The 144,179-nt window shown below is 35.0% G+C and overlaps 1 protein-coding gene across 2 annotated transcripts; it reads right to left on the minus strand.

Moving 5' to 3' along the window:
• Positions 1-82,374: 82,374 nt before the first annotated feature.
• Positions 82,375-83,583, minus strand: LOC138716218 (uncharacterized). Of its 2 annotated transcripts, XM_069849056.1 has the most exons (5): positions 83,279-83,583; positions 83,118-83,191; positions 82,937-83,041; positions 82,795-82,851; positions 82,375-82,704 (listed from the first exon to the last, which is right to left on the minus strand). In XM_069849056.1, the coding sequence occupies exons 3-5, from the start codon at positions 82,985-82,987 to the stop codon at positions 82,498-82,500; spliced, it is 315 nt and encodes a 104-aa protein (XP_069705157.1). In that variant the 5' UTR covers positions 82,988-83,041; positions 83,118-83,191; positions 83,279-83,583; the 3' UTR covers positions 82,375-82,497. The 2 variants fall into 2 exon arrangements, with proteins under 2 accessions (XP_069705157.1, XP_069705156.1); XM_069849055.1 differs by having other exon boundaries at positions 82,937-83,191.
• Positions 83,584-144,179: the final 60,596 nt, after the last annotated feature.

Genomic DNA, 144,179 nt, shown 5'->3' on the forward strand with positions numbered 1-144,179 from the left:
CAAGTTAATGAGGATAACATACGAAAAGCAACGAAAAATTGACAGATTAAGAGTTTTTATTCTGAGTTAGACATAATTTCAAATACGTAAAGTAAAATACTCCGTTGGTTGGTACATGTGTTGAGCAGAAAAGATAATTCTGTATGGCAGGAAAACTCTACTGGAGACCACTGGGATGATCAAGTTCGTTTGGCCCTAGACCGCGCAGAAGGAATTGAAGATAAAAGTACACAGCAGAAGAGAATGGAGAGAGCTTGTGAATAAGGACAAATCCTCCATAGGTTTGAAGTGACAAGGAAATAAGTAAGTAAGTATAGTCACATACTGGAGAAGTTTAAAATTAAGATATTGTTGCCTATAAATGATAAAGAACATCCATTTACAGCTGTTGGTAATATTAATGATATCCATAAAATTATTACAGAATAGAACTTAAAAACCTAAGTCCTTTAAAGTTATACAAAAAGAACATCTTACAAATTACGACATTGAAGGGAACTAGAATTGAAAAAAAAGAAAACTAACTGCTAAAAGAGGAATATCGAGTGTAGAGTAAATTGAAAAACCGATTTTAATCGACGGGCTGAAACGACGATTTCAAGAAGGCTCTTAAATAACTGTAAATCGTGAGGTCTTTAGATATTTTCATAATAGTAGTAATCGAGTACAAATTGACTATGATTAATTATTTTTTGCACGATCTTGTTTTTATTGTATTTATAGCTATTGTTGTTACGCCTTGAAAGTTAGAATTCCCACACAGAAACTTGTTGCTAGGGAAACTATTCTTCATAACATAAAACTATACTGAAATAAACTCATTACAGTGCACTTATTGTTACTTAGTTACCATTACAATGCAGCCGACCTGGTTGGCGAGTTGGTATAGCGTTGGCCTTCTATGCCCAAGGTTGCGGGTTCGATCCCGGACCAGATCGATGGCATTTAAGTGTGCTTAAATGCGACAGGCTCTTGTCAGTAGATTTACTGGCATGTAAAAGAACTCCTGCGGGACAAAATTCCGGCACATCCGGCGACGCTGATATAACCTCGGCAGTTGCGAGCGTCGTTAAATAAAACATAACATTTTTTTAACAATTACAGTATAGTTTTGCGAAGACTTTGGAATAATATTGTTCTAAGTTTTCAATGCAAAATATATTATACTTGCAATTTTTAAAATATGAACGTGCGAAAAATGTTGTACAATACACGTTTGTGAAATGCATTACAAAATTTCGGAAATTGAAAAACTCGCTCTGTTTGTTTTTCAAACTTTTCCTCCATTTTGTAAAAAGCACTTCCCAATCTTGTGTCGTAATATAGGATAAAGTTGCCTCATTTCATGATACTCCTAATTCCGTGATACATTTTTTCACTGAATTTTACAAGATTAGATATCTTGCTAGGAAGTTAACGGATGTCTCAAAAGTAGGCGAAAGATACACTCTTTCGAGAAAGTTGTCTGGCTCTATGTTCGAACGGCAAAGCTTTGACTGATATTCAATTTTTAAAAAAAGTATCACGGTATTAGGGGTATCACGGAAATAGGCAACTTTACCCTATATTAATTATATTATCAGTTATTTTACACAATATCAACGTTGTGTACTAGTTTACCTAGAAGTAATGGCAAAAAAGAACCGAATGAGGCCATTCTTTTCTGCGAGCGAAGGAATTCAAAAATACATAGTACATAATATAAAAAGTATTTACATAGTCATTTCAGCAATTTAATAAATCATCCATTCATTTCCTTATTACAACAGAATTATGTAAGCTTAGATTTTTCTAGTAAGCATTAGAGTAACCATTGTGGATTCTAATTTGAAGCCAAAGGTGTTTTATTGCATAAAATTCTTGTTTCAGTATCGAAAGTGCGTTGTATTACGTTTACGCAAATTAAATTTTGTTACGTGCTGACTTCTATTCACATGTCGCGTGGTAAATCACTAGCTGTATTTATTTATAATAAAGTCCCAATCTGAAGTCCCTTTGTTAACAAATGCTAATCTATTCTGATTCAACGCTAATACGCCTACAATTTGAATAGAGTTGTAATTTCATTATTGAAGTGCAGATAGACTGAAGCAATGGTGTATACATTAATATGACGAATTGAAACCTGAATTTTACGTGTAAACGGGATTAAAGTTTTGTTTATAAATTGCTAATATATAATCGCCGGACAGCCGTGTGTCTACAGGCAGAGACTTGGTATTTTATGTTTGCTGTAATATTGAGCACGGGATGATGTACAAGGGTCGCGAACACTGTTTGCTAATACGAGATGAAGCTCGGGTGGTGGAACATTGTTTTTCTCTGTGAAGTGTTCTTGGTATGGTTAATATTTGACTGCAATTAGGAGCTGGATTTATAATATTAAAAATTCTTGCTTTTATACGAGTAGCTGGACTATGAATGATACAGATGCACTTGTATCAGTTTCTGGCTTGCACCACGATCGCAGTGCATGTTCGTTCCCCTCCCCCGTCTCCCGCTCCTGCTATATAGGCTACACACACTAGTTTGAAAACCTGTTTCGAAAGTTTGGAAAATATGTGTCCTCAGGGATTTATTAAAAATTACCAACATGCCATGCAGCGCGTTGAAATCACAATAATGCGGTGCCCCTGTGACGTCATTGCATTTTCTATTCCGCGAGTTTTCAACCCCCCACCGACCTCTCACCCTGCGTCATTCCACCCCTCCTTGTCCACACTCTGAAACTGTAACCACGCTCGAATATATATACCAATGATTTTTGCATCATGTATTCATTTATTGATTCCACATATACACATATATGATGGAGAGGGGTGGAGAGGGGTACAGTTTCCAATCTCCCCCTCCCCAACCTTCTAAAGCTTCGGCAAATTTTTTTACTACTACTAGTAAAATGAAAGCTAAAATTGCATTGTTTCAATTAATTAGTGGAAGTACGGGCTGGGCTTGCATGCAGGTAGTTGTTTTTTTAATTCGGGGGTAAACCAATAGCGCAGCGACGCATATGCCAATGCAGTTCTGTAGCGAGCAAACAAACAAAAACACACACACACAAAAATCGATCAATTATTTCACATGCACTCAACATTATTATCGAAGCCTAGGACCGCAGGGGAAGGGGAGGGAGGGAGGGAGGGAGGGTAGGGCGAGGTTTTACAAAATGGATGTCACTAGCACAGCAGGGATACCTGCCAACCGACCCTCCCCTCTCTAAAAAAACAAGAGGGTGAGAGCATTGCACAAAAAATTATGAAATATTTGTGCTGCGTTGCATCAAAATAATGTTTTTGAAAATCCTGTAGGTAGTAAGGTCGGTTTTAAAAGGGGTGGGGAGAGTGAAAAAAGTTGCATCCCCTTCCCCATTCCTGTACATCCCTAACCAAACCGTACCCAAAACACCCGCTGTGGCAGTGGTATGGTCACTTAATGAGATATTTATCATTGATGGTAACGACGACCACAATGTCTGTGGCTTTTTCGGCTAAAATAAAATGATTAAGAGAGGAATATGCTAAAAATATTTTTGAGGCCTGCTTTTTCATCCCTTCCATACCCTTTCCCCTTCACAAAATACTGTTCAAAATATTCTGCCTGATAAATATTGCTGATTGCATGCATTGGTGCGAGCTGTTTTGCTAAAAAAGAAACAAAAAAAAACATGCAGTTTGTATGCAAATTGGGAGAGATATGAATTCGGCATCTGCAAATAATGTCATTGTTAACGTTATTTCCATGCTAATGGTTGTTTTGTTTGTTTTTTGGTATATGTTCAACGTTCCACGCGGATTGTAACACCAAGCTGACTTCGCTATATTGCTGTCATATCTTCAGTCAACATCTGATGTGTTCAAATTAATAGGTATTTAGAGAAATAGCATCTTGTGTTCTGACCTGGCAGTAAACCTCGTGTCTGACCGTGTAGCGTCGATGTCGACAAAATCCACTTCGCGGACGCTACTTTTCTGCACATGAGTTTCTGTTGTTTGGAGTCCTTCAACTTAAAATACGTAATGCTAGTGTCAGACTACAGTCGCTAATCGCGATTATCTCCGATCGTGATTACCGAAAATGTGTAGACACACTAGATCACGCTTGGTTCCGTCTGGTCAACACCTGAATTACCATAGAGAAAACAATTTTCTCTATATACGTACTTTTATGTTTGTTTCTCTTCTGGACTATATCTGAATTTCATACTTTCGTTTGATGTTTGTTCATTGTTTTTCCTCTTTTTTAGATGTTGTTTCTTGCAGTATGAGATGGGAATTCGTTTGTTAAAATTTTTACACGTTTTATAATCTAAACTGATACAATTTATATTATTTTGTGAGGAGATTTTATAACCTATATAATTTACATAATTAAGCCTAAGATTTATATTATTTTGTAATAAAACATATTTTTAAAATGAAACCTAACCTCAAAGATATCGTCGTAATGGACACTGAAATTAAAAATCTGAAAAAGAAACCAGTTCCAGTTTGCAATCCATTATTCACTGAAATGAAACATCTTTCAGCAGCCTTCTATTGCCCTCTATATAGGGGTAATTCGTCTGGTATTTGTTAATATATTTCTTTTTATTTTTCTCTCACATCTGCAATAAATTTCTACAATACGTCTAATAGTAACCAAATGCCATTTTCTAGCCATTCATTTTCGTTTCTCTTTCATATAATGCAATAGAAGGGGTAACAAAATTCCACAGCAAAAGCTATCACGACTTATTAAATAATATGAATCTAGGTAATTTGAAACCAAAGATTACTAAAATGTTACTTTCGTCCACTGGGCCCTGCGTCAGCGCGAAGATCTAATTCTGGAAACAGGATTAAGCTCCTGTTCGTGATCGGGACAGTGACACACTACAACCACGATCGCGATTAGGTCGATAATCGCGATTAGTGACTGTAGTCTGTCACTAATATAAGGAAGGATGGGTGGTACGGAGAAAAATTCTCTCCGGCACCAGGATTTGAACCTGGGTTTTCAGCTCTACGTGCTGACGCTCTATCCACTAAGCCAAATCGGATTCCCATTCCGATATCGGATTGAATTCTCTCAGTTTAAGTTCCACATCTTAGGTTCCCTGTAGTGGCCAACCCTCTTGCACTGTGTATCAGATGTATGACAGTGGCACAATGTCCAACACATTAATGTGCAGAGGTGCACTCATTACGAGTGACTAAGCGACCGGGATCCGACGGAATAAGCGCCGTCTTAAATCACTAAGTGATTATTTTCGCATATAATATATTATATTAATATAATAATATAATATAATATACTAATATAAGGGTTTAAGTTATGTTCTCATGTATCAAATCACTGTTTTATTCAGATGTTTGCATCGAACCCAGGGATTCTCATTCGTTATTTATCCTTTACGGTGTGTTATTGCTCTTCTCCAAATATAATCTAAAAATTGCTTACAATTATATTCATTGTTTGTTATGAAACTCGCATTAGGAACATTAAATTCAGACGTTTGAGATAAGCAGAACATGTAGCACATATGAGTGAATCCAAAAATACATATAAAGTGTTAGTTGGGAGATATGAGGAAAAAAGAACTTTGGGGATGCCGAGACATAGACGGAAGGATAATATTAAAATTTATTTGAGGAATGTGGGATATAATGCTAGAAACTGGATTAATCTTGCTCAAGATAGGGACTGATAAAGGGCTTATGTGAGGGCGGTAATGAACTTTCGGGTCCTCTAAAAGTCATTTGTAAGTATGAAACTCACATTAGCGTATTATTAGCTTCTTTGAAACACAAATTCTTCAAAACAATAGAACTATCCTGAAATTAGATAATCAAATACCATGTAATGTTAAGCGAGAATGCTTCTTTTTAATCCAAATTTTCTTCCATAATTTTGTGATAAAATTATTCTTGTTTATCTTCATACAAGACACAGACTATTCTGAATCGACTCTATTCAACATCATTTTTATATAAAAAAAAAAAGAGTCTTAGGCAATTTGAGATTGTGCTGAATAGGGGAACCTTGGCAGAAGTTAAATAAGGGTTGGTGCTCCTAATGAACTCCCATCTTCTTTAACCCTTAGTTCTTTTATTTCCGCACCCCTTCACCTTCTCATTTATAATAAGAATCCAACTTTATAAGCAACCCCCTTCCTAACCATCTCTCACTTCTCATCCCCACCCAATCATCAGAAATCCAAGTAACTCGTATTTTTTGTCTCCCCGCTTTCTTTTCCCTTCCACCCCACTTAGACATTGTACCGACGTATTTTTTATTGTACTCACCCCTCAGCTTGGCAGATGAACTTTGTTCTTCTGTCAATATAGTATAGAATTATACTTAATTTATATATCATTAGTACAAGTGTGTAACATTTGGATGGATTGTCGGCATGCGTCCCGTTAAAAGTGAGAACAAGGTTTATGTTCAAATCTGATTAACTTCGTAAAGGACTTTCATCTTATAGATAATGATTATGTCGACCTTAAAACCTATGAGCTTTCGGTGAAGAACCAATGTGACAATGATATAGATCTAATGTTGCATGGAAGCTACAACGGGTGTGACATAGCATATGAATATGACCAGGACATCGAAAGAAAATTAAATATATTTCAGAAAAGTTGTGAAATCACAAAAGAAACGATACAAAATGGAGAAAGGAAACTGAAATTTTATAAGATCATGGCTACCCTCACTCTTTTATACAGATCTGAAACATTGGTGTCAATAGAAAAAGACAAAGCCACATGCAAGCTACAGAAATAGGACTTTTAAGATCTGTAAAAGTATGCACAAGAAGTGACAGAATTAGAAATGACTCACAATAATATTAAAATTGGACATATTTTCTATTGCCGGTAAGATAGAAGAATATGGAACGTATAAAATAGGGAAACCATATATAAGTAGAAAGGGAATGGAAAGACTTTATAAAAATACTACATTATAGACCTAAAAGGAGAAAAGATAATGAAAGATCGTGCAAAAGATGTCTCGATAATACAGATCAGAACAGGTGATATCACCTAATCCTGGAACAAGGAAGGTTGCATATATAATTTGTCCAAAACATAAGAATCTAGTTGCATAATGGACTGTTAGTATAATTTATCTCCTTGTGTTATGGAATAAACACAATATTCTGCATAATATATCGATGGTGGTTAGGTAAAATGGCTTAACCCTCATTGCTTTAAATTTGAGTTTTTTTTTGCTGTAATTAGTGTATTAGATAAAATATAATTATAAAACGCTTTGACAATTATGTTTACACTCATTCATATTAGGTAAATAATAATAATAATAATAATAATAATAATAATAATAATAATAATAATAATAATAATAATAATAATAATAATAATAATGTGTTAAAATTTAATTTTTGTTGTTTCTGAAAAATATTTCTTTTGTGGGATAAACCCTTTTACCTAAACATCATCGATATTATGACATTATTTTATAATAATCTACTAGGCCTATATTATATGAGACAATATTTAGGAAACGAGCGAATCGCTCGTTTCTTAATTTTGACGAACACAATATCTTTATAACATTATAAACTTGCTTCATACGCTATTTTTTACGACAACAACCCTGTATTAAATATTATGCACGGGGAGTCATTTCATAATATTAAATTTATGACAAGTTATGCTGTCATAATAGAAGTGATGAGGTTTTAGTTGGCATGGTAATATTTCACGGCAATAGTACAATAATAGTGTGGCATATTATGAACGATTATCATTAACGATAAAAACTGTTTATAATGCAGCATGACAAAAATGTAATATGTATCACATTACATTTATTTTGGACGAACACTGAAATTAATATGAATATTTATTTTATTTTGAAAAGTGGGAAAATAGCAACTATAAACATTTGTTTTAATTTCAGTAACACTGTAATATTTTTTAAGAAAACTTAAGCACATAATTTATTTCGCACCTGCATTAGGCCTACCTGCATCAATCATACAAACCATTAAAGTAATTTATATATGTTCTTGCATTTAATTTTGATGGAATTAAAGGATTTAGTAATTAATCTATACTGCTCAAAGCACCACTCTATTTTTATTTCATATTATTCTCTCTTACTTATTGTCTTTTATTTTCTCTTTTTACTTTTTACTTTCCTTTTAAAAATATTTCCTTCTATTTTTCGCTGTCATCAGTGACTTCTTCACTTACTTCCATTTTTCTTCAGTTCTTATATCTTCATGGTTTTTAAAGTGATCCCCTAATGTTCTGAGGAAGAGATGACATTCACAAAAATAAATATTTCTCTCTTACTTTTATTGACTCGATTATATTGATTTTGAAACAAATGTTGATTTCTTCAGTTTGATATTAACTACTGTATTCTGCATTCGTTTGTGAGTTTCCATTAACATTTCAAGGCCGACCAGCCGGCAATTTTCCCTATCTAGGTGGACAAAAATCAAATTTCGACTTGTTTAGTTATGCATAAGTGAATACGAATTCATGTTCTTTAGTATTTGAAAAATGTTGTGAGTAATAGCTTTTCCTGATTTATCAGCGGAAAACTATATTTAGAAGGGTATGAACTTTGAGTTCTTCCTAACGCTTCTCGCTCCGGTTCAGTCGTAGAGAGAGAGGCTTACTATGTGGGTGAAAAAGAACCAATTGTTAGTGATTTATTGTGTTCTGAAACATGGAATTTGTTCATATAGATACGTTCTTACTAATGTAACTTCAATTATGAGTTCATAAAGTATTTTCCTTCTTACAGTAGGGTTTAAATATTACGATTGAAAAACTTGTGTTTTTAAAGTTCTCCAAATATAATGTGAGTTTTAGTATAGCCGGTCACGTCCGGGTACAACAATTCTTTTACCATTTAATACAGCATCATTTAGAGTGTTGAATCCTTGTGTAGAAGTTTGCGCGTTCTTGTGCATTTATCAGTAATTAATTTTTTTCAGTGGTGGGGCGTACGGTAACTGTTCCATGTTTGGCTTAACAGCAGAAAAGAATCATTGACTAAGGAAGATTTTAATCACTGTGAGAGTGTTTAAGCCCACAATATTATTCACATGATATGGAATATCAGTTTAAAAGTACATTGGACACATTTCTGTCTAAACTTAACAAACGCACAATGAATCAGAACGTAAATCATTAGCTGGATAAAATTAATAACTTCTCTGCAGTCTAACGCATTGTATTGATATTTTGTACATGTCTTACAGGTGGCACATATGATTTGTGTACAAACTCTGATTATGTTTGCACAAGAAAAATTACCCCTTTATAGTGGCTGCATTTAGATAGAATTAATAACTTCTCTCCTATGTAAAATATTTTTATGATATGCCTACATTGTACGGAAGTTACAGGTAGCATATATTTTTTGTGCACAAACTATATTGACGGTTCCATAAGTGGAACTACTCCTTTTAGGGATGCATTTAAACAAAATTAATAAATTCTCTCCTATCTAACAGATTTTTATGGAACTTTATACAGACGTTTCAGGTGGAATATATTTTTTTGTCTACAAAGTCTGTTTTGTAAAAGGAATTGCCTCTTTATAGTGATGCATTTAGACAAAATTAACAACTTCTCTCCTACATAATTTATTGTTATGCAACTTTGTACAACTACTAGGCCAACAGGTAGCATGGCCTACAGGTAGCATACAGATGTAATCAGAATTTGTACACAAAAATATATGCTACCTTTAACTCCTGTACAAAGTTTCATAAAATCTGTTATGCAGGAGAAGCTAATCTTGTGTAAATGCATCCCCTGTAAAGGGATACTTCCTCTTTTGGAACTGTAAATAAAGTTTATACACAACAATTTTATCCTACCTGTAACTTCCGTACAATTTTTCATAAAAATCTGTTAGGAGAGAAGTTACTATGTTTGTTTAAAACCACTCCGTATAAAGGGGTAGTTCCTCTTGCACAATGGTAGTCAGAGTTTGTACACAAAGAATATGACGTGCTATCTATAAGGTCTGTACAAAGGTTCATAACAATCCGTTGGAATGCAGAGAAGGTATGACTTTTATCCAGCTAGATTTGCGTTATTGCACACTATGAGCCGGTTGCTGGTCTCCTGTCTACATGGCTCAGCAGAATGAACGATAATGCAACAAGAATGGACGTATCGTGGTTATTTCTTAAACGGCTTATTTCGGTAATCGTATTTCGCTACATATCGTAGCTCCCCATATTCATCACGATTCTGATGGACACCGGTCCAATACACTCACCGAAATTTCATGAGAAAATCCTTTCCCCATGAGAATTCGAACCAGCGCGCATTTCGTAATACGATTTCTAAGCTTGACGCCTTACACTACGACGCAAATGTGTCATTCGCATACCTGTTTTCCTTTTGAAACTTAATATTTAACCCCTCTCTGTAAAGAGTTAACTAAATTTTGTCTGAAATCAATCCATTGAGTAAACTTGTTGGGAGACACGAACGTTGCTAACCGCGGCACTAGTACATTTGAGCCCAGAGTTCAGTGGATTGTTCAGTCTCTCGTCCAGCAATAGATATGAGTGCAGGTAATCTAGTTGCCATGGCTACAATACGACTGTACCTATTCGGACCAGCTTTTGGCACTTAGCATTATGCTAATAGATGGCTGCCTACATTGGAAACAGATAAGCACCAGATCCGATTAACTCTCCCTGCCCCTGATGAGTCCTCTACCCGCACGACACTATTGTATCATCCAAACCGCTGAAGTGTTCATACACAAACTACGCACCCATCAACTGGCATTAAGTAATTTGCAAAACCGATGGTTCGCAGAACGGAAAAGTGAATCATGCTATTGTCTCAATAGTTTAGATTATATTAATGTCACAATAACAAAAAATGTACTATTTATGACGTATAGGACTTTCTAAAAGACAAGCATTTTTCTAATCCGTACAATTTTATTATTAAGAAAGTACAATGGTACACAGATATATAGACCGGTACTGCAATATTATAAAGTTACTTGTGTTTCGGTGGTGATCTATTTTTTTATCCTCCTTCTATCTACTACATCATCGACTAGGCTAGACCATCTAGCCTCTTAGTTCTCAAGAAAGGTCGCCTTTCCATCTTGCTCTAGAACTTCTAATATTCCTAGATCATTTTGGTTGGTAGCTCAGCAGAATTCTTTGGAGTCTACTTTCATCCGTCCTTAATATATGACATATTCATACCCATTTCTTCTCTGATTCATGATCGTATCATTTAAAATATAAATATTTAATTGTTACAGCTGTGAGCAGTATGAGATGATGATAAATGTAAACAGACAAGACCATGGTCACAGGACGAAAAATAAAGAAGATAAACGTGCGAATACTAAATGAGACTGTAGAACAAGTGAACAACTTCAAATACTTGGGGTGTACTATAAGCAGTATATGAGTTGCTGCCAGGAAGTCAAAAGAAGGATAGCAATGGCCAAGGAAACTTTTAATATAAAAAAGAACATCTTCTGCGGACCTCTGGAAAAATAACTAAGGAAGAGACTAGTAAAGTGCTTTGTGTGGAGTGTGACATTGTATGGGGAGCAGAAACATGGACAATACGACGAAGTGAAGAAAACGAACAATCATTTCAAATTTGGATACGGAGAAGAATGGAGCATGTGGAATGGACACGCAGAATAAGAAACGAAACTGTGTTGAAAAGAGTGGGTGAAGAAAGAATGATGCTGAAACTGATCAGGAAGAGGAAAAGGAATTGGTTGGGTCAATGGCTGAGAAGAAACTGTCTACTGGAGGATGCACTGGAAGGAATGGCAAACGCAGAAGAGTTTGTGGCAGAAGAAGATATCAGATGATAGACAACATTAAGATATACATATGAATCATTTGTGGAGAGTAAGAGGAAGGCAGAAGATTGGGTTTGCAGTGAAAGATTTGCCCTTGGGCAGAACACATGTATGTATGTATGTATGTATGTATGTATGTATGTATGTATGTATGTATGTATGTATGTATGTATGTATGTATGTATGTATGTATGTATGACAGTGTTTCACTGGTAGTCGAGAAGAATATGCCCGGTTACTGATTTCAGGAATTTTATCCCTGCAGATTCTAGTTTTCTTTTAACAGATCTATTCACTGTCCTGTTTTCATATCTGTAGTTAAGCATTGGTACTGCCATCATTTTGCAGAATTTAAATTGCGTTTGTTTTAAAGTCTTCTGCCTTAATGTCCTCCTTATAACATAGTTAATTTAAGATAGACCTCTTCTCTGACCATCCCTACTGCTACTAAATGGCGATTGTCTGTAAAGATGGAAGTCTTAACCTCTCGCCTCACACAGGGCCGATTTGGCCTGTCATGGGGTTACTTTTACCTTTTACCTTTTACCTTTACTCTTCTTTGTAATAGTAGGAGACATTAAAACCTAAATGAGCCGTTGAGAGCAGAAGTGGTGTAAGTCAAAAACGGGTAATGAGAGTTAAAGTAAACATTCTGTAAAATACAGCGCAAAGTAGTAATTAATATTCAATATTTAAACTATCAGTAGACAGTGGATAGTACGAAGATAATTTTAATTGCTACTTTTCACTATATTTTACAGAATTTTTACTTTAAACCTCATTACCCAATTTTGACTTACACCACTTCTGCTCTGAACGGCTCAATTAATTACAGTTCGACACCTATTCGATTATTTTATCACTAATTACGCATTATTTTGTATCTCATAAGCCTTTTATTACGAAAGAGTATTGTTCTGTTCTTCTTGGTAGATAGATAGGTTAAGATTAAAATCTTGCATCACTTTCTCTAGTTAGGCCTAATTACTTAAAATCTGTTTCGTATTTTCTAATTCACTGAAAACTACATGATCGTTACCAAAATAGCAGGAATTATAAAAGAGTATATTTAAAACATTACTTGTCTAACGACGTACTAGACCGAAACTATACAAAATTCTGGCCAGGTTCACTCTATGTAGACCCTCCGTAGAGTAGATTGCAGGAGACTTGCAGAAATGCACAGAACAACTGAACAGCTGACTACACACTTTGGGAAAGAATAATTCTGAAGACTCTTAAAACAACTCCAAGTAGAATATGTAATTCATTATTTATATTAGCATGGAAAATCCTGGAAAGAACACAATCTCCGAATGAACCATAGGATAATACCGAAGAAGGTGCTCAAATATGTTCCTTCTGGCCAAAGAAATGAGAGACGACCAGCACGGCGATGTATTGAGACCACAACAGAGTAGAGAGGTTTTATACTGAATAGAAAGAAGAAGAAAAATACTAAACAGTAATAATAACATCATTGAAAAACAAATAATAATAATGAGAACTAAGCAAAATATTTATACAATCACTCGCTGTAAAATCGTGCCAAAGAGACTGATCTTCGTGTACACCACATAGCATGATATCTATCACAACTCTTTAGGCATAGTTCAGAGATGCAATCTTCTGCCGGCAGGTGGGAAGTCTTTATTTAACATGGTTGCCACAGCGACGTGTAAGATAGAACTGCAAGGAACAGGAACTCTAAACAAGCCACTGCTCTGGGCCCGCACAAATGAAATGCACCTGAACCCACGGACATTGACTTTCCGCAAAGGAGGTAGGCCAGCAGCAGTTGACACTAGGTTCGTTCCAACAAGCGGTTCATGGATCAGTTCATGTACGGTTCCTGTACCATCTTATGCGCATACGCTAGTTGAGCATCTGCTATGGAATTGAAATTGGACTGGACGCTGTTGGAACGCTTTCACGGATCGTTATGTACTAAATCCAGAGATGCTATAACTGTGATCATCTTTGCTAAGAACGGGATGCTTATTATCATTATTTCGCAGCTAATTCTAATTGCAGAAAATAGAATTTCGATCATTTTCTATAAAAAAGATGACAAAAAGTATGGAAGGCAAGAATTCCGCTAATTCAATGTCGTGTACCGTAAACTGGGGTTACTTTGAACACAGAGGAAACTTTGACCATTTTTTCAGAAAATCATATTTAGGTTTCTACACGCTGCACTTGTTATAGATGGAGGTAAATTATCATAAAATCATTCTCATACCAAAGTTACCTCCATCTATAACAAGTGCAGCATGTAGAAACCTAAATATGATTTTCTGAAAAAATGGTCAAAGTTTCCTCTGTGTTCAAAGTAACCCCAGTTTACGGTACTGGAGGACTCGCATCTAAAAACAATTCTTTTTTTAATTATTAATGTGTGTACGTTATTTATTACACTTTTAATCAAAGCTGCATGTTGAAATTGTAATTAACTATTTCAATCCCAAATAATTTTCATTGCCTTTCTTTTTGGCGAAAATTTAAATTAAATCTCTAGTTTTATTATTCGTCTGCTTTGTCACTATTCATCTTAACCTCATTGACGAGAACAGTCGATCATGTCTTTCTTCAGTATCCAGGAAACGTTGGTGAGCTTATGCGCATAGGCGTCTCGCGTACTCTTCCGTACATGCCTAAATCCGCGGACTATTTCTGACCGTTCCGGACCCGTGTCAAAAGTTTGTTGGAACGCCCGACTGCAGTACATGTTTCCGGTTCAGGACTGGTTCGGATTGTGTTGGAACGCATTTTCTGTACTGCGCATGCTCATGATGGTTACGGACGGTTCCTGACTGTTGTTGGAACGAACCTACTCTGTATCTAGAAGGGGAACCGCTGCTTCGAGTGAATCACTTTAAGTATCTAGGTATAACTTTTCAGACCACAGGATCCACATACACGCTACATGTAAAAGACAAAACAATTGCTGCGATTAGAGCTACGAATGACATCAGACATCTGGGACAGATATCAGTGCAATCAGCATTAAAGTTATTTAAAAACAAATACTAATATAAAATTATAAGGAAGCATTTGTGTAGTTCCTTGGAAAAAATAAGTTTTTAGTATATCTACTCTCTATTTTACCTGGAGTGTAAAAAAGCATACCATTAACAACCATTATGCGAAGGAATTTACTTTTCCCGACATCTGGAAGACCTCTTAAAGCCATAAACATAGTTTTCTCTTTTCTTGCGTCCGTATCACAACTTTCCACAGCACAAAGACAATAATATTGAGGTCTGGCAATAAAATGCTACATCCTACTAACCACAAAGAACTCTATTTATTTGTATCGAGGGAGGTAAGGGCTATAACGACCACGCTTGGCACGTGCTACCATTGTAAAACTCTCAATTCTTCAAAGCTACAGGAGCGTTTCCAAGGAGACGCTCACATTCAAACCAAAACTACTGATCATAAATTCTAGTCTGACAAAGATTTCAGGAAGAAGGTTATCTTCTATACATTAGTGGTCCCTTGCATTTTTTGTGTCACAATATTTAACTTCTGTGAGGACAACCCATAAGAAGCAAGATAATAATGAATAATAAGGTTTCACAAGGAATAGCGTAACAGTAAATGTGTTCACTCATCTGAGGTATCATAATTATGATGTGGAGGTGAAAAAGATTTAAATTATATTTAAACAAATATTAGAACATCTTGATTACACAACTTTTAACACTGTATCACTTCGGAATATGTATGATAAGAACTTTCTTGTGTTAAATATTATTAACGTACCTTGTTAACATGTTTCGACCTATTTTCGGTCATCTTCGGAACTGGTCGTTGTTGGTCTTGGCGCCTCTTATTTCCTGTGTGGGTGTGTTCGAAGTATAGAGTCAAAGAGTGTATGTGTTTTGAAATTGAGTTGTGTGTTGAGAATGTCGTTGGGGTGTTTTCGTGTGTCTGTATATTTCATATTGTTTTAATGTGTTGAGTTTCTGGCTCTTTGGTTGGATGTGCAGTATTTTCATGTCTGTGTTGATGTCTCTGTAGGTGTGGTTGGCATTTGTGATGTGTTCTACATATGTGGAGGTGTTTTTTAATTTTGTTATGGCTGTTGAAGAATACAACACAAATACAAGAACACAAAAAATACATCACACTAACATACGAAAAAAAAAACATAAAATTGCAACCTCATTCAAGAAATTAAACTACAACATCGCATATAGAACAAACAACACTCTACAAAAACATCTCAACACACAAACAACACAAACAAACAAATACAACCACACAGGCGTATACAAACTCAAATGTAACACCTGCAACAACTTCTACATATGACAGACAGGCAGATCATTTCAAACACGTTACAAAGAACACATCACAGCCATAACAAAATTAAAAAACACCTCCACATATGCAGAACACATCACAAATGCCAACTACACCTACAGAGACATCAACACAGACATGGAAATACTGCACATCCAACCAAAGAGCCAGAAACTCAACACATAAAACAATATGAAATATACAGACACACGAAAACACCCCAACGACATTCTCAACACACAACTCAATTTCAAAACACATACACTCTTTGACTCTACACTTCGAACACACCCACACAGGAAACAAGAGGCGCCAAGACCAACAACGACTAGTTCCGAAGATGACCGAAAATAGGTCGAAACATGTTAACAAGGTACGTTAATAATATTTAACACAAGAAAGTTCTTATCATACATATTCCGAAATATTAGAAATTCAAGTAAAAATGCAATAGTAACTAAATTAAAACAAAACCTGTAATATGAATACCTGAATAGTCTATCAGCATGTGTTTTGAGTCTTCAAAAATTAAGTGATAATGTTACCAGTAATAATCGCGCTTAGTTGTTTTTCTTGAATAATAATTTCAAAAGACGTGGGCTACAAGTATGTAAGTAAAATAATTTTATCTTTTAACCAAATAACTGGAGATATATATATATATTCGTGTAATGCACACTGACTTAATTTTTAAGTTGCACGATTTAAGCAGCAGAATTTGTAATTAATTCTATACAAATTCACATGTTGCTATCGACATATTATAATTTTCCATAATATTTCACTGATAATTTTGAAAATTAGTAGGCCTAGTCGAAACTGATATACTGTTTCATATATTGATTACTGAACAGTCTTCTCTCTTTCCAATCTACATCTTTAGGATCCCCTCCAATCATCCACTACGGAAATTTAATCAAACTAATTCTTGAATAAATTAATAAATATTAACAAAATTTCGTACATCATGTTGGTTGACATTCTTACAGCACGATGATGTGAACGACGACGACGACGACGACGACGACGATGATGATGATGATGATGATGATGATGACGACGATAGCTATTTATAATTACTTCTGATTGTGGTCACTTTGGCGAAAAGAAAACTCAAATTCAATATTTACCGACAAGCCGCCGATTCAATTTGCAGTATAAATATCACATCCTTTTCACTTTCTTAAGTGATATTTTTTATGCTATCGAGAGAGAACCGAAGTTGCTAATCCGAAATACACATATTTTAAGGCTAGTATTTTTATCGAAGTCCCACATCATAGCTGATTGGCCTAAACCGTTATTTCTTGGACTAGAGATATGGAATGAGCGCAGAATCGAGTCCTCACGGGGAACATTATTTTTCCATGTAATTTCATCTAGTGTACGAGACAGTTTTCCCGTGACGAATTTTGGAAGCTAAGTAGGTAGCGAAATCCGGTTTCATATACCAACTATGACAGATGGGGGAATCATCGTACTATCCAGATGTTACTCCGGTACTGATAGGATGATCGTTCACCTCTGTTGAGCATGTGAACATGAGGCGAACAATCGGCTGGTCGGCCTTGGTCTTTCGTGGACTGTCGCGCCATAGATTACTACTACCACTATCACTACCACTATCAATACCACCACCACCACTACTTCAAATTCTTCTATTCCTATTATCACAACTACTGCTATTAATTACTGCTGATATTAGATACTTAACTCATGGTTTATTTAACGACTCTCGCAACTGCCGAGGTTGTAGCAGCGTTGCCGATGTGCCGGAATTTTGTCCCGCAGGAGTTCTTTTATATGCCAGTAAACCTACCGACATGATTGACTGTCGCATTTAAGCACACTTAAATACCATCGACCTGGGCCGGGATCGAACCCGTAACCTCAAGCATAGAAGGCCAGCGCTATACCAAATGCGCTCACGAGGCCGACACTATTAGATCAACCATGGGGAAAAATGGCTCCGAAGGGCCACTGTACTCAAAGCCTCCTTACCTCACTCCACCGACGATCTCCTCCACCTGGTGCTTCGTAGACACGCTTCATTCAGTGGTGGGTATGGCTTCAATCTCGGGACGTCAGTTTCAGAAAGAGTGGCAGGAAGAATTTTTTATTACTTACAAAAAGAAAAATATCTGCTGCTTAATATGTGGGTTTAAAATTGCGCATATAAAACCCTTCAATATTAAACGCCACTTTGATCGGAAGCATAAAGCGGACTTTGATTATCTTACGGGTATTTATTTACAATTTTAAAAGCTATTTTCGTAATATTTGTGAAAAGATACAAATCAAGATATGCTTATGGTATTTTCAGGATTTAGTTACCTATTATATTATTAAGTACCTATCTGGAACTGAACTTACTTATTTAAAACTTTGAGTGCTTATTAGGTCTACTTGATGCGTTATCTTTCCAAGAAAGATCTTCAGAAGTAACCGCAATGGAGAAGGAGATGTGTCTTTCAATAATCCATTTGTATTTGATGTTACCCAAGCGGCAGAGCCACTATAGTGATGCAAAAGAGCACGCCAGTAAAGTGTTTAGGAAAAAATGAATTAGATCTCTTTAAATACCTACCAGAAGAGCAATTCCATAATGTGCGCACATTTACAATGTGTATTGTATTTATGTTTGGCTCAACTTACTGTTGTGAGCAGTTTTTCTTTTCAAAATGAATATGACCAAAAGTATCTCCAGGTCTAGGATCACAGACATGCATTGATTTCAGTCTTACGGTTGAGTTGTACTTTAGAGCCAAATATATGCTTTTTATTTAATAACAAGAAACTCCGAGGACCATCAATAACAATAAATAAATAAACAAAAAATTGCAGTATAAGTCTACAGTAGTAGTCTATTTCGTTTCATTCATATATTTTGTTTAATATGTTTTCAAGTCAAATGACAATGGAGCTTAGTTACTTTCTTTAGTGTTTTTAAAAAGAAATAATTGAGTGTGTTGATTATTATATTGTGTTTAATATGTTTTCAAGTTAAATGACAATGGAGCGTAGTTACTTTATTGGTTTTAAAGAGAAACAATTTATTATGTTGATTATTATATTGTTTAATATATTGTACAGTTAAATGACAATGGAGCTTTGCTTTTTTCTTTATTGTTTTTAAAAAAGAAACAATTTATTATGTCGATCACAAGGAAGTTCAAGAATTTTTCTTGCACGTGATAAAGGAATGGTTATACAATTGAAGAATATTTAATTTGCCTAATGACAGTAGGTGGCTGTAATAATTATTGTATGACACATGTACTTCATATGAACAAAAGACTATAAAGATTTTGAAACAAGAAATAAGAGCGGAGAAATTACTGATGCGCAAGATGTGTCGAACCCACCACTGCACTTGACTTAGCAAAACAACTGTGTTACCCCTCGCCTGCCAATCAAACGAATGTGAGGTGAGTAGGAACGTTCCCTCCCTACTTTTCTGATAGTCCCCATCGCTGTATTAGATAGTATACTGCTATTAGATACTGCTGCCACCACCACCACCACCAGTACTAATAATAATAATGATAATAATAATTATAATTAATATAATTTAATCTAGCAAAGACAACGTACGAAATTTACTTATAAATAATTGTCTCATTTGCCTTAAACAAAAATTTTATTTAAATTTATTTCCGCAATTCAAAATCATTTATAATGCACATTATGTCGCAGTAAAAGAAGTCCTTTACTGATAACCATACATCTAAAAGGCTTGGCATATAGGGTGTAAATCAAAGAATTCGATAGAGCTGAAAAAATAATGTAAAAAAGAAAGAATTCTCTTTACGTGTTTGGTGCCCAGTGACTTTGACTTGTTCATGTTTCGTGGAGGCAAGTTCTAGTATTTGAACACCAGAGTAAGACCTTGTTAGGTCTTCAACTGCCAGAGAAAAGCAGTTATACGGTCAAAACCCCGACGCTTCCTTTTAAAAGCAGAGAAGAGTATGATTATAAATAATGTCTGTTCAAGCTTGGCAGTTTTATTAGGGACACGAGTCTGGGTCAGTGAGTGATCAAGACAAGGCGCGACCGGGTGCCACGCTTTGTGTGACATAAGGAAACTTTCCAACAATGACAGTGACGACCTTCAGAGAATTTTATTACGAGGTGTATTTGTGTAAGCCTTAAACTAGAACCAAGTGATAGAAACATTTCGAGGCGGTAAATAAATTCTTTCACTTTAAACACTTTTAAAAATAATGTGTGTTTTTAATTGAATTCCGCTCTTTTTGAGATGACAGTAACAATGGGACAATCAGAAGGTGAAAATATAATATATCCTTTGTAAATTAAGCCAACAGCTGGAAATAAAATAATCTCAGAAATGTACACTCTGCTTTAGTTGCCGGGTAAATCAGTAGAGCAACTGCCTACGGACTGGAAGTACCGATTATAATCCAGGATGATGGCAGGAATTTTTTCGTTGTCGAAACATCCTGAACAACCCCGGAACCTACTCAGTGCCCTGTAACGCTGTGAACTGGTTCTTTCCCGGAGGCAAAAGTTGGTAGATGCGTGTGTCGACTACAGCACCTCCTTATGTATGTAGTTCAAAGTCTTTCCTATATGAGCTTCGAAAACTCGTACTACCTCTAAGACTACACCCCAGTCTGATTTCACTACTGCATATGATAGATGACATGAAGGGGAGATAGGAGTGTTAAAATAATGATAGAGGAAATGGGAGTACCCTAGAAAAGCCAGCTGAAACCTCCGCTTTGTCCACTAGAAATTTCACCGCGATTGGACGGGATCGAATCCGCGCAACGAGAACATGTCTGTATGTATATGTATATGTATATGTATGTATGTGTATATGTGTATGTATGTAAGTAAAGTGTGTTTATGTCAGTGAAGTTTTATGGTTTATAGTAATAGTGCAAAATATTATAACAGTTAAATGTTTTTGAAGTAGTCTATTAGTGAAATCAGAATAGTATCAGTGAAATGTGTCGTAGTTCCAGTGCAGTGAGTGAGTTGACAGCGAAATGAGTGTAGTGCTGAAAGGTACTTGTGCATGTGTGAACTCGTGGGTTTTAGTTCGAACTTAGGATTAAGATACAAATTAAATTTACTTTAAATATTATTTTAAGTGATCGTGCTTCATTTAATTTAGAATTCTCCTTGTTATTATTATTACATTACATTATTACAAATGGCTTTTAAGGAACCCGAAGGTTCATTGCCGCCCTCACATAAGCCCGCCAGCGGTCCCTATCCTGTGCAAGATTAATCCAGTCTCTATCATCATACCCCACCTCCCTCAAATCCATTTTAATATTATCCTCCCATCTACGTCTCGGCCTCCCTAAAGGTCTTTTTCCCTCCGGTCTCCCAACTAACACTCTATATGCATTTCTGGATTCGCCCATACGTGCTACATGCCCTGCCCATCTCAAACGTCTGGATTTCAAGTTCCTAATTATGTCAGGTGAAGAATACAATGCGTGCAGTTCTGTGTTGTGTAACTTTCTCCATTCTCCTGTAACTTCATCCCTCTTAGCCCCAAATATTTTCCTAAGCACCTTATTCTCAAACACCCTTAACCTATGTTCCTCTCTCAGAGTGAGAGTCCAAGTTTCACAGCCATATAGAACAACCGGTAATATAACTGTTTTATAAATTCTAACTTTCAGATTTTTGGACAGCAGACTGGATGATAAGAGCTTCTCAACCGAATAATAACAGGCATTTCCCATTGTTATTATTATTATTATTATTATTATTAATATTAATTATTATTAGTAATAATAATTATTAGTATTATTGTTAATTTATTATTAAATGTATTTTTTTATTAATTGTGTTTATTATTAATTGTCATTACTGAGTGTAATTAGTTACCCATTTGCAGTGTGAATAAATATATACATACATATATATGTAGCCTATATACATACAAGTCGGCCTGGTTGACACAGTTGGTACAGCGCTGGCCTTCTATGCCCGAGGTTGCGGGTTCGATCCCAGGCCAGGTCGATGGCATTTAAGTGTGCTTAAATGCGACAGGCTCATGTCAGTAGATTTACTGACATGTAAAAGAACTTCTGCGGGACAAAATTCCGTCACACCGGAGACGCTGTTATAACAACGGCAGTTGCGAGCGTCGTTAAATAAAACATTACATACATACATACATACATACATACATATATACATACATACATGCATGCATACATGATAGGCTGGCATACATATAGACAGGCAGATAAATGGACAAAAATTAAAATACAAGCAGGGATAAGACAAGAGAAGACGAGAGACAGTTAAAGCATTTTAGTGATACGATATCATTAAAATATTATTAACAAAACAAAAATTATTACACAGTGATCTTAATTATCACTGCAGAAAGTAACGACAGCCGAAGAAGTATATCGGAGTAGTAAACAAAATGGGTCTAAAATGTTTTTCACGGCCTTGGTACGTACTTAAAAACTGGTGCAATGACCCTGCTCTCTGGGGTTAAAAACCCTACGAACATTATCCTTGAGAAGTCCTCAGTCTATTCTCCCTTCTTGTACCCGACGATGAGATTTGTGGTTCTGTATAGAACCAAGTCAAGAAGAATCAAGAAATAGGAAACTAAGGAAAAAATAAAACTTTATTGTCCATCTTTCCCCACATAATACTCCATTCACCCCACAGGGCCATGAGAAGAAGACAACAGAAACTTTCCCCATCAAAAATAAAAGTCAGTGACCCGAATAACCGTAAGAATAGGAAGGTCATTTCATTATTGTCAGATGTGGCCTCTGGTCAATGACACAATTCATGGAGAACTTAATGTGGAGTAGGCCTACATGTTTTTCACAAATACATCCGATTTGCTGTATAATAATAATAATAATAATAATAATAATAATAATAGTTATTATCATTTATTTATTTATTCATTTATATTTAATGTGCTGTACAACAGCCAGTGGCCAATTACAGTTCAGCACAAATATAACAAAAACATAACACAAAAATAATTATTACACATAAATACAATTACAATTAATTACAATAATGACGATGAATGGATAAATAATGGATGACTTTAAAATATATAACTAAGAATACTATGAGACAATGAGAATTGAGTATAATGCCTAAAAGAATACATAAATGATAAATCGTTGCCAAGAGCAAACTAAGTCTATACATTGAAGGGATCGAATTCGCAGCCATGCATGTTGGCATTTTTAATGCATCTGGAGACTGGTGAAAGAAATTTCGAATTTCTAATATAGAAAAAGTTGTGGGCTCTCATATCTTTTGTTGGAATACGTAAGGTAATACTGTTTAAGAAAGAGTCACAGGATATATCACCTTTGAGGACTTTACAAAAGAACAGATAATCTAGCTCATGGCAGATTTTGACAATTAAAATATTCACATTTTCTCTCATAACTGTACCCGGAATTAATAATAATAATAATAATAATAATAATAATAATAATAGTAACAATAATAATAATGTCTTAGTATTTCCGCGTGATACGCTGCTTTACACTACGTCTATTTCCTTCCTACAGCCGACAGAGAACAGTGTTGTCGATTGTCGGCCATTTAATGCTATACTTAAGGACTTCAGTTATTTGTTGCAGAAGATGACTGGTGATACATGAAGTACGATGATTATGGGTTACATGATTAATAGGAAGCGTATACTCTCTCACATGTTCTTTTGTGCGAGATCGTGCGTATTTGCTTGTTTTCCGCACAGAACCAATACGCGATAAGTGTGAAATACCACATTCAGTATTCCCAACGTAACACACATAACAATTTCCCTCTTCTTACCGCTTAAGCGCGACATTCATTTTACCGCTTTAGGCTTTTAACATATTATTTTTAGAGACGTTTAACATAGTAATAATTATAAATTGGACACTTAGCACTGCAATTTCACCTAAATTGCAATGTTAATTATTGTTTTTAAATATTTGCAAAAATTAAGTAAAGTCTACTACTCTATGAAACTTATTGCATTCCTGATCCAAGTAACATTAAGGAAGCCGTGAAAAAATCAACAAGATTCCAGATGCCGATGTTATTACTGCAATATGTTATATAAATAATATTGTTAAAATATTAAAATGAAAAATAAATCATTACATAATCTTACCGTTTGTTTTAAATTCGCATTTATAGACTGGGGAAAAAAAAGACAGACGTATATCACGCCTGCCTGCTGGAGTATAGTAAACATAGAAAACATTTTATAGCAACAATGTTGAAGAAATATATTTTGGTTTCCCGAAGTTGCCGTCATTAAACAGAAACCAACATGGAGATTTCATTGCAACTAATTAGAAATTCGTCTTTCAGGTATGTAATAAACGATCTCCGCACAAAATAATGTACGATACACAAGCGGTATGTTTGTTTTCATGTTCTCGGAAATTAAAAAAGCTCAACTACGTTTCGCTTTTTCAATCTTTTCCTCGACCATGAAAACGTCAACATACCGCTCTTGTAACGTATATTACTATTCCACTCATTTTAGCACGTTTTTGTTTCAAGCTTTAGCATTTTTATTTTCATTTTTATCTTGTCTATTTCGCGTGCGGTAAGAAACCATGTTCTTTTGTTAGTGTTTTTCTCGTTTCAATAACAAAGCAATACTGTTAATTTCAACCTTCACACTTACCTATGTGTTAGATTCTTATATATATTTTTTAATTTGAGTATTGAAACTCCTTTGTAGGATATAAATGAACTCAACTAGCTTGCACTTGCACGGTCGACTGTTATCTTATCAGCGTATGATATCATTTCCCTTTATAGAAATTTCACTTGGAAACTGTTATCTATCGGATGATGACTAGGGACCGGATTTTTATGTAATTACATATTATATTCCTTTCACCCTAACCGTATATAAATAACAAATCTTTGCGAATCTTGTAATTACCATTAATATATTAACATTTGATACTACATATTTTTACATATTTACCCAACATTACATATTATGGCTTGGTATTACATAAATCTACATATTTAGGGGTTTTATTCATTTCTACTTCTCTAAAAAAAAAAAAACTTATGCTGGGAAAGTTTACAATTTGAAATACACAGATTTAAAGAACCTTTTTACTTACCCAAGAAGGGATATAATTGTTCTGCATACGTCCTAACAAGCCGTTCCCATGCAATTTGAAACCTTACCCACCCTCTTCCTAATCCTTCCAGGGAAAACCCGTGTCAAGTCTGACATGAGCCGCAATAAAGTAGCCGAATTTTGAAAAGAAGCTGGAGTAAAGGAACAAACTGGAAATATGTTGAAAGATTAAAATAAATAGCTTTTCAGGTTATTGCTTGACCTCTTTACTTTAAATTTAGAAGACCTATACGGAAATGGGATTTTCAGAACAATTACAAAGTATGATTCTCGGCTGGAATAATCCTACCCTTCTGAATGAGACAGAAATGTCACTTTTCAAACAACAGTTTGTAAATGCCTATAGTTTAAGGTTTTAGTAGGTATTTGTTTCTTACAGGGAGCAGCTAAAATGCATGTGTCCCACATTTCCTCTTATTTTCTCCTAATCCAGTAAAGCGAAACAGTGCTTGAAGTACTGTTGTGTCATTCACTTCACCCAGTTCTCTAGTTTTAGTACTTACAGTATAAAGTGCAAGTGAGTTTATCTACTGCTTTTAACTAACTAAAATGGCACCTGTATCTTCAACCTTAACGACAAAAATAAAATCATGGATTGCAATGGACGAAGCTTTCACTACAGATGGAAAAATAGTAATGTGTCAAGTGTGTGGTAAAAAAGTCGGGTGTTTTATGAAGTCACAACTGGACAGTCTTACCTATCATATACCTGCCAGATATTGATATTAAATATTTTCATGATTTTACATATTTTGGTACATAGCTATTCAGCTTATTTTTATTACATAAATATGTACATAGCCTATTTCACACCTTGATATTACATAAAAATCCGGTCGCTAATGATGACTGATGCAATACGAAGGCGATGGTGCTGTCAACTTTAAGAAATTTATCATATGAAAGATGTTGTACATTTTCCCACTAATTAAAAAACCCCCCCAAAAAAAATATGTTCAACTATGTTAAAAATGTGGTACTGAAAGAGACAATGTGATAGAAAATTTAGTACTAAAATGATCAAGTGTTGCAGTATGGAGAAACTGGAGGCAAGTCAGAATCTCTTTATAATGAACAGATATACAAAAACAAAAATCCCGGATAAAATAGCTAAAATAAAAAGTAAAAGGAAGAAGTTATTAAATGATAATAAAGTCACAGAATTAACAAACAAATTCAAATTTGGCAGATACGCATTTTCAAGACTTACTGATAATAACATTTTGTACATAGTTAGAAATTACTTAGCAAACTTTTTTATTTCTAAATAGTTTTGAAGAAATGTCAAAGGAATACTGTGAAATTAAATTAAGAAATGATGGCTTGCTAACTAGAGAGAGCTTATACGAACTGTATAAATAGCCTATTTCTGTTGTGAAAGAGGAATGGAAAATAGTAACATAATGAATGATTTATATATACTGACTGCACATTGTAGAGTTAAATGAGAATTACAACTTAGGCAAGCAAATAAATATTAGGTGTTACAATATACTACAGTGGTTGAGTCTTGCACCAAAACTAAACGTAAGTGCAAGTTAAGACAATTCATCTTAAATATTTAATTTTAGAAATTGTGCTAAAAATTGTATATTTATTGTGTAAAATTACTAATTGTGTATATGTATGTATTATTTTGTGAACTATTAAAAATATTAAAAATATTAGTACTAAAATGCTTGGTACTATCACAGTCTAGTATATACAGTCACGAAGCTTGAGTTGTGAGGGTGCTGTGAACAACAGACTGTGCCTGTACTATTTCGCTCTGTCTGTAATGAGGCGATATTAGCGATCCTAGTGGTTAGCAACTATCTACGGATGCATATTTACTACGTATTGAGCTTCGTGACTGTATATACTAGACTGTGATACTATCTAACCTGATTCACTTTTGTTTTATCTTGTTAACATATCTGCTAGGTAGACGTACTTAAAAATAAGAATATTTATTCGTAAAGGCAAGTAGTCAGAACTGAAGTGGGTTTGTGTTGCTTTTAATAACAATGTTAGGTACATACGAAATGTTAAAAACTTAATAGACAGACGAAAAGATTCTGTTTCTTAAGGCTCCAAAAACCTGAGTAATTCTGATAGCGTACTTACTTATTTTCTTTGTGACCCTATTGAAGTCATGATAACATGAATCGCACGGTAGATAATTATTCTAAACAAACTGTCACTTACATCCCTCCCAATTCAACCTTTGAATAAACATGTCATACAACGACCTGCAAACGTAAACAAGTTCATCACACAAAACGGCAACAATTAATCAACAAATAATGAAGATTATAAATAAACGATTTGGAATATGCGTGATACTAACAACCAGACAAACATGTACCAGATGACCTATTTGCGTTACAAATATGCTCATGTTATGATTACTAGTCTGATATTAGCTTTTTAGTGCTACCTGTCTTGTTGGCAGATGGTTGATGCTTTGTCATCTTGATCAGATGAATTTGTCGACTGTACACAGTTATTCTTACTTACTTACAAATGGCTTTTAGAGAACCCGGAGGTACATTGGCGCCCTCACATAAGCCCGCCATTGTTCCCTATCCTGAGCAAGATTAATCCAGCCTCTACCATCACATCCCACCTTCCTCAAATCCATTTTAATATTATCTTTTCATCTACGTCTCGCCTACCCAAAGGTCTCTTTCCCTACGGCCTCCCAACTAACATTCTACAGTGAAACCTCTACTTACGGACACTCCTCATATACGGACAGATTTTTATGTCCCAACTGAAATAATATATCTTAGAAAGCATGATGATAGAAATATTCCGATAGTCAATGTAATGAAATATAATATAATGCTATTTTATTTAGAGTTCAGTCTAATTGACATATCACAGTTTAAAATCAATAGCACTTACAGATGTAAATGATCATTGCATATTATGAAATTGGAATGCAAACGTTTTCGCCCTTGGGCATCATCAGGCATTTAACTTACAATATCTTATACACGGACATCACCTTATTTTTACCAACATTTTTAACATTAACCTGGCTATACTCGGAAACACTGTTGCCCCATTACAGGAGTTTGATGTTACTAGTGCAATATGTAAACAAATCATTTTACTAGGTATAGGAGGAGAGAAAAGTAGTGTATCCATTTATGTTGTAGGGAAATACGATATTACGATTTTCAGTTTGATCGTCACTTTTACGGAATTTATCAAAATACAGTAGAGTAGTAACATTTTTTTTTTTTCAGAAACTCAACTTTTCAGGCGGCTATGTTCGCTATGTAATGTCTACTTTATTTAGCATATTAATTATTGGTGTTAACATACAATATAGAGAGTGCATTTAAATTGAGGGGGTCATAAGTGAAGGGCTGTAAGTGCACTTAAGTTACTTTTGAGAAAATGGGGTTTAAATATTTAAGCTTTCGTAAAATCGGTGAAATTTTTATTTAAATTTTAATGTGTGATGCGATTAAAATATCCCTTTGCCACTAAAATTTTAGATACTTTTGCTTACACTGGATGCACTTAACTCATGTTATTATAAATGTCACCAGCATTCCTTTGCTTCTAGCCACCTCAATTCAAAAAAAGCTAATCTGAATTTTTAAACAAGTTGCTGAAAATGGTTGCCGTTCATTACAATGCAGGCTTCAATTTAGTACGCATATTATTAAAAACATTTTGAAGCATATTCTCTGAAATTGAATTTATCGTTTCTTGAATATAATTTTTAGTACGATATTATTAATATAGGTTCTTTCTTCTATAGAAAACGCAATCATATTTATGAAACACACTATACACTGCAGTGTTTACTTCACTGCTTGAAGACTTCGAATGCAACAGCGATCGTAAGTTTGTGTGTCTGACGGGAGCAAGGACATTAGTGAAGAGGTTAGAGTGAAGTACATTCAGAAATGCAGTACAATAAAAATGCAAGTAAAAATAAAATGATGTCCCTGTACAATTTTTCATATCTTTGCTGTGGAGTGCGTACCAGATAATTGAAATTTACAATCTTGTATATAATAATAAACAACTATTTACGTGATTAACTCTATGATAAATAACAATCTGAAATTTAAATGAGTACAGGTATTAAAATTACATATGATAAAATTGCGACTAAAAATGTTGTGTAGATCATATGTTTCAAATTATAAAATTGTGAACATTGAAACAACATGATAAAAAACCATATGATAGCTGTTTATTATTATATACAATATGTAAATTTCAATTATCTGGGACGCACTTCACAACAAAGATATGAAAAACTGTATAAGATATTGTAAGTTAAATGCCTAATGATGCCCAAGGGCGAAAACGTTTGCATTCCAATTTCATAAGATGCAATGGTCATTTACATCTGTAAGTGCTATTGATTTTAAACTGTGATATGTCAATTAGACTGAACTCTAAATAAAATAGCATTATATTATATTGCATGAAATAATATAGACACAATGATAAATTTAACTCTCTTTTATGGACACGGACGGCTGTTTCACAGTCCTAAAGCTTGCTTTACCTCCTGACTGCGGACAGAAGTTGGATTTCAAGACCTAATGTGTTACATAAATGGAAAATTTAGTTTTGAGAACTGTACAGAAATTTCTTAACATGAAAGAAGACAATAAGGGTCTCGTAGGTTACTACTATTCCAGCCGGCTACCCCTTGTTGCTGGAAGTGGGTGGATAAACATAATCATAAAATTTAACCTGTCTAATGGGTGTAAGGTTTCCGCGATCGTGAAATTGTATTGGACACATGATAGGGTTAGTAGGATTATTCTCTTCACTTCAATCAGTTGTTCTGTTTCGAAAGACATGGCACCTGAACGTAAAGGTTAAGTTGAAAACTGTAAATTACAGTAGGCCTACCGGATAACTGAAGACCTAGAATAAAATTGCATGGCACAGTACTGTATTTTCCTTTCTCGGTCTTATCTACTGTAGTTAAAAGTTGCAAAGAATTTACTGCAGAACAGTAGACTGTATTTAGAATTAAACTACAGTAATAAATTTCATTTAAAGCGTGAAGGGATACATAATGCATATTATAAATTTATTGTTAGATTGGGGAGCCTCCTTCCCAATAAAGGACGCCTCCCAGATGCGGACAGATTGTTACGTCCCTTCGATATCCGTAAGTGAGAGGTTTCACTGTATATGCATTTCTGGATTCGTCCATATGTGCTACATGTCCTATCCATCTTAAACGTTTGGATTTAATGTTCCTAATTTTTTCAGATGAAGAATACAATGCGTGCAGTTCTGCGTTGTGTAACTTTCTCCATTCTCCTGTAACTTCATCCCTCTCAGCCTCAAATATTTTCCTAAGCACCTTATTCTAGAATAGCCTTAACCTGTGTTCCTCTCCCAAAGTGAGAGTCCAAATTTCACAAACCTACGAAAGAACCGATAATATAACTATTTTATAAATTCTAACTTTCAGTTTTTTTGGAGCAGACTGGATGACAAACGCTTCTCAATAATAACCAGTATTTTCCATATTTATTCTGCGTTTAATTTCCTCACGAATGTCATTTATATTTGTTACTGTTGCTCCAAAATATTTTAATTTTTCCACCTTTACAAAGGATAAATTTCCATTTTGTACTGTGTTCTTGTCACGAGACACAATCATATACTTAGTCTACACTGTTATTCACTTGTATAAATACACTGCATTTAAAAAGTGGACAGCTAGAAAGATCGTTGTAATCAGAAGATAATATTGTTAGATTCTTTGTTCTCAGCCAATTGTCATAGTGTTTCGGCTTATATAGTTTCCGCTTTCTTTAGCTATAGCTTGCAACTCAGACGAGAACTTTCCGAATGTTTATTTTTTTCTTTCTTTCTTTCTTTCTTTCTTTCGTTATTTCCTTCTTTCTTTCTTTGTTTATTTATTTATTTGTTTATTTATTTATTTATTTATTTATTTATCTATAACAGGGCAAAGCCCCAATTACAATAGACAGTACAGATATTTGTTTAAAACATAGAATTGCAGATGATACGATAAAAAAAAAAAGAGATCCACAACAGATACAAACGCAAGATACAAGTGTAAATACAAATGAAAAATGGAAAAAAAACAGACAAATAGATACTACCTAAATAAAGGACACAGATGTACATATAAATGAAAAATAGATAAGTATAGATATCATAGCCAAAATTGTAAAATGTAACTATAATTGGCAAATTACAGAGTAACAGATAGATAGCAATATTATTTAAGATCAACCACCTTCAGTATATTAATAAGAAAATGTTTATATTTCATGTAAGTTTTTTTATTTTATTTTAGTAGGTTATTTTACGCCGCTTTATCAACAGCTTAGGTTATATAGCGTCTGAATGAGATGAAGGTGATAACGCCGGTGAAATGATTCCGGGGTCCAACACCGAAAGTTACCTAGCATTTGCTCATATTGAGTTGAGGGAAAACCCCGGAAAAAACCTTAACTAGGTAACTTATCCCGACCGGGAATCGTACCCGGGCCACCTGGTTTCGCGGCTAACCGTTACTCCACAGATGTGGACTATTTCATGTAAGAAATGCTGAAATCTAGATCCCATGGTTTAGATATTTAATTGAAATTTGAACACATTTTTAACACTGGTGAATTTTTATGTGCCGAAGTGTTTGGTTTTTTGTAATATAACAATTGACGATTTCTTAAATGTGATATTCTAGCGTTAAGCTGGATTTGTGATAATATTTCGCTATTATCCAGTAGACCGTTGAATATTTTATACAATAAAACTTGCTCAGAAAGTAACCTACGACTTCCGAGAGATATTCAATTAAATTCAGCAAGTAGATTGTTGTACGAAATTTTGTTATGGAGGGCCGAATAATGATATTTTCTAAAATACAGATATCCTGATAATCGTTCTTGAATTTTTTCAATTTGATTAATATGTGATTTGCAAGTAGGAGACTAAATTACTGAGGCATATTCCAATTTAGCTCAAAAAGGAATGTCAAAGTCGAAGTGTTTTGTAAAGTTTTTAATTTCTATAATAAAACTCAGATTTTTAAAAGCCTTATTTGTTATATTAAATATGTGATTATGAAAAGTGAAATTATGATTAATAGTTACACCGAGATCTTTTACACAATACATTCGTTGTAATGGTTCAACATTCATTGTATAATTACCTCTTAAATAAGATGTAGTCCCTATCATATGCAGGTATAATCTTTTCTCTTTGAACCCTTTACAAACCTATCACAGATGGCTTTATGGTTTGAATCTAGTGGTTTTTTGCTTAGTCAAGAAAAGACTATCAACATAACTTTTACCCTAAATCATGTAGGCCTAATAAAAAAGGACAACATACAAAACTATACCAAATTTCTAGGACTTTTAATAGACTCCAGTTTAAAATGGGAAAAACATATCGAATATATATGCACAAAATTATCAAGAGTTATATATTTATTAAAAAAATTAGTGACTTGTGTTTCTCAAAATTATTTAATATGTGCCCACTTTTCGTTCTTACAGTCGATAATTAGGTATGCCTTAATTTTCTGGGGAAATGGTAGCAAAATTAGGAGTGTCTTGATTTTGCAAAAGAAAGCCATTAGAATTCTATGTTAATCAAACTATCTTGAACATTGTCGACCTCTTTTCAAACAATCACAGATATTAACTGTCATAAATTTATATATACTGTATATGTGACCTAGTCCTTTACACTCGACAAAATATAGACAATTACTCATTAATAGCCAATATACATGATCATGAAATTGGAAATAATGAACAAATTAATATTCCAAACTGTAGATTACATGAAACTAGTACAAATTTTTCTGTCGTGGGATGAAATTATATAATAAGCTTCCCAGTCAATATTATAAGTTACCAACCAATAGTTTCAAAGCTAGATTTTATAATTGGCTTTTAATTAATCCTTTCTACTCTGTAGATGAGTTTCTTAACATAAATTCATGTGAAATTGTTTTTTAATAAATAAAGGTTTTTAGATTAGTTACAATTATTACATAAGAGTGAAGTATTTTCATTAATTTTAGAGTTTCAAAATGTTTTGTGTTTCCATTATAATTACTGTTTTCAATTACATGTGTATTTTCAAATGTATGTTTTTCTTTTTGTGACGAAGCCTATCACTGTATGTTTAATGGCTTAATAAATTGAATTGAATTGAATATGTTCACGTCATCCTTGCGAAAACACTCCGTAAAAACTGAAATCAACATTGGTGGACTTCATGTATAGAAAATGAAGATGAAAATAATAATTTTATTCTTTTCAGGAGTCGAACCTGGAATGCTATGCAATCGTGTCTGTGCTGGGTTCTCTTTTTTATTGCCAGCAGCGTTGCAGAGCAGAATGCTGATAATTAATGAAGAGTACACAGACACGTTCATAGACGGCTGCATACTCACAGGAGGAGGCGACGTCGCTCCTTAGGGAAGAGAAAATTGCAAGGAACTCCATCTCTCCGGGTGGTGCATTCCCCAGGTGCTTGTGAATGAGGCACTATCCCAGCGGCTCCAGTCACAAGTGTTTATAGGAGGGCGGTTTCCCCTGGAATGGGCTAGGCGGCAACCCGCAGCACACCAGCCAGATTTAATGAAATCCCATATCTTGGCGAGAGTTCACAACTTCTGGAGCTGTCACAACCCTTTCCTTTCACACCTCCACTCCCACACTTCATCTTATGACTAACATTTTAGCACAGTTACGAAAGGTAAGCTCACCATATAACCACCTTTTTTTAATTTATCGCCAGCAGTGCATAACTTATACCAGTACAGTATTGATGATCTTCGTACATGTAACCTACATTTATAGTTGACCGCCGTGAAACAAGATTCAAGAGCAACTTTTAAAGTGATATTCAGTTTCAGTGATTTGATTTTAGCTCAAATAAAACTTTAATAGACATTGTTGGTTGTTCAGATAAGTCACTTTAAAAATACAGTAGGCCTACATAAGGTACGCTAGGTCCGTCTGCACTTATCAATTCAAATTGTATTTTCAAAACATTAGGTTACATAGTTTTCAATGAAGTTATTTTCACTAAGACTAGTACTTCCCCGTTACGGTATCTTCAGGTCTCCTATTTACATAGTGTGGTGAACACTCCACTAGGTCATCTGGTATTAAGTGTAAATACATGAGTCTAAACTTAACTTTTCTTATTTTAAAATCTATAAGATGGAACAATTATGCGACTATAATTATAGCCTATTAGTGAAGTATTATAACAAAAAAGTAAAGATTATAGATATATACGGAATATCATAATACCCCCCCCCCCTTTTCTATTCGTTAGTGTGTGATTGTTACAAATATATGTACAAATTTATTATTTCTTAAACTTAAGCTCCTAGTTCACATTTAAATTTGGCTCATCTATCTTACTGTAATCATTACTATTCTTATATGTGTGTTATTCTGTGTTTTTGGCAACCCAGGATGCCTGGGCAGACTATTTCTTGAAATAAATTATATTACAATAATAATAATAATAATAGTAGTAGTAGTAGTAGTAGTAGTAGTAGTAGTAGTAATAATAATAATAATAATAATAATAATAATAATAATTCATTTATTTATTTACTTATTGATATTTATGTGCTGGACAACAGCCATTGGCCAATAACAGTCCAGCACAGTGATACAATTAATACATGAAAATGAACAACTATGGTACAAACTAAATACTTGAGTTAACAACAAAATAAAGAACATAGATTACAATAATTAATTTACAAGAATTAAAACCATAAATTATTAGAAAAAGGAGTTGATTCATACTACCAATTTGTGTATAAGGATTATGCAAATAATATTAGGAAAGACATTGCCATATTCTAATACTCCTATACATTGAATGGATCGAAATCGCCTACATGTAAGTTACCATGTTTAATACATCTGGAGACCGGCGAGGAAGATTTAGAATTTCTAATATAGAAGAGTTTGTGATGTCTCATGTCCTTCATAGGAAACGAAGGCTGACACTGTTCAAGAAAGATTGACAATTAATGTCACTTTTAATTACCTTACATAAGAATAAGTAATCGAGATCATGACGTCTGGCATACAGGCTTCGACATTTAAAGTGCTCGCAATTTTTATCATAGTTATACCCAGAGTTATTAGGCAGGAATCTGTACGAACATAATGAAATAAATTTCCTTTGAATGTTTTCGAGTTTTGCCGAATCAGAACTAGTAATAGAGTTCCAAACTACAGATGCATATTCGAGTTTCGATCTCACTAATGTATAGTATAGTATTAAAAGAGAGTCAGATAATAATAATAATAATAATAATAATAATAATAATAATAATACTTTTTTTCTAATAATTTTTAACCAAATTTTCAGAGCATGTTAACTATGTAAAGGACTAACAATCCAAATTTTGAACTCTAGAATGTTTTTGGCTTTTGATTCTTTTTTCTATTTTTTTAGAAATACTTTCACACCCAAATTATTTTTAATAGAAGATCTCAATTTTTAAGCTTCCTTTTTTGGTTACACTCACAAGGCATAAAAAACATTCCCACGTATTCATTTTACGAAATATCTCATTTATTTACGTTAAACAAAAATTGAAATTTTGAATATGTCATTTTTCTATAATTCATGAAAAAAAAACATATTAATAAAATAAATTAGCAACAGTTCTCAGAAAATATATGCATAGAAGCATGCAACTATCTCATAAATACTTACAGTAAAAATTTAATCTAGATTGATTATTTGGCATAAAAAAGTTGGTAGGCCTATTGAATCAATAAAATTAAACTTGCGGAAAATGGATTTGAAAGTAAAATGAATATTTATGTAACACATACCTATTAAAATTCTTCTCGCTACATTCATCTATTAACTTTAGGGAGCCAACTTTTGAACAAAAAATTACTATATTTGTATTCAGAAATGTGTATAAAGAATTATTTTATGAAAAATATAATTTTTACAGCTCTTTAAATGCTACGCCCCCTTACAGCCTTAATTTAAAAATGTTTTTAAACATATTTGTAATCTGAATTGAACTAAATCCATTTGGGGCATGAAAATATACATTCTAAAGGCGTGAAATAGCCAAATATATATACAGTATATATATATATATATATATATATATATATTTTTTTTTTTTTGGAAAATCTTCATGATTTTCAGTAGAGCAAGAGAGCAAAAGTTTTTCACAACGGCCGGTTTAAAACACAGTATTATCACTGTCTAGTACATACATACAGTCACGAAGCTCAATACTTAGGGAATATGCATCCAATACAGTTGAACTTTAGTTGCTAGCCACTAGGACCGCCACTATCGCCTTATCACAGACAATGCGAAATAGTATCTGCACAGTCCATTGGTCCTAATATTCTCAGTTGCTAACCGCTTTCAGAGTTGTAACGCGAGAAATGCAAAAAATCACCTTAAGCTTCTTGACTGTATATACTAGACTGTAGTATTATTCTAGGATCAAGATTAGGCTATATAAGTCCATAATAAAAATGTATCCTGAATTTTCATTATTTTTTATAATTAAGTTCAATAAAAAATTAAACACCTAAATATAAATTATACAGGAATAAGTAAACCTTACTGAGCATTCAAGAAGCCCGCTATTCATGATTAAATCAGTACTACGTCATTGCGACAGGTAAAATGTAAATAATGTGTGGCCAAGGGTCGAGCAGTATCGGCAGCAGATCGCTGATGTTGGTATATTGTCATTAGTTTGTAGTTAAATTACAGATCTACCAACCATACATGCACAATGCGCGAGTCACTTGCAATTAGTTCACGACTTCGCTCTCCCGTAGTGACAAGATAATCTCCGGAATATAGAGCTAATGGCATAATTTTCATGTTTAACGTTATGTTTTCATCCCATAATAATAATAATAATAATAATAATAATAATAATAATAATAATAATAATAATAATAATAATAAAGCAAATAATAATAATAATAATAAAGCTAATAATAATACTAATAATAATAATAATAATAATAATAATAAAGAAAATAATAATGATAATAATACTAATAATAAAGAAAATAATAATGATAATAATACTAATAATAATGAAAATAATAATAATAATGAAAATAATAATAATAATAACAATAATAACGAAAATAATAATAATTATTATTACTAGTATTATTAGAAAGGATAAAGAATATCTTCTACTAACTTCCACGTCTCCCGCATTTCATCTGTGCTAGGTTGGCAGGTATGGTGTTCCATACGCTCTGCGATTGTCAAGGATGACGTAGGATATTTACGTAGTTCAGTTCACGAGTGTTACAATAAAATAATTTGGTAGCGAGTACGTCATTAGGAAAGAGGAACATGTATTTTATCAGAAAGAAGGGAAAATGTTTCATTTGAAACAATTAAAATGTTTACAGTCATTGATTGTAGGCCCAATGTGTAGAACCTCGTAAGGCACGCACCCATAATTTGTTTTATTTTATGTTTCTGCTGGAATACATATTTTTTCATTTGTTAATTCCAAACTTTAATTAGATCTAAAGTAACTAGATGCGTTTACTTATTGTAAAAATCAGGGGTAGATAAATTACAGTAGCCAGGTAGCCATGGCGATTAAAAATTGTATGTGGTGTCTGAACTGTTTATTGAGTTCAAATTTTTTAAGATTTCGATTTTATTTTATGTCACTAAGACTAATACATAATGTTAACAAAATCAATTGTAGTAATAAATTCGAATGTGCTTTTTAAATTAATACCGTTACATTAATTACAGATCTCAAGATTTTGTGATAGGCCTACATAGCTTCAGAGCGTCTGTGAGAGCATGTGTTTGCAATGCATAGAAATTTAATAGCTATTGTTTAATATATTTCAGTAGGCCTAAATGTATCTTTATCTTAGCTCGAATGGTTTCCTTATTGTAAGTTTGAACGAAATGTGATGGTTCCTGAAAGTAAAGGGGCTGGCTCCTTTTTTTTCTGTCCCTAGTAAAAATTATCTTTATTTCATATAAGCTACCTTTAAATATATATTTCGTTATTGTTGTCATTAAATCCATGTGGTATTCCTGTTGTTCGCACGCACGCACGCACGCACGCACACAACCCTATGTAATGGGGCATGTTGAAATATATACTGTAAAAAAAAACACACACACACAGGTAGGCCTACACGAACAAACAGAAACAGATGTAGACACACTGTAGGCCCTACCGGTGCACCGGTTCACTGAAGCGTGACCTGTTGACTTGCAACTTGCTCTCCATACGAACTTATATGATCGATGTACACCTAACTTGCATTCAAAATAACCAAACGCAGAATTCTAATGATAAATCCACGTGAACTGAGAATGGTTTGAAAAACATATTATTTCCCTTTTTCAAATGAAATTTTAAGTTTCTATTTTTGTACTTTCGGTTCTAGTTTCTGCATACTTTAAGAGCAATCAAATCATCATGAAGTCTGAAATTCCATACTATAAGTAGGCTATAAGAGAAGAGGGAATAACTAAGTTATAGAACACTGGTGTCCAAACGCCTACAGAAGTAGGAGATATTGCACGTCGAGCATGCTCTGCTAAGGTCAATAACTTTCCATATAAAATAAGAGAAACGACCTTAAAGAATATGCGCTGCGAATTGCTTACGCCAGGAGTTACCTCGTACGAGTTACAATTGGACATCTATGTTACAAAATAATAGGTACACTTTCAATTGAACGATTGTACTTTCTAATAGATTTAGTAGTGTAAATATATTATGTAGGCCTATTCGCAATGTATTCTAGGCCCTACTATTAATTTATTTTATAGTAAAATTTTCAATATGTATATCGTCGTAATGATTCAAATTTTCTGTAACATTAACAGCAGTATTTTATTTGAGTTCTCTGTCTTTTTGGTCTTGAATCCAATCATAAATTGTAAGAACTTACTTTGTTCTAAAGACATTCAACATCAGGAGATGAGATGAGATGAGAGGAAGCGGTCTATTTTCTCTAGCAATGTCAACCCCACGACATCTGCGGCACCCCCAGGTCTGCGGGTCTCAGGTTTCTCCTAGACTTGGCTTCTCATTACACCCTGCGCAGGTGGAGAATGCTGCCTGCGGGGTTGGGAGGGGGCTACAGATAATGCTCACTCCCTCAGGCGCTGTAGACTTTTCATTACAGCTCTTTCATTCGTCGTCTTGAAGCTACTACAGATAAGCTTACCTTCTCCGGGTGGTGGTAGTGGTGGTGATAGCGGAAAAAAGGAACCCCTTTTCCGTTCCACGTTCCAGCAATATTTTCTTTGAAACGTGATGACGTAGAGCTCATGCATGGTGTCGCGACGCTGGATTAGCGCCCGTCTTTTGTTACCTCAGATCGTGTGTCTGGGAGCGGAGTCGCTGGTTGCTTCACTTCGATTTCTTAGTATTCGGTTCCATTAATGCTTTTCACTTACCTGTGGTTTTATTTATAAATTTTTTATTTAAGTGTTTTCCGAATTAATCGAAGTATCCGTGTTTTTACTCTATATACTGTGCCCCTTTGAAGTCTTTGGAATCCGAAATTTTCGTCATCGATTTTTCGTCACCCGGTGATTTCGTCGCATATTACATTTTGCTACTGCAACATTTTGTCAGCGATTCACTTTTGTCACCACCATATTTTGTCATCAATTTAATTTCCTCATTACTATTCGCCACCACAATTCCCCTCACCCTTAGTGTCGCTTCCTTTGATGATACCTATATAAAATGATACGTAATATAAAACCTCTTACTTCATTGTGTTCATATTGTTTATTTCATTTTCAAGGATACATTCATTTTTTGGATTCGAAATTTTCAAGTACAGGGGATTCATTGGTTTCAAAATCTTCAAGTTAAGATATGGCGGAATAATTTCGATTTGTAAAAAGTAATAGAGCAAGAGATAAATTAATCTATAATGGACATATGTATACTTACTTACTTACTGGCTTTTAAGGAACCCGGCAGCCCTCACACAAGCCCGCCATTGATCCCTATCCTGAGCAAGATTAATCCATTCTCTACCATCATATCCCACCTCCCTCAAATCCATTTTGATATTATCTTCCCATCTATGTCTCGGCCTCCCTAAAGGTCTTTTTCCCTCCGGCCTCCCAACTAACACTCTATATGCATTTCTGGATTCGCACATACGTGCTACATGCCCTGCCCATCTCAAACGTCTGGACTTAATGTTCCTAATTATGTCAGGTGAAGAATACAATGCGTGCAGTTCTGTGTTGTGTAACTTTCTCCATTCTCCTGTAACTTCATCCCTCTTAGCCTCAAATATTTTCCTAAGCACCTTATTCTCAAACACTTTTAACCTATGTTTCTCTCTCAAAGTGAGGGTCCAAGCTTCGCAACCATAAAGAACAACCGGTAATATAACTGTTTTATAAATTCTAACTTTCAGATTTTGGACATATGTATACACACACAAAATTACGGAGACCGGAATTGTACGGAGATGTGATCAGCGCGACATTTATAATTCAGTGATGACTATTTCTTCAGATAAGAAAACTATTATAAAAGAACCTACAGAGCATTCGAACCGCTCAGCAAATTGGAGTAGAATTGGAGCTGCGGAATGTGTCGAAGCAGTGAAAGCTGAAACTGGAACTTCAGCGGAAGCTACGTCATTTATTTTACAATTACATACAATTATTATTTTGGTGACGAAATTCCCTTAGTATAAAAAATGACAAAATGTATATAATGACTACACATCTTCGGTGACGAACTCTCCTCAGTGACAAAAAACATTATGTATTTGTTGACCAAAAAAGTAATGACGAAAAATAGGTGACAAACGATAACGGTGACGAAATTTCCGGTTACAAAATGCCCTAGATCCGATATCTTTCACACAAGAAAAGAAACTGTTACATCACTAACCACAATATTATTTTCGCTAGATGTGACTGTTTTATGTTTAAGTTTCTTTAATGATTAATTGTTTTAGAATGTTTCTTACTTTATCTGTAGATAAACTTTGTTTCCATTATTAATTTTAGGTGAAATATTAATTAGTACTTCAATGTTTATTTATTTAAGCTGCTATAAAAATTCTTAAATTTTTGGATCTAGCACAGTAGATGGAAAGATACTTCAGCAAGTCTTAAGTGGACAGGTTACGATATGAATGCCAAAGAAGTCGATATTTTAGTTTTAAACTTAAAATGATCAATACATTTCATGAAACAATGATATTCTTATAATCAAGAAAAGCAGTGAGGCATGATATAATAACAATGCTACACTAACTACAGCTTTAGGCCTAATATTATTGTTATAATGGTGTGAAGGTTGGATATTGATTGTAGATCAGCTAAAAGGAAATGATTCCTTTGATACGAGGTTTATTAGAGCCGCTCAAATTGTAGGCTACGTTAAATTTTACCATAAAAAGGATCGTATTGAAAAGGACAAAATATCTATAATATAATACAATCAGATAACAAACACAAATTACGGATACAGCTTCAAAACAAAATTAATATCTTAACATGTGAAAACAATATAATCTTACTTGCGAAAAAAAAAAATCAGAACTTTAACGAAAGATTTATATGAATCTACGTAACACAGTGGTCTGTGTATAAAACTATTGTTCTTAAAATATCTCGGCGAAACAGACCACTTAATCATCTAAAAGTTCATTCACATATGTTTGAGAAAGTAAAAAATTTAAAATATCTCGGTACGTTGTTTACTACCAATAACAAGGTACAGTGTTCGTTCAGAGTAATATTCCTAAAGTCTACAGCTGTGGAGTAACGGTTAGCATGCCTGACTGTGTAACGAGCGCGTTCAAATCTTGGTTGGGACAAGTTACTTGGTTGAAGTTTTTTCCGTGGTTTTCTTCAACCTATTAAGATGTTTAATTTAATTTAATTAATTTAAATTCAAATAATACAAATACAGATATGAATGTAATGGTAAATAAAATATAACACAAAAGCATAACACAATAGTAAGTTAACAAAAATGAAAGAAAGAAAATACATGTTTCTTTCCGTTAAGGTTCCAAATCATACTTAAACTATATTCGGAATTTTTTACAATATACATATTACAAAATTTTAACTGGGCCACACCCGAAAAAGCAAGATGCTTGAGCTCCGGTGTGACAATTAATGAATTATATCGGAAAAATTAATCACAACTGCGATTAAACTGTTAACCGTAATTACATACAAAATATAAAAAAAACATATTACATAAACATACAAATTTATGAATAGGATATTATTAAAAAAAATAAAGAATAAAATGTATATGATTATAATTTAAAAACAGTTCAAGCACTTGTTTTTTTTTTTCAAATAAATTATTGTTTAATGATTTCAGTCTTGAATTCCTCTTTATAAATTCTTTATACAATCTTGGGCCGTAATTAGAACTGTGCCTTACATATACTTCAGCCTTACATTTTAGTTCAATGAGGGGGAGCTGTATTTTTTGTGCTTTATTTATAGTTGCTTTAGCTACAGTGGTCATATCGGGACTTTACTATGGATGTAAAATAATTTTGTCTGAAATTCGGCATTCTCTCTAACTCGGAGATATGCGACGCTCCGCCCTGAGGTGCTCTCTCACCGACACGACATATTTAACTCCCGACCGAAGCACCATCTATCTCTCTCTACCTCGATAGACGCTATCTCGTGTACAATGTTGCAACTATTACGATGGCTGAATTACTGAAGTACTACTATTTTCAGAGGGATATGGATTCGTTTTTTGTAGAAACTGGGTACCAACACGGCATCTGTCTTTATTACTGAAAATAAATATTACAATAGACCGAGAAAACTACAAAAAACGCCCCAATCAGGCTGACGAGTCTCATGGTTAGAACCCGAGACCTCACGAATACAAGTGTCAAATGGAAGCGTCTGAGCTAATACGACCGGTTATGTATGTCTTCTGTTATCAATTTTGAAACCTCAAATATTCAAATTACTTAACATCCCTTAATAGGCTACAACCTATCTGATCTTTGAATCATAAATCCTCAGTAATATGTATTCGTTCCATATCCTACATAAATTATCTTGTCTAAATTTAATAATAATAATAGTAATAATAATAATAATAATAATAATAATAATAATAATAATAATAATATATGAAGGGTGTTTGAGATTCTTAAGAAAATATTTGGGGCTAAGAGGGACAAAGTTACAGCTCGATTCAACGTTATTGGCCCCTGTCCTTGGTTGTTTGGCTAGTGAGCGAGCTGTGTGTTGCGTCATAAGAAGAAAATTTAATCACAAATGTGCATAGGAGGGGAAGAGGCAAGAGGAAGAATGAAAATAATATCTATGCTCGAAGCTGAGTGACACTCATGTCAAGAAAATGTAAGTCATCGTGACATTGTTTAGTCAACAGACGTAGTGGTTAGTAACGGGACGTGTGGAAGAATATTGTGTTTTAAGACGGAGTGTACCGGGACATGATACGAAGGAAGTGTTAGGTGTTATGACTGCGCTGCCTGACCTGTGTGACCCAGCCCGCCAGTAGTGATGATTAACTCGCTCTTAGTCTATCTCCTTACTTTTTGCAGGGACCAAAATCCCTGAGTCAAGCTGTACAGGAGAATGAAGAAAGTTACACAACGCAGAACTGCATGCATTGTATTCTTCACCTGACATAATTAGGAACATTAAATCCAGACGTTTCAGATGAACAGAGCATAGAGCACTATGGGCGAATCCAGAAATGCATATAGAGTGTTAGTTGGGAGGCCGGAGGGAAAAAAGACCTTTGGAGAGGCCAAGACGCAGATGAGAGGATAATATTAAAATGGATTTGAAGGAGGTGGGATATGATGATAGAGACTGGATTAATCTTGCACAGGATAGGGACCGATGGCGGGCTAATGTGATGGCGGCAATGAACCTCCGGGTTCCTTAAATACCAAAAAGTAAGTAGTAGGTAGGGCTCAGAATTTGAAGACCTAAAAGTTAGTATTGCAACGTAGTATTGTTCAAGCTAAGCAAACATTCCCTCTGTCTCAGGTAGAATCCTCGTTACCACTAGGTACTTTGTTACGCCTGGTGAACATTGACTCCGAAATCTATTCTCAATTTTTCGACTATAAACGTAAACAAAAGGAAGATTACAGTACCCTCCCCACAGGCAACAAAATCTGTGGCGCGGTTTACACAAGAAACAATTATTATTTTCATTTGAAATACCATGTGTTGAGCAAAGAATCTTCAATTCCAAAGAAGTGTAAACCATACGCTTAACTTACATATTCTAACATACAACTAAATATATATATTCACTGTCATTTTTAACTTTTAGGTCCTCAACTTCCGAGCCCTAGTAATAATAATACTTACTTACTGGCTTTTAAGGAACCCGGAGGTTCATTGCCGCTCTCACATAAGCCCGCCACTGGTCCCTATCCTGAGCAAGATTAATCCAGTCTCTACCATCATATCCCACCTCCCTCAAATCCATTTTAATATTATTTTCCCACCTACGTCTCGGCCTCCCCAAAGGTCTTTTTCCCTCCGGCCTCCCAACTAACACTCTATATGCATTTCTGGATTCGCCCATACGTGCTACATGTCCTGCCCATCTCAAACGTCTGGATTTTATGTTCTTAATTATGTCAGGTGAAGAATACAATGCGTGCAGCTCTGCGTTGTGCAACTTTCTCCATTAATAATAATAGTAATAATAATAATAATAATAATAATAATAATAATGATAATAATAATAATATAATAATAATACGTTATTGCTGCGAATTTAGTGATGGTTATAGTGACAATGCTAGTAATGGAGAGGTGATGGTGATAGTGTTGGCGGCGGACCCTGCTATGAAGACTCAGGAACTCCTAGTTTATAAGCAGATAAATAGCGAGCCGTGAAGTCGTCTTGAGCGAGGTTGAACTCATTTTGTGAGGTGATGTACGAACCCATTATTTCCCCGTGTGCTAGAGGGTAGCTTTACCTGTGGAGGGGCGCAGGTTATGAGGGTGTGCGGTGAACCGGGTTACGTTTTCTCGGGAAACCTTTGTGTCCAACCAACCAGGTAGGAAGGCAATATCTCTCCTCGTAGCACAAAAGAACGAATGCCTGGCGTCTCCTAGGTGATGGGATCTGTCTTGCCCACAGCGCATCGCGCCTTGTCACGCCGAATTAGTCCGCCGCTACAAACGCACTTGTTTCCGATGGAAACACGTCACAGCGTCGGCAGCACCCGTGTAGAGAATGGGAGTATCACCTCGCCCAAAAGAAGTCGCATCTAATTTCAAGCTCTTATGAAATATTTCGTGTCAGTGACGTAAACCATCAATATCATTATTATCAAATCTAACACCAATACAACCACCACCATCACCACCACCATTATCATCTACGGTTGCCATATATGTAATTTCTCATTCTGGACACTACTGTCCGGATAAATCTAGCTATGAAATGAGATTCAGGAAAAGATTCGCCTTTCTCTAACACTGAAAACCAAAATCATCCCCATCTTCATTCATGTGTTGTGTTATTGGACCTGTTTCAGTCCATCACTTTCTAGATCTCCCACATCTCATCCTTCTCTTGGTTTGTAGCCTATTGTATTATTTGCTTAGGATATCTTTCTTCATTTATTCTATGTGATCTCTCCAGTTCTGTCTAAATGTTTGTATTTGTGATGAAGTTGGTTGGAATAACTTCTATTAGAGTGAGTTATAGGTGGGTTAGTAAAAGACCTAAGTCCTTTAGACAACCAAGGGCTGCCAATGCTTAAGTTTATTAATCAGTCTTGAAATACAAGGCGTAGTACAAGTGATGAAATGAGGATGATGATGATTAATCGTTGCCATGTGGGCCACTCGTCGCCCTCCCCAACACTTCTGCTCAATGCAGAGCTATTATAATAATGAGTGATCCTCCAGCGGTCCCCTCGCCGTTTTATATACTTTCGTCAGTGACGCTATGGTGACCTTTGAAGTCCGCGTGATTCACGTCTACTCGATGACGTACCCACGCCGTGGCAGGTGTGATGACCTGCCGTTGGACTTAGGACAGATAATCTTTTAGTTATTAACCCCAGTACATACATGACTCAAACTATAATCTCTAGGTCAAGTCTGCACGAGTTATAATAATAATAATAATAATAATAATAATAATAATAATAATAATAATAATAATAATGGCTTTATTTAACCTGGCAGACATACTGATACAATTTAGGTACATAATGAGATCAAAAGAGGTAGTTACATAAAAATTTACCTCATAAAATAAAAATAAACATAGTGGAATACATATTAATGTTGTTAGAATCAAATACGAATCACATGAAAACAGAAGCCGATAATTCAATAAAACATGTACACAGTAAAAATAAAAATAAACACATTAGTATACATATTAGTATTAGATTACAATTCAATTATGAGGATGGAATAATTTTAGATTTACAGTATTAATAATGTCACTCTAAACATTAATTACAATCATACTAATTATAGTCTAATCATACCAATTAAAGGCCCAATCATACCAATTATAATTATACTAATTACAATCATACCAATTATAATTATACCCATTACAATCATACCAATTATAATCATATCAATTATATCCTATAGTAAGTGGGTGCTTATCACCAGGGAACGGATTTATATGGACTAAAAATATATGAAATATGTAAATATATATGTAGTTATTTTTACCAAAATATGGAATTAAATATGGATTTTTACCAAAATATGGAATTAAATATGGACTTAAAATTATAAAAAAATGACTATGTACGTTAAATATTGGTACATTTTAATCAAACTAAACAAAAAATATAATGGACGTACCTTATCTTCCAATGTAGTTTCAACAAAACACAATTTTTATTGTCTGTTACCATAACAATAGGTTACAAACATTTCTTTCAAGTGCTGAAAAGTGAATCTTCTTCTATTGTCTCTGAGGATAGATTTATACTGACTAAAAGAGCGTTCGACGTCACAAGAAGTAACTGGTACATAATTCAATTTCACAATGTCTGCTGGGGATAAGTCCAAGTTAATCTTCACTGTTGATTCACCACTCATCACAGCAACAACCTTTTGTAGTTCTTCATATCCAGGGTTTTTTGAAAGTACAGTGTCCACCTTAGCTCTTACTGCATCTGCAACTTTACCTCTACCACGATTCAGTTGTTCCACAGTACTATTTATAATTTCAAAACTTTCAGATAGTGAAAGGTGCCTATTTTGGAGACTTTTGAGCGTTTTTATGATGCATGAAAATGTATGCTGAATGTGAGCTAAGTCATTCTTCACACTTATGTCACAGGTAACTGTTTTCGCAGTATCAATTGAGACTGCATCTTCAGAGTCCAATGCAAGGAGAACATTGTTAATAGAGTCTATATGTTCGGCATAATATTCAACTGCTTCTAGCCATGTACCCCATCTAGTTAAAATTGGCTTTGGTGGCAATGGAATTTCAGGGTACATTTCTTTCAACACGTTAACTCTACTGGGAGCTTTGAGAAATACTTTTTTCACTGATGAAATCAACAAATCTACTTTAGGGAAATTGTCTCTGACCACTTCTGCCACACGATGAAATGCATGCGCCACACAAGTAAAATGAGTCAATTTAGGATATACAACAGATAATGCTTGTCCAGCTTTGACCATATAAGGGGCAGCATCGCTAATAAAGAATAACACATTATCGTACATAATACCCTTTGGCCACAGGATACCCATAGCTTCGTTGAACAGTTTAACTATAGTTTTGTTATTGCACTTTTCTAGAACATCACAATGTAAAAGAATTCGTTCAGAATATTGTTCACTTAACAAACCGATAACTACATTACCAACAAGTCTACCTTCTTTGTCGGGAGTCTCATCAATGGAAACCCAAATTGAACTATCTTTAATTTCATCTCTTATCTTCTGTATTGTCTCATCGTAGATGGATGGAGCATACGTCTTCCTAAGTGTTGACTCATCCGGGATTGTATGTTGAGTATATTTTTCAAGGAATTCCCTGAAGACCTTATTCTTTAGTTTGTAGAGAGGAATATCAGCAGAGATGAGAGAACGGCACAGGTCGATGTTAAACTCAGATCTTACATTCGATGTTGTTGGTTGTGTTAAAAACAATTGTCTCTGCTTGGAATTTAGTTGTTTGTTGGCCTGATGTTTACTAGTTGTAATGTGTTGTTGCACCAGGAACTTTTGTGTAGATGATACTGCACACTGACACAAATTACAAAATAATATTTTATTGTCAGTTGATAAACCATCTTCTTTAAATTCTGAAATGTAACTTGTTAGTTTTGATTTTAAATTGACTGAATGACGTACTTTTGGCATATTTACCGTCTTTATAGTATGATTTACAAAACTGAACCTATGTGTACTCTGACTGGCATTTAACTGTTGAGCTGCACAACTGAAGTCTGTTAAAAATGTTAAATTAAATTAATACAGTTTTGTAACTTACTTTCCCATTGTTGATAGGACTGCTAATTTTCAAATAACTCTGATGTTAAAGGGATTACTGAACATGTGTTTAAATCTCTATTGTTGAAATGTATTTTTAAAAGTTAATGGAATTTTGTTTTGTTTTATTGTTAAACCTAATATAATATGGACTGTTTTATATGAAATATGGAAAATATATGGAAATTAACGAAAATATGTACTAAACTCTAAAATATGGAAAAATATGGAAAATAAAAGTAGGATTTTTCAACCCTACACATTGTGAAACATAAAGATAATGCAAAATATAAATTATATTAGCTTTATAAGTAAATATGTATTTACATATAAATCCTTTCCCTGCTTATCACATATTTTGTCTTTTATTACAAATAGAGCATTTCAAGATCTTATATAATTTCTATGTCATCAACACTGTTTTCTCTTTATAATCTTTAAATAATTGGTTTGCCACAAGTTCACCCCTGTGGAGTAATGGTTAGCTCGTCTGATCGTGAAACTATCGGGCCCGGGTTCAAATCCTAGTTGGAACAAGTTACCTGGGTGAGGTTTTCTCCGGGGTTTCCCTTCAGCCCATTAAGAGCAAATGCTGGGTAACTTTCGGCGCTGGACCATGGACTCATCTCGCTATCAATGTCACCTTCAACTCATTAAAACACCGGATAATCCTAGCAGTTGATAAAGCATCGAAAAATAGTCTATTAAAAAAAGCCACAAAGTTATGAGGTAATGGGAATGCAACCCGCACATCACAATCGCAGAGACAGGAGTGGAGTGGGTATCTCATTCAATGCAGTGAATGACAGTGCAGAGTCGGAGTGTGACCAGAAAACAAAAATAATATGATATGCTTCTACTTATTACCTACATACATACATTTTCTCCGTGCTAACTTTTACCCTCCTATTAATTATTATTTTTGCATTATTAATAAAAGAAAATATATTCTTTTATTCACCATGAAAGTGAACACGCACTCTTTGAAATTAAAGTTTCCGCATTACTTCACAAGAGATGTTCTTTCGCATTGGAATTATTTCACGAACACCAGTATCTTCAATATTTCCAATATAGTCATTTCAATTTAGCTTATGCTTAGAAAATATGTTCGAACACTTCCATATAAGGAAAACAATGAATGTACCTAAATAAGATATTCCTTCATTCATAGTGTTCTACCCAAGGGCAGTCTTTCACTGCAAATCCAGCATTCTTCAATCTTTCCTATTTTCTGCCTTCCTCTTTGTCTCCACATATGATTCATATACCTAATATCGTCTATCATCTGATATCTTCTTCTTTCAAACTCTTCTCAAGTTCACCATTCCTCCCAGTGCATCCTTCAGTATGCAGTTTCTTCTCAGCCAGTGGCCCAACCAATTCCTTTTTCTCTTCCTGATCAGTTTCAGCATGTCTTTGTTTACCCACTCTTTCCAACACAGCTTCATTGATATTAACTGATTTAAATAACTAGATTCACATAGATTTAAGAAATCAACAATGGGATAAAATAATGATGTTCAGATAAAACACTCATTCGTAGGTAATCGACACTACAGATTTCACAGATGAAACAATTTAATTTTTAATAAATAATAATAATAATAATAATAATAATAATAATATAATGATAATAATTCTCCCATATTCCTGAACTTTCAGGCGTCCAGAGTTCCATTGCACCCGTTCACATGTTTGGATTCTCGGACTCTCCGGGTGGTAACTCTATAATCATATATTAATCTACAGAAGAATTTGGACCTTACATTTTCATTACATATTTTTACACGCATGTGAAACATACATTTTTAACAAGAAGGGTAGAGACATCACAATCCCATGGACTAAAGATAAATTTCTTCCATTTGTGCACACCGGTAATCGAATCTCGGACTTCTTGGTTGGGAAGTGCACGCACTATCCTCATGGCCACAATGGTGGACTGAAATCGTCAAATGGAGCACTATGATGTTTAATTGCAGTAGTACAATCTTGAGTTCTAAAATAAAACAAAAATATTTGATAATAATTTAGCAAACATAGTTTTAAATTTAATCCAAGAGTCGGAGGAGATCCTGAAAAAACTTTAAAGTCATAGATAGAACATGTTGGTGGCCTATCCTGGAATTGTAGAAAATGAAAAGAAGAAATTTTTAACAACCAATGCGCCTTTACTGTGATTTAAAATTTAACAGAAGTTTCTGAAAACTTTCAATTTTAAATGTGTTCCTACTCTATCTTTATGTAATCAATCTCTCAATCTTCTCGCGTAGGCCTATATATGAAGATGCATCTATAGACTATATAAATTTCGTTTCTACTCGTACTTTTCTAGTTGTTCCATAATCTATTTTCAGCTAAAATTGTTAGTCAAATATGAAAATTCTGCTACGTAAGTTATCATCGTACAGTGAAAGATATCAAGACAGAGTACTTCCTCACAGGATGGTAATGTTGTTGAAATGATTATGGAATGCCAAGAATGATGATATTCCTAGAAGACCTACCTGAGTGCATACTGTTCACATTCGCGATAAATCCCCCTTGGGTTAGCCAGTATTTGAATCCGGATCTCCAACATCGAAAAGCATTGATTCAGTGAAAGTTGTGAGAAATATCATGCCGGATCCTAGAATTCTATGGTCCAAAACATAAGTATTAGTAAAATTCAAATTATCTTTTATAAAAGTCAATTACATGATGTGCCCCAGGACATAACTACCCTGTAACATTTTCTCTATTGATTAGGCCTATATTAATTATGATCATACTCGTCACATTTGATTGCAATTTCTTTATCACTTGGACAAGTCCAAGAAACTCAAACTCATAGTCATTATAGAAGCCTAAAGGCCTACTTTGGAGCAATGAAGGAGAGGTAGTATACAAGAAATGTGGTCAAGTGATTTAGAAAGAGAAATTGTTATACAAAACCATAAAGGGAACAGAAAATACAGAAAAAAAAGTTATTTATTCTAGCATGGAAATATAGATGAATTTAATGAGATATTCGTAACCGGAAGTAAATTTAGTCGAATTAATGCTTTTTGACTGAACAGAGTAATTTCATTTCCTTATAATAATAATAATAATAATAATAATAATAATAATAATAATAATAATAATAATAATAATGAATTTAATGAGATATTCGTAACCGGAAGTAAATTTAGTCGAATTAATGCTTTTTGACTGAACAGAGTAATTTCATTTCCTTATAATAATAATAATAATAATAATAATAATAATAATAACAAAACGCACAAATTGTGCAAATATTGATTCTCAATTAGATTGTGCAATGTTAGTCACTGATATCTCCCGATTTTCACAGATTAGAATATGGGATCATGGATGCTATCTGCCACTTCAATTATGGCAACGAAAATGAATTGGACATAGGCCTATTCCGGAAGATAAACATCACCCAGGAAAAATACACAATGGCTGGTGTGAATGCTACAGAGGAGACTCGAACCCTGAAGGCAACATACAATATACTCCTGAGCAACAGCAGCGAAGACGGTATCGAATGGCTGTGAAAAAGAGGAAAATTGATCTCAAGACACAAGAAGAGGGCCTCACCTATGTTGAAGGACGGTTTTAGGAGCATAAAAGTAAGTTATTATTGTTACTTGGGTTGAACTTTAACTTCAATTTTTTTCAACATTTTTCAGTCTTTGAGCAAGTAACAAGTGCGCTTAGAATTGACCTATCTACTTCATTCAAACACCAAATTGAAGCTTAGACATAGAGTTATGGTGTAATCTAAAATCAACTAATTTAGTTCAAAGCAAAAGCATTGCCTCCCTATAAATAAAAAATAAAATAAAACAACTTTTTTAAATGTAAGAAAAAAATTATATAAAATAAGTGAAAAATGCTATTAAGTTCATTCTACATTGCAACATTCTTTATTGTTTAGGGATCAATTTTGTGGAAAATGAATGATACAGGTCAACTTGAAGGGAAGAAATGCTTGCCGAAAGAAAGCGAAAAGTTTTTTCATGTACTCCAATATTTTTTTTCTGTTTCCTTTTGTATTCCTTTCATTTAACTGTAAGAAAGTAGTAAGTGAATTTTGGATTAAATTGAGAAGAAATTGTAAATTTGTACTCCAAGAATCGATGCATACCTTAAGCAAAATCTACTCAAATTGTCACATGTCTCGGACTTTTTTAGCTTGTCGCAAGTCAAAGTAAAAGTTCTAGGAAAAAAGCCCAGAGGGAGAAAATAACTTGATTTTATTCGGGAACATTATTCTTCTAAATTACTTAAGTCTACGACACGAGATCAAAGGTTTTACTTCCCTTCTAAAAGAAGTCAAGCTAAGGATTATCATCTTCCTTAAATATCCCTCCCCTCAATTTCAACTCATGAACAACGGATCCAGTGGAAATCACTCACTATCGAGGACGAGTTCCTGTTTATTAGGTAGAAATAACATTTTAAATCAGGTTACAGAATTATACCGGGTGATTCTATGACTATGTTACAGACTTTTAGGAACGATATAGGAGATCAAATGAAGGGTTCAGAACCATAGTGGACCAAGCGCCATTTACTAAAACCGTAGAAAACAAGGGTTAAAATGAAGTTATTACCATAATTTAATGGAAACATATAGCAAGTAAAATAAACTATACACATTAAAACTAAATGATATGTCAATCTTCATTAAACTATGGTATTCACTTAACTTTAACCCTTGCTGTATCCGTCTTTAATAAATGGCGCTTAGCCCACTATGACTCTGAACCCTTCAAATAGGAACCGTGTAGGGAAACGTCTCGTTTGCTAATTACAGAATGTGATGTGTGTTCATAATGTTTACCCAGATCGCAGTTTTTAGTGTAAGGAGTATTAGTAAATCATTGTATTTTATATAATTAGGCTTTTTATGTTGTCATGGTAATTTTAGTAATCAATACAAAGTTTATGTGAATACAGAACCGTATTTACAGCATACATTACGATAGATAACAATCAAACTCAGGGCCAGTGCTACTGCAATATAAGTTTAAATTCAGCTTACTTTGGTGAATGACATTAGGTTTACAGTAAGCTTTACTTGTTACTGTTTGTAGTTTATCATGGGAAGATTTACATTGGGAAAACTTGCTAATATGCACTTAGTTTATAAAAAGAAAACCAATGAAAATGGAAGACAAGCTGAAAGGTTTTACCAACAGGTTTTGATTTATCTAGAGAAAGTCAAAACTCGAGTGGGATTTAATTGACTATTACACAATTAGAAGAAAGTATATATATATATATATATATATATATATATATATATATATATATAAAGACTAGAAGAAATAAAGTACTCTAATACAATAAAATATTAATTGACTTACTAATTGTCTTGAAAATGTAAGTGAGAAACGAAGTGAGCATGAATTCGGCCGTGATTGTACCATCTCATCATTACAAATATTCCGCTAGATGACAGTAGTGTGTTATGATGAGCCGTTCTCTTGTTACGAGTTGTGCCAACTATACAATCTTCATTGACCTCTATGGGCAACTATTAGCCAACAAGGCTTCGTTCATTCACTTTCATTTTTATTAAAACACTTGCATTCAACTTCAATTAACAATATGTATATATGTACATTAAACAATATCTGATACGTGACTATTTATAATATCATACAGCAGAAACTATAACATAACCTAAATAATATAAATGGTAGAAATGTTCTAATTAAGAATGGTGAAATAAACATGTGCCTTAAATGTTTGTGTTGTAGCGGAGGTGGCCCTGGCACTGAGCTGATCCCTCATCCGGGGAGGCCCTCCATGTCCTTGTGAGGTCAAAAAAGTATGTATGTGATCCAATAGATTAATTTTATTCCTCTCCCGACAGGTCACGGTCCTGTAAGGCCCGTGTGGCGTGGGTCGTATAAATGAACCTAAAAGGGAGAGGTTAAACTAAGGTAAAGAAAGAAAGAAAGAAACTTGAATCATTTTAAAAGGAAATTACTTAAAGTACAATGTTGGCAAAAAAGAAACAAATGCTAGGTAAGTGATAATATGAAACAAATGCTAGGGAGGCGATAACATTTGTAAGATAAGCAGCCATGATTGGTTGAAACACGTCGATCCGTACCGTTTTATTGGTCAGAAGTAGTATGACGTAATAAAAGTGTAATAGTCAGAATTTCCTTTACGACACCACGCAGCTCATATCATGTAACGAGAATTCACCGAAGTCTGCGGGAAACAGGGGTATCTTTAAAGTGAATATTTATGTAGACCTTTGGTATGCATTAATTAAAAGTCTGTCGTGAAATAAAAAACGTTTTGGGTTATTATTATGTAATGTTAACTAGGCCAATTAGCACAAATATCACGTTCTGTGAACACAAAACGAAACGTTTCTGGACACGGGTTTTTATGGAAATTATTAATAATTATTTCCTCTGCCATACTTAAACGTTTGTGAGAAAGCTACAGAACCACTATAAGTTGATTGGAAATTCCAAATCCAACTGATGTAGGCTACTTCTTTCTCATCTCTAACTTACAGGTTTTCTTTAGGTTATTATTTAATTTAGGAATATGTATGATAAGACTTCCTTGTGTTAAATTCTAACGTACCTTGTTTACATGTTTCGACCTATTTATGGATCATCTTCAGAACTAGTCGTTGTTGGTCTTGGAGCCTCTTGTTCTGTTTCCTGTGAGGGTACGTTCGTGTGGAATAGCGTAGAGTCAAAGAGTGTGTGTTATGAAATTGAGTTGTGCGTTGAGAATTTCGTTGGGGTGCGTTTTCGTGTGTCTGTATATTTCATATTGTTCTAGTGTGTTTAGTTTCTGGCTTTTTAAAAGTTGTGTAATCAAGATGTATTATTATTTAAATCTTCGACACGAAATCACCGGTTTTAATTCTCTTCTAAAAGAAGCCATGCTATGGATTAGTATTATCCTTAAAAGTCATTCGTCTTCCGCCTAGTTTCAACCCACGAACAACGGCTCGAAAGGAAATTCTCGGTCACAGGGAACGAGTCTGTGTTACTTACATAGAGATGAAATTATTTGTTTATGTGTTTTTATTTTAAATCGGGTTATAGAACTATGTAAGTTGATTGGAAATTCCAAGTTCTCCTGATGTACCTCTTTCTTATCTCCGGTTTAAAAATCATCCAATCAAAATCGAAGAGAAAAACAACAAAATAAACAGGCGAAAGAAGAAGTTGACGATTTCCTCTGTCTCTAATTCACGTTTTGCAGCGTCTCCAAGAGGCGCTGCGCTCATTGCCTGGTTTTTAATAATAAAGGACGCCGAGTCGCGCGAGTCGTTCGACTGATTTCCCCGGTCTCATCTCCATTTTCTACCTCACGCGAGTTCCAATTTCGAAAACTCAAAGGCGGCAACGGAAAAGCTGGTACAAACTCAAGCTTTAGTAGAAGGGTGGGAATATGCCTGCCTCCCTGAATCTCGTTATTTGAATTATTGGCGTGGAAATGATTCAAATAAATTCATCAGAGAAAATGCTACAACGAAGTAACATGACTACTAAGAGAAGTGTGTGTGTTGTTATATAGGAAATGAGCGAGAGAGAGGATGCCGTCCCTACATGGACCAATTGACAAAAGCCTCAGTAGTCAAAAGTCTCAGAAAAGTTATTTAACAAGTACCAGTACTACAACCCTCCTCCTAACTTGCTCACACCCCCGTTGGTGCTCACGTTCAGACATCAAGGAAGGCAAGGAGACGCGCACTCAACCAAGCAGTCATCAGTTAACAAGAGATTCATTTGAAAATAGAATACAAATTCGTTTCGCAACAAAACAGGTGAAAATATCGTATTCTCCTCTGTTATTGCTGCCTGCTTTTTTTCAGACGCAAACGAATAGTTAACATCCACGTTAACAAGTCATCCTCAAAGGCTAATAATGTATTATTTTCTACGATTGCGCTTTCTAAATATCTTGTTACTGCTGCTCTCTGTCGACGTTAATGATGAACTAAGGTCGTAATATTTACATCGTTTGTCACTTGATTGTAACAATTTTTGTTAAAATTGTTATTTCAATGTACGTTTTAATAAATGTTAAATGAATGACTTATATACCGATATGTTCGATCTACCGTCACGAAACATGTAGACTTAACTGATTAAATATCGGGATTTGTGTTATCCGGGCTAAAGCACCGTGGTCTGCTGGAACTGTTGATATCTTACTTTTGTCCAGTGCTCCTGTAGACATAAACAGTGGTGAGGCACATGGGAGCCCTTTGATCGGTCGTCAATCTGTCGGTTCATCGGTCGTTCTGACGTAGAATAATATCTTTTTCCTCACTAGGTATGGGGAATAACTTGGGAACTGATCGTCACATAAAAATTTAACTTCGTTCCTTGTTCTCCTTTTTCTCCCCTTGTTCTCCTTATCTTCCCCTTGTTCTCCCTGTCTTCCCCTTGTTCTCCCTGTCTTCCCCTTGTTTTCCTCGTTTTCCCCTTGTTCTCCTTGTCTTCCCCTTGCTCTCCTTGTTTTCCCATTATTCTCCTTGTCTTCGTCTTGTTCTCCTTGTCTTTCCCTTGCTCTCCTTGTCTTCTCCTTGTTCTCCTTATCTTCTCCTTGTCTTTCCCTTGTTCTCCTCGTCTTTTCCTTCCTCTACTTATATATCCACTACATGACCTTGTTTAAATAGGTTCAATAGGCCCGGAAGAAGAAAAAGAAAGAAAGAAAGAAAGAAAGAAAGAAAGAAAGAAAATATCTTAAAATCTATTCCGCTTTCTTACGATACTGTGTGAATGCGAATGAAAGAGTCATCTACTGATGTTCGCAATCAGAAAATTCAGAAACAAATCAAGTGAATTTTTTTATTATACAGTTTGATGAATCAACAGATATGTAAAACATTACTTAGTTTTTATTTTTTGTCAGGTTTGAATGTGATGGATTATCTGAAGAAAATTATTGTGTGTCAATTTACATTGAAAGATTAAGTAAGTTTTGGCTTTTCCGTCAAAATGAATACGAAAAATTAAGCCACAGAAGTCTTGTTAATACTAATTCATTTCGCACGTCTTATCTATATTAGGAATGAAAACTAAACACAACATTCGTTTGTTACTGTTTGAAAACAATTTGCTTTTTTGTGTTCCTGATGTGTACCTACGTATGGACAAAATTTAATAGACGTATAAAAAACAAAGGCATCTATCAGATAAAAAATGTAGGCTATTTTTGACTGTAGTTTTCGATTGTCATAAATATATTTTGAAATTGTGTATAATAAATCTACGTATATTTAATTTATGTGTCCGTTGTATTCAGAGCCAGTGTTTCATTCCTTTTGCACACGTTCAGTTATTTTTACTTCGTGACTCACAGTTTGAGAAATCAATACCTGACAATGCACAGAACAAGAAGTTTTTAACGTTTCTTATCTTAGGCCTATACCAATTTCAATTTTATTGCACAGTTTGCAAACAACCTTCTCTATAACAGTTGAATTTTAATGAAATTAACCATTATTGTAGATTCAAATATATTTTTACAAACCTTTTTGAAGACGTTTAACTTACACCATGTAAATACTTAATAAATAGGACATGATTACCTGTCTAAATTATACAAAACGTTTTTGAGGTATGTCAAAACGAAATATTAGCTTCAAGGGGTCCGTGACACTCAAAATGTTGGGAACCACTGACATAGGGAATTCGGCATTGAAGACAGACTTGAAGGAATAGTAAGGTAAACAATCTTCCAGGTTAGACTACACATTACAGGAAGAAGTGATTATAGGTAAAGTTATGTGTAGACCTTACTTACTTATGGTTTTTAAGGGACCCGGAGGTTCATTGCCGCCCTCACATAAGCCTGTCATATAACCCTATTTTGAGTAAGATCAATCCGGTCTCTACTATCATATCTCACCTCCCTCAAATCCATTTTAATATTATCTTCCCATCTACGTCTCCGACTTCCCAAAGATAGTTTTCCTTCCGGCCTCCCAACTAACACTCTATAAGCTTATACATTTCTGGATTCGTTCATGCCTGCTCATCTCAAACGTCTGGATTTAATATTCCGAAATTATATTAGTAGGTAAAGAATATAATGCGTGCAGTTATAGTTGTGTAACTTTCTCTATTCTCCTGTAACTTCATCCCTCTTACTCCAAATGTTTTCCTAAACACTTTATTCTCGAACATCCTTAATCTGTTTCTTTCTTAAAGTGAGAGTCTAAGTTTCACAATCATACAGAAGAATCGGTAATATAATTGCTTTATAAATTCTTTCATCTGCGGAATATGGATTATATGTCTTTCTCGTCTTAAAAACTATCGTACCTGGTTAATATGTTTCGGACTGTTATCGATCTTCTTCAGACACAAAAAACATACAAATACAACTACACAGGCGTATACAAACTCAAATGTAACACCTGCAACAACTTCTACATAGGACAGACAGGCAGATCATTTCAAACACGTTACAAAGAACACATCACGGCCATAACAAAATTATAAAATACTTCCACATGCAGAATACATCACAAATGCTAACCACACCCACAGAGACATCAACATAGACATGGAAATTCTACACATTCAACCAAAAAGCCAGAAACTAAATACACTAGAACATTACGAAATATACAGACACACAAAAACACACCCAAATGAAATTCTCAACACACAACTCAATTTTAGAACACACACACTCTGACTCCACATTACACTACACAAACACACCCCCACAGGAATCAAAACAAAAGGCGCCAAGACCAACAACAGCCAGTTATGAAGAAGGTCGATAACAGACCGAAACATTGTAACCAAGTACGATATAATTTAACACGAGAAAGACTTATAATACATGTTCCGAAGTGATATAGTGTTAAAAGTTGTGTAATTAAGATGTACTATATTTCATTGTTTTTTTGAGAGCAGACTGGATGTGATAAGCGTCACTTATTGTAGGAACATACTTGGCATGATTGTAATTGATATGATTATAATTGATATGTTTGTGATTGATATGATTATAATTGGTGTGATTGTAATTAATGTTAAGAGTAACGCTGTTAACATTGTAAGTCTAAAATGTATTCCATCCTCATAACTCGTGCAGACCTGACCAATAATTACTAATTGAGTCATGTATGTACTGGGATTAATGACTAAAAGCTCATCTTTCAAAGTCCAGAACCAAGTCATTGCACTGGTTATAGCGTGGGGACGCCAAGCCGAGTAGAGGCGATCACGCGGACTTCAAAGGTCAGGCCATAAAAAGGCGCGGTGATCATTGGAGGCTCTCATTCTCATTCACTTACTTATCATTATTATAATGTAGCTCTGTAGTTAGCAGAAGCGCGGAGGAGGGCAACGAGTGGTCCACGTGGCTATGAGTAATCATCATCATCCTCATTTCATAATTTGTACTACGCCTTGTATTTGAAGATTGATTAATAAACTTAAGTATTGGCAGCCCTTGGCTGTTTAAAGGGTCGATTAGGTCTTTTACTAACCCACCTACAATGGACTCGAATAGAAGTTATTCAAACAAACTTTATCACAGAAGTATGATTAGTGTAGGCTTTTACTAACCCACCTACAACGCACTCCAATAGATGTTATTCCAAAAACTTCATCACAGAAGTATGATTAGTGTAGGCTTTTACTAACTCACCTACAACGCACTCCAATAGAAGTTATTCCAACAAACTTCATCACAGAAGTATGATTAGTGTAGGCTTTTACTAACTCACCTACAACGCACTCCAATAGAAGTTATTCCAACAAACTTCATCACAGAAGTATGATTGGTGTAGGCTTTTACTAACCCACCTACATCGCACTCCAATAGATGTTATTCCAAAAACTTCATCACAGAAGTATGATTAGTATAGGCTTTTACTAACCCACCTACAACGCACTCCAATAGAAGTTATTCCAAAAACTTCATCACAGAAGTATGATTAGTGTAGACTTTTACTAACCCACCTACAACGCACTCCAATAGAAGTTATTCCAACAAACTTCATCACAGAAGTATGATTAGTGCAGGCTTTTACTAACCCACCTACAACGCACTCCAATAGATGTTATTCCAAAAACTTCATCACAGAAGTATGATTAGTATAGGCTTTTACTAACCCACCTACAACGCACTCCAATAGATGTTATTCCAAAAACTTCATCACAGAAGTATGATTAGTGTAGGCTTTTACTAACCCACCTACAACGCACTCCAATAGAAGTTATTCCAAAAACTTCATCACAGAAGTATGATTAGTGTAGGCTTTTACTAACCCACCTGCAACGCACTCCAATAGATGTTACTCCAAAAACTTCATCACAGAAGTATGATTAGTGTAGGCTTTTACTAACCCACCTACAACGCACTCCAATAGATGTTATTCCAAAAACTTCATCACAGAAGTATGATTAGTGCAGGCTTTTACTAACCCACCTACAACGCACTCCAATAGATGTTATTCCAAAAACTTCATCACAGAAGTATGATTAGTGTAGGCTTTTACTAACCCACCTACAACGCACTCCAATAGAAGTTATTCCAACGAACTTCATCACAGAAGTATGATTAGTGTAGGCTTTTACTAACCCACCTACAACGCACTCCAATAGAAGTTATTCCAACAAACTTCATCACATGGATGACAAAAGCTTCTCAACTGAATAATAACAGACATTTCCCATATTTATTCTGCGTTTAATTTCCTCCCGAGTGCCATTTAAATTTTATGTGTAAGCCTAACACAATTTAAATGTATTTGGCATGGGAACGGTATATTTTAATTTGAGCTCTCTACCACAGATGTAAAGTCTTTTTGGGCTACGAAAACGTATGTACAATACGAGACTTTTGACAATGAATCAGTGGTGAAGAAAAGCGAAGTTCTCGGAGAGAAATCTCCCACGTGGACAGTATCTCTCACGAATCCCACAGGATATGTAGGAGTTCGAACCCAGGCCCCTTTAATGACATGGATGGCATGCTCACGCACTGCCTGCTGTCACCTTCGCCGGTGCTGACCTCATTCGCTATGCAACTTGAGCTGGGCGGCCGGCAGATCCGACGCGTCCGTTGCAGAGAGTTCATTTAAAATGCAAAGTAGTAGAAGCGGGCTGGCGGCTGAGCTCGTGTCTCTGGTGTTAACCCGACGGGGTGGGAATCTTACAAGGGTTGCAGGGGGCGGCGTTTCTTAATGAAGACAAACATTTGTTTCTTCGTGTGGGGATGGGGGAATGCGTTCGTTTAGGTTAGCCCTGAAGGAAGTAAGGGGGTTGAAACGAGGTGTAGTTGAGGAATATATAAGGGTTGACCTACCCTTACAATATCCGGTAGCCATGCGAATTCTGGGCCGTGTTAATGCATTACTCAGCCCCTCGGATATGAGCCAGATCATTCATCACCATCGCTTATCGATTCAGCTCGCAGAGCTTCGGAGAGAGCCAGCTAGATCGGATTAATATCAGTTCAGATATTTCGTGCGCTTCAAGACAGAAGGAACGTGAGGCTCGCTATCAAGTTTCTTTTTCTCTCTATATTTCGTACAATGAGAAATTATCGTTATGCTGAAAATTAGACGGATTTTTTTATAATCATTATCTTAAAGAAAGATTCTACTTGTAAAAACAAACAATACACATGAAAATAATAATCATTTTTATTAAAAGTAAATTTCAATTGTTTTAAAATATCACATCATGGCGATTTACTAATAATTTGCATTTAACGATTATTGAATTCCTTTCTTCTTTTTCTTCTTCTTCGTCTTCGTCTTCTTCTTCTTCTTCTTCCTCCTCCTCCTCTTCCTAGAATATGGTCATAGACCTTTTTCCACTTCAAGAATTTAGACATATTAAATTTTGAAATTCTCCAGGGATACATTTTTGTACATTAATTATTGCTTCCAGTTTATATTAACGATTTAGCCTCAATCATGGATAATTTACTCCAGGTAACCTTATTTGCAGATATACAAGTAAGATTATCTCAAACCATAAGTTAATAACACTTTTAACACATTGTTAAATCTAATGAATGAATGTTTTTCAACAATAATCTCACTAGAGGTTTTGATTTATCTAGAGGAAATTAAAACTCGAGTGGGATTTAATTGACTATTACACGATTAGAACAAAGTATATAAATATTAGAAGAAATAAAGTACTCTAATACAATACAATATTGATTGACTTACTGAAATTCTATGTCACTAACGTTAGCTTCACCAAAGCGTTTGAACGGAGCCGCCATTTTCAGTTGACTGTCTATGTTGTAAACAAATGACGATCGCAAAGCATGTTTTATAGTACCGTAAAGAATTTTAAGTTTGAAATGTTGGCGAACAAATAAACAAATGCTAGGGAAGCGATAAAATTGAACAAATGCTAGGAAAGCGATAAAATTGCGCGATAAACAGCCGTGATTGATTGAAATACGTCCTTTCCTACCGTTTCATTGGTCAAAAGTAGTATGACGTAGTAAAAGTATGGTAATCCATATAAACTAGCATTTAATGTTGATTAAAAAACATGATAAAATTTAATACACATAACAGTGTTCAGTTTTCCTATTTCTCTCTGTCTGTGTGTGTATATATTTGTTTTCTCATTTAATTTCTTATTATTATTCGTTTTATTTTTCTTCTTTTTCTTCTGCTTTCTTTTTCTTCTCTCTTCTTTTCTTCCTTTTTCATTTTTTCTTTTTCTTCGTGTCTCTTATCTTCATCTACAGTATATATTCCTGATCATACGAGCCGTTCAGAGCAGAAGTGGTGTAAGTCAAAAATTGGTAATGAGGGTTAAAGTAAACATTCTGTAAAATACAGCGCAAAGTAGCATTTAATATTAAATTTATTTAAACTATTAGTAGTCAGTGGATAGCAAGAAGGATATATTAATTGCTACTTTGCGCTGTATTTTACAGAATTTTTACTTCAAACCTCATTACCCAATTTTGACTTACACCACTTTTGCTCTGAACGGCTCGTATATCACGAAGTAGAGGGTCAAATGTATTGCGAGCATTTCCATTCTTGCATTATGTTAATTTTCTTCATCATCATCATCGTTATCATCATCGTTATCATCATCATCATCATCATCATCATCAAATACATCATGGATTGGACCCTTCGGTCCTTTCCGTCTCCATATTCAAAGCTGTTCCTGCCAAAGTTTTCATTGTCTTCCAAAATTTCTCTTCTCTTGCGGCTTTTACTAGTAAGCTTTAAGGAATACGATTGTCCTATTTTCTTCCCAAAAGCAAATACCAATTTGTTCTATACTCACCTATCCCATTTAATACATTTGGTTGACTATTCCCAGAAACTACAGCGTGTTCATAATACGTACGTCCGCTTCATTTGTAATGTTCGATACTATGATCATATATATCTCACCTTTTTTCGAGAAGTTATCTTGGCTTAGGCTGCACGACAAGGGAAATTTGCACTCGCTTTCTCTCTTATATCGGATTATACACACTTGAACCCCCCCTCTTATTTATTCGGTCGTTTGCATACTCTATCTCGCTGTTATAGTATCAGTACTCGATCACAATACGACAACACGCTAGAAATATCACTCCACACATCATCTCTATTCCTCATTCTTTACTGTTGCTACTTCTCGTTAGTGGAACTCTCTGCCGCCTGAAGTCAAGGGCTGCCGAACCTTCAAATCTTTTAAATGTTGTCAAACTAACTTACTGTTATGACAAGTGTTGTATTGCATGTGGGTATACCAGTAGGCCGTTGTTACTATTGTTGACTTCCAGTTTCTATTATGTTTTGTAGATGGCTGATGTTCACGTAACTGATTTTAGATTTGAGTAATATTTATGATATTGGTGATTCAGGCAGTGATGAATCATGGTATATAAATTTCCAATCCGAAACTTGCCTTTGTGACTGAGGGGAAATCATGAAAAACCCCAATCAGATTGGTCGGTCACAGGATTTGAACCCGGGACCTCCAGAATGCGAGTCTCAAACGCTACCATCTGAGACAACTCGCTCGATTTGCAGAAGCTACCTTTGTTAGTGTTTGTATCAAGAAAATGCTTAACCAGACGGCAGCATGTTTCTGTATTGTTTCGTATCTGCAATACATAGCGACAAACGGTTGCATTCTGTTTCATTTGTTTTTTGCCAAAGACCCCAGAGTGAAAGACATGCTGCTCCAAGAGTGATGATAAACATTTGCTCATTTCTCAGAATATATTAATTTTAGAACCCATATTTGTAGAGCTTATTTTTTGTTTTGATGCATACTATCTCCTCCCTAAATATTAAATCTTTTTTCAGAACACCCTGTATAATAGCGGCTACAGTACTGCATTTGTGCAGTAACGATAATTCATTTGTTTACCTTATTTTGTATATCTAAAATTTTCTATAACTTGAAGTCTTATCCTTTCTCCAATGCACTTCAAGATATCGAAGTTAGATTGTGTTTTAATTTGTGCGTAACTCAAGCTATAAGTACAGCAGTGGCAAAAAAACCGGACGGACTCTTGTAGCTGATTTCAGAGCCCTGTTCACTCCAGAGCACGATAGACTGGTAACTAAGACTTTCGTGGTTCGAATCCTGCCTGGAAAGGAAACTTTTTTTTGTTCCTTATTCAAATTTATTCCCAATACTTTTCGATTGCTGGTAAAATTCATGTTCTGGGAATAATAAGTTAATTAAGTAGTAAAATATCGCTGCAATCGAAAAGCATTGGGAATAAATTTGAATAAGGAACAAAAAAAGTTTCCTTCCCAGGCAGGACTCGGACTATGAAAGTCTTATTTACCAGTCTATCGAGCTCTGGAGTGAACAAGGCTCTGAAATATGCTACAAGGGTCGGTCCGGTTTTTTTTGCCACTACTGTACAACAGAGTCTACTATGGTTTCACTAGAACTATACAAATGTCTATTTGTGAAGCTGTAGGTCTAGATTAACAAACATGTAGACTGGATATTTAGGCCTACTTTTAGGATATATCAGGTAGTCATTTCTTTATGAAGATTATGCAAGTGACAATTTGCACTTATTGCTGTAATTTCGTACTTTAATTCATAATGTTATTTCATCCTGCTGGGAGACCAAGTTCCCTAAAGAGAGGAAGAGAGAAAGTGTGTGTGAGAGGGAAAGAGTATATTCTACCCTTAGAGCAGACCATATCTAACACAAAGCAATATATAACTCCTTACTCAACAGAGGGAGTTAATCTGATTAACTCATCTGCGTTCAGGCAGAGATGCCTCGTAGCGTTTTTCAAGTATTATTTCAAAAAAGAGGGGTGAGAAGGAGAGGGGTGAGTTCTAACCAAACGAGGCAAGATAAAGCAGAAAGTCTTCGAGACAGTAATTTCAAGAAGTAGGCAGCGCATTGGAAAATTAAATTAATTTTCTGTTTCTCTATCTCTTCCAGTCTGAAAGGGCGAAAACATATAAAAATATTAGGCATTTTCTGGTACGCCGCATTTTCTTGAAATCAGGGCCAATTAGCCGGCAGACTGGCGAGGTTGTGAGAAATTGGAAGTGTAAAGGGAAGAATATTAGACGAATAAGATTTTTGGGCAAGCGTAGCAGTGTGTAAATTAATAGATCATTTTGTAAACAATCAGAGGTTATATGCAGCGACATATTTAATATTCCCCTACAATACTGCTTTCACAAAGCTTTTACTGTAAAAGATTTATACACTCAAAAAGAAACACAGACGTTAGGTCCTTTTTATAATGTCCAAAATTTTAATGTCTATTTTATTATGTCCATTACATAAAAGTCCATTACACAGTGTCCATAAATATATGTCCAATGAAGTATATCTCCACTTTATTTTAGTCCAATTGCACAAGTTTTATGTCCACATTTTTACGTCCACTACATTATTGTACAATACATTAAGTCCACCTACAAATTTACTTCAATTCCCTACTCAGTCTCTTCTGCCTGTTCATCTCCATGCAGCTTCAGATGATAACTAATAGCTTCGAGGTAATTTCTGATTTGTCCTTCTTCGTTTTAGTGGTTGTAATTCCGAATAATCTCTTCTACTTGACTTAAATTTTGTAGGTACGATCATTTAATAGGGTGTCGCACATTCAAATGCCCGCCAAGCAATTGGATGAATTTCCAGACCGATGGGTGATGTGTGACGACGTGTTTCTGAAAACGGTTATGCCAGCCCTCGACTACGTTAGTTGTTCGATGTTGTCCTGCCAGAGCCTGATTATAAGTGTTACATATTTCAGGTGCGAATCTAGGTGGCATTGCTCTTCTTGTTCCTCGAGCAGGTGTTCCTCGGATGTAAGTTCTTTCCATGTACAATGCTACATCCATTACATCAGGCTCAATATTGTCTATAGCTTAATATTATTTATAAGAGTATCAAAAACAGCCTGAACAACTTCCAGTGGTACAAAAGAAATTGACATGAAATTGGACTTAAATAAATGTGGACATAAATGAAAGTGGACTTACAGTAAATAAAAGTAGACATAACAGTCATGGACCCAAAAAATGGACGCACATAAAATGTGGACGTAAATGAAAGTGGACAAAAATATTAGAGGACATAAGTCATATGGACATGATTTCAATGGACTTAACGTCTTGGAAGCCTCAAAAAGGCATCTTCATTTTGAACGAGTTGAGATGTATTAAATAATAATTAACCTAATATCAAAATTAACTTACACAATTGTTGTAGGTGATAAAACATTAGAACAAATCTATCACTTTACCTATCTCAATCATTCATTCATAGTATTTTGCCCAACGGCATGTCTTTCACTGCAAACCCAGCATTCTCCAGTCTTTCCTATTTTCTGCCCTCCTCTTATCTCCGCACATGATCCACATATCTTAAAGTCGTCTATCATCTGATATCTTCTTCTGCCCCGAATTCTTCTCCTATTCACCATTACTTCCAGTGCATCCTTCAGTAGGCAGTTTCTCCTCAGCCAGTGACCAAACCAATTCCTTTTCCTCTTTCTGATCAGTTTCAGCATCATTCTTTCTTCACCCACTCTTTCCAACACAACTTCATTTCTTATTCTGTCTCTCCACTTCACACGCTCCATTCTTATCCATATCCACATTTCAAATGTTTTTATTCGTTCCTCTTCATTTCGTCATAATGTCTATGTTTCTGCCCCATACAATACCACACTATACATAAAGCACTTCACTAATCTCTTCCTTAGTTCTTTTTCCAGAGGTCCGCAGAAGATGCTCCTTTGTCTATTAAAAGCTTCCTTTCCAATTGCTATCCTCCTTTTCACTTCCTGGCAGCAGCTCAAGTTACTGCTGATAGTACACCCCAAGTATTTGAAGCTGTTCACTTGCTCTACTGCCTCATTTAATATTCCCACGTTCACCTTCTTTATTTTTCGTCCAATGACCATGGTCTTCATTTTGTTTGCATTTATCTTCATTCCATACTGCTCACAGCTGTCATTTAGCTCCAGTAGCATATCCCTTATTATCATCTCTTCTGATAACAACGCCATATCATGAGAAACTCTTATGCACTTTATCTTTTTCCTCCTACTATCACGTCTCCCATGTTCTGAAAACAGTTCTTCACCAAATCTAAGTAGACGTTGAACAGGGTAGATAATAAAGGGCATCCTTGTCGTACTTCTCTTCCTATTTCACTTCCATCAGACATTTCTTCTTCTATCCTGACTTTGACTCGTTGTTTCATAGGTTACTGAACAGCCTCCTGTCCTTCCAATCCACACTAATTTTCTTCAGGATGTCCATCAGTTTGTTCCAATTCACACTGTCAAACGTCTTCTCTAGGTCCAAAAATACTATATACACTTCTTTATTCTTCTCTAGGTATCTTTCGCCGATTGTTCGTAGTAGTCCAATTGCATCCCTTGTACCTTTTCCTTTTCTAAAGCCAAACTGCTATTCTTCCAACTGTTCTTCCATCATAGAATATAACGTCGATTCAGTATTCGCAAAAGAATCTTCGCCGAGTGCGATATCAGGCTGATAGTCCTGAACTTCATACATTTCTTAGCATTATTTTACTTCGGTATTGGCAGCAACACTGTCTCCGTAAAATCTTCAGGCCATTCACCTTTCTCATATATTTCGTTGCATAATGATAGAATTCTCTTCTTGTCTTCACCTAAGCATTTCACTAATTCAATTGGGATTCCATCAACTCCTGTTGCTTTCCCATTCTTCATTTCCCTAAGCGCTAAATAAACTTCGTCTTTTAAAAAACCTTTTCGTCTTCTGATACGGTTGCTCCGTCATATATGGCTAACTTATCTGGACGATTCACTGTCTCATAATTATAACTCTTCTACATATTTTGTCCATATGTTCAGTATTCCTTTTTTGTCTGTTATTTCATTTCCTACTTCGTCTTATATCAACTGCATGGATTTTCTGTTCGTAGTTGTGAAGTACAAACATTTAACTTCGCGGTATATAAAATCATATCTTCCTTTTCTCTCTACTTCTTTGCATTTCTCTTTCAGCCAGTCTTCTCTTCTTAGTTCGTTGTTTAGTTTCCTATAGTTTCTTCTACCGTCTTCCGTATTGATGTTTTTCCATTTTATTCTTTCTTCCATCTTCAACATTTTCCCTGTGACCAAAGGTTTCTTCGTTCTCACTCCTTTTCTGTATCACATTTTTTTTTCTTCTGATAAGTCTAGTACTCATTACTATTCTCAGGTGTGGATTCTAATGTAGCGGCTTTTTCATCAAAATTTTCTTGAAATTTTCTTCTTTCCACTTCGTTCTTCAGTTTTTCCATGTGTAGATATGAATGTTAAATTTGTTACTTATTTGTGTTACGTGTAATATTTAAGTAATAAAAGATCGAGGTAATGCATTAGTTTCTTAACGAATGAAGTTTGTACATCGAATATGACATTTCCTTTGGCAGTGAATAAAGTGAATAGCAGTGTCTAAAGTGATTACTTACTTTTTTACGCACTAGTGTTTTAAAGGCTCACTTGTTTACACTGATAATAGTAAAATGCACCTTTAGGCACAATCGTAGAAAAAATCTGTTTTTGTATTAGGACAGTACTTTCATTATACTTTGTCATTTGACAAAACAAAAATTATATATTTATAAGGGACAGTCAGTGGCTAAAAATATAATTAAAAATTATTTTGTAGTTCCTAATTTTTTGTTCCCAAATCCTAGTATGTGAATTTTCACTAACTCCTTTTATAATATTTTCTATAGTGTATATTTATCTCCAATTATTGATATTAAAATGTAACTAAAATGTTGGCATTTTAATTCGAATGTGATAAATATTCTGTATTTACTTTTTCTTCTTTGACTTAAGTCCCTTTTACCGACGTACAATCCAATGGGTGTAAGGGAGGGTGTCTTTAGACCAACACTAGTCTCCCTCACAATACGGGTCTCCCCACCATGGAATGGAGATAAATGTTCGACACCCCGGAAATCTTACCACGGATCGTTTGATTAGATAGTACACGCTCTATCTATTAAGCCATAATGATTGACATTGTCTTTTAATAACTTAAAATTTAAAGCCTATGTATTTTGGGAGCTTTACTTGAACTTTCCTAAAGTTACATTTATATCTTGAACATTAAGAAAGAAGATTTCAAAGAATATAGATCTACCATTATTATTTTTACTGTACAGTACATCATTTGGGAAAAGGAGATTCTACCAGAACAATGGAAGGAGTCCATAATTGTACCTATTTTTAACAAGGGGGACAAGACTAACTGTGGTAACTTTCGAGGAATATCACTTTGTTGACGTCGTACAAAATTTTGTCCAAATTTCTTTTGAGAAGATTAACTCCGTATGTAGACGAAATTATTGGGGATCATCAGTGTGGTTTTAGATGTAACAGATCGACTATTGATCAGATTTTTTTGTATTTTTATAGATATTGGAGAAAAAATGGGAGTATGAGGGCACAGTACATCAGTTATTCATAGATTTCAAAAGGGCATATGACTCAGTTAAGAGAGAAGTTTTATACAACATTCTTACTGAATTTGGTATTCCCAAGAATCTAGTTCGATTAATTGAAATGTGTCTCAATGAAACTTACAGCAGAGTCCGTATAGGCCAGCTTCTGTCTGATTCTTTTCCAATTCACTGCGGGCTGAAGCAAGAAGATGCACTATCACCTTTACTTTTTAACTTCGCTCTAGAATATGCTATTAGGAAAGTTCAGGATAACACAGAGGATTTGGAATTGAACGGGTTATATCAGCTTCTTGTCTATGTGGATGACGTGAATATGTTAGGAGAAAATTCACAAACGATTAGGGAAAACACGGAAATTTTACTTGAAGCAAGTAAAGGAATAGATTTGGAAGTAAACCCCGAAAAGATTAAGTATATGATTATGTCTCGTGACCAGAATATTCTACGAAATGGAAATACAAAAATTCGAGATTTATCTTTCGAAGAGGTGGAAAAATTCAAGTATCTTGGAACAGCAACAAAAAATATAAATGACACTCGGGAGGAAATTAAACGCAGAATAAATATGGGAAATGCGTGTTCTTATTCGGTTGAGAAACGTTTGTCTTCTAGTCTGCTGCCAAAAAATGTGAAAGTTAGAATTTATAAAACAGTTACATAACCGGTTGTTCTGTATGGTTGAGAAACTTGAACTCTCACTTTGAGAGAGGGATAGAGATTAAGGGTGTTTGAGAATAAGGTTCTTCGGGAAATATTTGGGGCTAAGAGGGATTAAGTTGCAGGAGAATGGAGAAAGTTACACAACGCAGAACTGCACGCTTTGTATTCTTCACCTGACATAATTAAGAACATTAAATCCAGACGTTTGAGATGGGTAGGGCATGTAGCACGTATGGGCGAATCCAGAAATGCATATAGTGTGTTAGTTGGGAGGGCGGAGGGAAAAAGACCTTTGGGGAGGCCGACACGTAGATGGAAGGATAATATTAAAATAGATTTGAGGGAGGTGGGATATGATGATAGAGAGTGGATTAATTTTGGACATGATAGGGACCAATGGCGGGCATATGTAAGGGCGGCAATAAGGGATTACAAATCAAACCAACAAAGACAAAAATAATCTGAAAACTGGAGCAAAATAATAACATAAGTAATTAGATAAAAAAGGAAATGCTGAGTTTCTTAAAAGCCATTTGTAAGTACTAAGTATGTAAGTATTATGGGAGCTTTACTTGAACTTTTCTAAAGTTACATTTTGTATCTTGAACATCAAGAAATAAGATCTGAAAGAATATAGGCCCACCATTATTATGTTTACTGTACAGTACATCATAATATAGTCTACCAGTACGTAATAGACCTATAGTCTATCACAATAATATAGCCTACTCTTGGAACCAGTTGTAGTCGTCGTCGTCCTCGTCGTCGCCGTCATCATCATCATCGTCATCATCATAAAAAGGAAATTATTATGTGAACATAATTTTCAGTTCTTATACTACATCGGATATATTTTAATTATAACATATTGCCCTTTTAGTGGCTAGTTGCCGTATTATACTGAACATCCTGAGAAAGTTGTTTTTTTTGTACTCGTATCCTGATTATGTTTTTATTAAACATTAATTAATTTGTATGAAATCTGTTTATCTTAAAAAAAATATTATCACATATTTCATGTAAATAGTAGGTATAAATATTCCTTTTCTACGTTTTAGTCGTATATACCATATATACAGTATATAGCCGCTATATCGTGGCTACATTTATAACTACTTTTTACAAAGTTTGTTTTGTTTTCTTTGAAGATTTGCAGACTGGTAGAAGTAGACCGTAGTATAATGAAGTTTTTTCCAACATGAACAAAATAAAGACGAAGAGGAAGATAAAATGTAGCAAAGCGAGGAACTGAAAGGATTTATTGTTCTGTGGAAACAAGTACTTTGAAAGTCAATGTAAAAGTTACGAGTATTTGAGAAGGTTGGTTTAGTTTTTAAAAATACTCAACAATTAAAGAAACTATCTGGGACGAGTAAGAAGGGGAAGAGACCTTCTTTACTTCCTCTAAATTGCCGACGAAAGAGGCACTCAGAAGAAGATTAGAGTGTAATTTTCTAAAAACTTTAGCTTTTAGTTTGCAGAGGCGACTTTTCATGTCTGTCACTATTATCAGCGAAAAGCAAAACATAATAAGCGCACTTACAGGAGACCCCAGAGCCACCTTCCGCTGTCCTGTGGACTTGATTCCCTTCAGTAATAAAGCATAATTTCGGCCATATAGGACAGTCCGCACAAGAAATATGCAACCGAAACGATTTTCCACATATTCTGAACATCGATCGGCATGAGGAAGTAAACGTTTACACAATTTTAGAGAGGAATAACTGCACTGTAAGATGTGGCGAGATGAAATCCATGTCCGTTTGCAATTGAAATCGAAATCTTCCAGTTCAGAATAATTATGTTATTCTGCCAACAAACATATCAACCTACTGTATTATCAATAAACTTAACGAAATCAATAAGCTAAAAACCGGGCGATGGCGGTAATTTCAAAAAGTAATAAATATTTTAGCACGTCTTTCTTTTAAAAATAAGTAAAAATGGAGATCCAATGTTGTAGAATTGCTGCATGTAAAGGACAATGTCCTTAAATGAAAAGACTTCAGAAAAATTACTATATAATTTATTTCACTGACACCACAAATCAATATTTTATTACATTAAACTACTTAAGTAATTATATTCAAAATGCAACAATATCACTGTCCAAAATTAATAGATTTAAAGGAAATCGATGCAAAAATAATAATAAAGATTCACGTGAATAACCTAAAGAACAAGAATAAATTCCAGAATAATATATTCCATGCTGACTATAAGAATATAAATATAAAGTATAAGCAGCACTAAAAAAAATAAAAAAATTAAAGAAGGCTATAATCATGATTAACCAACTAAACCATTTAATAATCTAATTTCACCTAATAAATTAATGAAGGGGGAGCAATTATGTTACAAGATCTTAACAAAAATCATCATATAGTTATTCTAGGTATTAAGCCTATTAAACCTTTATTAATTAATAAACTCCGTCTACCTAAACGCTCATAAGGAATATTAGCCAAACAAAATAAACCAGAAGAACATAAACCATGAGTAATTTTATTAAAATCACCGACAATTTAAAGTTATTAATCCACCAATAACAATTCCTATATGAGCCACAGAAGAATAAGCAATTTAAGATTTTAAATCAGCCTGACGTATACAAATTAAACTAACAATTACAGCGCCAACTAATCTAATAGAAATTCAAATATAGTAGCGATTTCATAGAACATGTTTTATACTTCTTGGCTAGATAATTTATATACAATTTTCCGCATATGATGTACGGGACATACAGAAATGTTGTCTCACCCAGTGCGCGTGTCATACGCGTTGAAGTTCAAGGACGTTTGTCGGAGGTTGCATGCATGTAGTTCACCTCAGTCTGTTTCGAGCTACTGAAGGGATTACTCATTCGTTCGCAATGTAGTGCAAGCCAGTGTGTTGTTTTTAATGCTTGAAAATGGTGTATAGCATATTGCAGCGAGATCTTTTACTTCTAAATTATGCAAAATGTGGAAGAATATTATCGAACAAGACATTTCGAACACATCAAAAATAGATTAATGAATTATATTTCAAAAAAACCTTCGAAGATGTAAAAAAGTATCCTATAGGAGCAGGAGGAGAACACTTTGTACATCTCTTATGACACATGTAAAATGCACTTGTATCCTATGCATTTTTAAGTTTATAAATATTTTACCCGTAGTAATTGTTTAAGGCATGTAACAGAAAATTCATTGTTTCTGATTCTGCAGTGTGAGAAAAGCATATACTGCATATATCTAGTGAGATCACAGTAGTCTCTTATGAATGAATCAGGAAAAGAGAAAACTGGTTCATTCCTCCGGCCGTTCTGACAATACTGAGTTAAGAAATAATATGAAATTATGACCATAGCGTTAGATACTCGAGAAGACGCCGATGCAGATGAACGGGAAGATTGAGATTGAAGTATTCAGGGCAAACCTATCCTTTTTCAGATTTCCTGTAACTTTCAACTGAGGTTGTTATATTTCATACTTCATCTTACGAATATTTACTCGTAAAACAGAATTATTTTTAACTGCTGTTAATAATAATAATAATAATAATAATAATAATAATAATAATAATAGCAGCAATGGCCTCGTTCTTTTTTAATTCACATATTCTACATGAACCCACAAACTCTATATCCGAGTCTCCAATAATATGAATCTAGCCTATATTTTACGATAATCAGAGTTTAATTTAACGCAATTTTTATTCTTTTCAGTTCTAATTCATTTTAACATTGAATAACGTTTATCTACGGGCCTGCGCTAGAAAAATTGAGTCACGCTGACGCGTAAATGTCAATAACTCAGTACCTGCGGTCGTAAAAGATAAAAACACAAAGCTGTATGCAAAATAAAGGCTAAATGGGATGCTTTCTACCTATTTTATTTTGTTTCATAATTAGTATTTTACACATTGTTTGCGCATAGAATTACTGAAAACATTAAAGAATAATTTTCGCTTACTGCTTCAATAGTATGCCACGCCCGAAGTACAGAATTTGGATCCATACATACTGGGAGTGGAATACTTAAGTAAACTTGTTCTTGTAGCTTGTATAATTTAAGAGTTTTGGCACAATTTGTTAATAAAACTTCTAATATTGAAGAAGATTGTTACGTAGTCCGCTGTGACGTCATCAACAGACAAGATATCGCGTCGGCGCGAAGAAAGCGTACCGAGCAAGTTATGTATGCGAAAATACTATCATGTTTAATAAAATTCAAAACGTAAATATTTAAATATGTAACAATAACGTTATTTAACAGTAACTTTGTAACCGAGATTACACTGTTTCTTGTTTTACAATGACTATTACACTTTTACTACGTCATACTACTTTTGACCAATAAAATAGTACGAAAGGACGTCTTTCAACCAATCGTGGCTGCTTATCGAATATTTTATCGCGTCCCTAGCATTTGTTTAATTTTATCGCTTCCCTAGAATTTGTTTATTTTTATCACTACTCTTGCATTTGTTTCTTTGTTTGCTAACATTTCAAACTGTACTGGTCTGGACGTCAAAAAAAAAAAATTACTAACCACTCCAGTCGATGCACAGCAGTTTCAAATATGACTCGCATTGGCATTCAAGAACAAGAATTCATAAAGATCACTGGTCATAGCTATGCATCTTCCCTGAAACCCTATTTACAAATAAATGAAGAGCATCATTCGGAAATCCTGAATAAGTTGAGGAATACACCATGTACATAAACGAGTTCACTTCTTTTACGCACACGTCCAATATAACATCAACTGAACAACCAATCACTAAAACATTCAAATTTGAAAACTGTACATTAAAAATAATTGTTCCTTTTAAAATTATCCATGTTTATTTTTTATTTCATCATCGTTAATTAAAACTTTTCTTGTTTATTTCATCTCCCCTAATTAAAACTTTTCTAACACTTATTTATATTATTTAGGTTATGTTAGCGCTTCTGGTATGTGATATTACGAATAGTCACGTATCAGAGATTGTTTAATATACTAAGATATATTGAAAATCATCTGTCAAGTGACGTTGATTACTGGGATCCGGATAATTGAAGCGGAATGCAACTGTTTTAATAAAAATGAAACTGAATCAACAAAGCCTTCTTGACTAGTAACCGTCCACAGAGTTCAATGAAGATTCCATAATTGGCACAACTGATAACAAGAAAACAGCTAATCATAACACACTACTGCCATCTAGCGTCAGTTAATATTTGTGATGTTGAGATGGTACAATAATACATTTGAAGACAGTTCTATTTTCGTAAGTCAACATTTTATTGTATTGGAGTACTTCGTTACTTTTAATCTTTATATACTTTCTTCTAATCGTGTAATAGTCAATTAAATCCCACTCGAGTTTTGATTTTCTCTAGATAAATCAAAACTTCTAGTGAGTTTACTGTTGATAAATACAGTACGAAGGAAACACTTGTTACTGAAACCTAAACATGCGATGCTTCTTTACTTTTGTCGGAAACTGTACCTCTTCCTTCATGGGAGATAGCGAAGTGTCGCCTGTATCACTTGGAAATTAATGACACATATTTTAAAAGAATATTTCAACTAGCGCTAAAAGCCCTCTTAGTTAAAAACACATAATGCCGCGTCTTAAACACAATAAGCGAGAAAGAGAGGAGAAAGAACGAGGAAGAGAGCAACGAGGAGAGAAGTGTCCTCCACATCTCTCAGGGCCGAGATGTTGGAACTGAAAACTTTCACAACTGTTCTGAAAACTTATCTTAGAAGATAACGACGTCTAATTGTTTACATTATACTAGAGGAGCTGTTAGTTTGTAGAATATTATAACTTACAAAAATCAATGTATGCTTGCCATATACAGGATTTATTAACGTACTTTTGACATGAATTTGTTTCTGATGGAAATGGCTATACATACGCCATTTCGTTGGTAGAAATAAACAAGAACACACCTGGAATAATTAATTCTGTACGTATAATTTTGTACAGTATACTGAAAATAAATAACAATGATAGCGTTCCCATTCATTTTCCCGAATCCGTATTCCCGAATAAACGTTTTCCCGAATGCTACTTTCCGAAGCTAAGTTTCCGAAGTCACGGTCCCGAATTTTATTTACTATTATGCGAGAAATTTCCGAACAGTGAAAGACATGAACTGAAAATCACTACGTGTTGCTAGGAAGCAAAAAAAAAAAAATTAAAAAAACTACTATGATAGGACATTGTTAAACCAGTAGACAATTCCATATTAAATAATGAACACCGAACAAATAATGTCGGAAAGCTTTCACAGCAGTGGAATTATCGTGCAGGATTATTACACATATGCAGCCGACAATAGACATCTCGATTACCTGAGGGCACTTGGACATTTCATTTTGTAAAGAGAAAGTGTAATTAATTATAGTGTAGTTATATTAATTTATTAAATACAACTGTGTGGTAATATAGCTACACTACTGTATTATCGAAAAAATGGAAACCAACGAAATCGAGAATGTGGATTCGGGAATTTTGTATTCGAGAAAAATGTTATTTGGGAAAATGGAGTTCGGGAATGCGGATTCGGGAAGATGTCCGGGAATCCAATGATAGTGCCCTATAGCCTAATGAATACAGAGATATAGGCTACTGTTCAAGTCTATTGAAAATATTCACGCTAGCAGTTATGTCCCTTGTTATCAATTTATTTTATTGTCATAGTCTTAGTTCGTAATAGCATCTGTGACGTCAAATACTTCCAGTCATCTCTCTTCACTTCTTCTTCCATGTTTCTGCCTGAAACAATGTCACACTCCACATAAAGCAATTCACTAAGCTCTTCCAAAGTTCTTTTTAAAAATCTGTACGAAATGCTTTTTTTCTATTAAAAGCTTTCTTTGTCATTATTATTCTCATTTTAATTCCCTGACAGCAGTTCATGTTACTACTTATAGTACACTCCAATTATTTGAAGCTGTCCACTTGGCCTACTGCTTCATTTCGAATTCGCAAGTTTATCTTCTTTATTTTTCTTCCGGTAGCCATGGAGTTCCTCTTCTTTGCATTTATCATCATCCTAGTACTGCTCACAGCTGTCATTTAGTTCCAGTAGCATAGGCTATCCCTTACGGTTAGTGTAATGAAATATGATTATTGAATTTAAATTGTATTTATTGTCTCCATAAATATCTAGAATATTCCGAACTAAAAGGTTTTGTATATTCCTGTTCTGCGGAATTTCAAAAAGTTTTGGTCATTTAATCACATCAAAAGTTTGGTGTAATCTATAAAAGCAAAATGTGCTTCGTAATTTAATTCTCATCTTCTGTCAACCAATAATTTTCAGAGAGAAAGTTGAGTTTACCCTATACAAGATGTACCATTTCGGAAATCTCCTAACACTTTAGAAAAATGATTCACTTTCATATTTTAATGTCTCATTCATAATTTGAAATACATTTTGTAACAAATATTTCACAAAAAAAAAAAAAAATCATTTTTCTTTGAAGCTTAATATTATCTAAGACACTTGTTGCACTTAAAGAATTTAATTTTGTTGACAACTTATTGTCTCATCCACTAGAATTATCTACTCGAAAAAAATACAGAAAGCGACACGAAGACAGAGAAATTTCTTCTTAATCTCGTCTCCGAATTGAAAAGGTTGTACTTTCACAAACCAAACTTTGAATGATGATGTGATATATGTCGCTTTCACTTGAATCTCATTCAATAACTGTTTTTAGCAGACCAAATCTATGGTGGCAACAAGCAATAGCTACAACAATAGACTCAGACCTTTAGTAAGCTGACAAAAGTCTGTTGCCTACATTTACCACCAGAGTGCACTATTGTCTTATCTCGGGACTCCCCAATGCGTGAACAAAGTTCGCTTGCCTCTGCAATTTTTTTTGTCACTTTTGTTGCTTACTGAAGAAGAAAACGAGGACGTTTTTATAGTAATTAAGTCCATGATGAACGTCCCCATCCAAACGTCTGTTTCGGTGTATTTTAAAATGGAGACAAAAGTTTGACGAGCGCTTAGCAATTCCCTCCAAGTGAAGGTCTTTAAAGGGAGAAGATCAGTGAAAGGAAGTGTGAAAAAGGGGTCTGATCTTTTCTTAAAATCGATCCTTCGTTATGCTTGAAGTCATAGCGTTTTTTGAACTAGAGTTCGATTCCCGCCATACTACAAATCGTGATATTAATGAACTTACTTTAGCTTTTCTTAATGTTTAGTGAATCTTTAACGAAATCTTTTTCTTGAATTAACAAGAAAATTTAACGACATCTTAAATTTTTTATTTAACGACGCTACATCAAGTACCAAATTATTTAGCGTCGATGAAATTGTTGATAGCGAGATGGTATTTGAGGAGATGAACCCGAGAGTTCGCCACGAGATTACCTAATATATGTCTTACATTTGAGATAGAACTCGGAAAAACCCAACCAGGTAATGAGCCCTACCAGGAATCGAACCCGTGCCCGAGCACAGCTCCGGATCAGCAAGCAAACTCATGAAATAATATTTTTAACTTAATGCTTAGTGTGAATAAGGTGGATTCATTCAGAGTTTTCTACCCAACACAGAATTCTCCAATCTTCTCTATTTTCCACCTTCGTCTTACGAGCAAACATTCTCATGGAGGCAGATAAAAAGTTTTTTTTTTCTTCCACCATGTTGATAATGTCAAAACAAGTGCTTATACAAATTTTGGCCACTCGAGCGCAATTACGAGGGCCGTCCAGAAGGTAAGTTTACCTGGCGCCGTTTATATAAATAAAACATAATTTCATGGAAAGATTTATTGGAAAAGTGTTAAAAATGTGTAATAAGACACAAGAAAATGTTTAAACATATGCCAAATCTTAAAGTGAGAGAAGAGATCAAAATAATAAAGAACATTTAAAATTCGGTTTTTTGTTCCACATAATTATTTCGAACTTAAGCCATCTGGCATAATTTTTTTTAATAGTTCTAATTGTAAGTTCTCTCAATTATATAATATATTCTATATGTCAAGCTACTAAGCTACTTTCTCCTTCGCATCCCACACTACTGCATAAAAATATAAATATTTGTCAAACTATTTGGTAAAATTATTGTGGTTTGCCGTCTTTCGTAACTGAATATTTGTTTCATATGTCGGCGGCAATTTTGAAGATTGTAATGATTGATTTTGTTGAGAATTTTCAAATAAAATTTAGTATTCTACGTTACTGAAAATGTAAGTTTTTCTAATGTTTACTCTTTTGCTCATTTTCTAGGAAGTTTAACAATTCGCAACATATTCATGGTGTTTCCGGGCTAGTGTTACAAACTTTCAGGGATGATGGGGAAGGGTACATGTATCAATTTGAGATAAGGAACCCAGGTCCGGAAATGACTGAAAGTTTGTATCACCAGCCCGGAAACACCATGTATATCTTTTTCTCATAAACTGAGATAGCAAGAAACATGATTTTTCGCAACTTCTCTACAAAATTGCATTGAGGGATTTGTGAAGAAAACTTTGTTGTGCATAAAAATAAATGTTATTTCATACTTCTTAAAAAGTAGTCATCTTCAAAGAAAGTCACAATTTATTATTTTCCTATTCTTTCTAAACTAGAATTCAGAACTTTTAAGATAATAAGGAATCAGTATTAATATTTTCACAAATTTCTCTATTATACTTTCTGTAGTAAATGTACTTATAGTTGATTAATTTAACATTGGAAGACAATGTAAAAGACACTTATGCCGAGTTTCATCAACCAATGTTAATTTTTAACACGTTGTTAAACTAGTTTAACATTTGATTTAACAAAAATTCTGTTCTATCAACAAATGTTAGCTCTAACAAAGAGTTAAACTCTGTGTTAAATTAACATCCCATCTCCCTTATGTTAAAGGCTTAACAATTGTTAAACAGTTGAAAATGGCGGACGTAAATAATGCTTTTGATGTGGAATTGCTGTATTTAGACCATCTGAATGCCGTTCCTAATAGGGAAAGAGCTTTAAGACGAAATGATTTTGAAAATTTGCGAGAAGGAGAATTTTTGAAGAGATATAGATTGTCCAAAACTGTCGTCGGTAAGGTTGTGGAAGAAATACAAGAGAGGTTAGAATACCCGACCATCAGAAACATACCTCTATCTCCAATGCAGCAGGTACTGATAACTCTGTGGTTTTATGCCATTGGATCCTTTCATTTAATGGTTGGAGATAATGCTGGAATTTCAAAATCTACAGTAAGTAGAATTGTTAGTAAAGTTTCTGCAGCAATAGCATCAATGAGAAGAAGGTACGTAACATTCCCCTCAGTACAAGATCGCCCGAGTATTGTACAACAGTTTTATGACATGTACAATTTTCCTGGTATTGTGGGTGCAATAGACTGTACGCACATAAAGATTCAGTCACCTGGAGGCAATAGGGCAGAAATATATCGGAATCGAAAAGGTTACTTTTCCGTTAATGTCCAGGTCATCAGTGATGCCAACCTCCTAATTAGGGATATAGTAGCTAGATGGCCTGGATCAGTACACGACAGCACAATATTCAGCAACTCGCATATCAGAGCTCAATTTGAAATGGGAGCAATTGATGAGGGTATCCTTTTAGGTGACAGTGGATACCCTTTAAGAAAATATCTATTAACACCATACCTTCATCCCGAAACAAGACCCCAGCACAATTATAATGCAGCACATATTAGGACACGAAACTGTGTAGAGAGGATGAGAGGTGTGTGGAAGAGACGTTTTCCGGTTCTCAGCTTGGGGCTACGAACTAAACGACAAACAACCTTGACGATAATTGTGGCCACAGCAGTGTTGCACAACATTGCAGTGGAGACAAGGGATCAACTTCCTCCAGAAGATTTGACACTGCATCAGTACATAACAGAAAGAAGAAGGAATAGGCAAGTCAGAAACCAGAATCTTGTTCCTATTCACATGGAAAATGAACAAAATGCAGCAGTTTATAGGAACGCATTTGCACAACAACACTTCGCTTGTAAGTACTACAAACGTTTTATTTTTAAACTTGTTACCTATACTACATGAAACACGCTTAAACTATACATTTCAACCAAACTTCTACAAACAAAATACACTGCAACTAACTTATTCGTCCTCAACACGCCTTCTTTTTTCTTTATAGTACATTAATTTTTCTCTAAATGCTTCTTGTTTTAGTTTCTCAGTTTCCATTTTCATTTTCAGGAGTTGTTGCTCCTGGTTATATTTCTGTTGGATTAAATACATTTCTTTTTCACAGAGAGTTGTCCTGCTCTCGGCAAGTGCAGCAATGTTGTTACGACAAAGATTGGCCTGGAAACAAAAATCAGCAGTGAAAATTTTGGCACTCCTGGCGGGCGGACTTTTATTATAACCCTCAACATGACCAGCTGTGATACTGACCTTGGTGACGCGAGTCTGCTGCTTGTTACAGTTTTCTGCTCCTGTTAAAGCTTCAGCCTGGAAGTACAAACCCCGTTTATTAAACTTTCATTCTTAATTTAAAAAAATAACTAACCTAAAAACTCACAACTGTCGTACTCACAACTGGAGTGACAAGAAGAGATGTGTTAGACGCCGGGCCTGGTGTACCCATTTCAAGTGATGCTGTGTTGTCCTCAAGTGATAATTCTTTTGTGTTTACATTCTCCTACAACAACAATAATACAAATTATAGTTTACAATTTGTCTTGATATAATATAAATTTAAAAGTATATATAGTTACCTCGTGTACTACTGCTATGACTTCAATATCGCAAGATCTTGCTTCCTGTTCGGTTGTAATTATTTCAGCGTCACCTAAAAATAAAAGAAAATTGTTATTAAATACAAACGAATTTCATTTGAATGAATAGATAATGCTAATATAATGCAACTAGTACTTACCATAGTATTCTGAATCACAGTCGAAGGGGTTGCTGTTAGGTTCTATTTGGTCCTCTATGAGGGACAGAACACTTTCATCAACTTTAGTTGTACATTGACCACCACCTGTTTAATACCTTTCCACCCGTTCGTCACTCCTTGCTTTCTTAGCTGATCTTTTTAAGTTAACATAAAATTGTCGCAGTTGTTTTGTTGTTCTTGATGTCACACGCCCATTCGAATTATATTCGTCTCTTAGTTTGTCCCAAGTTTCGTCCTTCTCTTTTATTTTCAACCCATCGGTTTTCTTGCACTCTATAATTTCTTTATACTTGTTTACTAGTTCTATCAACAACTCTTTCTCAAAAGAAGAACAATTTGTGCCCTCATCCTCTTCATGGTAACTTCGCGCGCCATTATTTCACAGATGTTCAAACAAAAGCGCAACGGAGTGCATTCAGAAATCGTATGAATCATACGCCGCCTTCTCGATTCGTTGTGTTCGCTATTCTTGCGAGTATTAACAACATGTTAGTTAACATTTTGCAGGAAAATGTTGGTGAAATGCAAGAGTCTTAACAAATTGTTAAAAATTTTAACTCATGTTAAGAAGCAACGTGTTAGCAGAGTTATAACATCTGTTGATGAAACCGGGCATTAGGCTACTTGTTCTTACGTTGGAACACGATTTCATTCTTCATACTCTTGATATTTTACCAGTGACGTCATATCATATATGAAGCCTACGTCAAGTTGTCAATGACAGGAGGATGACGCAAGCCTATTTGTCTGAGGTGACAGCAGTTTTCTTTGCCGAACAAGAAGGGAGACATTTCTCGAGGGGAAAGTGTGAACTGTGTCACGAAGAATCACAACCCCCGCCTATCACAACCCTCGCGGGAGGTTGATCAACCCCAGAAACTAAAAAGAAAAAAAAAAACTTGTCATCTTTGGGAATTGACAGCTTGCGCACTGGCTTTACATTGAGTCTTGTGATGACGTAAACAGCAGATCGACTGCTTTCCATCGAGTTAAAAATCAAAACACTAGACACTGACAGGACTGAGTTAACAGATGAAACCAATATAAGCTTAGTGAATGAAGTATTTAACAATTATGAAGTACAGTTATATCATGTTTGTTTCTGCTGTGTTCTCGGAAATTAAAAAAGCTCAACTACGTTTCACTTTTTCAATCTCTTCCTCGAACATGAAAACGTCAACATACCGCTCTTGTAACGCATATTACTATTATCTATTAATATTGTGTAAAATTACATTCTTTATTAATTAGATACTTCAAAACCTAAATTTTTATATTATCTTACGCTACAATTTGAAATAAACACTGCTGGAGTTAGTGGTTTTCTGACTTCCACAGTGTATGAATTACGAAAAGTGAATAAATATGAGCCATGTGAAAAAAAAAGAGATAAGTATATCATAATTACCTTATGAAACATTGGAATATACGAAAAAATGGAAGTTTATTAAGATGAACATTGCTACATTTTTTTAATTTAAAATATATGAGACAGAAAGTCACAAATTACCATAAAGCACATCAAAATACACAAATAAAACCACAAACAATATTAAAATGTTAACACAGTCTCATTCATGTTACAGATTCTGTTTTTTCTCTCACTCTCATGTTCTTCCTGTGCATCTAGATTCTAGATTATTACTGTCCGCAAACAGAATTTGGTAATTCATCCTCCTTTCCTCAGAAATAAACTGCATTAAATTTTGCAAGTCCTTTTGCTTTCTTCTTTCAATGGCAATGCTGAATTGTACTTTAGTTGACCGGGGAATGATGAATCTGTATTGGGTTTCTGGAAGTTAATCGACTCGATATTGTGCCTTTAATAGTCTTACTTACATGGATTTCATAGATTTTTGTGACATCATGAATACCGTATCGTATCATTTTACTCAGGTGGTTGAGCGATGGTGTTGCCACCTACCGGGAAATTAAGCTTGGAATGCAAAAACTCTCTTATTCCATGGAGTAAGGGGAGTCCTGACTTCCACGAGTTTTAAAACAGCCCGCAGAATGCAGATGAATGTCAATATTGGTGTATTCTTGCCTTCCACGCACGCGGGACAAACTAAAAAGCATCATCCAGCCCATAACTCAATTTTGTCAAAAATTGGAATTAGTGGGTTTTTGATCTTGTCAAAAATTGGAATTAGTGGGTTTTTGATCTCCCTGCCTCAATTCTTATTAAGATAGAACGAACAGTACATGGCTCCTACAAAAGATCTTTCTGGTTTAAAACACATGTAATTTACGTTCTATGATTCTGAGATGCATGAAAATAACACCAATGTAAAAAAAAAAAAAAAAAAAAAAAAATCAAAAAGTTTAGTTGTGAAAACATTGATTCCTAGTTGGTGACAATACGCATAATAGTCCATTTGAACAAATTTGTTCATTGTTGAAGCGAAATGGCTGCTATTGAGGACAGAAATACTTTTCATGTGCTTGATTTCCATATGAACCAGTCGGTTATTAATGTGCAACTGCATTACCTAACAAAGTCTGGTGCAGCTCCACCCAGTGGGCCTACAATTCGTAAATGTTACACTGATTTTAAGGTAAGATTTTTCGATTGCGATTTCATCCGTACCGACTACTTATAATTGCTGCAAACCCTAAAACCAGAGGACAAAGTGTAACGAAAAAAATTTCTGCATAAATATGCAGGCAGACTTTAATTGAAAGCGATGATTAATTTATTCGTTCCATGATGTTTTCTGACGGAGCCACTTTTCATCTTTCTGGTAAGGTGAACAGACATAACCTCAGAATCTGGGGGTTGGAAAATCCGCGTACCTACGTGGAACTTGATGTGTGCCGTGTTACTAATTGGGGATACATTGAACATCTTTAAGGCAATGAACTAAACTTTTTTAGTTTTTTTTTCTATTGATACTATTTTCATGCACCTCAGATTCATAGAACGTATATTACATGTGTTCGAAACCGGAAACGTCTTTTGTAGGAGCCCTATATCACTACGTAAATTTCTCTAAATGAATGGGTTATTTACGAAAGGGCCTAAGTCATTGTTTTGTGAAAATGAGTTTGTAATGTAATAACTGCTCTTTGGGTGTAGATACGTCGATTTAAATATGAAGAGAACTAAGTTTTACACTCTAATGCTTTGTAGAATTTATGATTCAATTTTTATTTCAGCCTTAATTTCAAAACTTCGGCCTATAAGCAGTTTTTCTTAAATTGCTAACAATTTAGTATTTAAGACTTAGGCCCTTTCATAAATGACCCATTCAATGATAATTTAGTACTAACTTATCTGAAAAATAACTTAGCTTTTCCGAGTCTCTTTCGTCTAATAGCATTGTTATAATAATCTACATACTTCAAAATCAGTCTACATTTTACAAAATGTTGACGACAGTAATAATAATAATAATAATAATAATAATAATAATAATAATAATAATAATAATAATAATAATATCATCTGAATGCAATATTTTTGCACTCACGTAATAGGCCTACAGATTTTTCCGTCCATACATGCATGCTTGAGAGTTCAGATACCCACTGAAGTGAAACAATTCTTTCGTTCGTAAACCAAGTTATGTCAAAACAGCACCCTTTACAGCATAAACGACAAAGGAACATATTAAACCAGTAGCAAATGAGAGATATCTGTTTTATAATGTTCAAAGTGTACTTAATATGAATGAATTCCAAATTAATAATATGTAATTACTTTATTGTGAAACGGTTGGTTATGCGGAAGGTGATTCTATTAACTGGACACCAGTGCTGAAAGCAAAATATCTTTTCTTTCTTTCTGAATATAAGCAGTGATCTGTTTGCATTGGCTATATGTATGTCATTGGAAATATTCTTCCATTAAGGACTTTTTCCAATCCCAGATCAAGATATCAAGTTTCAAATGGCTTGTGGCGTGTTTCTACAAACTCATGTTATATCTAATCTATAAAAAAAAATCTATCATCACTAACCTAGGATATACCTACTCATAGGAATTACGCCTGAAAAAAATGGAAAGAGCTTGCTGTTAGTTAATTCCTTTGAACTTACAATATTAGGACTAATTTTTTGATGTAGGCTATGCCTCATATTGTTATCTCGACTTATAGTTAACAATCTTGTTTGCTGTTTGTTTCAGTTTGCAACGCAATACACAAAATTTGACGTTCACAGAGCATGGATGCCAGAATAATTAAATTAAACTTGGCAATATTTCTTACCTTTCTCGAAATACTCTCGGCCTCGTAATTCTTTGCACTATTTACATAATTTTTTCATCTGATGAAGAGGATGAACTGTCCTCCAACTCCATTTTATATAACCTATTCTGTAATAAATACATAGAAACCAACTCATTCAGCATTTTTTTTGTAATGTAGAATCAACGTCCTTGGCTATCAGCTGTGATTTATGTCCGCCATATTGGTCTTAGTAAGCAGGATAAAGTTATCCGGCCATCTATGAATGGATAATTTACCAATATGATTTGTCAATGGACAGAACTATCTCGTGTTTGTAGAACGCATTAGAAGCCATTTCCATTTTATCCAGAGGACAAATATTTATCCAGTGTTGTAGAAACCAGTTATTAGTAACCAAACAGTTTAAATGGTCATAATAAATGCTTGATTAGATACTGACACAGCATTAAAATTCGATATTGTAGGCAGGCTGGCGCTGTGTTTCTGAAATGATGAAGCACTTACACTTGTCCGCATGAGATTTCTATCTTCGCCCTCCGACTTCAAGGAAAAGCAGCATGCAAAGTAGACATATACAATGTGTGCAATGTGTATGATGGGAGAAGTTGAGACAAGTCACGGCACGAGGAACATCACAAACTGTCTCGCAAGATTTTCCCCCTTGTCTTTTATTTTAAAGCCAACAAGAAAATGCGTGGGGGTAGCCGCCATCACAGCTCCGTGGCGACAGGGGTACACCGCGCCACCGCCCGCAAAACAAACGAGAAGCGCAGTGCGCCGTGAAATCTGCGACGACAAAGAAACAAATGACTATACCGAAGACAAAAAAGACTTGCCGAACGCTGTCTTCCTTTCTTCTACCATTATTTTTTTGTTTCCACATTTTAGCCACAAATTCAAGAAGAACTTTTATATTGGTTCGATTGTAGCATTCTATATGTGTCTTCACTCAGATACACTCCAGTTCTGTGAGGGTTTCAGAGTCAGGAATTGAAATAAAAGTTAACGTTGAGATGTAGCAACTCTGTGTGATATACACGATTATTTTCTGCTTCTAGATTAGCCATTTAGTTTATAATCTTAAGGGGAGTTAGGGTTGAAATTTCGACATTTTCGTCACAATTATCAGTTTTTCACTTTTTAATGCTTAAAATACTCCAATGTTCTTTTCTTTCATATAATAATATACTCAATTTTATACTGCGGGTAAAATAAAGTGCAGGGACATTCTAAGCTGAGTACAATGTGTTATGTTTGCAAGCTATTTTCTCGCTTTCCATTTTTGTTACATTTTCATATGTACAAAATGCTCCTTGAGTTACAAAAATTTTGTCGTTTTCACCTTGAAACTTTCAGAATATGCTGATAAATGTACTATTAATTAAATTTTCTCTGAGTTTTAGTGAGAAATGAAAATTGGCGAAATTTTCACATGTTAAAATTACAAAAATATATAAAAAGGCGAAATAAACAATTTATAAGTTAAAAAAAAATATTGATGTAAATATATTAATAACCAGGCTTCGGTCCTGGGCACAGAAACGCATGAAGTTCAGAACGCACGGAATGTGTTGTGTTGGTCGAGTGGAGTGGGAGATGGAGGTCGCCATTACTTCGTGTCTCAACATGTAAACAGTTCGTCACAGTACGGCACAAAATATATTTCACCCTGTACAGATGCAGTATATATAGTACATTCCTAGTGTAGACAATAAATATCTACCATTAAAGTATTAACGTGAGTTGTAACCTTCAATCAGGTATCCCTACGCCGAAGCCTGTTACACGTACCGCAGCCAAGCAGCAATAGGCCTGCACACAACGGTAATGCACATTACGGACCCACCGTGCTGTTGCAGTCGGGTGACTGCATACGAGTCATGACGTCATTTATACTCCGTGTACTCTAAACCTCATACTGGTTACTCTGTGTCCCTAGGCAGAAGCCTGTTAATAAAACAACAAAACCCAGACTGGGGCATTATATGAGGCAGGAACATGGACATTACGATGAAATGAAGAGAAGTGGCTAGAAGCATTTGAAATGTGGATATGGAGAAGAACGATGCATGTGAAATGGACAGACAGAATAAGAAACGAAGCTGTGTTAGAAAGAGTGGATGAAGAAAGAATTGATGCTGAAACTGATCAAGAAGAGAAAAACAAGGAATTGGGTGGCTGACTGGCTGAGAAGAAACTGCCTACTGAAGGCTGTACTGGAAGGAACAGTGAATGGGAGATGAGTACGGGGTAGAAGAAAATATCAGATGATAGACGACATTAAGATATATGGATCATAAGCGGAGACAAAGATGAAGGCAGAAAATAGGAAAGACTGGAGAATGCTGGGTTTGCAGTGAAAGACCAGCAATTGGACAGAACACTATATATGATTATGTATGTATGTAGTTTTTTTAGTTGGTTACTTAACGACGCTTTATCAACTACGAGGTTATTTAGCGTCGATGAGATTGGTGATAGCGAGATGGTATTTGGCGAGATGAGGCCGAGGATTCGCCACAGATTACCTGGTATTTACCTTACGGTTGGGGAAAACCTCGGAAAAACCAACCAGGTAACCAGCCCAAGCAGGGATCGAGCGCAACTTCAGACCGGCAGGCAGGCACCTTAACCGACTGAGGCATGTATGTATGTATGTATGTATGTATGTATGTATGTATGTATGTATGTATGTATGTATGTATGTTTGTTTGCATGCATGCTTCCTTTGTTTTCCCTTGTGTTCCCCTTGTTCTCCTTGCCCTTCTCTTCTCGTTCCTCTCCTTTTCGCCCTGTTGTTTTTCTTGTATTCCCCTTGCTTTCTTCATTATTCTTCAGTTTCACAGTACTCTTCCCTTCGTCCCATGAAAAAGTAGAATTTTATAGTAATGTACTAGGCTATATGAGCTTTGACGATTCAGACTGGAGACGGCCATTGACTTACTGTTCCTCTGCGTAACGTTCACGACTGTTCCTTTAGCCCAGAGGTCATCAGCACAGTGCACCCTTGGACTAGCGTCTCTTACCCGCGGTTAAGGGACTGCACTATGATGCAGTCATAACTGCTGGCGGGTATGCTCTCTCCCTTTTCCTGCTGCACGACGGAGCATATTACGTTGCTCTTCTTACTCTTTACCCATTTCAAGAGTGCTGACGACCACTGCTCTAACCGGAGAGTCACACACCATAGTCGGTATCTGTTGATGGGTCAGGACTATTACGATGCTGAATAACAGTTTCCTGCTACTATCCGTGGAATAATTATGGTGATCGATTACTGCCTAGCGGCACTCTTTTATTTTATTATAGCGATGTACCGAAGAGATTAAGGGTGTTTGAGAATAAGGTTCTTACGAAAATATTTGGGGCTAAGAGGGATGAAGTTACAAGAGAATGGAGAAAGTTACACAACGCAGAGTTGCACGCATTGTATTCTTCTCCTGACATAATTAGGAACATTAAATCCAGACGTTTGAGATGGGCAGGGCATGTAACACGTATGGGCGAATCCAGAAATGCATATAGAGTGTTAGTTGGGAGGCCGGAGGGAAAAAGACCTTTGGGGAGGCTGAGACGTAGATGGGAAGATAATGTTAAAATGGATTTGAGGGAGGTGGGATATGATGGTAGGGACTGGATTAATCTTGCTCAGGATAGGGACCAATGGCGGGCTTATGTGAGGGCGGCAATGAACCTCCGGGTTCTTTGAAAGCCAGTAAGTAAGTAAGTATAGCGATGTACTGAAGTACAGTACATATGATATTTCAATGCAGGAACTCTGCGTTATCACATGATGAAGGATCGGTGGAGCGGAGAAAAATTCTCTCCGGCACCAAGATTCGAGCCCGGGTTTTTAGCTCTACGTGCTGACGCTCTATCCACTAAGCCACACCGGATTCCAATTCCGATGCCGGATTGAATCCTCTCAGTTTAAGCTCCATCTCTTAGTTTCCCTTTAGTGGCCAACCCTCACGCACTGTGTCACAAATGTGTGACAGTGGCACAATGTCCAACACACTATTGTGCAGGGGTGCACTCATTACAGAATCCCGGAGCCGGAGAGAATTTTTCTCCGCTCCACCGATCCTTCATCATGTGACAACGCAGAATTTCTGCACGGAAATATCATATGTACTTCGGTACATCGCTATAATATGACATGCGTATATAATCACTTTGGGTGCTATTCATAGGCATTTCGCAGCACGCGCTACGAGCGTACTAAGCTATCCCCGGCTATCCACTGGTTACTAGAACGGAATTCAAATCATATCCTATCGCTAACGCTGGTTTATGAATACAAAAAAAGCTGATAATCCACCGAAAATCCGCGCTAAAAATGTCTATGAATACGGCCCTTTGTGATTTAAGACGGCGCTCATTCCGTCGGATTCCGACCACTTAGTCACTCGTAATGAGTGAACCTCTGCACATTAATGTGTTGGACATTGTGCCACTGTCAGACATCTGTGACACACTGCATGAGGATTGGCCACTAAAGGGAAACTAAGAGGCGGAGCTTAAACTGAGGGGATTCAATCCGGCATCGGAATTGGAATCCGGTGTGGCTCAGTGAATAGAGCATCATCACGTAGAGCTGAAAACTCGGGTTCGAATCCCGGTGCTGGAGAGAATTTTTTTCCGCTCCACCGATTCTTCATAGTGGCACTCTGCTGGTGTTCAGCGAGAAGTTTGTTTTCTAGTGACCGTTAGGAAATTGTCTTAGGCGTTTCTCCAGGGCTGAAAAGCTGTCCGCAGGATATCTATTTCGTCTCGTCTTCCATAAGTTGTACCTTTATTGGATCTGTCTATAGGCTGAATGTGAGTATTTATATTCATTCATCCCCCAGTACATTTGCAAATACATACATGGCCTCACACACAAAAGGTCATATTCAAAGAATAATACTTAAACAAATTCGTCACTTTGAATTTCAATAACAATCGTGGGTATTTGTACGAGAAGAATTTTTTCCGTTACTTAAAGAAAAAAAAAACTCGAAACATTATTCAAATTTCCTAGATGTTTGTTGAGACACGAATTATATACAATAAAACATCTTATCTTTACAAGCAGGTACATTTAACCCCAGATTGTAATATTTAGACTCAAAATAAGCTCCTGCTGGCATTGTCACCCCCTCTTTCCCATGACAGTATTTTAAATCATACCAACCCTCTTCCTCAAAAACCCCTTCCCCACCAATTTCACTCCCTGCCTCATCTTTCATAGCCCCTTTTATTGTTAAATCTACCTTGCGCATCTTGTGCGATTTTTAAAAACAGCTTCTTTCTTTTCAAACTAACCCTCTTCTTCTATTTCACCCCCGTCTTCCATGCTGTCGTCATCCCTTACAGAAACGGATACAGGGAGAGAATAAAAAATTGAAGGCAGACGGAAAACGAATGTATCTTTCCTTTGGATGGGCATACGCTACTGCGAAATGAAGTCCCGAGGTCTGCCAGTCGAGCTGAAGCAGCGAAACTTCTCAAGCCTGGCTAATTGCTTCGTTTTCGTAATTCTAGAGCTACTGGCAATTTTGTACAACTAATACTTTTAGTGTCGGTCGTTGTATAAGCAACGACTAAGACGCAGAAACTGTGCTGTTTTCAAGCCACTTTCGTACATATGGATGTTCGTCAATTGTCAGTATGATATTCTGGACTGCTTGGAAAAAAGCTCCATATCATCGACTTCACAGTTCCACAGCGCGTCCATCCAGTATCAATGAAAAAGAAGATAAAAAGACATACATTATTTAGATGTAGCTCCTTAAACGTTCCTAGCGTCACGAAATACGTATTTGTGTCTCATAGTGACATCAAATACAGTACTAGCAGTAAAATGGAAGTAGTAATATTGACAGTAATAACAATGATATTAATGAAAGTAATAAAAGTAACTACAGTAACAACAGTAGCAACAATAAAGTTACAGGAGCATTTGAATGAAATATCCGATAGTATTATTAGTAGTACCTAATAAAACAGAGAAGCAAATTCTAATTAGATACAATGAGCTGCTCATCTCGTGGTAATAAAACAATGGTAAGTGATCAGTAATTAAATAATAAATTCTGGAATAAGTTAACCACACGAACACCATGGTCATAGGAACAAAAATAATAATGAAAACTTGCGAAATCTAAATGAGGCAGTAGAACAAGAGGACAGCTACAAATATTAGGGTCTACTATAAGCAGTAACATGAGCTGCTGCCAGGAAGTCAAAAGGAGGATAGTAATGGCTACGGCTAGGATTTTGATGACCTATAAATCATGAAAAAATGTCTTAAAAACAATGCATTTATGACCTAAAAATCTTTTAAAAATGGCCTTAAAATGCCCTAAAAATTGATCTTACATAATTGCCTTAGTAGGAAAAGAGGTTTTGTACTACTTAATATTTAGCAATTAAATTAAATTCTAGCACAAACATTTAATTTTATTTAATTTTACATAATTTTTTCTAAGCAGTACACTTTAATTAATCATTTTACCTGATGTAGTTGCCATGTAGTCCACCACAAGGCCACTCTTAGTGGAAGAGTGGGTGAAGAAAGAATGATGCTGAAACTGATGAGGGAGAGGAAAAGAAAATAGTTGAATCACTGGCTGAGAGGAAATTGCCTATTGAAGGATGCACTGGGACGAATGGTGAACGAGAGAAGAGCTGGGTGCAGAAATCAGATAATAGACGATATTAAGATATATGGATCATATGAGGAAACAAAGAGGAAAGCATAAAATAGTCAAGATTGGAGAAAGCTGGGTTTGGCAGTAAAAGACCTGCCTTTGGGCAGGTCACTGAATGATGATGAAGAAGTTAACCACATCCGATACAAATTTGAGCAAGACCGCTAAAGGAATCAGTGTTACATGGATTTTGTTTTTGCGGCTTAAAATTAGTTTTCGAAATAGTGTCTTTATGACAAAGTGATCACAATTAGAAATAGCTCGTTTGGACTTCGAACTATAGTATTGGAAACTTTACTGCTGTTAGTAATGTAGGAGCAGCACACGTGATGTGGTAGTAGAAGGAATAGTAGTAGTAGTAGTAGTAGTAGTAGTAGTAGTAGTAATTGTATTGTATTGTATTTATTTGCATTCCATGGTATTCGTACATCGTTTCACAGTTAGAATATGGAACATGTCAAAAAAAATCTTAATAGTACTACAAAGTCTTAAATATAGTCACAGTCTAGTTGAAATATATACAGAAGAGTTTTATAATAAACTAATACAACACAATGGGTTAGCATCGATACTTAGTAGAAGACAGAAATATTCATGGAGTGTTGTTAAATGTCATAAATTCACCTACAGAATAGAAGGCGTGAGAAATTAGGTACTTCTTTAATTTAGCCCTAAGTAATTTTATTTTTGAGTTTGATTTTTTTATATCCATAAGGAGGCTAATAAAAATTGATACTGTCATATAACGCACTCCTTTTTAATAGCACGATAGACTTGCCGATGGAGTATGAAAGTCATTTTTACGAGTATTTATACTATAGACTGTTGCATTAGTTACAAAGTTTTCACGATTACATACGAAAAGTTTATCAATGAAAAAATATACTGACAAGCCATGGGCATTGTGTAGTATTTTAAAATAGTCCTATACGATTCCCTAGATTTGGCACCTACTATTATTCTAATTACTCTTTTTTGTAGTAGGAATGTAGGCCTACTGTTACTATCTGTAGAATTTCCCCAGAAGATTATTCCAAAACTCATTATCTAGTGGAAGTATGCAATGTATATTGTTTGTAAGGTATTAACATAAACTATCTCTTACACAGATGTAATAGCAAGACATGCTGAATTTAGTTTGGGGATAATTTCTTTAATATGATTTTTCCAATTTAGGGTAACACATTATCGATTTGTACAGTCCGCGTCACCGTTTTTGGCGTGGGAAATAAGTAATGGGAACGTTAATTGCGAGTGTTTTACATTTGCCGCAGTCAGACTGACAACTGTGTTTGAGAAATGACTGATGTGACGTGTATAGAAAGTGGTACCATTCTCAGCTGCACTAGTAACATGCTCACAAGCTGGGCACTATATATCTAGGTCACACGCCAAAAACGCTGGCGCCAGCTGTAACGTCAAAAAATTTGAATTTGGTTATTGTTGTTTCCATTAGGGACCTGTTATTAATTACTGTCACAACGACTCCGGTCCTGCGACCGAGTGCGTGAACCAAATGTCGTAACCTTGCATGAATCAGGAAATTGAAATCAAGCACCTAGGAGCTCCGGTGATATTGAGAGTAGTGAAGGTATGATAATAGTGTTGATAGTGGTGATGGTAATGATGAAGAAACGTTCTTAATAAATTCCCTAACAAATTACACTTGCTCTGAAATGAAAAGTTTATTCCATAACTTGTCAGGAAGATATGAGGCAACTATTTAGTGTTTCTTTTTCTTTCTTTTTTTATATTTCAATAATAACAAGGATAACCAAAATATTATGAGGAAAACTTTCGTTATAATTATTAATATTTCCATGTTTGTTGTGGGACTAAGCAGTTGAAGGACATAGGAGAAAATCATAATAAGTAAACAATTATCGATTTTCGGTTTTAGATATCATGTAATAGCTGACGTAGTGTAGATTTTTCTAGTTTAACTATACAGAATAATAATATCATTAGTCCAGAAATATGAAAATCGATAACCCAAAGACAATGTAATATAATGGATCTTGCAATTTGAAACTTGCTCTCCTGTAAAAAAATTCGAATGTGACTTATCATGTTTTTCCCCTGTACTCTTCAGTTAGTAATTACTGAAATAAGTTAATGAGCGGATGTATGTTAAAGGTAAAGGAAATAAATCTGACTTCTGTGTTTATGTTTATACTAGGTCTGCAGTATATTTATGTCAAAGGTAAACAAAAGCAGTATGTGTGTACTTATATTAAAGTTAAACCAGGGAAATCTCATTAAGGTACAGTATAATGTTGCAAAATGTTATCGTGTACTAATGCTTTTAGTTTTGTTAAATACGTTATAAAAATAAAGGCTTGATAAAAAATGTTTCAGAATAAAGTTGTTTGTTTTCAGTAAATTCAGAATCTAATGAAAAAAGTTTGGGTTGCCGTTTAAAAAACTAAGTTGATCTTGAATGTATCCTGATAACCTCCACTAAATGAAACAACTAAACCTATTTTATTACCTTTGAAACAAAGAAACGTGTTGTTTATTCAAAATTACATTCTGACAAAAGCGTTTTCAAGATAAGCAGCTGGAAAGTTAAAAAAATTCCGTATATGAATGAAATAATCTCAGACTGAAAGTAAGGCGATACAAAGGGAATTGAAATATCAAGAAATAAGGAAATCCAGACGATTCATTTTGCAATGATCAAATAATAACAGGTTCAGGAGACACATTATAAAAATCTTTATGCAAAATGCAATAAATTAATTGGGTACTGCCAGATACGGTTTGTAGATCTCTAGTAATACTTAAAATAAAAAGGAAGAGACCCAGTCAGAAGCGAAATTGTAATAAACGAGAATTTAATAGCATAGATAAATAGTCTACTTCAATTAGTTGGGATACTCAATTTTTTTTATCAAAACGAAACAGAATTTATTACGAACACAGTGACATTTCTTCACGTAACTATAAAAATTAATTAAGTCCTGAAATCTTGCCGTGTTCAGAAACACACAAGATTAAAAGTGTGACATTTCGGCAATGTCAACACTAATATACAGGGTGATTCACCAGGATTTACCGCCAATTACGGAGCTTATTTTCGAAGTCATTCGGAGCAAAAAATGTCATAAAAACATGTGTCCCAATCTCAATATTTTCAGAGTTACACTAATTTGAAGTTGTTCGTAAAATACCATTATTCTTTAGTTTTAAGGGTAAAATAATATTACAGACCAAGATGGAACTATTCTGGAGTATAATTTTTTTAATTAGCTAGTATTCTGAAGCTAAAATATGTTGTGAATTCCATAGTTGCTTCGTACAGTTTTAACTATAAAATTACATTTTTCTTACGCATTTATCGCAACAGTTCTTAAAAATCACGCCACTCTTGTAAATTCTTCAAGATTGTAAGTTAGGATGCATAATTAAACTGCAAAGAATCAAGTTTCTAAAGGCGTATAATTTGTAACAATTTTTGTGATAAGTGCGTAAGAATGATGTAATTTTTAGTTAAAAATTGAAAAACAAAATCTGTACAAAGCAATTAACAACACATTTTTAGCTTCAGAACATTAGCTAATTAAAAAAAATGATACTTGTAAATACTTATTTCTATATTTGTAATATTCTTTTATTCTTAAAACTAAAGAAGAAAACGGCATTTTTACTAATAACTTCAAATTAGTGTAACTCTGAAAATATTGAGATTAGGACACATATTTATATAACATTTTGCTCAGAATATCTTAGGAAATAAGCACTGTAAATGACGGTAATTCCTCGTGGATCATCCTTTATATGGATGTGAGATCTGGGCCACCAGAAGAATATGAATCCCATATCACTACAGCAGTGCTAAAATTTACTAGAAGAATAGCAAAATACCATAAAATAAAGAAAGATAAATTAAATTTACTCTGCCACACGTTAAAAGTGTTAAAATTGTTAAAAAGGTATTTACCTTCGACAGACGGCCCGTTTCGACGCTATGTGTCGCCGTCTTCAGTGTCTCTTGATCTGGTGATCTTGGCTCTGCGATGTGCAGTTGTCGATGGTAGGGGTGGGGGTGTGTTGCTCCTATGGTGGGGGTTGGCTGTCTGTATGATATGACGTACTATGACGTCAAACAATGTGTGTGTATTGAACTGTAGTTGCGTATTAAGTATATATTGTGGATGTGCTATTGTATTCTTATATATTTCGTACTGTTTTAGGATGTTTAACTGTGAACTTTTTGGTGTTATGTGTAAAATTTCCATATCTGTTTCTATATTATTGTAGTCATGATTACATCAAATTATGCAGATCACATTATCGACAATAATCATGACTACAATAATATAGAAACAGATATGGCAATTTTACACATCACACCAAAAAGTTCACAGTTAAACATCCTAGAACAGTACGAAATATATAAGAATACAATAGCACACCCACAATATATACTTAATACGCAACTACAGTTCAATACGCACACATTGTTTGACGTCATAGTACGTCATAGCATACAGACAGCCAACCCCCACCATAGGAGCAACACACCCCCACCCCTACCATCGACAACTGCATATCGCAGAGCCAAGATCACCAGATCAAGAGACACTGAAGACGACGACACATAGCGTCGAAACGGGCCGTCTGTCGAAGGTAAATACCTTTTTAACAATTTTAACACTTTTAACGTGTGACAGAGTAAATTTTATGTTTTTAACAAAGTGTTAACGAGAACTTTAATCAATGAAAGATATATTATTAGAGATTAAAGTAATTCTACCCTTGAAAACGTCCACCAGTACAGGTTTAAATGGAACCACACGGAAAGGATGATGAGGAATATGTTACCAAATTTAATTTCAAAATATCAATTAACAGGGAAACAAAGCCAAGGTTGTTCTCACAGAAGAATTATGCATGAAAAATGGCAATGGAATAGGCCACTAGGCCTTAAACTTTGATTGTTTGATGTTGATGATGCACATAATATAGCTACTTATGTACTTGATTTTCCATCCAATCATGCGTTTGGAGATCGCTCTCTGATTCCAGACACTTTTTTGTTGTTATCAAACATATACTTGAATTCATTGATGATTTAGAACGATTTGACTCATAAACACAGTTAAAATTTTAATTTAACTTTACTCGCGCGAGTTCTCTGTGTAGCAATGTTTGAGGATGTTGTCTCCACCTTTATTACTCCACTTGAGGTTCAGAAGAATGGCGTCAGAGGGTTTCAAAAGTGTCGATGCTCATTGGGGATGCAAAGGAGGACTCGGGGTGTAAATTACATCTTACTCGCTCTCCCGCAGAACACGACCAGCTTGGTAAAAAGAAAACGAGACTCAAACCAAATGAACTCGCTGCAGCTATCTGTTACACACTCAGATAACCCATTCTTTTCAAGCCACTTGCCGCTCAAGTCTGATTTGCATTTTAACATGGTCGTGGATTTGTGTTTTTGGATCATCTCGAACAGGAACGAAAATGGGAACAAATTTATAACAGTTTACACAGCCTGCGTTAAGAATGGAAAAGTTAGGACTAGATAGTGTCTTCTAAAAACGTTTTCTGTGATTCAAAATAATGGAATTATTTTTATTGAAGAGTATCAGGCAAACTCAATGATTTTACGTGAAAAGCTCGGCAACACTGATATCTCTTTACCTTGAGCTGAGAATTTATCAACACAGGAATGAAAATTAAACCATGTATTTGCTTTGATATTATGTTCTTTTTAGAGATATATTATTATTATTATTATTATTAAGATTTTTTTTAAATTAATGAAATAAATATAAACGAGAAACTCTCAAAATAAATATGAAATATTATCGAGCGAATTGACTCAGACGGTAGCGTTTGAGTCTCGCATTCGGGAGATCCCGGGTTCAAACACCTTAGCCGACCAATCTGACTGGGGTTTTTCATTGTTTCCTTCAGCCACAAAAGCAAATTGAAAATGTACATGCCATGATTAATCAACCCTCAATCACCAATATCACAAACATTAATTAAAAAATCTATAATCAGTTACACAAACACAAGCCATTACAACACACAATAGAAACAGGAGCTCAACAGTATTTAAAACGGCCTACTGATATACCCACATATCCTAAAGACGCGATATGAACACAAACGTTAAATCGTGTACAAATAAACTTAATAATATATATATATATATATATATATAAATTTCAGGATTTCTGAACAACACATTAAAACCAGTCTTGTACAAAAAGCTTCACTGTTTAAGAATAACACTGGCTCTACCACCTATGTATATTATTATAATATGACAGTTAATTCTGGACACTAAAGGAAATAAATAAATAAATAAATAGATAAATAAATAATTAAATAAATAATTGAATAATTAAATAAATAAATAGATAAATAAATAGACAAATAAATAAATAAATAAGTAAATAAATAAATAAATAAATAAATAAATAAATAAATAAATAAATAAATAAATAAATAAATAAATAAATAAATAAATAAATAAATAAATAAATAAATAAATAAATAAATAAATAAATAAATAAATAAATAAATAAATAAATAAATAAATAAATAAATAAATAAATAAATAAATCAATCAATCAATCTCACATATTTTCCTTTTGAAAACCTGGCAACTCCAGGAACAAGTTTTCTGTAATTTTAGTGTTGTTTTAGATAGCAAAGCCCAGTAGTATTTTAAAAATCCGGCTAAGAGTGCGAGAGACGATACTTTCTGCACAATGATGATAATGATGATGCCAGCTATGGAGTTATGCTCTTGATTCAAGAGGAGTTTCACTTCTTTGCGAACGGTTTTAATGTTTCTATGTTCTCTCTCTAGGCTACATTTTCTTTGCGTTGTCTGTTGACGGTACTAGCATGAATTTAAATGGTATTTTTATTGTGTAGTTATATTACGTATATTCAATGTACTATGGCATTATATTGTCTGTATTCAAATAAAACTCATAGGTATATTTTAACGATTACCGGACTGTACTATGTAGTATGGCACGAATTCTGTAATTAATTTCTGTTTCAAAGTCAATTTCTAGTGATATTTAATTATCCCTGTGATAAATCTGGGCATCCACTAACTATGGAAGTAATTGTTTCGTTATTTTCATCATATGAGAATTTTCTACAAACTAAATGCAAACAAGTTCGTGTAACGATAATTTGGTATTGTATGGACATGATCATAAATGCAAGATGGCGGACATAATTGTATATTAAGCTATTGTCCAGTCTATGGAAATGAAGTCCAAAAAGCGGAAGAGAGAATACAATGTGAAAGTTCTTTAATGAGTGATTTCATACTCATTGCATAAAGTTGCTTAAAGGAGAAACTGTGACTAAAGGTAGGGACAAAGGTAAAAGTAAACATTGGATTTGTGGAAGAGCTGATTGTGAAGCCAGAGGCAACAATAGAACTATTGTATCTGAAATTTATAGTTTAATTACAGTCTAGTATATACAGTTACGAAGCTTGAGTTGATGACGGTGCTAGGAACAATAGACTGTGCAGGTACTATTTCCCATTGTCTGTGATGAGGCGATAGTAGCGATCCTAGTGGTTAGCAACTATCTATGGATGCATATTTCGCATGTATTGAGCTTCATGACTGTATATACTAGGCTGTGGTTTAATTCACTGCCTGCTGGATCGCATTTTATGGCTGCGTTACTGCCTGCTCATTCCTCTTTCTTAGCATTGAGTTTCGCGTGGAGTATTATTGTCCAGTTTCGACGCTAGAGCGCAGAAAGTAACTGCACTACCCAAGGTCCGTCGATAAGTCAGGTCTTCGCACACTGCCATATTTGCGCCAAATCTTAGGTTTGTTTACATTGCGCTATGGTTGGGTTGTGGAAGGGATTTGTGTTTAAATTTATATGTCATAAAATAAGTTTCCAAAACAGACATTTCGGTAACTTTCGGAAAACGTTCTGCTTGACAACAGCAACCGATGGCGCAAAGGTGGCAGACGTTAGTGGAATGGGATGAGAGGACCTGACTAAGAACTGTTCGACAGCGACATCTAGAGACCTTGGCACTACTTGCCACCTAGCGGCAAAATAACGTTTTCCATTACTTGCACATAAGCGCTGATTGAGCAGGCAGTGTAAGCAGCCATAAGGTGCGATCCAGCAGGCAGTGGTTTAATTAGTAAATTGAAGGATGATTTAGGCAGCAAAATAGACAATATATTAATTGAGAACAGTTAATTGAAGTCTAATATTGATGAGGTTATTCAAGAGAATAAAGATTTGTCTAATTCCATGCAGTTTCTAAATCCTGAAATTGTATGCGTGAAGACTCAAGTAGTGAGTATGAGAAAGGATCAATATTCTTGTTTAGATAAGAATGACATTGAAATGGATAACTGTAAGCAGTATTTGAGAAGAAATAATCTAGAATTTCATGGTATCACAGAGAATGAAAATGAAAAAATATATGACATTATTTCTAAATTAGCAGATATTATTCAGGTTAAATTGGACAACAATGACATTGATGTTGCACATAGATCACCAACGAAAAAAACAAGAAATGCCTAGACATACAGAGCGGCAACACTTTTTAGTAATAAGAGTATATTCATAATTTTATTATTGACGTTAAATAATTATTAGATACTGTGTATATTCTACAATTATTGATTTTCTAATAATTAGGAATAGCAGAGTTGCATGTGAACTATTATTTTAATATCAGTTATTATTGGATCCATCGGTGGATTAAATCAAACCTCGATTCGAAAAATCCTAACATATTCTTCAATATTAATAGTAATGCAATACATGGCTTTTAAAGCAAGAAACCCATTAAAACTAAAATTAGCATTGTTATGTTGTATCATATTATGTTGATTTCAGTTTACAAAAGGTGCTCAAAATGGCCCCCATTTACTACCAAACAATGCATAAATCTGTTCTTGATAATGTTTAATGTTTAACCATTGTTATTCAATTGTTTTATTAGCTTTATTCATTTTTTTCTATTAGCTTTTGTCTGCAATTGTTTAATCCAAAGCCTCTTCAAATTGGTGTACTGAAGCATTCAAATTTTTCTTTATTCAGTACATATCGTCGGTTTCTTGGCAAAAGTGACCAAGTCCAAAATGCAAAAATGTTGGGAAAAGCCATTTAAAGGTTTAATGACCCATCCAAAAATCACTGTACTTATTTAGATGTTAGTAATTAGTTAGTTTGAAGATAAATGTGCTATATTATTAGTTTTTAATATAACATTATGTCTTAAATTTTCATAATGCTTGGAAGCCTTCAATGTGACTTGGGTCTTGAAACTTAAAGAATTTGGCGGTATTTTAGTCTTTTTAGAGGAATCTGTTCCTTAATCGATAGACCGCGTTGAACCGATGAATAATTCAGTCATTAATATATCCTTTATGCTTTTTGTTTATATTTTCTATATCTGGTTTATTTTATTCACTTTTACCAAGAAACCGACGATATACATTGTCATCAAAAGATATAATTTTTACAAAACAATAATTTATAAATGGTAAAAAATATGATTTTGCACGTAATGAGACCTGAAGAATCCAATAATGGGGAAATAAGTACATGGTGCCATTAGAAAAACAGACTCATTGGCACATCTTTTGTAAATGAAAAGTATAGTACTTGAAAACATGTTCAAAATATTCCTTCTTTGATACCCTACAACTTTTGTATATATAGTTTCTTCACAAAAGCAAGTTACAAGCATTGTCCCATACTTTTTACTCACCCCGTATATTAGTAAAATTTATAAATAGATGGAAGAAAGATAAAATTTTGCGGGCAAAGAAATCTTTCGGAAAATTAGATACGCAGAATATTGATATGGATCTTCTAAGTCGACAAATATATATTAATGGAAATCTTACCGCAAGAAACAATCTTGCACAAGAAAGCTCATGACCTAAGACCACATTCTAAGTTTATATGGACAAAATATTGTAAGATTTTTGTTCGCAAAGATGAGAATTCTCGTAACATATGTATAATGAGTGAAGATGATTGTTCCTCCACTAACAAGCCCAGCCTATGCAGCAGGAAAAGTACCAATAAAACAGAAAGAAGTACAAGACTTGGAAGAAATAAAACTGTAGGCCCTACATCTCAAGTGAGCATACGGCATTTTAGGAAGAACTTTTCAGCTAGCCTACAGACAGCAATGCAACGTACGATGACTGGAAAACAGTACATGATTTCTCTTCATTTTTCATGATTTTTTCCTATTATTTAAAATTTATAATTTGTTGTTTGTACTATCTGGTAGGATGGAAAAGAAGGCCTTATGGCCTTAATCCTGTCAGATTGAATAAATAAATAATTATAATTTTCAGTGAATAAATTCAAGAATAGCACGAAAATATTTAGATTTTACTTGTTATAAAATTGATTTTTTTAAAGGGTGGCTTTTTCATATTTTAAATCTAAATAAAACCGTAAGTATCCACACAATGCATATAATTACTTTAAAAAGCAACAAATGTAACCTAGACTATCAGTCTACATTTCCGGAATTATATATTTCCAAATAGTTTTCCTCTAATATAGTTTTTTTTTTCCTTACTTATGCCTTTATAAAGAAAGCCGATTCATTTGAAGTTTAATACGCGTATACTTTTGTAGCTTCTACTACTTCTATACGTAATTACATGATAATTGTATTTTACTATGTATTAATGTTATTGTGCTGAATGTACACTCTTCAGTTTTGTAAAATATTTTGTATAAATAAATTGAACTGCGCCCGAGCACAAGCTTCTGCTCTTTCTGGCTGCAATGCCTGATCAAGTGATGACCTAATGTATTAAATAATTAAATAGGGAATTTGGATTTTTACATGTTACCAAACGTTTTATTACTAGAGAGCGGAATTTATGTAAAAACCTATTTTTTTCCTTGATACATACAGACTTGAGATTTAATATTTAAATTTTTCTTGGAATTATAGGTATAAATACATTGGTTTTATAGTGCCGAAAAATGCCTATTTCGACGTTAGTGCCTATTTTTATTTTATTTTTTTTTAATTTTTGCATCATTTTTCTTAACTGTTTACTGTTTTTCCTAACATCCTGTACCGTTTACATTCCAAGACGGATAACAACTCCTTCCTAGCAGTCAACAACACAATAGAGAAGTGCCTCCGGGCCACCCCTTCTCATTCTTATAGTATTACAATCCTAAAATTCCAACTTTCAGTCGGCCTGGGTAGCGTAGTCGGTATAGCGCTGGCCTTCTGTGCTCAAGGTTGCGGATCCGATCTCGGCCCAGGTAAATGGCATTTAAGTGTGCTTACATGCGACAGCCTCTTGCCAGTAGATTTACTGCCTTGTAAAAGACCTCCTGCGGCACAAATTATTATTATTATTATTATTATTATTATTATTATTATTATTATTATTATTATTATTATTATATCTTCCTCTGTCACCAATTTAACGTCCACACCTGTGGAGTAGCGGTCAGCGCGTCTGGCCGCAAAACCAGGTAGCCCGGGTTCGAAACCCGGTCGGGACAAGTTACCTGGTTGAGGTTTTTTCCGGGGTTTTCCCTCAACCCAATACGAGCAAATGCTGGGTAACTTTCGGTGCTGGACCCCGGACTCATTTCACCGGCATTATCACCTTCATTTCATTCAGACGCTAAATAACCTGGATGTTGATACAGCGTCGTAAAATAACCCAATAAAATAAAAAATAAAACAATTTAACACAAACTCGCTGGGTTGTACCCGCATAAGCATTCTCTTACATTCCAAGACAAATAACAGCCCCTTCCCTTTTTCTCACCATTTGTAAGTACAGCAGTGAGCGACACAATAGCCACAATAGGTGCTGATCATCTACTGTGAAGCAAACTATGGAAATGTGATTGGTGAATGAAAAACACTAACTTAAAGACAGAATGTCTTCATTTCGTGTATGCATGTGTGCCCTTATAAAATGTGAAATATGTGGAAGTTTCTTTTAATCCTAGAATTTTGTATTAAATAAATGTTGAATCTTATATTAGTGACATTCTTTAACAAAAAAAACCCTATTTTTTATTTTATAGGTTCTAAATAAAGGAGTTTAAGAGCCTATTTTAGGCGCCTAAATGTCACTTTTTAGGGCCTAAAATTCCGATCTCTATTTATTACAGTACTGAACACATAAACGTTGAATGTTTCTAAAGTAATACAGTACTACAAAACCAAACAAATTTAAGCCACATTCTATACAATGAAAATCTTAAGTAAGTATTGAGAGTACTTCACTGCAACTTCTGTTGTGTGTGCACTTTTGTGTCAAGAAACAGAAATCTTGTGAATTAATACATAAGCAGCATCCTTCAGAGGAAGATTTACTTCCTTTTGTCTGTCAAGGAACTGAAGTGAATCCCGCCGGTGTGTCAGCCACAAGCGCTACTACTAACCCACAGGGGAGAAAAACTCCTCTTCAAATTCAAATATCTTAAGTAATTGAATAACTAGCGGACTTACTCGTGTTAATTATGTACGTCTGTGCTGCTTACAGCTGTTTCGGTGCTTCATAACACCATCCTCAGAGCCTATTAGATCTCGGCGTCATCTCGAACTTCTCTGCCAGTTGTGTGGGTTCGTATGATTGTTGAAAAGGGAGTCGAATAGTGTGTGTGTACTGAAACTGATCTGTGTGTTGAGAATTTGATCGGGGTGTGTTTTAGTGTTTGTATATTTTGTATTGTCCTAGTGTGTTGAGTTTTTGGTTCTTGGGTTATATGTGTACGATTTCCATGTCCGCATTTACGTTATTGTATGTATGGTTAGCATTGGTTATGTGATCGGCGTATGTAGATGTATTGTGTCCTCTGGTTATTGCTTTAATGTATTCTTTGTAGCGTGTTTGGAATGATCTGCCTGTCTGTCCAATGTATAACTTGTCGCAACTATTACATGTGAGTTTGTGTACACCTGTGTGGTCGTATTTATTTGTTTGTGTTTTTTGTGTTGAGATGTCTTTGTAGTGTGTTTTCTGTTCTGTATGCTATGTTGTATTTCTGCTTTCTGAATGAAGATGCGATCTTATGTGTGCTTTTGTTTTCATATGTTAGTGTGATGTATTTCTTGTGTTCTTGTGTTGTGTTTTGCGTGTTTTTGTGTTTGTTAAGTTTTTGTTTTGTCTTTCTTATGATGTTGTCTATTATATTTGGATTGTAACCATTTTCTTGTGCTATGTATTTCATTGTGTTCATTTCTTAATTGTGGTGTTGTTGGCTCGTGGGTATGTTGAGATGACGCCGAGATCTAGTAGGCTTTGAGGATAGTGTGATGAAGCACCGAAACAGCTGTAAGCCGCACAGACTTACATAATTAACACGAGTAAGTCCGCTAGTTAATCAATTACTTATATTCAAGTGTTAAAAGTAGTGTAGGTTCAAAATGTATTCAAATATCTTATTACGTAAGTTACGGTACTGTGCATAATTGAGTTTGTCGTTTTCGAGCCGAGAGCAGAGGCCCGATGATTCTCGTGCGTAGGAGCTATTCGATGTCCAAGACGATGCGGAGTGGGCGTCGCACCTGATCGCCAATCTCGCATTTCACGAACTTTTGTCGCGGTGTGTACCGGGCGAGCTCCTAGCCCGGAGTCTGTGTCATATACATGAGAACCTCGCCAGCCTACCCCAGCCGCCAATTCACTCCAATTGTGTAGCGAAATTTCTGCACATTGTGTTAAGATAATGACTACACAAGTGTCGCATATATTTCACAAATTGCATCCCCCCTTCCCGTCTCTCCGTCTCTCTCCGTCTCTCACACGTACAGATGGTCTTTCTCTCTCTTTCCTAGCCCTGGGTTCTGTTCTTCCACAAGTCCTGATAATGGTAACCCCCACCCGTACGTAATTCGAACAAATGACGCCCGGCGAGCACACCCAAATTAGATTCCCTTTCCAATAAGGGTCGGACTCAGGGATCCTGCCTGGCTGGAACTTGTAATTCAATAACTGGCCTCATTTTAGGACTTGGGTAACATGTGTGGGGGTCTTTCTGGACTATTGATCCACGGAGGTTGAGGAAAGCTAAGAGAGGGTGGAGGCGAGGGGGTGGTTCAAAAGAGAAGCAGCAGGCAGGAGTTCACCCTCCTACATCCCCATTTCCTTTCTCTCACGCTTCCATCTCGGACTTTCTAGGCGGCAGCTACGACGGCGGTGGTAGTGGTAGTGGTGGCAGTCCAGTGGTGACATCTCGCGGCGACACGCGGAACCAGGCTACTGCCCACCCACCCACCCACCCTCTGGGGGTGTAAAGTCTGTGCTTTATACAAACTGAGCACTAAGCTATCTCAACTCTGCAGATGAAATATGTTTTGAACTCAAGAAGCCATATTAGGTTGACGTAACAAGGTAATGTTTACAGTAATAATGAAATTACAATTGAGCCAATGAGGTTAAAAACGGGACTGGTCATGCCAACATCATTTTGAGAAACACAATAGTTATATGCGTTACAAGAGCGGTATGTTGACGTTTTCATGTTCGAGGAAAAGATTGAAAAAGCGAAACGTGGTTGAGCTTTTTAATTTCCGAGAACATGAAAACAAACATACCGCTCGAGTATCGTACATTATTTTGTGCGAATATCGTTTATTACATACCTGAAAGAGGAATTTCTAATTAGTTGCAATGAAATCTCCATCTTGATTTCTGTTCAATGACGGCAACATCTATCTTCAACATTGTTCCTATAAAATGTTTCTGTGTTTACTATACTTCAGCAGGCCGTGATATACGTCTGTCTTTTTTTTCCCCCCCAGTCTATGATGAGTCTGGAATCTTGTTGATTTTTTCACGGCTTCCTTAATGTTACTTGCATTACAAATGCAGTAACTTTTGTGGTATTGTACTTAATTTTTGCAAATATTTAAAAACAATAATTAACAGTGCAATTTAGGTGAAATTGCAGTAGTAAGTTTCCAATTTATAATTATTACTATATTGAACGTCTTTAAAAATAATATGTTAAAAGCCTAAAGCAGTAAAATGAATATGACCTTAAGCGATAAGAATAGGGAAATTGTTATGTGTGTTACGTTGGGAATACTGAATGTGGTATTTCACACTTACCGCGTATTGGTTGTGTGCGGAAAGAAAGCAAATACGCACGAACTCGCACAAAAAACTTTACAAACTGCATTGTACTTGCTTTAACCATCTTGCTTTTGGTATTGTTACCTTGCACTTGGCCATATCTATTTGTCCCGCAAGAAGTTGACTTCTTTTTAGAAAACGGAAGATAAAGAAAAATAGGTTTGAAAACTGCTGACATGTTCGCTTTTTGATATAAAGAAGAAGACTTTCATAAATAAAATAAATGGATTCAAAATGGTAATCATTTTTTGGTATTACATTATATTACTACACTACCGTTATATCGTTATATAAACGATAAAAACATAAAATTATATTTATAAACAAGTTGACATCTCAGTAACACACTCTTAATTGGGTCATCTTCACAACTCACTTCCAGAATCTTGGAGTACTGGGTCATTTTGTTTAACACTGAATCTCAAAGTACGTGAAACATTTTATTAGAAGAAGAGGACTAGCATTTCACAAGTATCATTTTCCAACTCAATACTAAAGTGGCGTCGCTGTTATTTCCGGCGTGATTCCTCCTTTTTGCTTACACCTTAGGAAGTGAAGGCGCTATGTAGCCTAGGTAAGTAATATCGTTCGCCATTTTTAGTCTTTCGTTGCCGAGCTACCAGACGAGGAATCTATTTGCCGCACCGTTAAACATTATCATGTCGTAGCTCCTAAGATAATAAATTAAACTTGAGCGGCAAATAACGTCCTCGTGTGCTTTCTGGAAATGCCAACGAAAGAACAAAAATGGCGGGCAATTGTATTAAGTATTTATCGAGGCTTAAGAAGTGCGTAACGTCATCAGCAGCAAATGACAAAAGGTACACGTTCAAATGTAGCCCACCTGCAAAATAATTGGCTGCCGGAAATAAGAGCTGACGGAACTATAGTATTCTACAATATTTCACGCGAGTGACAACTTCCATTTTTACATTAAATAATGAAAGGCCGCTCATATAATACGGGAGCACTCTTAACTCGATGTCCTAAAATTGATGACAAGTCCGTTTTTGATTTTAGTGCTGTAATTATTTTCTCAGAATATGAGAACTTAAGATTAGGAAAAAATTGCATGAATGTGGGAATACGAATTGATGACAACTCAACTGTACATTCATTAAAACTTGCTGATGATTGGCCCATGTAACTCAAAAATAGCCTATAAAGATATAGAATACATCACTAGGAAATTGATACAAGAGATCTAAATATAAACTTCGGAAAAACAAACCACATGACTTACGGAGTATTCGTCAAGATTTAATGCTAGAAGGAGGACTGGACACGATTGCACATGCAGAACAAAATTACAAATTATGGGAAACAAGAAAAGGAAAGTAAAACAAAAATCAATTCAGGAAAGTCAAGTATATCATAAATGGATTTATATGACATAAGCCTGTCACAAAAGAAAATAAAACTAAAATTTTTCAAGCCACAGAAACAAGGTTACCCAAGAATGATAAAATTAGAAATGAAATTATTAGAGAAAAAGTTATATTTAAAGTTTAATTTTAGAATATTAGATTTCATAAAACAAAAACAATTGAAATGGTGCGGACTCGCTACAAGGATGAAAGTTTAAAAAAATGGAACAGTAGAAAGGACATCATAGAGAAGAAGGAAAAAGGAAGACTACCTGCTATTTGAACGTATGAATGGGAGAATGGAATATAGGTGAAAATTTACGACTAGACAGAAAAGAATGGTGGGAGAAAAAAAAATTAATCATGCGTTCCGGAAAATTGTGTATGCATTTTAACCCAGAAATATGTATAAAATTAATTTTAACATAAGGAAGAATCTCTTCTCCGCTATTTTTAAAAACATTCTTGGTACTTCAGAAAAAAATCAATTTGGCTGTAATTATGTAATGAAACGTTTCAGTCACTTACTTCCTTAACTATAGTACGCGATGAAATACGTATACAATTAGCCTATAGCATTTTTAACGTATAATAATAATAATAATAATAATAATAATAATAATAATAATAATAGTAATAATAAATATAAAGGAATTTTCTGTGATCACACACTTTTCCTCAACAAAAAGACATTTTCTTCCTTCACTTTTCTTGATCGAGCCAACCTTCATCCATCAGGTTTCTTTCCTGCATAATTGTCTTCATTTCCTCTGCCCATGTGGTTTGTGGTGTGGTCTACCTCTCTTCCTTCTTCCTTCTGTTTTCTAAATTAAGGCTTATCTATTTATTCTATTTTCTCTTCTGATAACATGTCCGTACCACCTTAGCTGCATTTCTTCTATCACTTTAACAAAATCTTTTGTAACACTCATTACCTGTCTTATCGTAGTACCTCAATAATAATAATAATAATAATAATAATAATAATAATAATAATAATAATAATAATCGAAGTGTTTTGGGAGTTAGACCATATGAACTGTTCCGACCTCAGCCATCAAGAATCTCTTCAAATGACGTCATTCATGTTTCTTATTTGTGCACTATATTTGAGATTCAACTGTAGAATTCTGTCCCTGTCCATTCTTCGTAGTCTTCATTTTCTCTGCCCATGTGGTTTGTGGTCTGGTCTACCTCTTTTTCTTCTTCCTTCTGGTTTCCAAATTAAGGCTTCTCTATTTATTATATTTTATCTTCTGATAACATGCCCGTACCATCTTAGCTGCATTTCTTCTATCACTTTAACAAAATCTTTTGTAACACTCATTACCTATCTTATCGTAGTATGTCAATAGTAATAATAATAATAATAATAATAATAATAATAATAATAATAATAATAATAATAATAATAATAATAAATAATAATAATAATAACCGAAATGTTTTGGTGGTTAAACCATGTGACCCGTTCCGGCCTCAGCCGTCCAGAAGTCTCTTCAAATGACGTCATTCATGTTTCTTATTTGTGCACTATATTTGAGATTCAACTGTAGAATTCTGTCCCTGTCCATTCTTTGTAGCCTACATGTTGGATCCAGTTAGTTATGTATTTCTCTCTCTCCTTTTTTTAAATACGACTTGCATTTTTCATTCTTTATGATGGCCTTATTTTATCTGTGGGCCTCCTTATATAATTAATTTCAGTTGCTTTCTCTCATTACATTGAAGTTCAGATTTCGCATTCATATTTTTATAAGAGTATGTATGCCAATACTTTTATATTTTTAGTCTACTTTGTTGTAATTTTGTGGAAGATTTGAATGTTCTATTCGTAATAGTTGTAATAAATTAATTCATACACTCAGAAAAAATAATTAAGCTAAGTTACTTGATTGTTGCAAGTAAACTATACATATAGTAGTGATGTGCGAAATGTATTGTTCCTTGTTTTAAAATTTCAGAAACTTTATGTTTTCGCGTCTCAAAACGAACAGTATTACACTAATCAATCTACATACGAGATCAGACAATAAAGTAATGAGACTGATTTAAAAACACTTTTGAACACAGTGTGGATTGCTAATGCTCTTAGCTCGAGGCTAAGTGTTATGTAACTACTAGGTATTAGCGCTGGGTTCTATTGTTCGTCTTCCAAATATAATACAAAACTGCAGGGATGCGTGCTCATATTACAAGCAATAAAAATCCAACACGGTTCACCTTATAGCAAGTTAAAGAACAATCATAGCCCTTATGGAAATGTTATGCGGGTTCTTGAGAGCACGCAGTGCAGCCGCTTTGACATCCCTGCAATACTGTATTATAGTCTACACTATAAATTTGTCCTTAAAATACCGACGACAAAGTTACAGAGCATCATTCCCACAAAATGTGACGCAATCGGTTATTGAATCTTTTCAAGCATGAGGTCGTCGACTGCTCATATGAAAAAGAAAAAAGTTAAAATAATATTATACTTATATGTAGGGATTTAAGAGAGTTTCAAAAGGTTACTGATAATTTTAAGCAACATAGAGCAATAAAATAGGAATCCATATTCTCTCAAGAAAGTATTGAAAGAATGGGATTAAAGTTTAAAAATATATCAATTTGTAAGAGATTTATTAAGGAAATCTTACTATGCTTGAAGTAGAACGAAAGTTGTTTAAATTGGCAATCACCACATTCAGTATAGTCATTGCATCGTCGAACGAAATTATGGTGCATTTTCTAAAACATCCCTGACATTTCACGAACCATATCAGATGCTGCAAATATTCTGCCTAAAAGTGTTTCTTGGCCTTCATCTAATGTCTTGTACACAAAGGGCTTTGATGTATCTCTAAAAGAAATAATCAAGAGACGTCAAGTCAGGTGAACGAGCTGACCATTAAAATGTACCCATCGTACAAAATTCCCATATTCAATGCTTGCAACATCTATGAATAACAGGGGTGTAGGTGATTATCACGCAAATTTTGTAATGAGTCGGGCTTGCTTCGCATAATATTAAGAAATTAATGTATTCTGACCCCTCTACATGCTGCTTCAATTTGTCGGTAACCTTTCGAAACATCTGATGTAATTAAGTTGGAGCCAGAGCTAGAGTTATTTAAGTTTGACAAATTCAGACTTCATCCAAAACTGCTCTCGACCACGACATCACAGTCTTGATTACAGATACGAAATGAGAACAAACTGCATTTAAGAGTTAAGTTTATTACACACAAAAACAGCATGATAAGAGCACTTTATTTTTGGTATCCAATGTATTGAAAGAGCGCATTTCCACCTTGTCATTAGTCTGCCTACACATCTGTGACCAGTTTGTTGGTACACTTAATTTGCTTCGGGAGGCGAGTGGTTTTCATTCTTTGGATGTGTGATACTCAGTTTCTACTACTGTCGTCTATTTTCTCCAGAACAGGTTGGATATGTAATTACTGCTTGATACCTATCTAGTTTCTACCCTGGTTCATGAGAGTGTACGTATCTGGAGATCGGAGGAGTTCCATTTCTGCTGCTACTAAAATGGAAAAATAGAAAAGTGATAAGTATTATAGGCCTGCATTATAACTTGAGTGGCAATAAATAGGTTGCTTAAGGTTTTCTTCCGATTTGTTCGCATTTTATAATACTCTTCGAAGTCAAATTTTTGAAATAGTTCTAAGATTTTGACTTCCAGGATTTTGTTACTTTTCAATTTACCTACAGTTCAGTTATGAAATACAATTTAATTATACATCTTAATTACACAACTTTTAACACTGTATCACTTCGGAATATGTATTGTAAGACTTTCCTGTGTTAAATTTCAACGTACCTCGTTTACATGTTTCGACCTTTTTATGGGTCATCTGAAGATGACTCATAAATAGGTCGAAACATGTAAACGAGGTACGGTGAAATTTAACACAGGAAAGTCATACGTACGTCACGTACCTCATAAATAGGTCGAAACATGTAAACGAGGTACGGTGAAATTTAACACAGGAAAGTCATACGTACGTCACGTACCTCATAAATAGGTCGAAACATGTAAACGAGGTACGGTGAAATTTAACACAGGAAAGTCATACGTACGTCACGTACCTCATAAATAGGTCGAAACATGTAAACGAGGTACGGTGAAATTTAACACAGGAAAGTCATACGTACGTCACGTACCTCATAAATAGGTCGAAACATGTAAACGAGGTACGGTGAAATTTAACACAGGAAAGTCATACGTACGTCACGTACCTCATAAATAGGTCGAAACATGTAAACGAGGTACGGTGAAATTTAACACAGGAAAGTCATACGTACGTCACGTACCTCATAAATAGGTCGAAACATGTAAACGAGGTACGGTGAAATTTAACACAGGAAAGTCATACGTACGTCACGTACCTCATAAGTAGGTCGAAACATGTAAACGAGGTACGGTGAAATTTAACACAGGAAAGTCATACGTACGTCACGTACCTCATAAATAGGTCGAAACATGTAAACGAGGTACGGTGAAATTTAACACAGGAAAGTCATACGTACGTCACGTACCTCATAAATAGGTCGAAACATGTAAACGAGGTACGGTGAAATTTAACACAGGAAAGTCATACGTACGTCACGTACCTCATAAATAGGTCGAAACATGTAAACGAGGTACGGTGAAATTTAACACAGGAAAGTCATACGTACGTCACGTACCTCATAAATAGGTCGAAACATGTAAACGAGGTACGTTGAAATTTAACACAGGAAAGTCATACGTACGTCACGTACCTCATAAATAGGTCGAAACATGTAAACGAGGTACGGTGAAATTTAACACAGGAAAGTCATACGTACGTCACGTACCTCATAAATAGGTCGAAACATGTAAACGAGGTACGGTGAAATTTAACACAGGAAAGTCATACGTACGTCACGTACCTCATAAATAGGTCGAAACATGTAAACGAGGTACGGTGAAATTTAACACAGGAAAGTCATACGTACGTCACGTACCTCATAAATAGGTCGAAACATGTAAACGAGGTACAGTGAAATTTAACACAGGAAAGTCATACGTACGTCACGTACCTCATAAATAGGTCGAAACATGTAAACGAGGTACGGTGAAATTTAACACAGGAAAGTCATACGTACGTCACGTACCTCATAAATAGGTCGAAACATGTAAACGAGGTACGGTGAAATTTAACACAGGAAAGTCATACGTACGTCACGTACCTCATAAATAGGTCGAAACATGTAAACGAGGTACGGTGAAATTTAACACAGGAAAGTCATACGTACGTCACGTACCTCATAAATAGGTCGAAACATGTAAACGAGGTACGGTGAAATTTAACACAGGAAAGTCATACGTACGTCACGTACCTCATAAATAGGTCGAAACATGTAAACGAGGTACGGTGAAATTTAACACAGGAAAGTCATACGTACGTCACGTACCTCATAAATAGGTCGAAACATGTAAACGAGGTACGGTGAAATTTAACACAGGAAAGTCATACGTACGTCACGTACCTCATAAGTAGGTCGAAACATGTAAACGAGGTACGTTGAAATTTAACACAGGAAAGTCTTACCATACATATGCCGAAAATTTAATTTGTGAAGTGTAACTAAAAACAGTAAAATTATGAAGTGGTAAGGAAGAATCCAACTTTTCGACTCATACTTCAAGCAAAGAACCAAACTAGCATTTGGTGTACATATAGGCCTAGTGGTTGCGACTTCAGACAAATAAATTAAACATTTTGGATATCGTTTAGATTTCAATTATGTACACAATAACTCAATCTTCTTCAGAGAAATGAGCCACATTTAGGCCGGTTATACACTGTGTTACTACACAGTAGAGTCATCTCTGTATACATAATTAAAACACGAATTTGATTACGTCATAGGAAGGCAGTTTGATCAAAGACCTTGTATGTAATACTATACAAGGTTTTTGGGTTTGATATGCGCTGATAGAAATAAAATTACATAAAGCTGAACTTCTGAATTTGTATTAATTGTTCTATTTAATTCACGCAATATATTTATTTTAGTAGGTTACTTTACGACGCTTTATCAACAGCTTAGGTTATTTAGCGTCTGAATGAGATGAAGGTGATAATGCCGGTGAAATGAGTCCGGGGTCCAGCACCCAAAGTTACCCAGCATTTGCTCATATTGGGTTGAGGGAAAACCCCGGAAAAAACCGCAACCACGTAACTTGCCCCGACCGGGAATCGAACCCGGGCCACCTGGTTTCGCGGCCAGACGCGCTGACCGTTACTCCACAGGTGTGGACTTCACGCAATATAAATTTTATAGGCTACAATTAGGTTAGGTTACTTGTGGGAGCGGAAAATACGTAGCTATGTTTTCAAAAAATCTCTAGCCGACTAATGTCAGCTATGCCTTATTTCGAGTGTTACTCCGTGCTAAGGGAAAGCATTTTCCATAGCTCGACAAACATATTACATATTTCTCGCTGGTGTGTAAGGGGCCTTAATCTCAAATACAAAACCAAGAGCTTCGAGAAATATACCGTTTTATCCTCCAGTTAAAAATTTTAAGATTCTACGGAAACATACAGTCCTTTCACACATAGCGCTTATTTTCAATTCTTTAGTCAAGGTTCCTTCCTGAACTGGAAGACAATTGTGAGACGCTAAGATAATATAGACTTTCATGAAGTAAAGACATAATGAAAATATTAAAGGGAAGAAAATGCTCGAAGATAATTCATCATATACAACCGTACTATAACTGTAGGAGTATTATAGATATAAATTTACGGAAAGAGGCAATAAGAGGAGAAATTGTGGAGTGAAGCGAAGAGAAAAAGATAAGTACGTAAATAAATAGGGAATAGAATCATAGGGGAATAGTAAGTGATGTTAGTGTTGTAAAATAGAGAAAATAGAAATATAGACAAATAACACTGAACAACAAAATTTTACTTTTTGTCTTGCTACGAAATAAAAATAGGTGACTATTACTAATATGTGTGCCCTAAATCTGAATTTAAAATCCAAATTGCCCTATCACGCACCATTTTCTGGGGAAAGGAATTGAATTTTTTTATGATATAACTTCTTTGTTTTTATTTTTTACTGCTACTGATAAAATTACAACAGACTAGGAATTAAAAATGCATCATAATATTTTAAAAATGTATTCTAGATACAAAAAATGATTTTACATAGCTTAAAACACAGAAACACAATAACAATAAAAATATTTAATGTGTATAGGCCTATTGAGGAAAATCTCGGAATTTGAACTTATCAATTAAAAGGGTTTTCTGGATGACTTCCGTTTATAACTAGACCCAGGATTGTCTTTTACAAGGAATCAACTATAGCTTGCAAGCATGCTGGATGATCTTCCTTTACATCGCCTTTTCATTTCAGAAATTTCTTGTTGAAATCTTTCCCCATGCTCGTCGCTTACAGCTCCAAGGTTAGGAGGAACGAAATTCAAATGAGAATGTAGAAAGTGTATTTTCAGAGACTTAAAACACCCAATTTTCTCATACGCACTTAACATGGTTTCCACAAGTTCTATGTAGTTGTCTGCCCTAGAATTTCCAAGGAAATTTGAGCAAACATATTTGAAAGCGTGCCACACCATTTTTTTCTGTAACAGAAAGTTTTACCTCAAAGAAAGAGTCAGCCATAACTTTGTGAATTTGTAAACCGATGAAAATGCCCTCTTTTAATTTTCTTTCACTCAAACTGGTAAGCTTTTCTTTTAAATACTGAAAACGTCACTCTTGTTTGTTCACTGTGTAGACCTCACTTTGAACTGTTATGAAATTTATTGAATAGAAGGGACCAATACTGTATCTGTTTACTTATAAAAAGTACAAAAGAACATGCCAAAAATCATAAGAAACCGGAAATAGAAACAAACCTATGACATGCATTAGCTTTTGTTTTGGTTTACAACCCCCAACTCGCCCCAGACGTTTCCTGGGAAAGCGCTTATCGAAAAGTGATATCATAGCATATCTTAAAAACCTTATGTGATATGAAGAAAAGAGATGCATTTTCGGATTCAGCGCACACATTGTTTTAAGTCGGAGCAAAATTATTGTTGTTCAGTGTAATTTAGGAGACAATAGATGGAAAGAATGGTTAAGAGTGGGGAGATTTGACAACAAGAATGGGGAAAAAATAATGCAAATTGTTAAGGAAAACAATATGCAATATTAAATAGAAAAGAGAGAAATGGGAGAGAGACAGTCGAGGTATGAGAGAGAATAGAAGAGATAGATAGGAAATGATAGAATCTATCATTGTTATCTGCTATTGTTATCTGATAACAATTAAATTAAAACAGAAGAATAGGAAGTAATCAGGAAATGCTTGGTAAATTAATATATTAATATGAAACGGTGGTATATATTAAAGGGATAGTGGATCGAAAAGCAAAAATGTAAAGGTCCATCATAACTATAAATTGTAAAGTTGGTTGACAAATAAATATCAATAGCAATATCATCCTACAACTGCTTTATAAATCGTGAATCACACAGTGTTTGTTAAAAATCGAACTCCAATTCATTTTTGAAGGTAAGCTATCAGTTAAACTCAGGCAATAAAGACATATTCACTGTAGAATAGCTTATTTTTATAGAACAGCTTCATTGGTTACGAGAAATAATCTTACTGTTGAAGAAGAATATCACATGAGAAACTGCAAGCTGAGGCTTCAGTGGAAGCTCCGCATTCCTCCTTCAAGACGTCCAAATGTTTGAGGCCCTCGTTCAGCTGCTGCATTTCTTCTTTTCTCGGTGTTCAGAAATCCCTCATTAGTCTCCGATGGTGCACAGCCGGTGGATCTCTTTTCTTTGTTATTCTCTCTTTGTCGCTGATTGTCGCAATTAAAGATTTTTCCGTCACCCGCTACGCTTTTTTTCTTGTTTCTTTTTTTTTTTTTTCAGTTGAAGGGAAGGAGCCTTGTTCTGTTGGGCGAGTCGAGGGCGAATTGGGGGCGAACGCAGCAGAAGGGAAAGTATCTGCGGAAGGCGTACAATGAAATCATACGACGAAGACTCCAATTTACGAATAATTGAACTAATGCTAGTTAAATCTTTCTTTGCTTTGTTCTTTTCACTTTTTCTCTCGTTTCAAACCATAGGGTGTTTCCAAAACCGTTGTTTCATTTACTTTTCATTGTGTTTGAAGTTCCTGCAACATTATTTTCGTGAACATAGACATTTACAAACTAATATAAACCTATAAAAAAATTGAGGGTATACAGAATTCAGAATAATGAGACACGGACCGGGAAATACGAAAAAAAATTGTTGCTCTATAACAGTCATCGGCAGAATTGTACTCACGGTGACAACACGCAATGCAACCAGCAATACACATGACGTCGCAGGGTTGTGGGTGGGGTTGACGGCCCGCTCAGACATCAGTGGCGTGAAGCCATCACAAACTTTATATTTACTGTACTGTAACTTTCAAGGTGACACAAAATTCTATGTTTATGACACAAGTAGCCAATCTCAAGATAGCAATAAACTTTCATCTTTAAGTCGCGATCTTTGTTTTGAGTTTGCAAGTTTCAATTTTGAAAAAAAAAAAAATTGCAACTGTAAGTGGAACCAAACATAGCCGCTATATTGGCTGCAAATAACATAAGGGAAGCATATCTTTCTGTAGACTGAATTTTAAAGAAATTTAAATCTCACATGTCCTTGCTCATACTGGATTGAGGGAAAACCCCGGAAAAAACCTCAACCAGGTAACTTGCCCCGACCGGGAATCGAACCCGGGCCACCTGGTTTCGCGGCTAGACGCTCTAACCGTTACTCCACAGGTGTGGACAGAGGCTTGTTTGTGTCTATGATTAAAGAATTCGCAAAAATGAAGAAATCATTTGCAACACTTTTAAAATCACCGAATCTCCGTTGTTGAAATTCTGTTTTTAGATTTAGATGAGCATAATTATTTAAATTTGATTCAGAAATATCGGAAAGAGATTGTAAGCACGGGAAATGATGGAACTGTTTTTCCCTTATATTTGGTTTCCAGATATCTAACATTGTAATGAATGATCGCACCATATCGTACATATCTACTACGTTTTGCTATTGCCCTTCGTACTGCAATTAGGATTTAAAATGTTCATAAATACCTGTGATCTTCTGATGCTCTTCATGACATAGGCTACATTATAATGACGTTTAATGTTGTGTTGATAAATGCCTTTTAAAACTTTCGAGCACAATAAACCTATGCTATTGTTTCCATAAGGACAAGAAAAATACGTTTCTTCCCATTCTTCTTTAAATACACGTTTCCTACCTTTGGACAGAGCCATGCTTAACTAGCTATATGTTCCGCCACTGGTAGCTGCTTATACAATGTACCTGCAAAGAGTTGATTGGGAGGGGGATGTGTATTCCTTGTCTGCTCCTGCAACGTCACTTAGTAACAGACATCGCGATGACATTTCTGCCGACGGCTGCTCTATAATATAGTTCAGAACTTTTAATATTCTCTCTTTTCGTTAGAACTATATTAAGTAAGAAATTGACTAAAATAATGAACTGTGTAAAATATGTGTAATTTTTTTTATGAAGAACCAGATGTGAAACATACAACTCATAAAACTACAGTTCAGAAAACATGATCACAATTTGAATAATCATTCCAATATATTTTAAAAAATTGGAATATAGCGTAGTTTACTATACTTCGTTCCATAATGTCTGACAGAAGAAGTAAACATTGCCGGCAGAAGAGAAGTATAATTGCTATTCAACCAATGGCAGAGGTCTCATTCCACGTTTGACTTGAAGTTAGGCGGTCTGAAGTGTTCTACCTCCGCCAAACTTCAAGACAAGCGTGGAATGAGACCTCTGCCATTTGTTGAATAACAATTATACTTCTCTCCTCCTCTGCCGGCAATGTTGAGGTACTTCTCCTATCAGACATTATAAAACGAAGTATAGTTACGCTTCCCATTTCACTGCTTTCAAAATTCAACAAGCTTTCATGATTTTTTCCTTTAAGAGTAATTTAAAATTAGTTTCTTTACAAATGTTTATTTCTTTGCCTACGTTAACTCAGTCGTATCATTTTATGCTCTCGATAACAATAGTAACTTACAAGTTTACTTGCACCGCAGTAATATCTTAAGTAAATTCGACAACAAGTTACACTGCCCTTGTTTTAATTCTTTACTGTTAAACGGCACTTAACATAGATGTGTATAAGTTTACCTCACACGACTCAAGCTGCATACGGTGTAGGCCTATAAAATCAAGGCTTGTGGTAATAAGACAACACAATTGGACTTCCATTTTCTACAGAATAGAGTTAAGTTTCTAGCTGTCCCTGACATTCAATACGAGCAAGAACTTTGCAGTGATGGCGAGGGTGTTACTGGAATTGGTTTACTTTGAAAGAACTGTGTAACAGGGAGTTTTTTGTGTTCATGTACTCACTAATGTTGCTCGACAAGTGCTCAACTGCAGAGAAAAATTTCTCAGGTGCAGAAATTCTTAAACTTCTTACAGTATGTCTATATGATTTCGAGAGTCTGGAAGAGTAAAAGGAAAGAACACTTGGGGGAAGTAACATCTTTTCACCCGAGGCAACATGTTTTCACCCAGAAAATCTTCAAAGATAAAGTCTTTGTATAACATTTTTTATATTTAAATATTAATTTTAATTCAATAACAAACAATGCTAATGATCAGTAACTATCTAGCGGGTTACATGAACGAAGCCGGTGACACTACAGACGATGAAAGTACTGCTCAGAGGTGAGGAAATAAAACAGGTTTATTTCAGTATAAAATATAAAACTAACATGACAATTTCCTATCTACCACTCAAGTATAAAATAATGTAGAAACTGACGATACCGTTATCCAGTACATAAAGTTTTTCTATCTTGGTGTTAAAATACAATAAATTGGGATAAACTTTTATCAGTCAGGATAACTTTCTATCACTTTCTATTGTCACTGTAAATGAATGACGTTTCATCTTTCTATAATATTTTTATGAAATACTCTAACCTCTTACTTCTTGTACAACAAGATTCAAATCGTTAGCACACAATGAAGTTTTAGGCTTCAGGGCACTCATATTCAGAAACAGGTATTTGGATATTCCATCGTGTCTTGAAACTTAACATTTCCAAAGTTTCGGAACTACATACAGGTTCCATTGTCAGGAAAATTGATGCAAGTGATGGTCAACTACTCTACTGTATTGGATTGGCTATATTGCTTCCGTGCTGCAAGTTGAAAATATATTTCGACCAATGGTTATCACGTCATAATTGTTTTTATCTGTTATTGTTTTATAACATTGTATTGTGTGCTACAAGATCTACTCTGGGGGTGGGGGTTGGTGGTGATATTTTACTTACCGACAATTTCAACTGAAAAGGTTATTCTGTTTCGAAATTCAACTTGAGCGAAAAGAGGCCAACAATTTTACCTGGAGCCAACTATCAGGAACAGGGGTACAACTGCGCTTTATTGGTATATTTTACGATGCTTAATAAGCTGCATCGGTTACCGGCTCACCGCGGTTACCACGTATCTGAGTGAAATGAAGGTCACAATGCCAGCGAAATGAATCCAGGGTCCAGCGTCGAAAGTTGCCCAGAATTTGCTGCTAATGAAGTGAGAGAAAATACCTAGAAGACCGAGTATCGCTCGGCAAATGGGAGCTGAGGGCATTCCATATTGGGGTAACTGCAACTGTTTTCTTGCTTCATAGTCGAGTTTCACAGAAATTTCAAAGTCGCGCGATCGAGGAGATAAATATAGACATATATATATATATATATATATATATATATATATATATATATATATATATATTAGTTTACTGCTTCATAAATCGCTTTTTTTGTTAGAATTGTAAATGTATCCCTTACATTTATTTTATTAGTAGTGATTATCAGTTACTGAAAACAATTTTATCGGCTTGAAGAAACTTAAGTTTCATTTGGCATAATAAACTAAATGTGCTAAGTGCCAAAAACAACTTATTGAGATATTGATGAAAAACACACTGCGAAATTCATGTTGAGATACCTACAATACCTTTTCTTGGTACTGGGTCACAGTTGAGCTACGACAAAGAAAATTTAGTGTGATATTCTCATATGAATGTTCCTCCCTTAGAGTGAATAAAATGAAATTTGAAAAACTGGCACTTAGCACATTTAGACTGTTAGGTCTTCAAATGATTGAATCGAAGTTTATTCAATCATTAAATTATTCTCTTTAAATGACAACATTTATACCTCTCTATACTGTAATAGAGTCCTCACACACTTCAGCCACTCCAGTTGTCATGGATGTTACATTTTTACTGTTTTCAGACACTATACCTATATTGAAAATGAAATTACTTTTGTCGATTTTTATTATTAGAATCAATTTAGAAGTTCACTATCATTTTACAGAAGAAAAGTTGTTCGAATAAATTTTATTATTATTACAGATAATAAAGAAAAGGTTCCGTCACGGATTTTGCAAGATTTGTGAACTCACTTTACACCTTATTAAAAAAACTATAATAAATAAGTCTCTGCCTCAAGCAAAAAAGAGATTCATTCTCATAGTGTCCATGTGGAAGCTTTGTAAAGCTCATGGCATTCAATTAGTTCACAAAAACATAATCGGTAAATATTTTATAGCTTTTTCTTCCATGTCACGAATGTTACACACATTTTGTCACGGATGCTACAGATGGGTTAATGTCCTTCATTTTTTCAATTTCAAAGCAACTGTCAAAATATTCACTTGAACTATAAGATTGCAAATTGTTATTAACCCAATCAACTTAAAATGAATGGCATAAAGAATACAGTACAGAGTAAAAAGTTCTTTGATCCTGGAGCTCTGGAATTAACAGTGCAGGCTCTCAAAATATTTCTTCAACAACAGCTCCTTGAAAAATATACATTAACAGCTGATTCCTCTATGAGTAAGTGCTTCAAACTTTAGGAACACAAAAAGTACCCATTACCTAGCGAAGACAACTTAGATGCAATGCTCATTGAAATTGTAAAATATTTTTCTATGTCTTACACTAATAATAAACAAATATTTCTGAAAAAAAAAAAGCTTTTTCATTGGAATTCCCAGTTTATCCTGAAAAAGCTGACTTCTTGAAACCAGTCTTAATTTTTTTCTATATTTCTGAACGAATCACACTATGTTTTTCCATGAGTAAGCATATGTAACGTAATCACAACACAGGCCTTACCATAGCGATTTAGTAATCTTTGAAAGTCATATGTAGGGCCAGGAATTGCATGCCCTAAATCGTACTAAATATGCATGCAAGTATGCCTTCAAAAAACCTTAAAATATTTTATGCTCGACCATGCCGAAATGTAGTAATTATACACCTGGTAGCAGTCCTTTAATGCATGTCATTAAAGTACATCTATTCATTAAAGTTCAGGTTTTCGATTATTCTCGGATATGCAATCGAAAGACAACTAGCAAAACGTCAAGCAGGCTGGAAATCCAATACTGTCGCAGAAGGTTATGTTCTGTTACTATAATAATTAGCGTTAATTGTAAATAATATTCAAATAAATTCTATTTGTCATCTCGTTTTTCAATGTCGAATTCAATTTCAAGGTTATATCAAGTTTAACGTTTATCTTACTAGATCATATCAATGTCGTCGACATTCGTTGCCCGGAAAAAATCAATACTTTCGCGTCTGCGCACATCTCACAATTTACGAGATTGCACAAGGTCAGTTCGCTCCCCAGCCACATAAGAATAACATGAATACTTATGAATAATTTCAAATTAGAAATATGGTCGAGCATAAAATGTCGTATGAAACTTGCCTATAATGGTAATTAAGACGCTCTTATGAAAATTATGAAACTCGCGCTCGTTTCATAAACATCCTCGCATCTTAATTACAATCATTATAGGCTCGTTGCATAATGTACTATTAATAAATATGTACTAATAAAGCTCTGTGTACTGTATCGTGAGACTCGTTAAGTGTGCCGGGAAACTTCCAATACTTTTCTTGTAAAAATAATTATAATAATTTCACTCAATATGAGTTTACAAAAATAGAATATGATGCTTTTATTTTAAAAATCAAAACTATGCTCTTTTGTGCTACATAAATTCAGCCTTTATGAACTTAAACGTGAAAATATGCCACGATAATATCATTATCAAGAAATATTATGCATTTATATAAAGGACAAAATATGCAAATATATATAACATAAAATTTGGTTTGATAAGCTTAAATGTTGATGATTCGCGGAGATAATTAATCAGCAATTAATTATAGCTAATAATATATGCAAAGGCATGAACTTCCTGGCCCTAGTCATATGACTATAATGTTACCGCAATTGCTGATTAACTGCAACTGTTCACTGACGGGCCATCCACCATCATTTCATAAAAAAAAGCTTTCATTTTGTTTTTCCTTTCTTGCTGTTTGAGAATCCAATAAAAGTCTGAAAATGAGTATACGAATTGTTGTTGTTGACATTTATTTATTAGCATTGTCTCCGGCGTAGCGTTCACGTGGCCAAACGGCTCTGCACAAAATATTGAAAATTTCTGAAAAAAAAAACCTTTGACCGCTTATGGTAGTTTCTACCTTCTGAACACAAGGCAGAAACCACCAGTTTCAATGGAAAACTATCGCTTCACATGAGTTACGAAATAACTGAATTATAAATCTATTTTTTTTTTGTATAGTGTGTGTATTGCTCTTTGTAAGTTGTCTTCAGAATTTGCTAAGATTATCTGATCATCAAAAAATTAATAGCAAAAAATTATAATTTGGAAATCTCTATAAATAAAACCAGAATCATGGTCTTCCAAGGAAAGAATCATGTAAGATCCAAAATTGCAATCAATAATAATTGTATGGAACAAGTCAACACATTCAACTATCTTGGCTGCAATCTTTCTTATATAGACTCCAGGGACGTAGATATTAAACTTGCCAAATTTCAGCAACCGTTAAGGACAATCAAATCAACTCTATTAAAGAAAGTCCGACTAGAAACAATTTTGAAATTCTATAAAGTTATGGCAGTCCCGGCATTATTATATGGATCAGAGACAGGTCATTAACGAAAGGACAACTTCGAAGAATATAAGCTGCTGAAATGCGATTGCTAAGACCTCTTGCAGGATATACTCTTTACGACCATAAAAGGAACGCTGACATCCGAGCAGAATTGAATATCACCGCCATTACGGATACTATAGAATCTTACCGCAACAACTGGTATGAACATGTATTAAGAATGCCCAACAATAGGTTACCCAAGAGACTATTGGACTATACACCTCATGGAAAACGAGACATCGGAAGACCAAGAAAGAGATGGAAAGACAACTTTCTTCTGGAAGCGGAACAGGCCAGGAGGCCTAATCCTAGACTGTTATTGATGATGATGATAAATCTAAATATTTATTAACAATGGAACCCCAAAATCTGTTTATTTAACTCACTAAATGAGCTTTCCCAAAGTCGAGACTAAGCTAAATTGCTCTGTCGCCCCCGGAAATGATAGATTTATCAATTTTCACTAAATTCTTAAATTAGTATCCAAAATAAATTTCACAAATATACAGTAGGCCTATACAAAAATAGCTCGTATAACAGTAAATGACCCTTTTAAATTAAGTAAACTAACTGCACAGTTGTCTCCACTGATACAAACTAACTTGAAGCTCTATGAAATTAGCCCTCTGTTGCAATGTTCCGACACTATGCTGTGCCTTGGACGGAAGATGTTTCATTTTCGACGTTACGGCGCGGCGTCTCAGCTTCACGCGAACCCTGTAATTACCACCCATAGCGACTTCCTTCATTGCCACGTAGTTTTAGAAACCTTGATGGCGGCATAAATTTCACCTCCACTGCGTCCACTAAATCCATTTCTTATTGCCAGAAACCACCCTTATCTTGCATTGCAGTAGGGGTTAAAGAACATTTACAAGTACACACACAGACAATGGTAGTGGGTCACTGTGCAACTCCAGATTTTAAATAGAAATGAGAATCATCGTTTCAAAATTAATTTTTCCCTTATTTGTATTTTTTTTTTGTGAAGTGTAAAAATGCGGTCTGCTCCAAGCAACATTTCATTTTTAACGTCATATTAAGATGGGACGTGACTAACGAGAAACACACCCTACGGCGCGACGTCACATTCTAATCATGACATGTCCAACACTGAACAAGTTTATATATAAATGCTCGTTTAACAGGAGTTTAATATAGAAATTCCTTTGTTTTTTAGAACTTTGAATATGCATTTATATTAGGTGTTTGTCAATATGGCCATGACTAGACCATGATAATCAGGTGATCCTGATTCGTGCATAAGCCACGAAGATGGGAGAAAACTCATTCTGTTTCGTTATCCTTGCAGATTTGAATTTTACAAAAAATCCTATATGTTCAACTTTTTTAAGAATGGAGATACCACGTTTCGAAACGATCCTCCTCAAATATAATCCCCAATTTATACAGTTTATTATAAGAGAACAAGCTAATTATAACCATAATCATAATTTTTATCGTCATTGATGATCATACCAGCGAATAGGGATTATAAAGAATGGACACTGAGCGAATTTTCCTGTGTTTTGTTTCTCTGTGCGCCAGCGGCTAGTTCCACTTTCAAGCGCTAGAGGTAGTGTAATCGAGCATACGCTAAGATAATAATTGAGAATAGAATTAAGGCACAGGATCCAAACATCGCCTACCTTATTGCATAATCCAGTAACGCTTTGCTTCAAATAAATTCAAGTTAACAGCTTTTCCTTATTTCTCAGTGACAAACTAGTTGTAATAATATTTTATATTTCAGATATCATAAATTATATTATAAAATAATACAATGCCTTATAAAATTAAGTATCGAATTCGTTTAATATTTGTATATAATATAATATAGGTATATGGTTTTACTTCTCGTAAGAGTTTTGTTTTTCCATTTTCAGAGCTATCAAATCATTACATATTTTAATTTTTGTAGGGGTCAACGTCTGAACTCTCATTATAAAGGAACTCTAGAGTCTAGACATTACAGTTAATGAAGGATTTATTATTTTATGGATCCAATTTATTTTATTTGAGTACATAATGTACCTAAATGTATTAATTATATGTATTATATTTCCGCTGTGTCGACTGCTAGCTGGTGTGATGTCAGCGCCAACTCTAGGGAGAAAGCAGAATCTGACGCTCTAGCTGGCTTGAAGGTCATTGAAATCGGTCCGGCTACATCAAAGGTACCGACGGGAAGTGTCCATTCTTTATAATCCCTATTCGCTGATCATACTTTCGATCATGTAGATTTATGCAACATTACAAAGTAAATAAATAAATAAACAAATAAATAAATAAATAAAACAGAAGCAAACAAGCAGGCAAGCAAACAAACAAACAAACAAACAATGAAACACACAAACAAACAAGCAAAATAAATAAATAAATAAATAAATAAATAAATAAATAAATAAATAAATAAATAAATAAATAACTAAAGGGGCAGAATCAACTTAGATAGCCACCCCAATTAGAGCAATGGGAAAAGTATGAGAACAAGAATACAACGAGAAGAAGAGAAACATAGGGAGAAAAAGGGGAATTCAAGGAGAACAAGAGGAATACAAGGAGAACAATGGCAAGAAAAGGATGACAAGAGAAAGAGAAGGACAAGAGTAAGAAAATGAGAGCCAGGGGAATGAAAGGAGAGCAAGGGGAAGAACAGAAGAACAAAGGGGGGGACCATGCGAAAAATGGGAAGACATGACGAACAAAGGGAAGCAAGGAGAACAATGGGGAGAAAAGGAGAAAATGGGGAGACAAGAAGAACAATGGGGAAACAAGGAGAACAATGGGGAGACAAAAGAATATGTGGGAGACAAGGCGAACAATGGGGAGGAAAGGAGAAAATAGGGAGACAAGGAGAACAATGGGGAGACAAGGAGAACAATGGGGAGGAAAGGAGAAAATGAGGAGACAAGGAGAACAATGGGGAGACAAGGAGAACAATGGGGAGACAAAAGAATATGTGGGAGACAAGGAGAACAATGGAGAAGAAAGGAGAAAATGGGGAGAAAAGGAGAACAATGGGGAAACAAGGAGAACAATGGGGAGACAAGAAGAACAATGGGGAGACAAGGAGAACAATGGGGAGACAAGAAGAACAATGGGGAGACAAGAAGAACAATGGGGAGACAAGGAGAACAATGGGGAGACAAGGAGAACAATGGGGAGACAAGGAGAACAATGGGGAGACAAGGAGAAAAATGGGGAAACAAGGAGAACAATGGGGAGACAAAAGAATATATGGGAGACAAGGCGAACAATGGGGAGGAAAGGAGAAAATGGGGAGACAAGAAGAACAATGGGGAAACAAGGAGAACAATGGGGAAACAAGGAGAACAATGGGGAAAGAAGGAGAACAATGGGGAAACAAGGAGAACAATGGGGAGACAAGGAGAACAATGGGGAAACAAGGAGAACAATGGGGAGACAAGGAGAACAATGGGGAGACAAAAGAATATGTGGGAGACAAGGAGAACAATGGAGAGGAAAGGATAAAATGGGGAGACAAGGAGACCAATGGGAAAACAAGGAGAACAAAGGGAAGACAAGGAGAACAATGGGGAGACAAAAGAATATGTGGGAGACAAGGAGAACAATGGGGAGGAAAGGATAAAATGGGGAGACAAGGAGAACAATGGGAAAACAAGGAGAACAATGGGAAGACAAGGAGAACAATGGGGAAACAAGGAGAACAATGGGGAAACAAGGAGAACAATGGGGAGACAAAAGAATATGTGGGAGACAAGGAGAACAATGGGGAGGAAAGGAAAATGGGGAGACAAGGAGAACAATGGGAAAACAAGGAGAACAATGGGAAAACAAGGAGAACAATGGGAAGACAAGGAGAACAATGGGGAGACAAGACGAACTATGGGGAGACAAGGAGAACAATGGGGAGGAAAGGAGAAAATGGGGAGACGAGGAGAACAATGGGGAGACAAGGAGAACAATGGGGAGACAAGGAAAACAATGGTAAGACAAAAGAATAAGGGGATACAAGGAGAACAAGGGGAATAGAAGGCGAACAATGAAAAGACAAGACGAACAAAGAGAAAGACAAAGAGAACAAGGGAAAGGCAAGGAAAACAAAGGGGAGACAAGGAGAACAAGATGAATACAAGAGGGCAAAGTGAATACAAGGAGTTTAATGTATTGCAAGAAAAACACGAGAAATGCAAGAAGAACATGAAAGATATAAGGAAAACATGGGAAATATAAGGAGAACAAGGGAAATGCAAGAAGAACAAGGGAGATGCAAGTAGAACAAGGGAATGCAATGAGGCATGAAACATACAATTTTATTATAACCAGAATAATATAAGAAGTTAAAGAGCATACCTCTGATTGAGGTTCTGTCTGATATGTAGACTAAATCTATTACAGTAGGCCTACAACTCACTTGACAGCAAGTGTCAGAGGAAGAACAATTGTTTGTATGCAACTGAAGTATAACTAGTGTAATATGTAGCTACTCAGCGATGTATGCAATAGAAGGGGAAAGGAACTGGCCACCCTACCCCATTATCTCTTGGCCTAGTTGCCTCATAAGTGGTGCGTTATTGGTATCACTTGTGAGGTTCAGATCTGTCTTCGAACAGTTGACTAAACAACAAACAAGGAGCATAAAAGGGTAATTTGGAGAATACAAAAAAAAAAAGGAGAGGAGGATGAATACAAGGAAAGGGGAAAGGCAATACAAACAAGGAGAATACAAGGAGAACAAAGGAAGGACAAGGAGAATAGGGGGGATATAAGAAGAGAATGATAATACAAGGAGCTGAACGGAAAGACAATGGGAAGAAGGAGAATACAGAGAGAATAAGGTGAATATAAGGAGAATGTGTGGAATAGCAGAATGAGGGGAAGACCAGTAGAATACGTAATTCTACGTAAAATATACAATATAATAATGTAACAATTTTATTGTGCCTGTAGTTAGAGATTGCAACATACACGTACTTGCTATAGTATTATTTTTTAATTACTGCATGTGCTTTTATTTCTGTACAGATATAAATATTTAAGTAACATTATCACAGATTTACACAAAGTAAGTGATTTAGTAACTTCGGTTTATGTAATCAATATGTTGTAAGTTTTATCTGCTGCACAGAGTTAACCAGTTTCAAATTTTCCACCGCAATTTGACAACACTCAATGAAGGACCGTAGCCTATATCGTGTCGTGTTCCCGTTTTGTTCTGATCATAGCTGTATTTGGATATATCTGACCACATTTTACAGTGTGTAAATACTGTATGATTTGTTACAAATTAAATTAAATCAACTGGACTGTGGAGCAAAACTTGGGCTGTTTCGAAATATTCAATAATGTTAAAAAATTACAGACAAGTCCTCCACTGGGGCTAAAGCGTTGATGTGTACAACTACAAATTCAGAATAGCCGGGTTTGATTTCCTGCTAAGTGCAGATTTACATCCCTCCTATAGTAACTGGATGTATGTTCCTTTTTTTGTGCTAGCCCGAGCGTTGATATTGCGCTATGCTAACTATATTTTTGTGAGATGGTAGAAGTACCCAAGTTTCAAATCCTGGAAGACAGTTGGTGATTATCATAATAATAATAATAATAATAATAATAATAATAATAATAATAATAATTATTATTATTATTATTATTATTATTTAGCACAACAACTGAACTTCAAATAAACAATAACAATCGATAAATAAACCCATAGAAACATGCGAAACATTCGAAACAAAAACGCTACGAACTTATGCACAACCAATACCTGATCCATAGGGATCCTGAAATAATATCTGAGCTAAAATTTACTACGATTCAGGATTATCGAAGTAGAGGATCATGATTGGTTGCTATCTAACATTTTGTTGTATATAATTGATCTACATCAAATAACTATTCTAATTTTATCTACAGTAATCTCACTAGAAGTTATGATTTATTTAAAGAAAATCAAATTTCCAATGGAATTTAATAGACTATTACACAATTGGAAGAAAGTGTATAAACATTAGAAGAAATGAAGTATTCTAATACAATAAAATATTAATTGACTTGCTAAAATACTAAACTGTCTTGAAAATGTGTTACTGTACCATCTCATCATTACAAATATTCCGCTAGATGGCAGTAGTGTGTTATGATGAGCTGTTCTCTTGTTACCAGTTGTGCTAACTATACAATCTTCATTGAACTTTGTGGACGATTATCAATCAAAAAGGCTTTGTTGATTCAGTTTCAATTTTATTAAAATAGTTGCATTCCAGTTCGATTATTAATATATGTTAAACAGTCATTGATACGTGACTATCAATAATCTCTTACAGCAGAAGCTATAACATAACCCAAATAATATAAACAGGATAAAGGATAGAAAAGTTTTAATTAAGGATGATGAAATAAACATAAATAATTCTAAAAGGTGCAATTATTACGAGTACAATGTTTGCAAAGAAACAAATGCTAGGGAGGTGATAAAAATTGTAGAATAAGCAGCCGTGATTGGTTGAAACACGTCGTTTCGTACCGCTTTATTGGTCAAAATTAATATGACGTAGTAAAAATGTAGTGGTCATATTAATTACTTAATTATACAATAGATATTTCAACATATTTATTTCTCTGACTGTAATCAATCACTACATTTTTCAAATATGGATTATTCCAGTAAGTAGTCTGATTCATTCTCCATAATGCTCAACCATCTCTGTCAGAGCATGCTATTTTTTTCCTTTTGAGTTTTTAATTTAGTACTATATATGAAATCCTGCCTGCATTTATTCTACTTACATGTGATAATAATGAGAAGTAAATTTTGCGTACGTCGTACGTTTACTTCCAGTATAATATCTTCATTTATCAGTCGATATTCTTAACGCAACCTTTAACTTACATTAAAACCTTTATTTTGACTGACCGTGTGTTTCACATACACTCTTTTATACATTATGTCATTTTGTACAATAGTTAGGCCTATAAGTAGATTCATATAATTTGAATTGAGTCTCTTTACGCGGTCCTTTCTTAATCATTTTATTGTATGCACGCAGATGAAGTAATAATATTAATTTTAATATATGATTTATTAAACAAATAGACTGCGACGACAATATGAAATAATTAAACTACACATTAAATAAATTAATAGACTGTTGAAAAGCATTAAATAATCAAATTATCCTATATGTGAGAAATATACAATAAACTAAGAAGACTAATATTTTATATTTTTCATAATTTATAATTTTTGATAATATAAACTGCATGCAAATGAATATAAAATAAGTGTGAACCATAAATTAGGAACAGAAATTTCTTTGGACCTTTATCTTTAAATATTAGTATTAGTATTAGTATTAGTATTTATTTATTTAGCCCGATAGAGATAAGGCCGTCAGGCCTTCTCTGCCCCTCTACCAGAGGATTACAACTACAATATGAAGAATAAAATTACAATTAATATTCAATTTACAATTACAATTACAATAAAAATCAAAGTACGAAAAGATTACCTGATTAATGAAAGCTAGACAATATATAATCATAGAAGTTAACAACAAATAATATTTTGTATTTACAGAATTATAAATTAAAATAGAATAACAAAATTCTATAGTGATGAAATTACCGGATATTGAAATATTTTGTGCTAGAATAAAAGAACTATTTACAAGAAGCCATGTCTGAACGAGTCTCAATTACTGACCAAGTGCCTAGTAAGTTTGCGTTTGATTTCAATTGTATTTCGACAGTCCCTGATGCGAATTCCAAAGTCTTGGCAGGGCTATTGTGAAAAAGGATGAGTATGAGGTGTGACGCGATGGTACTGTTAGTATTGTTTCATGGCGAGAGCGTGTGTTCAGATTGTGGTGGGAAGAAAGGTAAGTGAAGCGAGGCGACAGGTACGAAGGAATAGAAGAGTTCAAGATTTCGAAGAGAAAGAGTAGTTTAATTTTTTTTATTTTAGTAGGTTATTTTACGACGCTTTATCAACAGCTTAGGTTATTTAGCGTCTGAATGAGTTGAAAGTGATAATGCCGGTGAAATGAGTCCGGGGTCCAACACCGAAAGTTACCCAGCATTTGCTCATAAAGAGTAATTTAAGGCAACCTATTACTTCCAGGGATGGGGTAATATGATCATATTTACGAACATTGCTTACAAAACGTACACAAAAATTATGAGCACGCTGAAGTTTCATTTTGTTATCACTGGAAAGGTCAGTCAGTAAAATGACAGCTTAGTCAAAATAGGGAAATACAAGCGTCTGCACAAAGGACATTTTTAAACAAGAGGGGAGATGAATAGTTATCCTTTTTAGCACATGGATAATAGAATATAGCCTACTTTTCTGCAGGTTTCTGTGATTCTGTGATTAAGTAGTTATATTATAAAGAAATACAAAAATGTAGGAAGGAAAATATTTACATATAAATGCCAAGAGAGTAAGAAGAATGAGTGGAATATTTGGACCTTATTCTTAAAGATATTTATAAATATTTCAATTTAAAAATAAGTTCATTCATTAGCAACACTTTATATGTGCCAGATTACAACGAATATAAACATTATTTTTTATTGCCTTCTTAAATTAGAAAGATCAGCAAGGTGGAATCTTATGTTGAAGCTCGTAGTAACAGTAATTTATGGATTTAAGAGATTATTAAAAATTAATAAATATCTAGCGATCGGAATGTGCGATAATATGCAGCAGATACTTTGAGAACATACTATACTCTAATTTATAAGGTATTTCAGTTTAATTCCAATATAAATAAATTCATATTTTCATAATATTTATAGTACTTCGATTATCAATATTCAGCGATATTAATTATTAATAACTAAAGATTATGTATAGGTAGAGTTGCTGGAATAAAATATTCTGTGCCTCTGCTTCGTTTGCGTGAAGCAGGTAATGCTTTCGGCGATAATCTAGTTTACAGTGTCTACTCTAACATTGAAAGTGTATGTATTCTAAAGGGAAACACTAGCTGATGCACGCTACTCATTTTGCACAACATTAACCCTGTTTCGAACTTTGCAAATTATATATTGAAAATTATTTTCAATGTTTCCTTAAAACTACAGCCTGCTCTCAATATAATGAAATACAAGGTGTTTAATGATCCTCGAAAGTTTTACCTTATAGGCCTATTGTACTTTGGGATTGAAATTACATGATTACAGAAAATAGCATAAGCATTGAAAAATGTGCAACTCCAGAATATGCGCAGAGAATACGGATGTGTGTCTGAATGCCGCATGGAAGTTATGCTTTGTGATCATGATGTCTTGCTTTGTCTTACGTGAAGAACCAGAATCGTGTTGATTCCAGTCCACGAAAATCTCACAATTTACCCGCCAAATATCAAGCAAGTGATGTAGTATTGACCATTTGTCATTTAAACTAAACTTGATCATCTGTGATTTAAACTAAACTAAACTAAACTAAACCAAAGGAAACCAAAGAAAACTAAACTAAAACTAAAACACAGCTAATAATTTTTAGACAATGCGGTTCCGATAAGCCATCTATGTTTATAAAAGTTTATTAAATTTAATTATATGGACAAAAGTTTTCAATCGATTATTGAGCATCTTCACGTCCTACAGTTTATAACTGGTAGCTGACAAATTAAGATGCACATTGGTGTTCAAAGACACCTGACCCCTACTAATCTATAGTGATCTATAATTTGTTCGTGTAAACGTGTATTACAAAGTGCTTTAATTAAATTATGATTTCATCAGATATTGAAAATGTATTTATGCTCGACCATGCCGAAATATAGTAATTATACACCTGGTAGCAGTCCTTTAATACATGTCATTAAAGTACATCTATTCATTAAAGTTCACGTTTTCGATTATTCTCGGATATGCAATCGAAAGACAACTAGGGAAATGTTACGGAGGCTGGAAATCCAATACTGTCGCAGAAGGTTATGTTCCGTTACTATAATAATTAGCGTTAATTGTAAATAATATTCAAATAAATTAAATTTGTCATCTCGTTTTTCATTTCTAAATCAATTTCCAGTTTATATCAAGACTAATGTTCTCTAGGTTATATCAAGGTCAATGATATTCGTGCCTCGGAAAAAATCAATACTTTCGCGTCTGCGCACATCTCGCAATTCAGGTCAGTTCCGTTCGTCATTTACATAATCATAACATGAAAACTTATGAATAATTTTAAGTAAGAAATATGGTCGAGCATAAAAAGTCGTATGAAACTTGCCTTATAATGGTAATTAAGACGCTCGTATGAAAATTGTGAAACTCGCTTGCGCTCGTTTCATAAACAAACATACTTGCGTCTTAATTACTACCATTATAAGCTCGTTGCATAATGTACTATTCTGTTACAGTAACAAGAGAAAAGTGCAGTACATGTAATTAACATTGTTAAACCCGTGTTTCGCTTTTCTCAACTGACATTACTGAATAACATCCAATTTATTTATTTCAGTAATCGATATTCATCTATTTTAACTTCACAATGTCTGAATGTCTGAATTGAATGTATTGATAAATATAAAATTAACATCATTTTGTGAGCGAATTTTAGGGGAATATTATTTACATTTTTATTTTATTCACTCGAGTCTTGTGTCATTACTATAGATCATTTACTTCAAAAGAAAATAAAAAAAAAAAGAAAAGAAAGACTATTTAACTCATATTATGTCACACGAAGTATGGTTAAACAAGCATCGGATTATTAACATGGAATCGGGATTCAGATATAAAGATTAAGAACATATTTGCTAAGGATATTGAATAGGCAGATATTTAATTGTCGATTGCAAATTAAGATGACGACGATGACGACTCCGATGATGATGATTATAATAATAAAGAAAAAGACTCATTCTAAACATATATTATGTAGGCTAGTTTTGGTTCGGTTATTTTCTACTTATCTGTAACAAAGATATTAACCCGGAAAATGATAAATTTTGGTGTGCGGAGAGCATACTGTGTGAACCCATGCGTCATTGTCACTGTTTTAAACCCGCGTAAAACATTCGCGAAAACTGAAATGTAAATAAGTAATTATTCGACATGCTTAAAACACAATCAGCTAAATGGAATGCAGAAATTGTAATGGGAAAGAAGGATTACATTTGTTTGAACAGCGTTATTACACTGAGCTTTAAAATTACTGCAAAATCCATACACTTTCAATTGTGCCACGAGTCCAGTAAAACTGTGAAACACGGGCTCACCATTTAAATGAGTAAAATTTCACCTGAGCTTCAAACAGACAATAGATCGAATAGAAAATCGAGAGTGTAAATGATTCAGACAAAGGAGCTTCCTTATATTTCCTTAGCTGATCTACCACCGCTTTTGCTCTCAAACTAAATCAAAGCAATAGTTTAACTCTTATTATTATTATTATTATTATTATTATTATTATTATTATTATTATTATTATTATTATTAACGATAATTTGTAATTTTATTTCATGTCTCCTAGTAACAGTTTAACTATACATGTGTAATTAAATATTTTACATAATGTACACCAATAGTTCAGTATACCTGTCAATCCATTCGACCATCCATCCATCCATCCATCCATCCATCCATCCATCCATCCATCTGTCTTTTCGTCCGTCTATCTACCTCTTCATTCTTCTTACTATCCACCTGTCTATCAGTACGTCTGTCCCTCCGTCCGTCCGTTTGTCCATCTGCCCATCCATCCGTCTTTCTGTCCGACTATCTACCCATTCATTAATCCTTCTATCATCTGTCTATCAGTACGTCCGTCCACCCATCCATCCATCCATCCATCCGCCCGTCCGTCCGTCCAACCATCCGTCCATCCGTCCATCCATCCATCCATCCATCCGTCCGTCTTTCCTTCCGGTTTCTTTCATTCATCATTCCATCCATTTGTCTGTCCATCCGTCTCTCTATCAGTACGTCATCCATCTATCCATTCATCCACCCATCCATCCATCCATCCGTCCGTCCGTCCATCAATCCATCCGTCTTTCCTTCCGGTTGTCTACCCATTCATTCATCATTCCATCCGTCTGTCCATCTATCTGTCTATCAGTACGTCGTCTATCCAACCATCCATCCATCCATCCATCCATCCATCCATCCATCCATCCGTCCATCCGTCCGTCCGTCCATCAATCTATCCGTCTTTCCTTCCGATTCATTCATTCATTCATTCATTCATTCATTCATTCATTCATTCATTCATCATTCCATCCATTTGCCTGTCCATCTATCAGTCTATCAGTACGTCGTCCATCCATCCATCCATCCATCCATCCATCCATCCATCCATCCATCCATCCATCCATCCGTTCGTCTATGCATCCGTCCATCAACCCATCGTCTTTCCTTCATTCATCATCTACCCATTCATTCATCATTCCATCCATTTGTCTGTCCAGCCATCTATCAGTACGTCCTCCAACCATCCACCCACCCATCCATCCATCCATCCATCTACCCACCAATCCATCCATCCACCCACCCACCCACCCATCCATCCATCCACCCACCAATCCATCCATCCACCCATCCATCCATCCACCCACCCACCAATCCATCCATCCACCCACCCATCTATTCATCCACCCATCCATTCATCCATCCATCCATCCGTCCTTCCATCTATCTATAAAAAATAAATAAAAATATTCTTTATCTACCAAAATTACGATAAAGTATAATTGAGGGGCCCAGTGGAAAGGGGGCCCATGCCACATTCCTGTTGACTTTTACTTTCTTCGATAATCCGACAGATCTTGCCATCTAGGACCATTTTTTTATGAACTTTCAGACTTGTGGCATGTGTCTACCGGACATAAATGCCTCTTCTTCACTTGAAGAGAGAGAATCTCAGTGGAATAAATGCTTCGCCTACAAAATTTAGTTTTTGTGGCATGGGTCCTTTTCCACTGAGCCCCTCAATTGTTAACATAATGACAATAAAAAATATATATTCATCCGCTCGTCCGTTAGCCTGTAATTCCTTCCGTCCAATCATTCATCGGGAATTTTGCTTATTCTTGCAAGGAAAGTTGTGTCTTGGATCACAACAATTTATTTCATTTTATTTGCATCATGAAAAAAAAGTAGTTCATCCTTAATCCATCCTCACACACAGTGCAGGAATCTGCCCATCACTAATTTAAGACAAGCAGCTCTATTCTAGCGTTTTATGAAAGCCATGGTTATGAGCATGGATATAGGCCTACTGTAAGAGCATTGCACCTTGACCTGTTCTGTCCAGCTTCCGAGAGCTCTACTATATATCTGCCCAATGCACGTTTAACATTCCAAAAAAGTACTTTCTTTGTTGGTCGATGATCTATGCCCATTTTAGGGAACATTTCAGAGGTATTTATAACACTTTGTGAAATTATCGGAAAGAAAGTTCATAAGTTGTAAAAATCTGTTATTTAGCAGGAGAGAATTCGCCCATAGAACAAGTATCTCATTTTGATTATTTAGGTTGTAACATAACTTATGATGTAGATAGAGATATTGACAACAAAATAAGCAAATTTCAGTGGATATGCGGAACAATAAATAGAACACTAAAAAATAAAACTAGAAAAGAAACAAAACTAAAGTTCTATAAAACTATGGCAGTACCTGTGTTGACATATGGAAGCGAATCATGGATAATTAAAGAACGAGATGAAAGTAAATTACAGGCTGCAGAGATGAGGTTTCTTCGCAGAGTAAAGGGATGTACAAGAAGGGATCTGATAAGAAATGAGGATATCCGTAAAGAATTAAATATATACAACATAAACGATAAAGTTGAAGATTATAAAGGAAAGTGGAAAGAACACCTGTCTCGAATGGATAATGAAAGAATTCCAGCACTGATACAACAATACCAACCTAAAGGCAAAAGAGATTTCGGACGTCCTAGGAAGAGGTGGAACTGAACAAAATGTGAAGACGGAACAGGCATTAAGCCTAAACCATGAAGTGAAGATGATGTTGATGAATTCGCACTTCGTAAGATTCTTGCTGTGTAAGAAATGGCGGCACGTTCATATACAGTACACCTTATTATCCTGAACTCACCTCACCGGCCCTGTAAAGAATGCAAAAGGAATGCTTCAACTGTTACACACTCCAAAGCTACTTGAAACCACGCCCATATTCGCCAACTTCAAAACTGATAACGTCTGCTGTACAAGCTTTATAAATCATTAACGAATCAGTATACATGTACGAGTATTAACCCCTGCGGAAGCTGAATGGTCAGACCTTTAGGCTGTCACCACCTCTTATTACTTCGACTAGTACATCCCCACTTCCAGCTTCCCCTGTGATGTTCTCCTCTGACCAGGGCCGGTGAGGTCAAACCCACACTGTACTACAAGTATACTCATTCACGGTAAATCAAAGTATGGTTGGCAATATTCAATAAAGATCTTGTGTTAATTACAATGACAATTTCGTTTTTCTTAAGGCATAAAAGTAATAACGCCATTTTGCCCGATTGATGGTAAGATGCGATTGATGAAATTACAAAAACCCTTGCTTCAGTTTCGCATCGGCATTTTGGTTTAATTTGTCAGCTATTGGAACATAATAGCTCTGTTGCCACCGTCTAATATCAGACATGGATTCCACTAGATATTTCAAGGATGTTCGGAAGAAATCACGGCATCAGTTGAAACACACAAGAAGGAAGATATCTAACATGTATTTAAGCTATTTCGTTTATATGACGTCATTACATTTTTGGCCAATGACATGTAATGAAATTTTGAATTCCAACCAATCACATAGCGATAATTTCTGCAGCTCGATTTATCACTATCAATTTATCGCATGGTCGTTCTTGTTAGTCAGTGTCACCAACTGTTTCCGCGTAAATCGAAGAGCATGAATCCATTGTACTAAATAAAGTGCGAAATCCTACTTCCATATCTACATCTTCATCTTCTAATTCCATGTCCATTGTATCTAAAGAAAATGACACTTCTTGATAACAATTGTTCATTTAATTAACCCTCTGAGGACTGGATACATTTTGTTACATAGACGACTATGTGGGGTGTTTCTTCACCCCAACTGATTATTTGAGGTAATAAGTATTTCTGTTCCTTTTTTTAAGTATATTTATTCACAAAAGGATAACAGGACAGTAAATGAGCCTCAATAATGAACATTGTTGTAAAACCGAGACCACCAACAATGGTAACTAGCAACATTGTTTACAAACAGTGTTATTTCTTAATACATAAAATAAGGAGAAAAAATGTCTTACAGTTTATTCTTTCTATGCACTCAGTAACTGAGGTACATCAATGAACCTATTTCTTTTAGTATTCTGCCCAAGGGCAGGTCTTTCACTGCAAACCCAGCATTCTCCAGTCTTTCCTATTTTCTCCCTTCCTCTTTGTTTCCTCATATGATCCATACATTTTAATGTCGTTTATCATCTGATATCTTCTTCTAGCCCGAACCCTTTTCCCGTTCACCATTCCTTCCAGTGCATCCATCAGTATGCAGTTTCTTCTCAGCCAGTGACCCAACCAATTCCTCTTCCTCTTCTTCATTAATTTTAGCATCATTCTTTCTTTACCCACTCTTTCCAACACAGCTTCATTTCTTATTCTATCTGTTCACTTCACACATTACATTCTTATTTATATCCACATTTCAAATGCTTCTATTCGCTTCTCTTCACTTCGTCGTAATGTCCATGTTTCTGTCCCATGCAATGCCATACTCCATACAAAGCATTTCACTAGTCTCTTCGACTCATCTCTAATAGAAAAAAATAATCTGTTGACCTACCCCTTTCAAACGATTAGATTTTCTAAAAGAAAGCAATACTGCAAAAGAAGGAAACAACTGAACTCCTTCCGCTGCTGCTGAAAACAAAGGAACACTCCTTGCAATTTCCTCCTAATTATACTTTCCATGATTACTATTCCTAACATCCATCAAAGATTTCAATTTATTCATGGGAAAGATAAATGCGGTAGCTTTCCGTTGCTTTCTGCACACCACTCTCTCTTTCGCATCCTAAGAAGATCCCCAGGGATTCCCAGCGTGGAGGTGAGGAGAGTGGATTTGACTAATTAGGCCCTCTGGACTTCACCGAAATTCAGCGCAAGGGTTACATATCAGTTCTAGCAGGGTTTTTGACCCGATCAGAGACCGCGAAATCCCAATTAGCCTTCGCCCCAGTGTGAACATATAAGTAACGTAACTTGACTCCATACATTGCGGCTTTGACTTCACATAAACCCTAAAGGGACATCGTCCCCTAGGTGGAACCAACTGTTCATCAGATGTGAAGTGTGAACAAGAATTAGCTATAGTTTTCTTGGCAGTGCCGAACAAAGATAGTGAAAATGTCTCGGAAAGCAGCCATTTTGTCCGTGGATTTCCTTTCTGTCCTAGTATCGTAATAGTCAAATCTTACATCTCTAAGCAAGTCTTTGAACCTATCCCTGACCATAGATCCTGAGAAGAAAGATCTTTGAAAAAGGGGGTCAGTGGTTTAGAGGATGCTTACAGGTTCCTGGTTAGCAATCAGTGTACCCACTACAAGCACAATTCCGAAGAATGCATGTATTTCCTCACGAAATGTAGGAACCCAATGTCTTTTTTCCATTATTCGGATTTTCTAGGCTCCATTTTCCGGATAGTAGCCGAATTCTCCATTTTGATTTGAATATAAGACTATTATGTCCACTATTTCATTGTCAAGGAATAGCTTGAAAATAGTTTCAATATTTTCTGTACATTTGCAGTTGGGCCACTTTTTACACTCACAATATTGGCGCGGTTTCTTCGTGTTGGTGGGCACGGAAATTTTTTTCCATTTTTCTCCACTTCTACTAAAAACATACGAAGAATCGTCTTCTCCAGAATCTCCAGTAGATATATCCACTTCATCATCAGGTATAGGTTCACGTGTGATTACGTCAAATTCCTCTATAATTTCTAAATTATCATCTAATTCCGAATCAGAAGAAGAAGAAGGAGAAGAAGAAGAAGAAGAAGAAGAAGAAGAAGAAGAAAAAGAACTATCAATTACTAACCTTCCTAGGTCTACATTATCAGTTATAATTGTTCTATGTTTAGTACCTTTCGACATGTTGCAGAAAACAAACCAAACTTCAAGACAGTAAGGCAGTAAGTGATCCTCAGCAATGAACAAATAAGTTAAAATATGGAACATATTTAAATATCATGTTATAAAACCGGTATGCTACTTACTTACTTACAAATGGCTTTTAAGGAACCCGAAGGTTCATTGCCGCCCTCACATAAGCCCGCCAGCGGTCCCTATCCTGTGCAAGATTAATCCAGTCTCTATCATCATACCCCACATCCCTCAAATCAATTTTAATATTATCCTCCCATCTACGTCTCGGC

This window comes from Periplaneta americana, chromosome 16 (genome assembly GCF_040183065.1).
Source record: "Periplaneta americana isolate PAMFEO1 chromosome 16, P.americana_PAMFEO1_priV1, whole genome shotgun sequence".
Lineage (NCBI taxonomy): Eukaryota > Metazoa > Arthropoda > Insecta > Blattodea > Blattidae > Periplaneta > Periplaneta americana.

Bases quoted from the DNA above. Each gene is read 5' to 3' on its own strand.
- LOC138716218 (XM_069849056.1), bottom strand. From the start codon at position 82,987: ATGGGTACACCAGGCCCGGCGTCTAACACATCTCTTCTTGTCACTCCA. The intron at 82,852-82,936 runs GTGAGTACGACA...TTGTACTTCCAG, and splicing joins CTCTTCTTGTCACTCCAGTT to GCTGAAGCTTTAACAGGAGC. The intron at 82,705-82,794 runs GTCAGTATCACA...TTTTGTTTCCAG, and splicing joins AGCAGACTCGCGTCACCAAG to GCCAATCTTTGTCGTAACAA.